Source organism: Sorex araneus, chromosome 6 (genome assembly GCF_027595985.1).
Source record: "Sorex araneus isolate mSorAra2 chromosome 6, mSorAra2.pri, whole genome shotgun sequence".
Classification (NCBI taxonomy): domain Eukaryota; kingdom Metazoa; phylum Chordata; class Mammalia; order Eulipotyphla; family Soricidae; genus Sorex; species Sorex araneus.
In genome coordinates, this window is record NC_073307.1 from 111,239,394 (window position 1) to 111,365,059 (window position 125,666).

The window sequence follows — 125,666 nt, forward strand, 5'->3', positions numbered from 1 at the left end:
ACCTATTCAAAGATACGGAGAATGTGATTAAAAGGTTCTGAGTCTAGTTCCTGTCCCCACATGGTACTGCAGGTGGACACCAGTTCTATCAGTCTGAGCAGGAAGCATTGCTCCAAACCAGCCAAATGAACAAACAATAATAACTAGTGCTGGAGAGGGTGTTGTGAAGCAACACTCCCCCCCCCCCCCCCACACACACACCAGAGGTGCTCAGGGCTTAATTCTGGCTTTGCGCTCGCTCAGGAGTTATTTCTGAGTGGCTCGGAGTATTGTACATGGTGCTGAGAATTGAACCCCAGTTGGCACGCCACACAATTGTTCACTATTTGGGTCTCAAGTCTCAGGGGCACCTAAGCAGTGTGACGGGAATATCTCGCCCCCTGCAGGTGAAGCAGGCAAAGCTGCTCAGGCGTGGGTCCCTGCCCTCTTTCCTCACCGCCTGGTGGATGTGCGGCTGTCCTTGAGGGAAGATTTGGGGCCCTTTTATACTGGCTCTTTTTCTGTGCAGAGATTTATCTTCTCGGATCCCACAACTTGAGTAAGCGGTAGAGCCTCCCTGGCGCGTGAGCTCTTGCATCCTTCCAGCCAAGGGCACTGGGCACGCGGTCAGTACGAATCTCCCAGGCTCCATGTCCTGGGCGCTGACTTCCAGCTCAAAGGCTGATCGCCGGGGCCGCCGAGTTCCCGCCACTCCCCTCTTCTCTGCCCCCCAGCGACTGTAATCCATTCCGAACACACGTGGTCTGGGAGTGTCGTGGAAGCAAACGCGGTTCGTAACTGGAAAAAAAGGGGGGGGGGGGAAATACGTGCCCGAGGCGCGCACACTTAGAGTGAGCCCAAGACCTTCGTCTGCTGGGTCCCATCCCGAGTCAGAGGAGTGTCTAGAACCCGTCTTGCTCCCCGAGCCAAGCTGTGGCGGCTTTCAGGGGAGGGGTAGAGGGAGCCGGCAGCAAAGCATCGCGCTGGAGGCGGTGGTGAGGCGGGGTGGGTGGCCTGGCTCTGCGCTCCTCCTCTCTCTACCGCCCCGGGAGTTTGCGCCCCGCTGGGAGGAGCGTGAGCCCGGGCCCCCAGCGCGGCCCGCGAGCGCGGTGCGCGGCCCCCCTGCGGGCGCTGCCGGGAGGGGGAGCTCGAGCCCGGCAATTCCAGCTCAACACTGCACGGGGGGGGGGGGGGGGGGGCCTACCAGGGCGACTCCACTGCTGAGTCCAGCTCTCAGTACCTCCCGAGACGGGAGCTGACGGTCCACGCCTGGAAAACCCGGTCACTGCTGCAGAGTAAGGCTGCATTTCTGGAACAAAACTCGCTAGAAAGTAGGGAGGGAGGGGCTTGCTCTGCGAGGGCTCCTGAACCCTGACACTCCGACGTCGGGGGCGCAGAACCTTCCAGGGCTTGGACTCTGGATACAAAAACCCTTCTTAACTCCAGTCTTTTAAATGAATCTGTGTTTATTCAACGAAAATCCCATCAGACTGAAGTCTTACACGGGAAAGCCCACAGTACTCACTGCATGAAGATATTTTACTTATTCAGGCGAAGAAGGGGTTTCACATTTAGACATTTTATGCTTTTATGACCAACAACGAGTTCCTAATGAGTTTAGGTAAGTTACAGCCAGGGAGGGGTGCAGTAGAGATAGTCCAACGGCTAAAGAGCTTGCTTTGAATGCAGCTGATCCTAGTTCGAACCCCGGCCTCCACAGATCGACCCTGAGCACCAAGCCAGTGACCCCTGAACACAGCCAGGAGTAAGACCTGAGCACTACAGGGTGTGACACCCCAAAAAACACGACAAAAGAAGTAATGCTGAGGTTGGAGATGTAGCCCAAAGCAGGTCATTTGACTTGTATGTGTGAGGTCCTGGGGTTGATCCCTGGCACCATAGAAAGCAAAAATAAATGTTCTGAAGTCAGTGCTTCCTGGGTGTAAGATGTCAGCATGCTTGCCTGGCCCCACGGGAAGATTTGCCCTTCCGGTGAAGTTCAAAATAAAGCCCTACTCGTATCTCTTTACTAAAGGCCCTCCCACCCCCCTCCTCCAATTTCACAGAAACTCCAGGGGCATCACTGGTTTCTTTTAAAAGCAATTTTAAAAGCCAAATTAGGCTTAAGTAGGTTTACTTCTGCATTTCTCTGAGCTTAAATAGAAGTAACTCTCCAGTGGGTTTTTTCCTGAGTTAGTCATGCAAACCCTCCATGCCTCACTCTCTGCTGTGTTTCGGGCCTTGCTGCCTCTTGCACAGACCTGGCCTGGGGTCCCACCTGCAGGGGAGCCTCGGGTGGGGCTAGGGGCAGGGCGAGGAAATGTGGGCTCTGACTCTACCAGGTTGGGATCTTCTTCAGCTGATGTGCCCAGGGAATTAAAAGGTATTCCTTTTTGGCCAAAAGGCACATGAAAAAGTGTTCTACATCACTAATCATCAGAGAGATGCAGATCAAAACAACCATGAGATACCACCTCACACCACAGAGACTAGCACACATCCAAAAGAACAAAAGCAACCGCTGTTGGAGAGGATGTGGGGAGAAAGGGACCCTTCTTCACTGCTGGTGGGAATGCCGACTGGTTCAGCCCTTCTGGAAAACAATTTGGACGACTCTCAAAAAATTAGATATTGAATTCCCATTTGACCCAGCAATACCACTGCTGGGAATATATCCCAGAGAGGCAAAAAAGTACAATCGAAACAACATCTGCACATGTATGTTCATCGCAGCACTGTTTACAATAGCCAGAATCTGGAAAAAACCCGAATGCCCCAGAACGGATGACTGGTTGAGGAAACTTTGGTACATCTATACAATGGAATACTATGCAGCTGTTAGAAAAAAGGAGGTCAAGAATTTTGTAGTTAAGTGGATGGGCATGAAAAGTTTCATGCTGAGTGAAATGAGTCAGATAGAGAGAGACAGACATAGAAAGATTGCACACATCTATGGTATATAGAATAACAGAGTGGGAGACTAACACCCAAGAACTGTAGAAATAAGTACCAGGAGGTTGACTCCATGGCTTCGAGGCTGGCCTCACGTTCCGGGGAAAGGTCAACTCAGAGAAGCGATCACCAACTACATTGTAGTCGAAGGCCATGTGGGGGAAGAGAGTTGCGGGCTGAATGAGGGCTAGAGACTGAGCACAGCGGCCACTCAACACCTTTATTGCAAACCACAACAGCTAATTAGAGAGAGAAAACAGAAGGGAATGCCTTGCCACAGTGGCAGGGTGGGGTGGGGGGGAGATGGGATTGGGGAGGGTGGGAGGGACACTGGGTTTACGGGTGGTGGAAAATGGGCACTGGTGAAGGGATGGGTTCCCGAACTTTGTATGAGGGAAATATAAGCACAAAAGTGTATAAATCTGTAACTGTACCCTCACGGTGATTCTCTAATTAAAAATAAATAAATTAAAAAAAAAAATAAAAGGTATTCCTTTTAAGGAGAAAAAGAATCCATGATTTTAGTTTTTAATTTGTTACTGAATCAATATGAGATATAGTTACAAAGTTGTTCAGGATTGCTTTTCAATCTTAAGATGTTCCAACCCCTGTTCCTTGACTAGTGTGCATTTCCCACCAATGTCCCCATTTTCCCTGCCTCTGCTCCCCACCTCCTGCCTCTATGGCAAACATTTTCTGTCTCTGTCTCTCTGTCTCTGTCTGTCTGTCTCTGTCTCCGTGTCTGTCTCTATCTCTGTCTCTGTCTGTCTGTGTCTGTGTCTGCCTGTCTGTCTGTCTGTCTCTCTGTCTCTCCTTTTAGGCACTGTGGTTTGTAATACAGTTACTGAAAGTGTCACTTTACCTCCTTTCAGCACTCAATTCTTTTTTTTTTTTTTCTCTTTTGGGTCACACCTGGCGATGCACAGGGGCCACTCCTGGCTCTGCACTCAGGAATTACTCCTGGCGATGCTCAGGGGACCATATGGGATGCTGGGAATCGAACCCGGGTCAGCCGCGTGCAAGGCAAACGCCCTACCCACTGTGCTATTGCTCCAGCTCCATAGCACTCAATTCTTGTCCAGAGTGATCATTTCAAATTATCCATGATTTTTTTTTTTTTTCTTTTTGGGTCACACCTGGCAATGCACAGGGGTTCCTCCTGGCTCTACACTCAGGAATCACCCCTGGCGGTGCTCAGAGGACCATATGGGATGCTGGGAATCGAACCTGGGTAGGTCGCGTGCAAGGCCAACGCCCTTCCCGCTGTGCTATCGCTCCAGCCCCCCATGATTTTTTTAATTTAAAAAAATAGATGACAAAAGCAATTATAACAGCACTAATATAATAACTAAATTTGTTTTAATTTAATTTTATTTAGGTTTTTGGAAATTTAGGCCAAATCTGGCGGCTCTCAGGGCTTACTCCTGGCTCTGAGCACAGGGATCACTCCTGGTGGTCTTGGGGGATCATATGGGGTGCCAGGGATTGAACCCAGGTTGGCTACATGCAAGGCAAATGCCCTACCCACTGCATTATTGCTCCAGCCCTAAACTTGTTTTTAATATAAGCTTTCTTATAATGCACATTGTGATTATGGAAGTACTATAGAACTGTTCTAGGGGGCAAGGTGGGGAGATAGCTTTAATGGTTTGTGTGCATGCTCTGCATGTTGGCCGATCTAGGCTCAATCCCTAGCACTGCCTGGTCCCCCAAGCACCATGTCAGGTGGTGTACCCCAAGTGTCACTCAAAAACAACCAAGATTTGGGCTGGAGTGATAGCACAGTGGGTAGGACGTTTGCCTTGCACGCAGCTGACCTGCGTTCAATTCCCAGCATCCCATATGGTCCCCTGAGCACTGCCAGGAGTAATTCCTGAGTGCAGAGCCAGCAGTAATCCCTGTGCATCGCTGGGTGTGACCAAAAAGAAAAAAAAACAACCAAGATAAATAAAATATAAAATTATAAAACAACAGTCAAAGGGAGGGCCTTTTTGGTAAGATGACTTATGAGCAATGACAAAGAAAGTTGAATAAGGGGCAGAGCGATAGTACAGAGGGTAGGGCGTTTGCCTTGCATGCAGCCGACCCAGATTCGATCACCAGCATCCTATATGGTTCCCTAAGCACCACCAGGAGTAATTCCTGAGTGCAAAGCCAGGAGTAACCCCTGAGTACTGCCAGGTGTGGCAGAAACAAAACAAAACAAAACCCAAAAAACAGTAAAACAAAGAAAAGGAACGTTGAGGACTAACATTTTTGCAAATCTGGGGAAAAGGCTTTACAGGTTTAAAGAAATACAAGTACCTCTTGAGGCAGGAGCATGCTTGTCTGTTGAAGGAGGCCATAGTGAACTGGTGAAGTGAAAGGAATAGAGTAGAAAGGTAGGGCTTTTCTCTCTCTCTTTCTTTTATTTATTTTTTGAGGGTAGGGCACACCGGGTGGTGCTCTTGGCTTATTTCTGGCTTTGCACTCAGGGATGACTCCTAGTGCAGGGAATCAAATGTGGGTCAGCTGCTTGTAAGAAAAGTGGTCTACTCGTTCTATTATTGCTTTACCCCATGGTAGGTTGTGAGTGGCAGGGGGTCAGGAGAGCCTACATGCTTTTACTCTGATACTGGAGCTGCTAGAATGATTTGAGCAGAGGCCAGAGCGAGGATAGTACGGTGGGTAGGGTGTTTGTCTTGCATGCAGCCAACCCAGGTTAGATTCCTGGCATCCCATATGCTCCCTCGAGTACTGCCAGAGTAATTCCTGAGTGCAGAGTCAGGAGTAACCTCTGAGCAATCCATGAGCATCAACAGATGTCACACACACACACACACACACACACACACACCACAAAAAAACAAAAAGAATGATCTGAGCAGGAGAATGAGATGTTGTGGATTATACAATAGTGGGTATGGAGAACAGATGGTCACAAATATCAGGGATTGTAATGACAATTTCAGCAAGAGGAGATGTGGTGTAGTGGTGAAGGTTGTAGTGCTGGCATGAGGGGGCCAGGTCCCTGGGGATCTCATCCTGGCTGTGGTGCTTGCATGGTGTGTGTGTTGTGGGGAGTCCCATGCTCCAGTCACACACTGTAGTGCTCCAGCAATAACACTTTGTTATGGTTCTGGGGTTCAGGGAGGGCTAGGATGGCAGAACCACTGGGACCTTGTAGGCCATGTCCAGGCCACTCCGAGGATTAAAGACAATGCTCCAAGGCAGACACTTGTAACCACTGAGCCAGCCCCTGGCCCTATGGGCTGCTTCTTGCCTAGGGTCCTTAGCGTGTTCTCTGTTCTCTCCCCAGCCCTGGTCCCTCCATTCTATTCCCACCTCACGAGAAGGCGGGAATCTTTTCAGACAAACCAGGACCTCTGCTCCTCTGCTCAGAACTGCCAAGACTTATTTGTTTGCTTTGGTTTGTTTTGGGGGCTACACCCAGTAATACTGAGGGATATTACTGGCTCTGCATTCAGGAGTTACTTCCAGAAGTGCTAGGGTGACCATATGGGGTGCCGGGAACCAACCTGGATCAACTCACATGCATGGCAAGTGCCTGACCTGCTATACTATTGCCCCAGCCCCGCCAACAGCTTTTGTTCTATAAAGACAAAGTCCTTATAAAATTTCTGTGCTCTGTGTGGTCAGACCTAGGGTCTCCAGCACTAAACCTCTTTCCACTGTGTTCGTCCTCGTTGGCTTTGCTGCAGCATCAGTTCCCTTGCTGGTCCTCTAACATGCCGGCATGCTCCTGCTTTGGCACCTTAGATGTAGACAACACCCTGCTCTCAGCTGTGCCCTGCCTCATCTCCGCACCTTCTTCAGAGTTTGCCCACTTCTCTTTCTCAGTAAAATGGCTTTGATCACCTTGTTAAACATGTAGCACCTTTCATCTGGTGCTCTAATCATCCTTTCCTGTTTTGCTCTTTAAAAATATCTTTGCAGGGGGCTGGAGTGATAGTACAGTGGGTAGGCCTTGAACACTGCTGACCCAGGTTCAATTCCCAGCATCCCATATGGTCCCCTGAGCACCGCCAGGGGTAATTCCTGAGTTCAGAGCCAGGAATAACCTCTGTGCATCGCAGGGTGTGACCCAAAAAGCAAAATAAATAAATAAATAAATAAATAAAAATAAAAATACCTTTTCAGGGGCTGGAGTGATAGCACACCAGGTTGGGCATTTGTCTTGCATGTGGCCAACCTGGATTGAATTCCCATCATCCCATATGGTCCCCTGAACATCACTAGGGGTAATTCCTGAGTGCAGAGCCAGGAGTGACTCCTGTGCATTTCTGGGTGTGACCCAAAAGCAAATAAAATAAAATAAATAAAAATATCTTTTTACTGTGCAACATATGAGACAATAAATTGACTGAGCATGATCTCTTCCAAGACAGGGATTGTTATTCTCTTTCATTGGTTTTTAGTTCTCTGGTGTGTCTCAAATACCTAGGATAGTACCTAGTATAGAGTAGATGCTTGGTCCATGCTTGTGAAATGAAGGAAAGGAAGGGTGGATGAAGAACATGGTGAGATGAGTCTGACTGTCTCCAGGGCAGATTGTGATGCTGAAATTGAAAGATGGGGTGATGCCAAAAGCAGGTACGGGTATAATGCTGAGATGCTTCCTGGATTGGATGAAAGATGTAAATAAAGAACTCTCAAAGGGGCTGGAAAAATAGAGAGGGTAGGGTGTTTGCCTTATATGTGACCAACCCAGGTTCTATCCTCGGCATCCCATACAGTCCTCTGAGCCCACCAGGAGTAATTCCTGAGTGCAAATCAGGAAGAACCCCTGAGCATGCCAGGTGTAACATTTGGCCCAAAAGCTAAATAAATAAATAAATACATAAATACATAAGAGCAGCTAGAGGTATAGTATAACCGGCGGGGTGCTTGCCTTGCATGAGGCCAACCTGGGTTTAATCCTCAGTACCCCCGTACTGTCCCTTGAGTTCACCAGGAATAATTCCTGTGTACAGATCTGGGAATAAGTTCTGAGCACAGCTGGGTGTGGCCCCAAAACAAAACAAAACAAATTATAAGAATCTGACCAAAGGTGGAGAAGAGAAACATACCTAATGAAAAAAGCGACAGCCTTAGGGCTGGAGAGATAGTACAGCAGGTAAAATGTTTGTCTTGCATGCAGCTGACCTATGTTCAATCTCTGGAAATTCCTGTGGTCCCCTGAACCCTGCCAAAAGTGGTCCCTGAGTGCAGGGTCAGTGGTGACACCCGGGCACCACTAGGTGTGGCCCCCTTCCTCCTTCCCTCCCTCCCTCCCGCCCTTTCTTCATTCCTTCCACCCTCCCTCTCTCCCTCCTTCGTTCCCTCTCTCCCTCACTCCACTCCCTCCCTCCCTTGCCCCCTCCCTCCCTCTCTCCCTCACTTGCTCCCTCACTCACTCCCTCCCTACCTTCCTTCCATGCTTTCTCTACACCTACACTGTGGAAGATACGTGACCAGTTGCTTCTTCAGCAAAGATTATCATTTTTTGATGCCCAGGAGCTCTGGGCCTGCCTTGGTCCAAAGAGAGCAAAAATATGGGATGCAGCTCCCGAGTTTCCCAAACATCAGTCTGGGCAGCTGTGTAGGCTGAGGGCTTGCTCTGTCTCACCCGTCTTGCCCTCACTCCTGGTGACCAGTCTGAAGCCATGTCCTGGACCAGAACAGGGTGGCCGGTGGAGGTAGTGCTGGAAAGGACCCACACATTAGACCAATTAGAGATTTATACTGGTTAGTCAACAGGATTTTCAAGCATGCAAGTCCCCTAAAGGACGGAGAACTAGCAGCACAACAGGAAGGAGCATCCTGATTTCCCTGGGCCTTGGGCTCCAGAGACTGTTGGAGGATAAAGGTTGAACAGTTTCATCCTTGACTGTTTGGGGAATAGATCCCAGTTCCCACAGTGGGTGATATGGCCCTCTGTAGGCAGGGATGGAGTGGGTGGTTAGTAGCAGCCCCCGGTGCAACGAGCAGGCCACAGTGGTGACACAGGAGTCTGGCTCCCCATCTCTTCTTCATTCCAGCTCCTCCCATCCTTTTGCTCTCAGGGCTGGGTAGCAGAGTGGTGTCCAGGTGTTACCACTGACCCTGCACTCATTCCACTTCGTGGATGTGGTTGCTGTACAGAAATGAGATTGATTAGACCAAAGAGACTGACCTTTAACTTTTAGCTCTTTGATGTTACTTGAATGCATAAAATGAGCAGGAGTTATTTTTGTTATTTAAAAATATTGGTGGTGGGGCTGGAGAGAGTACAGCGGGTAGTGCATTTGCTTTGCACGCGGCCAGCCCAGGTTCAATCCCTGGCGTCCCATATGGTCCCTCAAACACCGCCAGGAGTAACTCCTGAGCATTGCAGATGTAACACACACACACACACACAAAATTAAAATAAAATATTGGTGGTGGTTGGGGTCAGAGTGATGGCACAGCAGGTAGGGTGTTTGCCTTGTATGCAGCTGACCCAGGTTTGATCCCCAGCACCCATACAGTCCCCTGAGCCCTGCCACAAGTAATTCCTGATTCTATGCAGAGTCAGGAAGTAAGCCTTGAGTATTGCCAGATGTGGACCCTAAACAAACAAACAAACAAACAAACAAAAAAACAAAGCAAAAATTGGTGGTGAGTGCTTGCCCATGCACGCAGCAGACTTTGGTTCAACTGCATGGTCTTGAAAGCACCATCAGGAGTGACTCTCTACAAAGAAAATAGGAGAAAATCAATAGAAGTCAGTTATCATATCACTCTGGTGCTCAGAATCCTTCGATGAGACTGACACAATTACGACACTCAACATGCCAACACACAAATCACCATCCTGAAACAGTATCATGTGTCCATCTCTGCACTCCCACATTCTAGCTCCATCGATTCTGACTTGGCTTCTATCTATCTCCCAAATAACCGTGCCTTCAGTCTTACAAATTTCTTCCTTAATACCTTATCCATATTGCAGCCTGAGTGATGTTTAAATCACCTGGAATGACAAGAACAGTACTTATTGACTGTCTTTTCGCTTTTTTTGGGGCAGAGCCTGACCCAGTGATGCTCAGGGCTTGCTCACACCTAGCTCCTACTGTGCCTGCTGAGCTCTCTGGCCAACTTATCTCTTGTCGTTTAGAAGGACACTGTGGCTCTGGTGGAGAATGGCATGAAGGTGGTAGTGGAAGGAGAAAGCTGGGACATTAGGGTTTGGGTGATAGATTAAGACCCAATAAACTACCCTCTAACTTAGAAGCTTACGCAACAAACTTCGTATCTCTCGTTAGGAATTTGGACCAAGTATAACAGAGTTGACAACTTCTGATGGGCCTAGAATAGCTACTCTGACATCTTTTTTCATGGGATTCATGGTGGTGGGGGGCTGACTGCACCCTTTATAATGGACTCAGAGATCTAGTGCGCTGATTCTGCCCTTAGCTGGATTCCTCAGGTCACCTCCTAGAGGACTTTTAGCCTCCCCCTTTGTACCTGTCTTCTGCATTGGGATCACCAGGATTCCTTTTTTTGTTTGTTTGTTTTTGGGTCACACAGGGGTTACTCTTGGCTCTGCACTCAGGAATCACTCCTGGCAGTGCTCGGGGGACCATATGGGATGCTGGGAATCGAACCTGGGTCGGCCGCGTGCAAAGCAAACGCCCTACCCGCTGTGCTATTGCTCCAGCCCCGGGGATCACCAGGATTCTTATAGGGCAGCTGACATTTCCCCCAGTGTTCAATGGAAGCAATTTAGGCCACACTAAAAGTTAGGTTTATTGATTTATTGCTGGCAAGTGTTTGTCCTGCCACACAATATTATTTTTTTATTCATTATTGAGATGGGGTTGATTGACACCCAACAGTGCTCCAGGTACTTCTCACCTGCTCAAGGTAGGCTGCATGCAAGGCAAGTGCCTTCACCCTGCTATCAGCTCTCCAGCTGTGTACACTCTTATTTCAAGTAAAGTACAACATCTTTTACCATTGTAAACCGCCAGCAAATGAAAAGCAAGAAGGATACAGGCCAGCCCAGACTGTGGAGTCAGAATTCATTCAAGGACTTGAACATAGGAACTGGAGTTCATGAGAGGACCACAGTGAGAGCACCACATCAACGAAATGAAAGCTGCTCGAATAAATAGGGAAAGACGTGATGTTGGTTTGGATCAGGGCATTAGTCATGGAAATGTGATTTCAGGATAAATTTTTTTCCCCCACTTGATTTGTGGGTCATACCCGGAGATGCTCAGGGGTTACTCCCACTCCGCACTCAGGAATCACTCCTGGCTTTGCTTGGAAGACTGTATGGGATTCCAGGGATTGAACCCAAGTTGGTTGCATGCAAGGCAAATGCCTTACCTTCTGTAGTATCTCTCTGGCCCCATGATTTCTGGATACATTTTTTTTTTTTGCTTTTTGGGTCACACCCAGCGATGCTCAGGGGTTACTCCTGGCTTTGCACTCAGGAATTGCTCCTGGCAGTGCTTGAGGGACCATATGGGATGCCAGGGATCGAACCCGGGTCGGCCGCGTGCAAGGCAAACGCCTACCCGCTGTGCTATCGCTCTGGCCCCACTGAATACATTTTTGAAGGTCTAGTTGAAAAGATTTTCTGGTGACCTTTTTGGGGAGCAGTGCACATACCTGGCTGCTTCACTGTAATTGGGGATCTCTCCTGGAAATGCTCAGGGGTATCACTGGTGCCGGTTGTTAAACCCAAGACTCATCCAAACTCATGCAAAGTGTTTCTCCATCCCCCTGAGCAACCTCCCTGATCCCCTGATGGCTCTGTGTACTGGTGTGAGACAAGGGTCATGGATCACTGAGGTTTTCACACTGAGCACCTGAAAGAAAGCCTTTTCCTAAGACGAAGAAAATTGATAATGGGGTAGATGTAGGGGGAACCTTTGGAAATTCCAATGTGGAAATGTAAGGTTTCTGTTGCGTGTACAAGTGGAGATATCAAGTTGCAACTGAATGTGCAGGTTTGGAAAGTTCTAGTGTGGATAGATATAATTTACAAATTGCCAGGAGTGATTCCTGAGTGCAGAGCTGGGAGTAACCCCTGATCATAGTGGGTGTGACCCCAAGACCAATAAATTGAAAAAAATAATGTCTGGGCTGGAGAGAGAGTACAGCAGGCAGGGCACTTGCCTTACACACAGCTGACGTTGGTTTAACCCCTGCATCCCAGGGGGTCTTCTGAGCACCACCAGGAGTGATGCTTGAGTGCAAGCTAGAAGTCAGTCCTAGGTACCACTGTGGCCCCAAACAAAACAAAATGAAACAAAGGACTCAGGGCCCAGGAGATAGGACAGTGGTTAGGGAGCAAACATGGTTCTCTGGGGTGGCCCCTGGCACTGCAGGGCCCAAACAGCACCACATCCGAAGGCCCTTGTACTCTACCAGATTAGCTAAGAATTCCTCAGGGTTTTCAAAGCACTGCTTAGGAGCACCCTCCCCATTCTTCAAAAGAATAATTTCCTCTTAATATAATTACTTCTTTAGGCCTGGGGATGTAGCTCAAGTAGCAAAGTATATGCCTTGGTCTGACATATGCTCTGCTCTCTTCAGCATCTCTGAGTGTGTGATCCCCTCAACAATATAAGAGTTAAACTAAAAAAATATTAGGGCCAGAGATAGTACAATGTAAAGCATTTCCTGGCACGCAGTTGACTGTGGTTGAATTACTGGCACTGCATATAGTCTTCCTAGCATCGTCCCTGAGTACCATTGATGTCCGAAAACAAAATTAAAAACAATAAATATTACTTTTCCTATTATTTCCTTCAATTTTCTTTCTCTGGAACTCCTATTTAAGTATTTAAACCATATAATCTCTGTGTTCTTGATCTCAGATTTTTTTTTTGTCTCATTCTGAGTTCCTCAATGCTCTCTTCCAATTCTCTAATTTACTCTTGCGCATGTTCAAACTCAAGATTTTTCAGTTTGTGACCTTTTAAGTTTCAGCTGGGGTATTTTTCATGTCCAAGATTTCTAATTGGTTATCTTTCAAAATGTTTCATTACTATAAAAAATGTTTCATTACTGCCTATTTCTGCTTAAAAATTTCTTTTTGAAATGGAAGGTGTACATTCATCTCTGAACACTTTCATATATCAACTTGATATATATACATATATATAAACTCACATATATGTATTTATATGTATGCATATATATGTATATATATATACTCATAAATTTCCAGTGGAAATTTAAGAAAATTTCTGGTCTGACTTAATGGCAAAGGTTCTCTGCTTCCTTCACCAGTAGTTTCATCTGTCTGGGAAATTTGGTTTGCAAGCTCCTTCTGAGTGAGTGTCTTAGATCACCCCGCAGTGCTCAGGACTTATCTCTTGGCAGGCTCAGGTCAGACCAATTCTCTGACCTGAGAGTTGAACCCGGATCAGATAGATTCAAGGCGGATGCCCTTCCTGTTGTACTATCTGTCTGGTAGCTTTGGTTTCATGTCTCTCCTACTCTCCTCTCAACCTTTCCTGGGACACCTCCATCAATGCTCTGGGCCTTGGCGGTGGCTGAGTGCGGGATCATCGTTCTCCCCACAAAGTCACTGAGGATCTGGCAAATCTGGTCGTGCAGGCAGCAGATGACTTGACCCCTTGGCCGGCAAGTGTTCTCTTTGCTCCTCGCTTCACAGGTTCTAATAAAAATACCCCATAAACTGACAGTCCGACAGCTAGTTTCTTCCGCTGTTTCTTTATATATATATACATATACATATATACATATACATATACATATCATGTAGCACTGTAGCACTGTCGTCCTGTTGCTCATCAATTTGCTCGAGCAGGAACCAGTAACGTCTCCATTGTGAGACTGTTGTTACTGTTTTTGGCATATCAAATACACCACGGGTAGCTTGCCAGGCTCTGCCGTGCGGGTGAGATACTCTCGGTAACTTGCTGGACTCTCCGAGAGGGACAGAGGAATCGAACCCTGGTCGGCCTCATGCAAGACAAACGCCCTACCCACTATGCTATCGCTTCAGCCCTCATATACCTGTATATGTATATAAAGAGCAGCTCTGATATATATGTGGATATGTACACATATGTATACTTTTCCCTACTTTTTTCCCACTCCCTCTGTGCTCAAGGTTTACTCCTGGCTCTGTGCTCAGGGATCACTGCTGGTGGGACCAGGGGGATCAAATGCAGTGGCAGGGATTGAACCTGGGTTGGCAGTGTGTGAGGCAAGCTGTACTTGCTTGTACCCACTGTGCTTTCTCTGCCATCTCTTTTCAGCTTCTTTTCACAGGCCATGGAACCTCCCAAAGCCTGTGGTATCAGACTTTGGTCCCCTTTGGTAGAGGGCTGCTCCACTCTCACAGCAGTTGAATGCCCATCCTGCTGCCATTTTCAGCTACTAGTCTTGGATGGACACCCTCTGAGGCCTCACCCCCCTCATGCCACTGCATTTCTAATCTATTGCTGCTTCCTGGAGATATGTGAGTCCTGTTCTGAGGTGCTGGGTTGGAAGCACAGTGCAAGGACAGTGGAAGCATGTGCAAGGCAAAGTGACCTAACACCTGTCCTGTCTCTAGTCCTAACTTTGCTGAAAATATTTTTTGGGTGTGTGTGTGTGTGTGTGGGAGGTGGCATCAGAAAGGTGACTCAAAGAGCTAGAGCACATGTTTTGCATGCAGGACCCCCTGGTTCAATCTCTGGCACTGCACGGTCCCCTGAGCATCTCTAAGAGAGACCTCAAGACCCTGAGCAACTAACTGGGTATGACTCAGAAATAAAAATAATTTTTATGGGCTGGTTTGTAACAGAGTGTAAGATGTGTAAGTCTCCGTGTTCATTCTCCAGCACCACACACACATTTAAGATATTTTATTTATTTGCTTAGTTTTGTGGTCCTTTCATTACTGTTTATATATACAGTAAATATATATAAATAAATATATATACACATATATACAAATATATTATATATACAAAAATATATTACTGTTATCTTGCCACCCCTGACACCAAAAACAGGCAGGTGGTTGGTCTTTGTTTCATATGCGTTCCCTCAAAAGGTATTTTTCCTTTTAACTTATTTGTTAGTTTGTTTGGGGGGGGGGCGCACACTGGATGGTGTTCAGAGCTCACTCCTGGTGATGCTCTGGATACCCTGTGTGGTGCCAGGGATTGAACTGGTTTGGCTGCATGCAAGGCAAACAGCCCCTTGCAGTTGCACTATCTCTCCAGTCCCTAAGCACTTACGTTGCAAGCAGCCAACCCAAGTTCAATCCCTGGCATTGCTTAGGGTCCCCAGAGTCCCTCTAGTCCTGACAAGGAGCGATCTGTGAACACAGAGCCAGTAGTAATCCCTGAGCACTTCTGGGTGGTGCCTTAAAAGATGAACTCAAAACTCCTAAATAGTGCACTCATCTGTCTTAGGAGCTTTTGCTGGGTGGTACCCCAAGAAGACAGCGTCGGTTTCTCAGAGAAGCACTGCTGTGCTGGATTCAGGGTTTGGGTGAGGGTAGAGGCTGTCTGGGGGAAAAAATGGGGGGTAATGAGCCAGGGGCCTTACCACACTGGGAGTATAGATGGGCTAGCATGAGGCGGGCAACTATCCCCGAAGGGAGGCCCCGTTGCCCTAGCAAACGGTCCCCCAGGGGCTGCTCTGTAGGAAGCAGGGGAGCGTGGTTAGAGTTTGCTGATTCCCCTTTCTGGGCGTTTTTTTTTTTCCTGTCCCCTGGGAGGTGATCCATAGAACCCTCTTGGAAGGCAGGACTTGGGTGGTCACCCCCATCCCCCACTGTGCACCAAATACTGCTGGTGGCACACCTAGTGTCTCTCCTGCTCCCTCAGCGGGGAGTGGGTGGTGGTTGCACCACTAAGGGTCCATACAGCCCCTGTTCCCAGCCTCAGTGCCTCTTAGGCCCTCCTAGAAGCTGCTCTTGGTCTGGGGCGTTGAGGTGCTGGGGTCCTAGGAAGCGGGACACTGAGCCCCAAGGCCCTGACAGCCAGGTAGTGTGGGGGCTTGTCAGGTCACAGGTGTCTTTCTCCTGTTTGAGCGCTGAGAAGATGGTTGCCCCTTGGAGTGCCCGTCTGCTCCGAGGGAGGGCGGATGAGGCTATGCTTATAATTTTAAATGCCATGGCGCTGTTTGAAGCATAGGGGTTTTTTTGAGATACAAGCTCACTTCCTTCTGTTGACTTAACCTCCCCACACCTGCTTTCTGTCCCTGACACTCTACTGAAGACTGAGCGACAGCCTCTGGCCAGCTCAGGTGCTAGAATCTAAAGCACATTTCTCTGTCCCAGCTATGCCTGATTGCAAGTTGTTTTGGTATAACTTACTGCATTGTTCTTCAAACATCCTCCCCTGATTCTTATTCTTTAAATTTTTTTTTCTTTTTGTTGTTGTTGATTTATTGTTCTGTATTTGGCCTTGCTTAGTATGGCAGTGCTTGGGGCTTACTCCTGGTTTAGTGTTCAGGGTTAACTCCTGGCAGGGCTTAGGGGACAGTAACTCCTGGCAGGGCTTAGGGGACAGTATGGGATGCCAGGGACTGGACTCGTGTCGTATATGTGCAAGGCAAGTGCCTTACATGCAGCACTATCTCTCTGGTTCCTGGTTCTCATTCTCATTCTTATTGAGCTTATTCTTACAGCTCAATAAATCAGTAATTTCAAGATCGTCACTAGTTTTTTGTGTTTGGTTTGTTTGGAGGCTACACTCAGTGATGCTCAAGGGTTACTCCTGGCTCTGTACCTAGGAATTATTCCTGGCAGTGCTCAGGGGAATGGGATGCCGGGAATCAAACCTGATTTGTTTCATGCAAGGCAAACACCCATCTGCTGTTCAATCCCTAAGAGCTTGACTAGGATTAATTGTATTAATGTGTCTTTCTGAGTCTTTTTCCAGGTAGCCTGTCTTTTTCGAGAGGTTGTTTTTTGTTTAGTTTGGGGGTCACAACCTGACTGTGCTCAGTGGTTACTCCTTGCGGTGCTCAGGGCACTATATAGTGTGCCTTAGATTGAACCCTGGTTGGCTGCATGCAAGGTAAATGAATAACCTGCTGTTTTATCTCACTAGCCCCTCTAGAGGTTGTTTTAATTGTTGTTGTTGTTGTTATCATTAATTAGGGTCAGGAATTAGGTCAGTGGTAGAACACTTTCCTTGCAAGTGTGAGTTCCTGGGTTTGATCCCTAGCACAGAAAAAAAAAATGTTTCTTGTATTTTACCATACTGTCTTAGTATGAACTACTTGTATCTGCTCAATGTCCTGTCACCTGAACCTAAAGGATAATAAAAATTCAGCTTCCACACTGATGCAGAAATAGGTTTGGGTTTCCAAAGGCACAGGGGCGTGCACATGAGCACCCAGCGCTACACCATCAGTAAGGTGTGCCTGTGGGTGGGGTGCGGCAGTCACCTGACTTGTGCCCTCAGGTGGGTGTGCTTGTCAGTCTTTTTCTCTTGTGGCCCCAGCCAGTAAACTACTTTTTATTCTCCCATGGGGAGTTAGGTGGAACCTTTGCTTCAACAACCTTTGCTCCTCAAGCCCTCATCTTCTATTGCAACATCAGCGTTAAAATTCCATCCTCAGGCAGAGAGATAATAACAGGGGTTAAGGCGCTTGGCTTGCACGTGGCTGACCCAGGTTGCATCCCTAGCACCACATACACACCCTCCCTAGACTTGCCAGGAGTGATCCCAGAACACAGAGCCAGGCTTAGATCTGCACATTGCAGGGTGTGAGCCTCCAACCCTTGAAAAAATCCCATCCCTAGTCCCCTGAGATATACCCTACCTTACCTTCAGATTCTTCTCACTGTCCTAGCTTCGGTTCCCTTTTCTGGTGCTGGGGAATTCCCTTTTCATATTTTCAATCTTAGAACTGTCTTAAGAAAAAGAGTTATTCAATGTTTTCTATTTGCTTCGAGGGTGGGTTCCTTTTTGTTTCACCACACCCAAGGCGTGCTGAGGGAGCTATTCCTGGCTCTGTGCTCAGCAGCGACCCCTGGTGGTGCTCAGTGGACCATGAGGTGCCAGGGATTTGAGGCAGGGTTGGGGCTGCCTATGCTTTCGCTCCGACCCTCTTGGGGTCATTCCTGCCAGTTCTCCACCAGATGATGTGGCCCTGATTGGGTTCAGCAGCACTCAAGGCCACACACAGCAGGACTGGAAGCCCTGTAGGGGTTGAACTCAAGGTCTTACACCTGTGAGTTGCCACATGTGCCCTCTGCCCGGCCCCCGACCTGTCTTTTGAAGCCCAGATCAGCTGGTGCTCTAGAGAAGCCTGCATAATCCTTCCATCTTCCCGTGTCTCCCAGAGTTCTGTGACCGGAAGACTCAGCTCTGGCAGGGAAGGACTCAACCTGCCAACCACTATCGGGTCTTGCCTCTGCTCCTTAACTGTTTCCTTTTACCAATCTGAGTTGTGATTTTTATTTTCTTTCTTTCGTTTTTGGGCCACACCTGGCCGTGCTCAGTAGGGACTCCTAGCTCGGTGCTGGGGGTTGCTTCTGATGGTGTTGGAGATGGAACCCAGGACTCCAGCACGCAATGCTAGTGCTCTGCCCATTGAGCTTCTCTCTCTCTCTCTTTCTCTCTCTCTCTCTCTCTCTCTCTCTCTCTCTCTCTCTCTCTCTCTCTGTCATTTTTTTCTTATATAAAATAGATCAAAGTACTGACCTTGGGCCAGAGAGCTGTACAAGGGTTAAGGCACCTGCCTTTCAAGCAAACAACTCAGGTTCATTCTTGGTACTACCTATCGGCCCCTATGTATTTCCAAGAGTAATCTCTGAGCACTGCCAGGTGTGACCAAAAACAAACAAAAATACTGATTTTACTGAGTTAGTCTCTTTTATGACTCTTTTGGTTTTGAGTGACAGAAAACACGCCCAAACTGTCCTCTGACAAAAGGGCTTTTACTGCTTTACACAGGTGAACAGTCTGGGGAGTAAGTGGCTTTAGCATGGGTGAGTTCAGAGCTTGACTGGTATCATTAGGACTCTTTTTGTTTGTTTGTTTTGTTTTAGCCCAGCAATGCTCAGGGGTTGTTCCTGGCTCTGCACTCAGGAATTACTCCTGGTGGTGCTTGGGGGAACTATATGGGACCATATGAGATGCCTGGGACCTAATCTGCATTGGCTGTGTACAAGGCAAGCACCCTACCCACTGTTCTATAAGTCTGGCCCTCATCAGGACTCTGTGTTGACTCTCCATCACACTTAGACTGGCAAGTAGCAGACAGTTGTCCTAGCAGCCACCGTCTTTGTGCTTTATTCCCAGACAGCGGGCTGGGAGCCTCCTGTCAGAAGAACCCACTTCATTCCTGGAATCATTGCTCCCACAGGATCTGATTTCCTTTCACGCCACTGTCTCTTCTCCAGTTGACATCTGATCTTCCTAACACTGGCTTCCTCTTTAGGGCTCAGTGATGCTGCACAACTCAAGGGGGCAGTGTTCCCCTGCCATCTTCCCCGAGGAAAGGCAGGTCCTCTGCCTGGGAACCTATGAGAGCATGGCTGTATGGAAAGAGCCTGGGAATCTGAGCAGCGGGTAGGGCGCCTGCCTTGCATGTTGCCAACCTGAGTTCCATCCCTGGCAACCCATATGGTTTCCAGAGCTTGCCAGGAGTGATCCCTGAGTGTAGAGTCAGGAGTAACTGCTAAGCACAGCTGGGTGTGCCTCTCCCCCTAAAAAGCAACCCCCCCAAAAAAAAGTCCAGACTCTTATTTTTGCTTTTTGGGTCACACCCAGCTAGGAGTTAGTTCTGGCTCTACACTCAGAAATTACTCCTGGCATACCTCAAGGTGATTCACTAATAAAAAATTTTTTTAAAAATGAAATTACTTTTCTTTTTGCTTTTTTTTTTTATTTGGGTCACACCCGGCGATGCACAGGGGTACTCCTGGCTCATGCATTCAGGAATTAACCCTGGTGGTGCTCGGGGGACCATATGGGATGCTGGGAATTGAACCCGGGTCGGCCGTGTGCAAGGCAAACGCCCTAAAGACAGTATGAAGAGGGGCTGGGGTGATAGCGCAGCAGGTAGGGCGTTTGCCTGAGCACCACCAAGAGTAATTTCTGAGTGGGGCCTGAGCATTGAGGGATATCCTTCCAGAAATGAGTTTGCACTGACTCGCACAGTTCAGGAAGTGAAGATAATGAACAACTTGTTCCCTGTAAGCAGCCGCCAGCTGGCGGTGTCCAGCCCTGCAGAGTTCCAGACTGGGTGGTGCAGACCCCCCAGCTCAGATTTTCCCTCAGAGTCACCTGATGGGCTAACAATGCCCTTGGACCTTGCTCATTCTCACTTCCACCACCAGCAATTGTTCCGGAAGTAAAGGAGCTGAAACATTGTTTCCAATAGCCACTGTAATTTCCTCAGATGCTGGAGTCCGTTTTCAACATCTGTGATGATGGATCTTTTTTTTCCTTTTGGACAAAACACTGGGCTGTTTCGCTTTTTTTTTAATGCCCAGCTGGAGTCCAGACTCCTATATTGTGCCTGTCCTACAACCTGAGAAAGCACAGGCTCAAGAGAGCCAAGTGGGTCTTTTCAGTCCCAGTATAATATGCTAAATCACATCACCTTTCCTGCATTAATGCTTATGGCTCAAAAGAACCAGTACTGGGATCAGAACAATAGCACAGAAGGTAGGCTACTTGCCTTGAATGTGGAGTTTGATTCCTGGCACCCCCGATGGAGCCTGGGCACTGCTAAAAGTGATCCCTGAAGACCAAACCAGGAGTAAGCCCTGGTCATGTGTGGTTCCCGGACCAACCTTCCCATCAAGAAGAAGAAGAAAAAAGAGAATGAGTTTCTATTGCTAAAGCAATCAAATAGCAGATCCTTGCCAACCCTAGAGCAGGGACTGCCTGTAGACTATTTCAGGAGGTAATCAGGGGCCCTCCTTCCTGCTTTTCAGAGCTAAGCTTAAACTCCAGCTTGGCTCCAGGCTCCATGTTCAGATAGGAAGTTGAAGGAAATTGGACTGCCAGAGAGATGGTACAGGGGTTTAGGAACTTGGCCTTGCAAAAACATGGCTAAACCTAGTTCTATCCTCAGCACTCATACATCCCCCTGAACACCACCAGGAATAAGTCCTGAGCACAGCCAAGTACAAGAACACCCTCAAAAAAAAAAAAGAAAGAAAGAAAAGAAAGAAAGAAATCTGAAGAAATGAACCCAACCACAGAGGCGGGGAGAGCATGCTCACTGGGCCGGGCTTTCCGCTGTTGTAGAACTGGTACTCCAGTTCCTTTGCTTATTTTGTGGTGGTGAAGGGGTGATTATTCTTGGCTCTGTGCTTAGGGGTGACCATTGGCAATACTCATGTGGTACCAGAGATACGAACCAAAGTTGTGGCAAGGAGCCCGTTCCCCGCTATACCATCTCTCAGGCCACGCCTCAATTTCTTTCCAGAAACTCAGAACTTTCCGGAAACTTAGGCTTCAAGGAGCAGAAGAAAGACCCAAATCTGATCACTGATCTGTACTTTCAGGAATTTCTTGGGTTTCCATTTTGGGGTTGTTTGTGGAGATGAGGTTTGGGGCACACCTGGCAGTGCTCATCCCGGCTTGGCCTCCAGGATCACTCCCAGTGCTCAGGGAGCCGCACGGCGCTAGAGAGCAAAGCTCATGTGCTCTCATCCTTCAAGTTATCGCTCCACCCCATGTATCTCTGCCTTATTCTGTGCTTTCCCGAAGGCCACCTCCAAAAATCAAGTGGATATTTTTATTTAAAAAAATTTTTTATTAGTGAATCACCATGAGGGTACAGTTACAGACTTACAACTTTTCGTGCTTGTGTTTCAGTCATACAATGCTCGAATACCCACCCCTCCACCAGTGCCCATTCTCCACCACTGGTGATCCCAGTATCCCTCCCACCCTCCCATCCCATCCCTCCCCACTCCACCCCACCTCTGTGGCAGGGCATTCCCTTTTGTTCTCTCTCCTTTTGGGTGTTGTGGTTTGCAATAGAGATATTAAGTGGTCATCGTGTTTGATCTATAGTCTACTTTCAGCGCGCATCTCCCATCCGCAGCGGGTCCTTGAACCACACTTTACCTGGTGTTCCCTTCTCTATCTGAGCTGCCTTTTCCTCCAGCATGTGAGGCCAGCTTCCAAGCCGTGGAGCCAACCTCCTGGTCAAGTGGATATATATATACATATATATATACATATATATATATTATTCTTTAATTAGTGAATCACCATTCAATTGGATATTTTTAAAATTAGCAAATTAGTTAAGTGTCTCCTGTACTGTACAGTGGGGCTAATTCATCTTAGAGGGTTTCCACGAGGACTTGATAAGATAAAGGAACTAATGACAGCGAGAGTAACCTTTTAGAAATATTTTTCTTGTTGTTTGTTTTGCTGCCACACCAAGCTCAGGGAATCACTCCTGCTGGTGCTCAGGGCCCCATATGCAGTGCCAGGGATTGAATCAGCCTCTTAAAGTCTGTAATTATATCTCTGACCTGGTAAATGGCAGATCTTAAGACATAATTCAGGGACTTTGAGATGGCTCAATGCCTTTCAGACAACAAGGCTGTTGCTTCTTGCCTTGCACTCTCTATGCCACTGCATATACCCAGCAGCTCTGCTGTCCGTGATTCCCTGGGCCACGTGAGGTGTGAGCAGTGCAGCCAAGGGTATGACACCTAGGGACCACCGAAAGTAGGACACCTTCCATAAGCACTGCATCTAGGAACATTCACCCTCACTGAGAATAGGTGTGAGCACCACAGTGACCCCAGGGAGCACTACAGACTGGGTGTGAGCACTGCAGTTGGAGTGTGATTTCTTTTAAGCATGTGTGTCACCCCTACCATGTGTAACTACAGCTACATTTGCTGGCACCACCAGCAATCGTGTGTGCATTCCCAGATTATCACACCAACAATGGTAACAGAGGGCGTGGAGGAGGAAGAAGGAAGGAGAATGAGCAAGGAATGAAGCGCAGAGGGCAGGGTATGGCTCAGTGACAAGGCGCTGCCTTGCAGAGTGAGGCCACAGGTTCAACCCCCACCTCCCATCACTAACTGTCATCTGTGGCATTGCTGCTGTGACCCTCTTGTGTCACAACGCCCCAACCAAAGCATTCATGGACCTCAACCAAGCATGGGACTCCCAGCCATTGCAACAATGACAACCACAGCTAATGGAAAAGATTGGACAAGAATGAAGAAGAGATTGGAGAAGAAATGTCCACCAAATAGCACCTTCCTGCGTCCCCAGGATGGCCTCTCACCAACAGACCAACAAACACAGCCAGACTGTTCCCGGACAGACAAGTCCTGCACAGACAGAGCTGCACTTCCTCATTCTAACCTGCTCTCATGTTTCACAATCTGAGTCAGGAAGTTGTTCTTAATATCTAACCTAAGTTCCCCTTGCTACAGTGTGTCATAGCACACTTTTTTTAAACAACCCCAAAAGAGACCCATGGAAATGAGCAGAGTTTTCTATGAGTCAGAGGCATTCATTTGCCTTGGGTTTACTTTTAGTGTCAGGAAATCAGCAAGCATTTTTTGTGTGACCAATGCAGACCAGGGACTTTGCAGGGAAGAATTGTGGCCAAACTTCTGTGCTCTTAAGGCTTATGTCTTGGGGCCGGAAAGATCATACAGAAGAAAGGGTGCTGCCTTTCATGCAGCTGACCCAATTTTGACCCCCCAGCACCCCGTATCCCCTACGTGTGCCAGGAGTGACCCTGAACACAGAGCCAGGAGTAAACCCTGAGCACTGTGCCAGGTATGGCCCCAAAACAAAACATAAGACAAGTCCCATGGCACCAACAGTCTCAGTCTCCCTTTATCTCATAGTTTTTCAGATGCAAAGGAATAGTTGACCCTAATTTCATAAAGCCTAGAAAAGACTTTATATTTTCTCTATGTTTAAAGTTTTAAACTGGGACTGAAGAAATAGTAGAAGGTTTAAAGTGAGAGCCTAGTATGCTACAGACCCTGGTTTGGTTCCTGGTACTGCACGATCCCTGGGACATCACCAGGGGTGCCCCTGAGTATAGAGTCAGAATAGCCCCGGGCACTGCTGGGGGGGTGTTCCCACACAACAATAAATTTAGGAACACAGGGGCCAGAATGTGGTGTACAGTGGTTAGGGTGCTTGTCTTACACGTACCCAGGTTCGAACTCTAGCATCCTATATAGTCCCCTGAGCACAGTCAGGAGTAATTCCTGAGTGTAGAGCCAGCAGTAACCCCTGAGAATTGCGAGCTACAGTCGCAAATGAAACAAAACAAAATTTATAGAACACAAAAAAGGAGTTTAATAGGACTAATCATCTTAGTGGCTAAGCACTAATATGTAACTTGTCTTTGCTTTCAATACTTAGTGACTAAGCACTAATATGTAATTTGTCTTTGCCTTCCGTACTTTATTTTTAATTTTTTGTTTATTTGGGTGATTTTGGTGCTGGAGCACCTAGTGCTAAACACTAATATGTAACTTGTCTTTGCCTTCAATACTTAATTTTTAACTTTTTTATTTATTTGGGCTGGAGTGATAGCTCAGTGGGTAGGGCATTCGCCTTGCACGCGGCTGACCCGGGTTCAATTCCTCCGTCCCTCTTGGAGAGCCCAGCTAGCTACCGGGAGTATCTCGCCCTCACAGCAGAGCCTGGCAAGCTACCTGGGGTGTATTCGACACAGTAACAAGTCTCACAATGGAGATGTTACTGGTGCCCGCTTGAGCAAATCGATGAGCAACAGGATGACAGTGATATAGTGATTTATTTGGGGGGTTTGGGTGCTGGAGCACCTCGTGGTGCTCAGGACTTACTCCTGTTTCTGCACGCAGGGATCGCTCCTGGCAGGCTTAAAGAACCATATAGGATGCTGGGAATTAAATCAGGGTTGCTATGTGCAAGGCAAGAACTCTACGTGCTATACTATCTCTCTGGACCCTCTCTCCAAAAGTTGAGCAGGTGACTTTAAACAGCCTCTTCATTCAACTAAGGGTGCATATTGTAACTAATCTTGCAGGGCTGTTACTATAAGTCTTGTCTTACTATACAATAAATTACTATAATTACTATAAAATACTGGAGTGATAGCACAACGGGTAGGGCGTTTGCCTTGCACGTGGCTGACCCAGGTTCGATTCCTCCATCCCTCTCAGAGAGCCCGACAAGCTACCAAGAGTATCCTGCCCTCAAGGCAGAGCCTGGCAAGTTACTCATGGCGTATTTGATATGCCAAAAACAATAACAAGTCTCACAATAGAGACGTTACTGGTGCCCGCTCAAGTAAATCGATGAACAACAGGATGACAGTGCTACAGTGCTACTATAAAATTTTATAAATTACTTACCATAAATCTCATCTATGGGACCAAGAATCAAAGTGTCCAAGAAGCTCCCATGTAAGGGAAAGGTTTTCCCTGCCTGGCATCACAGGGCCCACATCTCAGCTTTCACACACAGCCTCTATGGACAAGCTCGAAGCCTAAGGTCCCAGACTGCCGACAGGCAGCCCATGAACCCTGACTGCCTGTAGTATGTTCTCTTGACTTACACAGTGTTTTGATTTTATATTTAAAATTGGACTGTTGGGGGCTGGAGAGATAGTTTGGTGGGTAAAGAACTTGCCTTGGATGGTCAACCTCAATTCAATCCCCAACACTATACTTGGTCTTCTGAGCAGTGCCATGATTGATCTCTTTTTAATATTTATTTATTTATTTATTTATTTATTCATTGAGCCACTGTGAGATAGTTACAAATCTTTCATGACTGAGATTCATACAATGATCGAACACCCATCCCTTCACCCATGTGCATTTTCTACCACCAATGTTCCCATTATCCCTCCCTTCACCCCCACCTCACCCCACTCCCAGTCTCCATGCCTAGCACCTTCCTTCTTACTTTCTCTCTACTTTGGGGCATCATGGTTTGCAATACAGATACTGAGAGGCCACCATGATTGATCTTTGAGCAAGAGTCAGGAGTAAGCCCTGAGTGCTGCCAGGTATGGCCCTACCTACAAGAAAAGGTCTCGGGGCTGGAACAATAGTACCTCGGGTAGGTAGGACATTTGCCTTGCATGTGGTCAACCCGGGTTCGATTCCAGCATCCCATATGGCCCCCTAAGCACAACCAGGAATAATTCCTGAGTGCAAAGCCAGGAGTAACCCCTGTGCATTGCTGGATATGAACCAAAAAGGAAAAAAAAGAAAGAAAGAAGAGGTCTCATTTAAGTGGCCAAAGAGATAGTGTAGTGGGTAAGGTCTTGCCTTGCACACACCCACACTCTGGGGCTTGATCCCTGGTATTTCATATGGGTTCCCGAACACCATCAGGACTGAACCCTGAGTGCAGAGCCAGGAGTAAGTCCTAAGTCCTGAGCACCAGGTGTGGCCCAAACCCCTCCTCCCCCCCAAAAAAAACAATACTAAAATTGTTTTATGAATGCTGGGCTGGAGCAATAGCACAGCGGTTGGGCTTTCGCCTTTCATGCCCCAGACCCGTGTTTGATTCCTCCGCCCCTCTCGAAGAGCCTGGAGAGCCACTGAGAGTATGGAACCCACACGCCAGAGCCTGGCAAGTTACTCGTGTGTATTGGATATGCCAAAAACAGTAACAATAAGTCTCTCAATGAGAGACATTACTGGTGCCCACTTGAACAAATCGATGAGCAACGGGATGACAGTGACAGTAATAGCAAATCAACTGAACTCAACAGGGGGATCCTGGTTAAATAGGAGAAATCCTGGTGACCTTCATGCAGGTCAGCTTCCGGCTGAATCAATAGCCTCTTCCTCCTGCCCCTCTCTGTGTTCAACAAGCACACGGCAATTTGGGCCTCACACAGCACAGGGGGCGCTGACAGAGACAGCAAGAGGGGTGAAGAGCTCATCTCTCTCTGGCCATCGTCTCCGGCTGAGAGTGGCATCAGGTATCTTTTTATTCGGCTACACCCACTATGGAAAAAAGTATTCAATCCGCTGAGGAAAACAGGACCTTGAAAGAAAAAAACCAAACAAACCGGAAAACAGCACAGCCTTCCGAGGCAGCAGTCACACAGGGCACAGATCCAGAGGAATTGGAATAAGGATCTCAGAGCTGTCTGTTCTCCCATGTTCATTGCATCCTTGTCCACATTGGCTAAGGAGTGGAAACAACCTGAATGTCCACTGTGGAAGTAGAAAATGTGTGAAGTTACACAGTTAACATTATTAGGTGTCTTAAAAAATTTGCTTTTTATTGGGTCACCATGAATGACAAAGCTATTCATCATGGAGTTTCAACAGCACCCCCCTCACCAGTGTCCACTTCCCTCCACCAAGGTTCCAAGTTTCCCTCTCACCCCCAGTATTAGCCAGTCTTTACAAAGAAGGAAATTTTTCACATGTATGACAACACAGATGGAGTTATCTGTTATCTGGAGAAGATTATGTTGGGCAAAATAAGCCAGAAAGGCTAATGCATGATCTCACATATGAAACAAAGTGAACACAGTCGAAGTCATAGAAGCAGAGAGTAGAACAAAGGTTGCTAGAGGCTGGAGATAGAGGAGATAGGGTGTTAGTGATCAGAAGTGCAAAATTTTAGATAAATAAGATTAATAAGTTGTGGAGATATAAGAGACAGCAATGTAAATATAGTATAGTTAACAATATTGATTGTATTACTGAAATTAAGCAATATGTCCATCCTTTGTAATTAATTTTTACTTCCTTGTATTGCATCTTGGTAAAGACCTCTTATTGTCTAGTTCTTCCTCTCAGAGAACCTGGCAAGCTACCGAGAGTACCCTGCCTGCATGGCAGAGCCTGGCAAGCTCTTCGTGGCATATTTGATATGCCAAAAACAATAACAATGATGGGTCTCATTTCCCTGACCCTGAAAGATCCTCCAGTGTGGCACCGTTGGGAAGGACGAGTAAAGAGAGGCTGCTAAAATCTCAGGGTTAGGATGAATGGAGACGTTACTGCCACCCGCTCGAGCAAATCGATGAACAATGGGATGACAGTGATACAGTGATACTGAAATTGGCCATAAGGATAGATATTGTGTGTGTGTGTGTGTGTGTGTGTGTGTGTGTGTGTGTGTGTTTTGCCAGGACTGCTATAATCCAGGGCTCATGCATGCAAGGCTAGTATTCTACCTCTGAGCTATTTAGCCCCCCTAAAATGGTGCTAAACCTGGAAGAAAGGACAAGACCTCCACCCAGCCCGGGCATGAGGAGACCCTGTCTGCGTGTACTTTGTTAGCTCCCATGAGCTGTTTTGTATCCAGCACAATGTGGATACATCTAATGTGGATACATCTAATACAAAAAAGATGCTCAATACTTATCTGAGGAAGGAGAGAAAGAAGAGATGAAAGCAAGATAGAAAAAAGTAAGAGAGTAAATGAAGGCCTGATATATAAGACATTTATATCTCCAGGCATTCCAAACAAGTGGGTGAATAAATAACAAAAAAGGCAGCACAGCCAATAATAAAATGCTAGGAAGCATGGCATGGTTTCAGGAAATTCCCTAGGAAAGGCAGAGGCAGGTCTGATGGCCCTGTATGAATTACAGATGCACTAACAACCTCAGCAGAAGCAGAGCCCCAGGGAGCAAGTGTGAGCACCCACTTAGGGACCCCTGGGACCAGACTGTTCAGGGGCCACAATGAAATAAGCATGTCCCAGTGTGAACCCTGTGTACACACGCCACAGACACACATGTGTGCAAGCCTTGGTCTTCATTGCCTCCAGCATAGATGGAAAAGGGTGTGCGTGCGTGTGCGTGTGTGCGTGTGTGTGTGTGTGTGTGTGTGTGTGTGCGCGCTCGCATCCCCGTGGCGTATTTGATATGCTAAAAACAGTAACAAGTCTCACAATGGAGACGTTACTGGTGCCCGCTCAAACAACTTGATGAGCAATGGGATGACAGTGACAGTGACTACATATGATGTTAAAATTTAATATAAACATAATTCTAGCTTTTGTGGTTCTTTTATTAGTTTGTCCTTTTGCATGCTATTTGGCATATTAAAATATTTGAAATGGCCAACAACTCTTACTGGATTTATGATTATAATTTGGACTATTTAAGAGAATTCCATTAAGTTCACCTAATGATCATTGTGACTGCTTCCCCAACAGATAATTAGTGAAAGTCTACCCTGCTTGCAAGGGATTGGTTCAAGAACGGGCGTGGGACATAACACCAGCGAATGGCCGATGAGAGAGTACAGATCTGAGGGTGCTGCTGATACCCTCAGCAAAGAATAACTGTGAAGCACGGCTGGAGCCAGGCCCCCCACCCCCCACTACCCCCAACTCAGCCCTGTGAGTTTATCTGCTTCCTTCCTTATCAGCTTCTCTAGTCAGGGTTTTCTGTTATTTTCTTCCAAAAGAAATAATGTGGAATCCAGATTTAAATACAAAAATGTGGCTTAAGGGTCTGAGCGATAGTACAGCCGGTAGGGCGCTTGCCTTGACGCGCCCAACCCGGATTCAATCCCCGGCATCCCTTACGGTCCCCTGAACACAGCCAGGGGTAATTCCTGAGTGTGGAGAGGCAGAAGTAACCCCAGAAGTATCACTGGGTGTGGCCTCAAAACAAAAGGAAACAAAATGTAGCTTAAGACATTTTTCCTTTTTAAGTTTTGTTTGTTAGGCATGTAGATTTGATCGATTGATAGATTACCCATTACCCTGGAAATTAGCAAGACTCTCCTCCCTCTGCACGCACAGGAGCCCTGCAGACTCAAAAGAAGCCGGAAGTGGTGCAGAGACTCACTTCCAAGGAAGGAATCCCCTCGACTCTTGGGAGAGAACACGTTTTGAACTGTGGTGTCAAACACACACTCAGGAAAGACACCTGTGCCACCAGCAGTCACCACCGGTGTCCGTTCTTGCGGGGGAAGAAAGGTTAGAGAGTCCAGAGAACACATCACCAGGTGCTGTACTCTCCGCCAGACCAAAGGGGACTTCCCAGGCCAAGAATCCCCCAGTCACATGCCTTTAGGGCCTTGGCTCGGTCCATGCATCAACCCAAGAGAGTGTAAGTGGCAGTCCTATGGGCAGGGGCACTTCCACTTCAGCCCAGGTGATAAAATGCAATTTCAGGGTTGGCAGAAAAGGCAGCGAACTGGATCGTGGCAATCTATCAAAGTTTAGGGCCAACACTCCAATATTAAAAATTTATTTTGGTTTTTGGAGGAGCCACACCTGACAGTGCACAGGGCTTATTCCTGGATTCCTTATTCCTGCATTCAAGGATTTCTATCCCCACCTTCCACCCCCACCCCCTACAATTTAAAACCAGTTTACTCAACTCCATGGTCAGGTGTGTTACAGAGTATATTAAAAGACCAGAGTCGAGAGTCAGAGGAAGCGAGCTCCAGGGTGTCATCTCCAATGTAAGGGTTTCTACACACATGGCGTTTGGGGCGCAGCAAGTGAATGTGTTCTGGCTAGCCAACTGGAAGTTAGTGCTTGGAATCATGTTTTGAATACTTATGAAATTGCATGCAGTTTATTGTCATGGGTGACTTTCATGTTTGGGAACCATTTTCAGCAGTGCTCCTGGGGCTGCCTGTGGCTCTGAGGGGATCACTTCCAGGGGGGCTGGGAGGCCCAAGCTGCCCTAGTGCAGGTCTCAGCCCCTTTCCCTCCAGCCCTGCCATTGGTGGTTGGATTTTACCCCGCCCCTCTCTCTTCTAATCACCTGTGTACTTTCCCCACCCCAGTGTACTTTCCCAAATGACCTCATTAACGTAGCACTGTCGCACTGTCATCCATTGATTTGCTCGAGTGGGCACCAATAACGTCTCCATTGTGAGACTTGTTGTTACTGTTTTTGGCATATCGAATACGCCACGGGGAGCTTGCCAGGCTCTCCAGGCTCTGCTGTTCCGGCGGCATACTCTTGGTAGCTTGCCGAGCTCTCCGAGAGGGACTGAAGACTCGAACCCGGATCGGCGACGTGCAAGGCAAACGCCCTACCGGCTGTGCAATCGCTCCAGTCAGGATGGTCGAATGGTCTAAGGCTCCAGACTCAAACATGGAAACATCTGCAAAGTATAATGAGTAAATTATACCTCATTAACGTAATAAGAGGAATCTCATCTTTTTAAGAGGAATAAGAGGAATCACCTAGGAAATTCCAAGGGTTTTAGGAGCATGGTACCAGGTACTAGGATCAGAAGCAAATATCAGAAATCACATGAACACATCCCCCAAATGCTGTTCTGCACTCTCCCTCCTCCCTTGTCTCCGGAGTGTTTTTTGGTTCCACCTAATTTAAATTTTATCTCTCCTCTCCTCCCCTCCCCTCCCCTTCTCACGTGCACTTGGTCGTGCACATTTGATTGTGTGCTTGTGAGGGGCGACACTCTTTAGTTGGGGTGCTCACTCATCACCTGACTGCAGTGCAACAAAGTCAGCTGTGTTGCCAGAGATCTCGGAGAGCAGAGCTGCCAGGATCTGGCTTGGCGAATGCAGAGGCACCAGGGATTGAAACCATGGATGTGTCTAGGTACTGCACACTCCAACACTGAAGTAGCTGTGGCCCTCCCCCACGCCCTATGCACCTCCTGCCCAACCTTCCTCCTCTTTCATTTCTCTCCCCATTATTTGTTGATGACCACTATGGTTTTTATTTTTTTTATTTTTAAAAATTTTTTTGCTTTTTGTATCATGCCCGGCTATGCTCAGGGGTTACTCCTGGCTCATGCACTCAGGAATGGCTCCTGGCAGTGCTCGGGGGGACCATATGGGATGCTGGGAATCAAACCCAGGTCGGCCGCATGCAAACGCCCTACCCGCCGTGCTATTGCTCCAGCCCCTCACTGTGGTTTTTATTTTTATTTTATTATTTTTTTTGGGGGGGTCACACCTGGCGATGTACAGGGGTTACTCCTGGCTCTGCACTCAGGAATTACCCCTGGCCGTGCTTAGGGGACCATATGGGATGCTGGGATTTGAACCCGGGTTGGCCGCGTGCAAGGCAAACGCCCTACCCGCTGTGCTATCTCTCCAGCCCCTCACTGTGGTTTTTAGAGCATACTGTTTCTCCCTCAGCACCACCCACCACCGTGTGCTGGAGACACTCCACTTATGTTCCCATGTCACTTCCAGTCAGTCCTGTCATCTCCCCTCAACCCCGGCATTCCTGGTCTGTATCTATACAATATAAGCCTCTGGCTTATTTTGCTCAACATGATACCTTCCATTTCTGTCTAAGTTGCTGCAAAATTTTATTATTATTTTTTTTATTGGCTGTGTAGTAATCCATTCCACATATATCACAACTTCGTTAGTCATTTAGATAAAGCTGTTGGACATCTGGGTTGCTCTCATATCTAGGCTATTGTACTAAGAGCTCAGTGCACATAGATTGTGCATCTGTCTTTTCAAATTCATGTTTTTGTGTTTTGGAGGTAGATTTCTAGAGGTGGATCAAATAGGAGCTCATCCTTTTTGGAGAGAGCTCCATATTGGGTGCTTTAAAAAATTGAATCATGGGGGCTGGAGTGATAGCACAGCGGGTGGGGCGTTTGCCTTGCACTCGGCCAACCCGGGTTCGAATCCCAGCATCCCATATGGTCCCCTGAGCACCGCCAGGAGTAATTCCTGAGTGCATGAGCCAGGAATGACCCCTGTGCATTGCCGGGTGTAACCCAAAAAGCAAAAAAAAAAAAAAAAAATTGAATCATGTGAGCTACACAGTTACAAAGTTGTTCATGATTGGGTTTCAGTCATACAATGTTCCAATACCCAGCCCTTCACCCTTGTACATTCCCCACCACCAATGTCCCCAGTTTCCCTTCTGCCACTCCCACTCATCACCTCAGCTGCCTCTAGGTAGGCACTTCTCTTCTCTCCCTCCCCTCTATCTCATTCTCCTCACCCCTTCTTTTCTTTCATGAATGGATGCTTGCCACAAGTGGAAGTGTGGGGGGGAAGGCAGTTAGGATAGAGAAGGGACCACTGTGACAATGTTAGTTGGTCATGGTCACTCTGGATAAGAATTGAGTGCTGAAAGTAGGTAAAGGGGTATACACAATAACTGGTCAGTACCTGTATTGCAGACCATATTGTTTTTCAGAGACGTTGAACCAGGTGACATTCCCATTAGCAGTGGCTGAGGATTTTGTCTCCATACCAGGTGACATTCCCATCAGCAGTGATCTTTGTTTCCACACCACGGTGAGCACTTGAATCACTGAGTCATCTCCTAGTCCATTTGTTTTTTTGGCTGCTCCTTCGGGTATGCCCTTCCCCTCCCCTTTTAAATACCTATTTGTGAACTTTTACTAATTCTCAAGACGCAGTGTCCACCTTTGAGAAGCTTCTACAGGCTGTACTCATCCTGTCCTCAGTGGGTCAGGCTGATGCCAATGCTCATGAACTCAATGGGGCAGTAGCTTTGGTCTTGATCTCCGTGAAGGATCCTTAAATCAGGATTTCCTCTGAAACCCCAAACTCAGCATGCTGTCTGAGAAACTTTTCGAATTAGCCTTGCCCACAGTTCTTATAATTAAAGGATCAGATTCTGTTGCTTTTTTGCTTCTAGAGCAAACCGCCCTAGCCTCAGGCGCGAGACTTTTGTCCTTGCTGTGTCAGAACCCAGTTATTATTACTCTTTGTTGCCATTACCCCACCAGCTTGGGTGGGCTTTTGCAATTATAGGGGTGTTTCCACAGTTGTTATCTTAATTGTTCCTCATAGCCCTTTGAGGTGAAAGGGGCTAATGTTTGTGTCACTTCAGTAGGCCACAGTTTCACCTAGCTCCAGGACTGCATTGCAGACCCTGCCTGCTGAGGTTAATCTAACTCCCTGGGCGGGCTGGTTTGGGAAAATTCCAAGAGCGACTACCTGAAGCCTCTTCTCCTCCCTGAGAGCTAAAGCTAATGCCAGGATGGAGATGCTATTAGCCGCTGCTGAGGCAAGCAGCCAGGGCCGGGACATCAAGCCCACATCTGCCGACTTCATTCCGCATCAGTCATTCCACATTTCTGCTTCATGTCATCTGATTGTGCCCACTGATTGCAGGGTATTTCAGGCTTCTGAGCGAGATAAGAGTCTGCAGAGCTAACTGCCTGACTGCGGCTCCTGGCCTCAGATGCTGACTTCTGCTGTTTCTCCCCTCAACGCTGCCCTCTCCTTAGTGTTCTCCATAGGCCTGTCTCACTGGCCCTCCGTTGGGTTTCTTGGTCCAATCATGCTCCTTTTAGCTATCTGCTCTCTCTGGAAGGTTCTTGTCTCACTTTTTTGCCCAGTTAACCACAGCTCTTCCTTGAGGACTCACTCATTATCACTCTTTGTTTGAAAAGTTCCCTCTTCTCCACAGAGCCGTGAGTTACCTGTACAAACTTCTATTTCAGCTCTGAGTTACCTGTACAAACTTCTATTTCAGCTCTCGCTCTTCCTCTGAAAAGGAAAAGACAAGATGGTAGAGAACCATGACTAAGCTAGTTTTGAATGAAAGACCATAGTTCAGCCAGCCAGCACTAATTAAAAGGACTCCAAATCCTTTATCTGAGTCTTTCTAACACGATGGAGCTATCTAGTTTCCTGTGTGGCCTCTCTGAGCCTTCCCCCTTTACGCCCCCACCAACCACCCGCTATTTCCCAGTTTTCTACCTACTGTGATCACTTACTGAAGTTCCTGTTTTTACTCAGTAACTGCCAAAACTCCTCGCTCTGCACCATGGTCTCCTTTCCTTCTTCCTCTCTTCCAAATCACCTTTACGAAAATAGCTCAAAAACTGGTCTGGGAAGGTAGGACTCTCCTTGGAAAGCAAGGGAGAGAAAGCACCCCTTCATTGTGGTGCTTTCTCTCAATAAATAGTTGATCAAGACAGAATCTTTTTTGGTGGGCCAGGGAAGGGGACATTATCTTTGCAACATTATCTTATCACTCTTATCACTCCTAGTTATCAACTATTACCTAACAACCCACTCAGACTTAGTGGCATGAGACAATAACCATTTGGGTGCCAGGGTTGGGAATTAAGAGTAGAGCATTTGCCTTGTATGTGTGAGGCTCTGGATTCAATCCCCATGACCGAAAATAAAAAATTTATTATGTAGATTCAGTGGTCAGAATTCTGGGCAGGACACTGAAAGGATGGCTTGTCTTTACTTCCTAACTGCAGGGCCCCTGATGGGTTGTTGTAAACGAGTGGGTATGACTCAGAGAGCTCACCAGAGGTCATGTGGCTAGGATTTTGGTTCTTCTCCAGGTAGCGTGGCTATTACTAAATATCTAAGATGGTCCCTTCACCCAGACATCTGATACTTGGGCTTGTATGGTTAAAAAAGCTAGGGTCTTTTTGTTTTCTTCCCCTATTTCTTCAAGTGATCTTTCCTTGTAGTTTATTTTTCCTATTTCTCCAAGTGATCTTTACCTGTAATTTAATTAAAGTTAACCAATTAATTTTTTTTCCCCCACTTCTGGCTGTGCTCAGGGTTTACTTCTGGCTCTAAGCTCAGGGATCTCTCCTGACAATGCTTGAGAAAACCATATGCACTACTGGAAATAGAAGCTGGGATTCCACGTGCAAGGCAAGCGCTTTCCTCTTATACTATCTTCCCAATCCATTTTCCTGTCATGTAAGCCACTCACAGAATGGCAGCGGTGCTTCAAGAAAGCATATCCCGGAGCTGGAGTGATGGCGCAGTGGATAGGGCATTTGCCTTGCTCTTGGCCAACCCAGGTTCAATTCCCAGCATCCCTCGAGCACCACCAGGGGTAATTCCTGATTGCAGAGCCAAGAGTAACCCCTGTGCATCGCCGGGTGTGACCCAAAATGCAACAAATAAATAACTAAATAAATAAGTAAAGTTTTTAAAAAAGCATATCCTAAGGACTGGAGAGACATTATACCAGGTAAAGTGCTTGCCTCCTGTGCAGCCTCTGGAGGTTGAATGCCAGCACCCCATATGGTCTCTACAGTCCCTCTAGGAGTCATCCCTGATTGCAGAACCAAGAGTAAGCTCTGAGCACTGCTGGGTATGATTCCCAAACCAAACCCAAACAAACAAAAACAAGATGACATAACCCAACAGAATTCCAAGGAACCCAGCTGAACCTTTTTTTTTTTAGTTTGTTTTTGGGCCATACCCAACAATGCTCAGGGTTTACCTCTGGTTCTGCGCTCAGGAATCACTCTCAGCAGTGCTCGGGGAGTCATATGGAATTCCAGGCATTGAACCCGAGTGGGCAGCATGCAAGGCAAATACCCTACCGTACCTGTACTATTGCCCCAGCCCCTCCAGATTGAACTTGTAAGCCTTCTTATGAACTGGCTTTTGAAGTTCCAAGTGATCACAAATGCCACATTCTATTGGACAAATAATAAAAAAATAAACAAAATCACCAAATCGATCTCAGAGTCATGGGAGAGAAATTTGTCTCTTGCCCTCTATATGAGGAACAGTAACTGAGCTCATTTCTTTATTTCTGTGGTAGAAATTCAAGGTTTGAACCCAGGATTTCACACATACAAGGCATGAGCTCTGCAGGTGAGCTGCATAACCCACCTGAAAAGAATGTAGCTATAGGAAATAGCAATCTCTTACACAAGGGGTTGGTGGCTCCAGGGTGAGATACAACAATCTTCACACACTTTCTTCTAAGGAAATCTTCTTTTTGGATAATTTTTAGCAAATTATTTATAACAAGCAATACAAAATAAATTAGTTAGGGCCTGCTATTGGGGCAGGCTTGGGTGGAGGTTGGGAAAATTGGAAATAATGGTGGTAGGAAGGTATAATGGTGGCGGGCTTGGTGTTGGGCTATTGAATGTAATAAATGATCGTGAACAACTATATAAAAGTAAAATTTTAAAGAAAAAAAGAAATAGTATAACTTTTTGCTTTGTTTTTTCTTTTTTTTTTTTTTTGTTTCCCCCCCACACTGGGCTGTGCTCAGGGCTTACTCCTGGCTTTGGACTCAGAGATCAATTCTAATTCTAGTGAGGTTTGGGGATCATATGGGGTGCTGGAAATTGAACTCAGGTTTGTTGTATGCAAGACAACTTCCCTACCTGCTGTACTATCATTCCATCCCAAAGATATAGTTTTAATTAAAAAGTTCATTTTAAAAAAATTTTTAAAAATAGGGGAAAGAACAATAGTACAGAGGGTAGGATGCTTGCCTGGCAGATGGCTAACCCAGGTTCAATTCCCGGCATCCCATATGGTTCCTTGAGCACTACCTGGATAATTCCTGAGTGCAGAGCCTATAGTAACCCTTCAGCATTGCTGGGTGTGGTCCCCAAACAAAACAAACAAACAAACAAAAAACAGTTACAAAATTAAAAAATTGGAGGTATGGTGTGACAGCCCAGTTAGAGCACAGCGAGTTAGATAGGAAAGTTGAGTAAAGCACACTAAGCTCAATAAATAAAAATAATAATACAGACGGCTCAATTAGCACCAAACAGCTCAGTTAAGTTTTTTATGAGATAAAAAATCTTTTTCACAAATATTCTTTTACTGAGGTATTTTTGATAATTCCATTTGCTGTTTTGTTGTGACACACAATATAAAGTAAATTATTTTGCACCTGCTAAGGGGACAGGTTGAGGGGGTTGGGGCTCGGGAACCTGGGGACATTGGTGGAGGGAATGTCACACTAGTGGTGGGATTAGTGTTGCAGCATTGGATTCTGAAATGACTGTATTATGAAAGCTTTGTAAATCATGACATTTAAATAAAATTTCAGACATAAAAAAAAATTAACGCCAAACACACACCACACCACACACACACACACATAGAAAAAAAGTAGTTTTCATTTTGATCCCAGAAAATCTTGGTTTCTTTATAATTCCTTTAAGTTCTTGAAAATGAATGACTCCTTCTTTGGTTCAACTATCTTCTTATATTTTATTGTAGGCAAATAGAAGTCAGCTGGTTGTTTCAACATTCTGATTGAAAATTTCCCTACTCAGATTCACAATCATTCAGTATCTTTTCCACTTTGCATTATATACTCTATTTTTTTTCTTTTTGGGTCACACCGAGCGATGCACAGGGGTTACTCATGCTCATGCACTCAGGAATTACTCCTGGTGGTGCTCAGGGGACCATATGGGATGCTGGGAATCAACCCAGGTCGGCAGCATGCAAGGCGAACGCCCTACCCACCCTACCCCGCTGTGCTATCGTTCCAGTCCTTTAGATACTCTATTTTTTAATTTATTTTGTTTATAAAATAAACAAAACAGAGTCTCTTGCCCCCATGTCTGGCTCTCTTCACCAGGGCCCTCAGAGTGGGTGTGTTGAGTTTCCCTCCCCACCAGGAGCAGAGCCCTGGTAGCCAAAGACCACCGGAACCCAGCCACAGCCATGCTCAAGGCCCCTCTCCACACATTCGGATGAGCCTCATGCATGAAGAAACCGGCAGAGGAACCCAGGTGTGCGGGACCCAGGGCTGAGATCTCCAAGCCTGCTGGGATCAGGACTGGGCCTCTTCTGCCCAGACCCCCCATTTTCCAGTAGCTAGGCGGTCACACCCAGAAACTGCCCCCGGTGCCGTGTAATCCCATCAATGGCCAACATCCAGAGACTATAAAACCAAGCTCCCAGACATCTTATAGCCTAGTTCTCCCTCTTGGAGAACCTGGCAAGCTACTGAGAGTTTCCTGCCCACATGGGAGAGCTTGGCAAGCTCCCCGTGGAGTATTCATATGCCAAAACCAGCAACAATGATGGGTTTCATTCCCCTGACCCTGAAAGAGCCTCCAATGCAGCACTGTTGGGAAGGACAAGTAAAGAGAGGATGCTAAAATCTCAGGGCTCAGACGAATGGAGTTGTTACTGAGACCACTTGAGAAAATTGACGATCAACGGGATGATGGTGATGATGATGATGATGGTTCTGTCTGCCAGTGCACAGGGATCACTCAGGTAGGACTCAGATATAGTGCTAGAGACTGAATCTGGGTGAACTATGTCAAGGGAAACACCTTATCTGTTGTACTATGCCTCTGACCCCTCTTTCTATTTTTCCATATTACTTCAGGCAACTGTGCTGTTAGACTTTTTGCTACTATAACCTTTACTCTAACTCTCTTAGTTTGCTAGGGGTGAAATGTTAAGGTTACATAGGTTGGGCGATTTAAACAACAGACATTTGTTATCTTACAGTTCTAGAGGCTAGAAATCCAAGATTGTTAGCAGGGCTGAATCAATTCACCACAAAGAGTTAGCAACTGCCTTCTAGGACAAGGAAGAAGAATCTACTCTCCGTGCCTCTTTTCTAGCTTCTGGTGATTTGCTGGAAATGTTTGTTGTTCCTGGGTTTGAAGATCCATTGCTCTGGTTCCTAGCCTTGTGGGAAAAACAATTTAACACAGGACACCATCCTTCAGTAATAACCTATTCACTACCCCTCAAACCTTCACTTGGTAACCGTAGGTAGGACATTTGCCTTGCACATGACAGACCCAGATTTAATCCCTGGTATCCCATATAGTCCCTTGAGCACTGCCAGGAGTGATCCCTGAGTGCAGAGTCAGGAGTAATCCCTGAGCACTGCTTTGTAAGGCCCCCTCAAAAAAAAAAAAAAGAAAACTTCTTGAGACACCTCAAGACAAAACTAAATAGTTACATGACTTCTAAATTCCAGATCTCTAGAAAATGGGACATAATTTTTTTTTTTTTTTGCTTTTTGGGTCACACCCAGCGATGCTCAGGGGTTACTCCTGGCTCTGCACTCAGGAATTACTCCTGGCGGTGCTTGGGGGACCATATGGGATGCCGGGGATCGAACCTGGGTCGGCCGCGTGCAAGGCAAACGCCCTACCTGCTGTGCTATCGCTCCGGCCCCCATAATTTTTTTTTAACATTTTTTTCTCTTTTTTTTCTTTTTGGGTCACACTTGGTGATGCACAGGAGTTACTCCTGGCTCATGAACTCAGGAATTACCCCCGGCAGTGCTCGGGGGATTATATGGGATGCTGGGACTTGAACGTGGATCAGCCATGTGCAAGGCAAATGCCCTACCCATTGTGCTATCCTCCAGTCCCTGGGACACAATCTTTATTATTTATTTTCAGCTGGTAGGTTAAATAGGTTTATACAAGAATAAATAATAATACAATCTGTTAGATTCCAAAGAAATGCTTTCCATCACATTCTGCTTTAAAATTTGGGGGCTAAGGGGCTGGAGCAATAGCACAGCGGGTAGGGCATTTGCTTTGCATGCGGCCAACCCTGGTTTGAGTCCTAGCATCACATATGGTCTCCTAAGCACTGCCAGGGGTAATTCCTGAGTGCAGAGCCAGGAGTAACCCTTGTGCATTGGCAGGTGTGACCCAAAAAGAAAAAAAATTGGGGGACTAAGATTAAAAAAAAATCAAACCAAAACAAAACAAAACAAAAAGAAAAATTGGACACTAGGTGCTGGAGAGATAGTATAGTAGGTAGGCACTTGCCTTGCAAATGGCCACCTGGTCTGCTCCCTGGCACCTCAGATGGTCCCCTAAGTCTCACCAGGAGTGCTCCTGAGTACAGAGACAGCACAAGACCTGAATAGAACCAGATGTGAACCCCAAATAAAAACAAAAAATTGGGAAGCTGGTAACCTATATAAGGGTCAAGGTGCTTGCTTTGTACTCGGTTGATCCCGGGTTGATCCCAGCCACCACATATGGTCCCTTGAGACTCTCCAAGAGTGAACCTAGAGCACAGAGCCCGGAGTCAGCCCTGAGTACTGAGTACTCTTAGATGTGATGCCCCAAATAAGCAAAAGAATAAATAAAATTTGTTTTGATTGTGAGAATGGGGATTATGGAATTTGTAATCTTGACATTATACACACACACACACACACACATATATATATATATACACACACACATACATACATAAACACACACACACACACACACACACACAAAGGGGAAAGGAACTTTGAAATCTGCTTGGTGGTCTCCAATGTAAGAGAAGAGGAGTGTCATCTAGTGGTTAAGCTGAACCTTGAGAAGGAGGAAGGTTTCTTCATCATCACTACCCAAGGTGAGCGGTTAAATCAGAAGTTTCCAATCTTATCGGCACATTGCTCCTTTATAGAAGCAAAGTTATTCAGTTTACTTTCTACTTTTTTGGGGGAGGGGAGTTCGGGTCACACCTGGCTACGCTACACTTGGTAATGCACTCTGGGTCTCTCAAGGGACTCTGTGTGTGTGTGTGTGTGTGTGTGCAGGGGGGGTGGGGGGTGGGGGGTGGGTGAGGTGGTAGGGATGGGGTGGTTCTGAATGCAAAGCACTTGCTCTAGACCATTAAACTAATTCTCTGACCCTGGAAATTTTAAGCTAACAAAGAGAAAGAATCCCCACCCCCAACTGAACTCAAGTTTACTATTGCCCCCAGGAATAATTCCATTACAGCCTCCAGGCACCGTCTCGGGGAGGGGGAGTGGGGGTGGGGTGGGGTGTTGGTGGTGGGAACACAATAAACTGTAAAATCACATGTTTGGGGGGACAGCAGAGTCAGTTGAGTTGGGAAAGATAAGTGACAGAAACTGAAAGTCCTGACAAATGCTCACAGGCTGGCCGCAGGAATCAACCTTTTCTCCTCCTTTCCCTTCCCTCCCGTTTTCCAACTCAAGGGCAGTAGAGCAGCTTCATATTTGCTCATTTCTAAACCCTTTTCCTTATTATTTATTTTCCTATTGGTGCATTTAGGAACATAAGAGAGGAAAGGAGAGCTACCAGAGGCATGGTACCTCTCCAATCCAATACCAAATCCGAAGAGTTTGAGAGAAGAGCAAATACCAAAAGTTCTCAAGAGAAGATGTTTTCAGTTGTTCTCAGATATTTGGTTCCTGCACCCTGTCACCACCAAAGTGCCCAGACCTTCCAGCATTGTCCCTATGTCACCTCTGGTTCATTTCTTCACCCCTTCCCTCTACCCTCGCTGCTTGGTAATTTGAATTTTTAAAAACAAGGCCAAGAGTTTGTCATTGCTCCATATGGTCTATTCCCTTTTTTTGTCTCTCTGTACTCCAAAAATGAGTGAGATAACCTGCCGTTTGTCCTTCTCCCTTTGACTTATTTCGCTTTACATGGCACCCTCAAGTTCCACTGGATAAGTTTTTCTAAATGGCCCACTCATTCTAATTAGTACGATGGGTGGAGAGATTTGCCGGAGTCCGATGAGATTCTCTGTTGCAGGAGCACAGAAGCACAGGAACAACAGCATGACCTGGGTGAATGCTTCCTAATTGTCTACTGACTCTCAAAGTTTTGCGTTATAAAGAAAAAATTGCCAGATCCCCTGGTGTTCTGGCTTTGTTTCAACTTAGAGGAAGACACAACAGAAAACTACAATCTGAGTAGTATGGTGTTCTCTCAGGGGAGCCACAGCGAGCCCCTTTTCCTGTAGGGTGCTTTGGGTTAGAGTGGGGGGTGACATCCTCCCACCGCCCCCCTTCATTCCCCGGTGGGACAGATCAGGAATCTTGGTCTTATTTCCTCCTGTGACAGGGAGTTGGACGTGGAGGGCACTTGCTACTCAGCGCCTTGCACCTCTGAGTCTCATATTTGGCGGCCAACACGACAGCACGTGGACAGGACACACCCTCGGATTTAACCTCATCTCTGGGCCCCAGGAGACACTGCATAGTAGGCACCGAAAAAACCGTCCCGGACGTCTTGGAATGAAATGAACCAGCTTCCCACAGCGTCTGCGTCCCCGCCTCTCCTCCCGCTAAAGACTGTGCTAGCATTTTGGACTTTTCAGGGTTCTAACTCGCCTCTCAGTGTCCTCATTCCCAGGATAAGAGCAGAGCTCCTTTTCCTAAGAGGGCTCGGGAGAAGACGGGCACTCTGCGGGTCCCAATTTTCTGGGACTTTGAGGGCAAGAGAGCACGGAAAATGACTGGTCTGGGGAACATTAAGAGGGTTGAGGGGTGGCGTTTTCATCTTTAGTCAGAACGTGAGTGAAGGCTGGACTTTCCGCCCCAATCCGTCCACCCGTCCACCCGCGGCTGCAGCTTCAGCTCCAGCTGCAGCGCGCGCAGGGGTCAGCCGGCGCGAGGGGGCGGGGTCTTGCCGGGCAGGGCGGGGCTATACCGGTTAGGGGCGTGGCTTTCGGGAGGGGGCGGGCCCCGGATGGGTCAGGTGACCTGAGGTTGGCAGCCACCGAGCCCCTGGGGCCTCAGTCGCGCCGTGGGGCTGGCGGGGCGAGTCGGGCAGTCTGCGCTGCAAGGCCGTGGCGATGGGGGGCTTGAAAGACGAGCTGCTCAAGGCCATCTGGCACGCTTTTACCGCGCTCGATCTGGACCACAGCGGCAAGGTCTCCAAATCGCAGCTCAAGGTGCGTGCCCGCTTGGGGAGATGGCCCCGGCTCCATGCCTGGGGTGTGCATGCCGCGCTCCTCTGGGTGGGAGTCAGCCCCTGCGGGGCGGTGACCGCTGGGAGGCGCGGGTTGGAACGCGTGCGGGGCGGCCTGCGGGCGACCGGGAGGGCAGAGACTGAGATTTGGTGTTTCCTATTTTCCTTTTACCTTCGGGCAGCGCCCCGGGGCGAGTGCCCGAGTGCCCTCGGGGCTCCGGGTGGAAGGGCGGCTGGGGCGGGGGGGGTGGGGGGAAAGGCGGAGGTGCGATCTGGGAAGGGCGAGCCCGCTTCCCTGTTGACGCCCCGGCCCCGAAAAGTTTCCAAGTTGTAGAGGGCCTCGGGGAGCACCCTTAGACCCGCAGAGGAAGGTGCTGCGCCCTATGTCTCCAGCGCGCGCCCCACACCCCACCAGTCTGCCCGACGCGTGACTGAGCCCCAGATCCCGGTCTCCCTTGGCGGGTGGGGGGTGGGGGTGGAGGGGCTTGTCGGGTTTTGGTGGTGGCGGACACCTGACTTTGGAGATCTCATATCTGATGATTGTGGCGGGGTGTGCAGTGTCCCGGGGAGGAGCGCTCATCTTTCTGGCACCCGGCTTTTGCAGTCTTTATTTGTGACTGCCAAAGACCCCAGAGCTAAGTGAGAGTATTAAGGTATAAATAAAGGAATGCTTGTAAATTGGGTAACCCCGAGCAGGGAGAGGGGCATGGAGCCAGGAGAAATTGGCAGCTTCTTGGAAGTATTAAATATGGAAACAGACAAGAGCCATTCAGAGGCATTTAAAAATATACACATTTTGGCTCCGAGTGTTTTTCTTAGCCCCTTCTGGGAATGAATTACTGAAGACTGGGTTTGCTTTGTATATTCTATGCAGTAATGAGGTTCCTATGAGTAGCGGCATTGATTCTAATGAGACTTAGCATTTCCTCTGTCTTCTTTCCCTCTGCTTCTCTTTCTCATTCATAAAATCAGTCTGGAAGGGGATCATCCACTTAATATTTGCTTTACTTTATTTCAAAAAATCATATAGTAAAATCGAGTTTTTGGTGTACAGTTTTATGATTTTTAGCACACATAGGCATATATAAAATATATTTAATAGTTAATATAGTTAAATAAATATGTGTATTTATGTAACTACAGCCAAATCAAAGTTTGATCTGATCTGTCATCCCCAAATTTCTTTTGTGCTGTCCTTCATCCCTAACTGCTGATAACCAGTGCTCTGTTGTTTCTTCCTACCCCACTTTGGGCTTTTGGGCCACACCCAAAGCTCTGGGGACCTTGGGTGGTGATCTTCCTCATGCAAAGCTCTCACACCCTCTTTTGAACTATTTCTTTGCCCCAGTGCTCTATTCATGATTGGTATAGTTTTGTCTTTTCCACAATGCCCTATAAGTGGAGTTATAAAGTATGCAATCTTTTAACACTGGCTTCCTTTGGTCTGCATAATATCTTGGAAATTAATTCATGCTGTTTTGTGTATCAATACTTATTTTTATGATGACAGTAACATCCTATTGTCCGGATGTACTTGATTTGCCCATTCACCCTTAAAGAACATTTGTACTATTTCCAGTTTTTGGTAACTATGAATAGAGCTGTGTTTTATTTTTTATTGCTTTTTTTTCCTTGGGGGAGGGGTTTGGGCCACACCAATGGCTCTCGGGTAGGGATCACCCCTGAAGGTGCTCAGGGACCATATGTGGTGCTGAGGATTAAATTGGGTCCAGCAAGGCTAGTGCATTCATGCCTGTACTATCCCTCTGGGGCTGGAGCGATAGCACAGCGGTAGGGTGTTCGCTTTTCATGCAGCCATTCAGTGTTCGATTCCTCCGCCCCTCTCAGAGAGCCCGGCACTGGGAGTATCGCGCCCGCACGGAAGAGCCTGGCAAGCTACCCGTGGCGTATTTGATACGCCAAAAACAGTAACATGTCTCACAATGAGAGACGTTACTGGTGCCCGCTCGAACAAATCGATGAGCAACCCGATTACAGTGACTATCCCTCTGACCCTTGTGTTTTCTTTTTAAATTACCTACGTCACTATATTTAAAGTGGATTTCTTGTCTGTAGCATGTAACAATAAGTAGTTGTTGGGTCTTTTTTTTTTTAAATCTGTCTTGCCAGTTTCTTAATTGGTGTTTAGATAATTCACATTTTATTAAATTATCGAACTGGAGTGATAGCACAGCGGGTAGGGCATTTGCCTTGCACGGGCCGACCGGGGTTCAATTTCACCGTACCTCTCGGAGAGCCCGACAAGCTACAGAGAGTATCTCACCCACACGGCAGAGCCTGGCAAGCTATATGTTCGATATGCCAAAACAGTAACAAGGCTCACGATGGAGACGTTACTGGTGCCTACTCAAGTAAATCGATGAACAATGGGACAACAGGCTATAGTGCAGTGCATATAATTATCAACATGTTTAGATTTAGAATTTTTTTTTCTTTCTTAATTGTTTTTGGGTCACTCCTGGCAGTATTCAGGACTTACTCTTTGCTCTGTGCCCAGGGACCTCTCCTGGCTGTGGTCGGGGGAACCTATGGGTTGCTGGGAATTGAACCATGTCAGCTTCATGCAAGGCAAGTGGCCTTTACCTACTGTACTACCTCTCAGTCTCCTGCTTTTAAAGTATTTACCTAGTTGGTAGTGTTGTGGTTCCAACCTAGGGTCTCATGCAAAATATTTATTTTTTATAGTAGTATTAGTGATACCTGCTCCTTCCCCACCTCCCTCCCCTGTGGTGTTTTTTTTTTTTTCTTTTTGGGTCACACCTGGCTATGCACCGGGGTTACTCCTGGCTCTGCACTCAGGAATCACTCCTGGCGGTGCTCAGGGGACCATATGGGATGCTGGGAATTGAACCCGGGTCAGCCACGTGCAAGGCAAATGCCCTACCCGCTGTGCTATTGCTCCAGCCCCAGTGGTTTTTTTTTTTTTCTGTGTTCCTTTCTCATCTTTATATTATCAAACTATATTTTGGTATCCTAATTAATTAATTATTTTTGGGCCATACCCAGCTGGCTCTGCTCTCAGGCATCACACCTGGCAGGTTTGGCGACCGTATGGAAGGCAGCTATGCTCACCACTATGCCACCAACGCTTGGTGACCGTATGGGATGCCAGGTGTGTGTGTTGGGGGGGATTGACCCTCCGTCTGCTGCATGCAAGGCAACCCATTGTACTCTCTCTCCCCAGCTGGATGACCGAACTTTCGACAACTTCCGGTGTTAGATAATATTTTCATTTCTAAGGGTGATATAGCAGTAAATATAGTGGGGGGAGAGTTTAAATTGTGGCAGGCAGTTTAAGAGAATGAGCATTCATTTAGAGAAGGTTCTTTTTTCCTCTCCATATAAATTATATTAGTCAGACAAGGCTCTGGGGCATAGCTTAGTGACCTAGAATGCCTGCTTTTTAAGCCTAAGGTCGAATGTTAGGTCTCTGGTGCCACCCCGTGTGCTGAGCCCAGTCCTCACAGTTTTGCCATGTGAGCCTGGCAGACTGCAGTCTGGGGTCACTGGCATCACCAGTAGTCTTTGGCACACCACACCCAGGTAAGTGTGAGCACTATCACTAAAGGGGGTGTAATCTCCCCCTTTGTCACCCACACCTCCAGTGAGCACTGCTAAAACATGTGTGCATGACTCCTGGTAGGCACATGTTCTTGGCTCTGCAGGGAGAATCAGTTTGTGTGTGATCTCCATGACTGAAGGGTGCAGCCCCCAGGGATCATGTGTGCAGTCTCCCTTGATGAACCCTGTGACTGAGCAGCCCCCAAGCAGCATCACAGTTCAAATGTGCGAGTCCATCAGCCAGACCCAGGGGTGTGTGTGAACCTGGTCATGGCAAACCACAACAATGAAAGGGAAAGGGGGGTGGGCGGAAGAATTGTTTTATATTATTCAATTACTTTATCTTTGAAGTCTGGTGGTAGAGATAAGGTACAGAAATAACATTGGGTAGAAGATGTTCGGGTGACAGAAGATAAGAGGCCGGAGATTTTAGAGGAAAGGGGTGATTATGTATTACAGATGGGATTACATCATTAAAAAATTATTTGAAATAAACTCTGAAGAAAGCTAGGATGTGATAATCTAGAAAGGGGCTCAGTGAACTGAGTGCTTACTTAACACGAGGAGGCCTGGCCTGGCACTGTGTGGCCCTGAGCACTGTTTAGAGTGACCCTGAGCACCACTTGGTGTGGCCCCAAAAGAAGACACAAAAATAATTTCATTGTGTAGATGTACCAGAGTTTCTGTAACCAGTCGTCTGTTCTTGGGCACTTGGGTTATTTCCTGATTTTGGCTATTGTGAACAGTGCAGCAATGAACATACAGGCACAGATATCATTTCTCTGTACTTTTTTGCACCCTCGGGATGGGAGTTGTGTGTCGAAAGTGGATAAAGGACCAAACATCATAACCTCTCAGTGTCTGTGTTGCAAACCATAATGCCCAAAAGTAGAGAGAGAGTATGGGGAATATTGTCTGCCATGGAGGCAGGGGTTGGGGGATGGGAAAGGGGGGAGTATACCGGGGATATTGGTGGTGGGGAATGTGCACTGGTGGAGGGATGGGTATTTGGTCACTGTGTGATTGTAACTCAAACATGGAAGCTTGTAACTATCTCACGGTGAATCAATAAAATTGAAAAAAAAAATTCCTCTCCCCTCCCCCCACACCCTGTTTATTTTTCTTTGGGTCACACCCTGTGATTCTTGGGTTACTCTTGGCTCTGCACTCAGGATCTAGTGGTGCTCAGGGGACCATATGGGATGTTGGGGATCAAACCTGGGTTGGCCTTGTGGAAGGCAAATACTCTACCCACTGTACCATCTCTTTGACCCTTCCTAATTTCTTTTCTTTCTTTCTTTTTTTTTTTTTTTTGCTTTTTGGGTCACACCCAGTGATGCACTCAGAAATTACTCCTGTTGTTGCTCAGAGGACCATATGGGATGCGAACCCGGGTTGGCTGCAAGTATGGCAAATACTCTACTCACTGTACTATTGCTCCAGCCCCTGGCCCTTCCTAATTTTTTTTTTTTTTTGGCTTTTTGGGTCACACCCGGCGATGTACAGGGGTCACTCTTGGCTCTGCACTCAGGAATTACCCCTGGCGCTGCTCAGGGGACCATATGGGATGCTGGGAATCGAACCCGGGTCGGCATGCAAGGCAAACTCCCTCCCCACTGTGCTATCGCTCCAGCCCCAGCCCTCTTCCTAATTTCTTAATGGGAACAGTTTCCTACTCATTCATTCATTTTATTGGTATTTGTGACAATGGTGGGCTCTTAAGGGACCTCTGTAAACTCCCCCTTTTTTTTTTTGAATCACAGTGAATTACGAAGTTACCAAGATGTTATGATTGAATTTCAGGCATATATTGTCCTAACACCAAGCCCTCCACCAGTCTCTACTCCATTCCACCAATATCCTGAGTTTCCCACCTGCCCCACAGCCTGCTCTGTGGCAGGGATTTTTCTCCTCCTCCAATGTCCTAGTGTCACCTTCCTTAACTTATCCCCCCTTGACCCCTGCCCCAGTGGTAAATGTCCTACTGAAGACCAGTTCTCCTGCTCTATCTCTGTTGCCATTGGGCATTTGATAATCTCTGTGGACTCTGGCAAGAGAAATTCTTCACGTATTTGTGGGTATTTTTGTGTAACTTATTTCAAGTGTAGACCATAAGTGCACGTGTTTCTGTGTGTTCAGAAGGAGGAGTTACTGCTGGTGATTAAGCTGTAGAAACACACGTGGGTTAGTGCAAAGAAGGCTTGAGTGCCAGGCTAGTTAGCCGGGTGCCTTCAGGCTTCCAGGTTTTCTGAAGGGTGGGGCCATGATCACATGATCAGAAGTGGACTTTGGACAGTTACTCATGCACTGGGATGAATGGATTGGGCAGACTGGAATTGGGGAGCCACAGTAGTAGCTCCGCTGAGAGGTTATGAGGGTGGGCAAAGCAGGCCTGGTGGGGGAAGCAAGCTTGCTGTTCACGCACCTGGACCCGCAGTTTCTCGTTGGGTGTGAAGATAAAAAGAAAGGATGGTCAGAAATGTTTCAAGATTTAATTTAACTACCATTGATCAAATTGATAGTAGTGGTTTAGGAAAGTTTTGAAGGAAATTGTTTATATTCGGGGATAATTTGGGCTACATCCAGCGGTGCTCAGGGATCACTCCTGGCAGTGCTTAGGGAACCAGATGCGGGACCAGAGATCTAAATAGGTGGGACCAGGGGATTGAATTGGGTTTGCTTGGGGAAGGTGAACCTTAATCTCTTGACTGTCTCTCTGCACCGGGGAGGGAATTGTTTAGAAAAGAAAGACATTAGTTTTGAGCACACACAGAGTTTTGTCTGTTTGGTTCTATATTTGAGGTCCTTGAGGGCTGGATTTTTTCTCCAGAAATGACATCCTCGGAGGATGACAGAGGGGCTGTGAGTATAACAGGTCCTTGAAAAGTTATTATTATTATTATTATTATTATTATTATTATTATTACTCTGGGCCACTGGTGATCGAACCCAGGCTTCACTCATGCAAGTCATGTGCTCTACCCATGAGCCACATTCCTGTCCCTAATACTTTTATTTTCTAACATTGATGAGGAGAAAATAAAATAGATTCTTGGCCAGTGCCATTGTGGAGTTTGCACGTTCTTTCCCTGTCTGTGCAGCTTTGTCTGGGGACTCCCCTTCCTTCATGTCACCCCTGACAAGTGCTGTTAGGTGGTCTACTTGGAGCTCCTAGGGTAGACTGTGACCTTCCCTGACTCTGAACTGGAATAAGCAGATTGAAAAATGAATGGTGAATACAAAGTATTGTTTAATATTGGAAGTATTTGGGTCTTTATTTAGAACAGAGGTTCCCAAATTTGGCCTCTCGCCCCCTTTCAGAAAGAAAATTACTCAGCACCCCTCTGGAAATGGGCCTTCTTAGGCGAACAAACTACCACCCCCCTCTCCGCCCCTCTTGCATAGAAGGTTATGAGGCCCATTTGGATCTTCCAGCAAAACTCTGGAGCACGATGCAGGATCAGGTTGGTATTGCCCACTTTGGAAACCACTGATTTAATTTTAGTGATGGTTTTTGTGACCAGAAATATGAGTAGATGCTTAATTCTTACATATGTCGGGCTTGGGGAGTGAGTGACTAGAGTGGGTGGTGAGAGGAAACATAAGGAGTCAAAACTCAGTCAGAACCACTTGGGGCATCCCTGGAGCTGAGGAAGAAGAGATTTTTCAGGGAAGACTGAAAAGTTAAAGAGTTTCCTGCCATAGCTTAGAAACCATAACATTCTTTTCCTCTAAAGAGAAGCTGTGAAAAGTTTGGAATAGATGTCATCTTGGGAATATTTTTGACTTGTAGGGATATTACTTCGCAGTATAGAACTCATTTATCTAAATGTGTTTGAGTTGCTGCTATAATTAGTGATATAATTAGTGCCCTTTAGGGCCCCCAGGTTAGTACAAAAATGCTTATTTTTCATTTTATTATTAATTAATAGCATATTGTAACCTAAGAATGATATTTTACCTGATATGTATACTCTTGGCCTTTCCCCATCCGGTGAAGCCCTTATACTCCCTGGAGCACGAATCTCTCTCTTTCTCTCCCCTCACATTTCTCTAAGTAAATTTCTTTAAATAAGATTATTTAACTTCACTAAAAAAATTATTTTTGTTGCAAAAATGAACTTTTATGAAATTTATCAATAAAATAAAGAGAATGCTTGTGACTTACATAAGCTACGTCCTTAGAACAAACTGTAATTTAAAACTGTATTATTAATTTCCCCATGGCAGAGCCTGGCAAGCTACCCGTGGTGTATTCAATATGCCAAAAACAGTAATAAGTCTCACAATGGAGACATTACTGGTGCCCACTCAAGCAAATTGATGAGCAATGGGATGACAGTGATACAGTGATTACTAATTTTAAATGAAGTTTTAGTATGCTTTGTGATAACTGACAGGAGATTAAAAATTACTGAAAGAAAAATTCTTCATACTGTCTTTTTTTTTTTTGCTTTTTGCTTTTTGGGTCACACCGAGAGATGAGTCACACATGTTACTCCTGGCTAATGCACTCAGGAATTATTCCTGGCAGTGCTGAGGGGACGATATGGGATGCTGGGAATTGAACCCGGGTTGGCCACGTGCAAGGCAACGCCCTACCCGTTGTGCTATGGCTCCAGCCCCTCTTCATACTGTCTTTTGGACGTTTGCTTTCCACGTGGCCAACCCAGGTTTGATTCCTTCATCCCTCTCGGAGAGCCCGGCAAGCTACCGAGAGTATCTCATCCGCATGGCAGAGCCTGGCAGGGTATACGTGGTATATCCAATATCCCAAAAACAGTAACAACAAGTCTCACAATGGAGATGTTACTGGTGCCCCCTCGAGCAAATTGATGAACAACGGGACGGCAGTGCTACAGTGCTACATTATCTGAAAAATAGTACCTTTCTTTATATCTTCTTTAAGAAAGTGCCATTAATTTCTCTCAGTAATTCTCTCAGCATTGTTTTGAACTTTTTTTGTTTGTTTTGTTTTTGGGTTACAACTGACTGTGCCCAGGGCTCACTTCTGGCGAACTTTGGGGACCATCTGGGGTGCTGGGGATTGAATTCAGGTTAGCTCCGTGCAAGGCAAGTGCTCTACCTGCTGTCTTATCTTCCCAACCTCTGATGTTGATATTTTGGTATACACCTAGTGGTACTGGGGGAGGGGGTGGTGCAGGAACCATGTACCAGTGGGGTGGGCCTTAACACCTGTACTATCTCTTCAACCCCTAGTTTTTTTTTTAAGACACATTGTTTTATTTATTTATTTATTTATTTTTATTTTATAAGTTAGTTCACAATATTTGATTACATTTAATATTCAAACACCCATCCCACCACCGTTACACCTTCCCACAGCCAAATTTGGGATGTTTCCATCCCAAATCCCAATCCCTGTCCCAAAACACAACTGAAAGAATATATTTTGTATTATCTGTTATGAAGAACTGCTGAGCATGCTTACAAAAAAGTGTCCATATAGGAAAGAGTGTGAAGGTTGTTCTATTTTGGCAGGAGCCATTAAGACATTCTATAGGATATCACTACCATGGTGTTAAAAGTTTGTGGGATGTGAGCTTTGGTATATATGTCTGAAAATATGTATATATGCATATATATGTATATATTTCCCTCTATGAGTTGTTTCCTACTGTCTGGACCCCATCAAATATGGCGTGGTAGTCATGGAGAATGGGTAGGGAGTGTCTTGTGATGTGTCTTTGTGGACAGGGATATGTTCACTCATATGTGAATCTGGGCCTGAGTGGGTGGGGAGCGGCCTGGAGCGTCCAACCCCTAGATTTTTTAAAAATTATTTTTTCCCTTGCTTTGATGTTTGTGACCTTCTTCTATCTGAATTTCAAAAAATAAGGGGGATATTTATAGTGTATTATGCATATTAGCAAACTTACTAATTTGCCATCTGAAAGAGGCACTTTTATATATCCAATATTATAATTTTTTGAAGTTTATTAATTTTCTTTTCAGTGCCGCCCATGAAGTCCCGGGCCTCACAAGGATAGGAAAGTGTGATATTGATGAGCCACACCCCTGCTCCTCAGACACTGTCATTTATTTTATTTATATTATTTTTATTTTTATTTCTTTGTTTTTTTGGGCCACACAGGGCAGTGCTCAGGGCTTACTCCTGGTGGTGCTTGGGGGACCATATATGGTGCTGGGGCTCAAACCCTGGTCAGCTGCAGGCAAGGAAGGCGCCTTACTCGCTGTACTACAAGCTCTGACCCAGACACTGTCATTTTAAATTATGATGAGCATTTGTAGAAGGTAGAAGTCTTGATGGAAATAAAATATAGGTCACATATATCTGAAGTAGATGTGGTTCCTTTTTTATTGATATTTAAAAATTGTGCTTAGATTCTCTATAGACTTTCAGTTGTCTTGCTTCTCAAGTATTTAGAAACACAGGTAATTCCAAGGAGATTCATAAAAAGAAGGGAATTTAAACAAATGAATGTTAAAGACAAATTTTGAGTCTTTTACGTATGTATGTAGCATAAGATATATTAAGTTTAAAAGGGCTTTTAGAAAAGTGAAAAGTGGTAGTTTCTTCTAACCCCTGGCCTGGTCCCCGACCCGCTGCCCTGGAGGTAACCATTATATTCCTAGCCACCCTCTGCTCAGAGATCTTAACATTCTTCAAAATGAACACTCTGATTACAGTAGTGTTTTCCTCCTAAGTATAGTAACATCTAGGGATATTTTTGAGAATTCTGTTATAACTGCAATTATGGTTTTAGTGTGAATTACATGTCAGTGTTGGAAAAATCTTGCATGAGTTTCCTTTTTGGGAGCAGTCTTTCTCTTGTTGTATTTAGAAGCTGAGCCTTTGCTCTATTATGCTTCTAATTGTGTCCCTTGAAAGTAAAGGACTTCAGTTCCACTGAGGATCCAAATGGGACATTTTTCGGTGGAAGTCTGGCTCAGCTTGGAGGCTTGATCTGGGGGTGAGGCAACCCTTTGTTTCATTCCCAGCACAAAATAAATACATAAATAAATAAACAAACAAATAAATAAAAAAAATAAAATAAAATAAATAGAGGAATAATACGGATAGTTTGAAGTTTCGTTGTTTTCCTTTTCTTGGATTTGGACCACACCCAGCAATGCTTAGGGGTCACTCTTGGGTGGTACCTTGGGGAACCATTTGCGGTTCCGGGGATGAAACCTAGGTTGGTCATAGGCAAGGCAAGTACCTGAACCTTCTCACTTGCCCTTATTCTTATAAAATACATAAATGATATATAGTTTTCAATTACACGGTTTTTTGGTTTGTTTTTGTTTTAGGGCCACATCTGACGTTGCTTAGGGGTTACTCCTGGCTCTGCACTCAGGAATTACTCCTGGTGGTGCTTGGGGGACCACAGGATGCTAAGGATCAAATTAGGGTTGGCTGCGTGCGGGATTACTCACTCTTCTATTACTCCAGCCCCAAAAGTTTGTTTTTTTGAGTTTGTTTGTTTTTTGGTCTTGGGCCACAACCCATGGTGCTTTCTATGGCCCATAGATACCTGCTGTGCTAATTCTCTAGCCCCAAAATGTTTGTTTGTTTTTAAATAGTTTTCTTTGTCATTGGTTTATTGTGAATAATGTGATGCATTCTGGTTCTGTATAAGTGTTTGTCCCAGAATTCTTTTATCCTTGCTAGTTAAAAGTAATTGAGCCAGGCTAATAGACAGTTGAAAATAGAAAAGAAGTAGGTTCAGTAAGAGCTTTAATTGTATGAAACACAATGTGAAAGGTATGGTTAATTCTCTGTGAACTTGGCATGTATATGGTATTTCCTTCCAGATCTCTAGTATTATGTTTCTGTTAACCCTTGCAGTAAAAGTTATTTTGAAGCAACTGAATGTCTAACTTAAAAAAAAAAAAAGAGTCACGAGTGAGTCTATAAACATCTTTGCAAATAATGTTTATGGTTCAGTAAATAAAATAACAATGAGGACTGATTTCAAAATAAAGAGACTGTAAGAAATCTTAAAACAGGAATTGGAGGGATTATTCAGGGGTTAAGGCACTGATTGCCAACGCTGATTTCATTCCTGGCATTTCATGGTCCCCAAGCAAGCACAGAGCTGGGAGTAGCCACCCCCCAACCCCCTCCTAGCACCAGGGCCTGTGATTTCCTCCCTTCCTCCCCGCCCCCCACCCCCTCCAAGAAAAGCAAAAAAAACCAACAAAACTTCAAGCGATGATGATGGACTCTAGTTTGTTTCTGTTCTTATTTCAAGACAGCTTAAGAGATTTGGAGTTTTTTTGAAATTCAGATAAATTTTGATTTATTGAAGGTTGTGTGGAGGCTCATTTTTGTTGTGTCTGGCCCTCCACCCTAGAGCCAGTACTTTCTAACCTCCTCACTCAGCGTGCTGAACCTTCTGATTCACCACAGTCCCTGAGGCATATAGTAGCTAGAAACCAGAGGTGGATGTGCTTTGGGTGATCTTAAGTTACTCCCTCAGTTTACTTTCACAGCACAGGTATTTCTCACTTCCTCCCAGCAGGAGGGTCATTCCAGTCCCTCTGTGATCATTAGTGCACTGAGCTGTAGATACTCTCACTACCTCCCCAGTCCCTGGTGTGTATGGCCCTGTTCTCTTGCCACAGTCTGAGCCTAGGAGCCTAGGGTAGTCCTTTCCTCAGTTTCCTGAACCCCCCCCCCCTCACCTTTCTCTCTCCTCCCCCCTCCCTCTCTCTCCATCTGTTATCTGTTTCTGGACATTGATTCCAGGGTCTCACACAAGGCAAATACTTTGCCACTGAGCCACATTCCTGGCCCTTCTAAAGCTTCTTCTTTTCTGTTTGTGTTTTGGGCTACACCGAGTGATGCTCAGGCCTTACTCCTGGCTCTACACTCAGGGATCACTTCTGGCAGGCTTGGTAAACCTTTTTTTTTTTTTTTTCTTTTTGGGTCACACCCAGCGATGCTCAGGGGTTACTCCTGGCTTTGCACTCAGAAATTACTTCTGGCGGTGCTTCGGGGACCATATGGGATGCCGGGGATCGAACCCGGGTCGGCCGAGTGCAAGGCAAACGCCCTACCCGCTGTGCTATCGCTCCAGCTCCCCCCCTTTTTTTTTTTTAATATTTTTTAATGAATTACTGTGAGATACAGTTACAGACTTACAAAGTTTCGTGATTATGTTTCAGTCATACAATGATCAAGTACCCATCCCTCCTTGGTGAACCATTTGGGATGCCCGGGATAGAACTTGGGTCAACCACATGCAAGGCAAGCGCCTTACTCGCTGTACTATCACTCTAGCACTTCTTCAGCTTTCATCTTCCCCAAGATATCCTTTATAAGTTCTTTTTCTTTGCTTCTGTTTCCTATTTTATTTCCTCTTATTCTATCTTTAGGTTTCTTCAACCCCAAATCTGTGCCTATCTGAAATAACGAGTCTCAGCAGTTAAATTAGTCCTAGGAAAGTATTTAGAAGAAGTCTGCACCTAGTTAAATTTCATGTAGCGGTCTTGTGATTAGGGAAAGATTTTTGCAATAATATAAAAACTTCTCCCCCTTCCTCATCTGAGGATCTCTATGCCTTCTATATCTTTTGTATCTTTATGAATTTCTAAGCATTTTTTATAAACATACAAATTGTGTAAACATATTTTAATCCTATGTCATATTCAGATCAGGGCATGGTATGGGGCCAGAAATGATACTAGTTTGGAAAAATTGCTATAGCTGGGTAGATAGTGTTGAAGTGCCATATTTCACTGATAGGCTACTTTGGGCAAGCGTGCCATCTTCACCAGCACACCCCACCAGTCTCTACCATGAGCCATATCTCAAGCTATTAAAAATGCAAAATTCTGGGCCCAAGATATAGCTCCACAGAGTGCATGCTTTGCGTGCTGGAGGCCTGGGTTTGATCCTTTGCACCACCTGGGCCCCTGATCACCACAGGAATAACACCCTACCTTCTACCTCCAGCACCCAGCTGGGACTAGCCTATAATTATGACTGGGTGTGGCCCCAAAACCAAGATGAAAGAAAAAAATGAACTCCATATGTGTTTTAAAATTTTATATTGGAGCTGTTGTAGTAGCTCCAAGGGAATAGAGAAAGAGATGTGGAGAGTTGTAGATAAGAAAGTTTCATTAGTTGTAGATAAGAAAAGTTTCATGGAGGGCCTGGAGTGAAAGTGCAGAGGGTAGGACACTTGCCTTGCACGCGGCTTACTCTCAGAGTGACCCCTGAGTGCAGAGCCATTAGTAACCCCTGAGACCTGTGTCTGCCCACCTCCAAAGGAAAGTTTTGTGGAAAAGAGAATGTCAGCTTTTTCTGGAGAAAATGGGACAGATCTTTCCTGTCTAGTCACAGATAGACGCAAGCAAGTGGTGGGATTGTATGTAAGAGCAAGAGTCTAAACTTAGAGTAGTTGTCAGCAAGGAAAGTAGCAAAACACTCTGGGTTAGAGGAGGATATTTGTTTTGAGGAATGTGGAAAATTGGAATTTAAAGGGAGATGGAGTGACATTTTAGGTGGTTATTTATTTATTTATTTTTTATTTTATATTTGTTGACTGGCAGTCTGTATTAGCATAGTAGTCTGGAATTGAGCCTAGAAGGAGTATAGTTTTGAGATTTTTGTTTGTTTGTTTGTTTGGGCTGGAGTGATAGCATAGTGGGTAGGGAGCTTGCCTTGCATGCAGCCGACCCAGGTTCGATTTCTCCATCCCTCTCGAGAGCCCAGCAAGCTACCGAGAGTATCTAGCCTGCAGGGCAGAGCCTGGCAAGCTCCCTGTGGTGTATTCGATATGCCAAAAACCAGTAACAACAAGTCTCACAATGGAGACGTTACTGGTGCCTGCTCAAGCAAATCTATGAGCAATGAGATGACAGTGACAGTGACAGTGTTTGTTTGATTTTGGCCCATACCTATCTTACTCCTGGCTCTGCACTCAGGGATCATTCCGAGTGGAGCTCAGGGGACCATATGGGGTTTCTGGGATCAAACCCGGGTTGGCCAGGTGCAAGGGAAGCACCCTAGCTGCTGTAGGAGGACTTTGTTATTATTTTTCTATTTATTCCTCCAACCTAAGTTTTGAGATTCTTATGATGCTGTGGGGATGATTAGAGGTGAGAGGCTGGAGTTGGGAAGACCAGCTGCTGTGGAAGTTGAGTGATTGGCTGGGATGGTGCTAGAAGAAAGCAAATAGATTTGCTCACAGTTTTTCTAGAACTTAAATTCTGGCTGGTGCCAATATACCGGCACTGAAATATAGGAGGGAATGTGTCCAGTGTTGGGAAAGACATGAAGGAAATCTTTCTAGCTTGTGGTGAGAATTAGGGGTCCAATCCCTAGGACACTCCCTAGGGACAGGGTCGCCTGTCACTCATCTCATGGGATTTGTGACTTTTTCATCCTAAGAATAGCTTAGATGAAAGATTTGGAAAAGAAATCACTTGGAGGAACAGAAACACACACACACACACACACACACACACACACACACACAAAGAGTTCGGACACGTGTCTCTGCTCTTACTTGTGGTGTCTCTGCTCTTACTTGTGGTGTCTCTGCTCTTACTTGTGGCCATGGGAAGTCACTTCTCTTTGCTGACCCTCAGCTTCCTTATTAGTAAAGTGTGGAGTAGTGTAACTGATCTTCAAGCTTCAGTCTCATAACTTGACCTTGTTAACATGATGTTGACCTTTTCACCACAGTCATATTCTGGTGAATGGTCGCTCTCAGCAGCGCTGCATGAGGGTGTGGGAGAGTGGTAAGTGCCGGGAACCTGTGAGTCTCCTGAAATTCACCTTCTCTGTTTTTTTTTTTTTTTTCCTTTCTCCACACTCAGTGGTGTTCAGGGCTTAATCCTGGCTGTGAGCTCAGGGATTACTACTGAAGGGGCTCAGGGCACTATATGGGATGCTTCGGATTGAATTAGGATCTACAGTGTGCTATGCAAACACCCTCCATGCTGTACTATTGCTCTGGGCCCCAAACTACCCAGTATGTAGAAAGTACTTTTAAACCTTAATTAAAAAATAGTTTCTTGTTCGAGCCAGAGTGAAAGTACAGCGAGCAGGGCATTTGCCTTGCATGCAGCTGACCCAGCATCCTATATGGTCCCCTGAGCACCACCAAGAGTAATTCCTGAGTGCAGAGCCAGGAGTAACCCCTGAGCATTTCCAGGTATGACCCAAAAAAGCCAAAAAAAATTTTTTCTAAAAAATGCTGACTATCAATCTGAGCTTTCAGCTAGTTTTGATGGTTTTACTGGTGAAGAGTCTTGTAAATAACATCAGTGAAGTGTAATAATAACATAATAATAATAATAATAATAATAATAATAATGTTATATACCTGGAGTATAGTTATGAAATTTTAAAAAAAACTAAGAGGCGAGGATAAGGACTGTATGGACTGCCAAGTGCAGAAGGCTCCAGGCTGATCTTTCAGAGGCAGATGGCAAGTCGGAGTTGGGAGTACAGAGGGCTGATGGGAGGAACACAATGGGAAAAAAATGATCAGGAGGAGGACTGTCAAACTGTGATAAAGATTTGACAGACTGGGAGCTCTGGAGTCAGGATGTGGCTCCTGCCTTATATGTGTGACACCTGGTTTCCACCCCTATCCCTGTGCATCGGGTGGCCAGAGTGACAGAACAGTGGGTAGGACGCTTGCCTCACGCACAACCGACCTGGATTCAGCCTAACCCCAGTGGCCCTCCAAACACCCCTAAGAGTGATCTCTGATCCAGATGTTAAAGCTATCAGTCTTTTGTGTAATTTTGGAGTGATTTTTTAAAATCTTTAAACATTTATCTTTGGCTAATCTTTTATTTATGGGCTGGAACAATAGCACAGCGGGTAGGGTGTTTGCCTTGCACATGGCCGATTCGGGTTCGATTCCTCCACCCCTCACAGAGAGCCCAGTAAGCTATTGAGATTATCTCGCCTGCCTGGCAGAGCCTGGCAAGCTCCCCATGGCGTATTCAATATGCCAAAAATAGTAACAGGTCTCACAATGAAGACGTTACTGGTGCCTGATCTAGCAAATTGATGAGCAACGGGTGACAGTGATGCAGTGAATCTTTGATTAAGGTAACATTGGTTTCCAAACATACTTGTATGTTTTAGGGGCACAGTGTTCTCATAGTTCCACCAATAAAATGCCCATATTCCTCCATTAGTTCATTGGACCTCCCCACTTGTTTGTCAGTGTATTTCTTCTTGGTGCTCAGGGCTTGTTCCTGGCCCTCTCAGTCATCATTCCTGTTGGGGCTCAGCTGTTTTGATCTTCCATCTGTGAAGATCAAACCTGGGTTGATTATGTGCAAGGCAACTGTCTTACCCACTGGACTCTCTCTCCAGCTCTGAAATTTAGTATTTTTTGTTGTGGTTAAATTTCTCATTATTTTTGTTTGGTTTCTTGAAGAGGGCTAAGTTAGCGAAATATCCAAGATAATTTATTGAAGGTGATTTATTTAGAATGTAATGCAATGGTGTATATTGAGCTTAGTAGCATGAAGTCTATAGATGGCTTCATAACAACTGGTGTTGAGTTAGAAGCACTGCTTATTTATTTACTTGCTAGTTTTTGGGCCATACCCTGGCAGTACTCGGTGGGCTACATATGGTGCTGGTAATTCAAACCAGCATCAGCCACATGCAAGGCAAGTACCTTACCACCTCTACTATCTTTTTTTTTTTTTTTTTTTTTTTGCTTTTTGGGTCACACCCGGCAATGCACAGGGGTTACTCCTGGCTCTGCACTCAGGAATTACTCCTGGAGGTGCTCAGGGGACCATATAGGATGCTGGGAATCGAACCCGGGTCGGCCGAGTGCAAGGCAAACGCCCTACCGCTGTGCTATTGTTCCAGCCAGCCTCTACTATCTTTCTGGTCCAGATATCCTGCTTTGATTTGCCCGTAAATGACCTACACTTGCCGGTGGCGTATGCTAGTTACTGAAGGATAGAAAATGAGTCGATTAAACAGGTAAATCCGGAGCCGCTGAGCGAGAATCGGACCCTCTGCACCTAAAGACTTTGATTCCAGAGATGTAACACATTCGGGCATCCAGCGCAGCATCCGATAGCGATGCACTGGGACACCGAACTGGGCTACAACTCTGTGCTGCCGGGGGTGGATTTTTTTCCTCCCCACCCTGTCTTCCTGCACGGAAAGCAGCGGCCTGGTGGCACCCACGTGGCAGGCGCCATCTTCTGTGACTCCAAACCCACAGGTTTTTACTTTTGGGGCTCCCAGGAACTCATGGGAAGGGGGCATAACCGGCACGCCCTCGGCCCAGATAAATCCGGAGCCGCTGAGCGCGAATCGGACTCTCTGCGCCTAAAGACTTTGAATTCAGAGACTTCTTACAGCAATGCACTGGGACTGTGAGCTGGGCTATGTAATTTCTGGCAGAATTTTCCCTGGACTTTATACAGAAATCCAAAACCACGCGGACGCTGCTGCGTCTGCGCGACTTAACATTTATAATTGTCAGCAATGTGAAACGGTTCCATTTGAACAGGTCTGACTTGGGGGGGAAACTCCAAATAATAACAGTAAGTTTTTGTTGAAATAGTGAAGGTTTTTAATGTAGCAGCCACCTCTCTGGACTGTGAACTAAGCAAAAGCCCCACGCTGGCCGACGTGGCGTACACCATACTATGAGGCGCAGGAAGGGAGGTGAAGGGGAAAAAGAAAAAAAAAAAAGGGAAAAGGAAAAAGGAAAAATAAAAAAGAGAGAGAGAGAGTTATGTACTTGTAGCAGTGGGGCTACATATCTCTTCATTTCCAGCAATGAAAAACTAATTATCAAATGTAGTAGGTCTGTCTCTCTTGGTTGGAAACTCCAACAACTATAGTGAGTTTTGTGTTGAATTATGGAATGTAATCAAGGTAAAGAAAAAATGAAGTGAAATTCATTAGTTATACAGTAGGGGTAGGGGGTGGGGGCGGGGGATATACTGGGGTTTCTGGTGGTGGAATATGGGCACTGGTGAAGGGATGGGTGTTTGAATATTGTATAACTGACATATAAACCTGAGAACTTTGTAACTTTCCACATGGTGATTTAATAAAAAGTTTTTTTTAAAAAAAGAAAATGAGTCGATTAGGCAGGGTTCCCTTTCTCTCTGAGCAGCAGTTATATGCACTGTAGCACTGTTGTCCCATTGTTCATTGATTTGCTCGAGCAGGCACCAGTAACGTCTCCATAGTGGACACTCGTTGTTACTGTTTTTGGCATATCGAATACGCCACGGGGAGCTTGCCAGGCTCTGCCGTAGCAGTTATATGAGATACTGTTAACATGTGGAGCAGCATATAACTAAATGCTGAACTAAGAGCTCAGTGGATGGAGGCGCCAGAGAAGATTTCCTACAGTTTTTGAAGAATAACCCAGCCTGAAGGATATGATGAGGGAGAAGGAAATGCTTCTAGTACTGGGCAGCATTGTGGGTCCTATAGTTAGAAAACTTATGTTTTGTTCCTGTTGAGTTAAGAATCAGTGAGTGTCTGGGGGCTGGAGAGATAGTACAGCTGGTAGGGTACTTGCCTTGCACACGGCCGACCCAGTTGGATCCCTGGCACCCCATATGGTCTCCCAAGCCTTGCCAGGAGTGATTCCTGAGCACAGAGCCAGGAGTAAGTCCAGAGCACTGCTGGGTATGACCCCAAAACAAACCAACCAACAAAATAATAAGTGTGTGACTTAACTAGTGTGTTAGGCCTCAGTCTTTTAATCTATAAGTAGCTAAAGATTGATTATTGTCTTATTAAAGTATTATGATTTTGCTGTTTTAAGGAAGGAACTTCAAGAAGTATCCATTTACCCTCTGTGTCTGGGCAGCATGCTGGTGCCGTGGGATTGCAAGGAAGTAAGGATCAGTTATTTCAGACAGGGATTTTCTTCCCCCCCCCCCTTTTTGAGGTATAGTTACAAAGCTTTCATGTTTGAGCTTTTGTCATACAATCATCAAACACCCACCCCTTCACCAGTGCACATTTTCCACCACCAAAATCCCCAGTATCTGCCCTCCCCCACCCCATTCACCCCTTCCCCTGCCTGTGTGGCAGACGATTTGCACAATACTGTCTCTCTACTGTGGTTACATTTGATATTTCGACACTTCCCCACCACCACTCAAACGTGCTGAAAAGGCAATGCTAGACAATTGGTTTTGTATTGCTTGTTATGGATAAAATATAATGTTGCAGGCTCCAAGAGCAGCCACGCACCCTAGGAATTCTAAAATTTTAATAATTAGGGTCTGGAGAGGTCTCTGCAGCAAGCTGCTCAGTTTCGAGATTTGTGTGTGTGTCTCTGGATCATGGCCGTGTGGGAGCTTAGGTAGCTGGTGGCAGTTTGTGGCATCATCTCAGAGCTTCATCGGGGCCGGGGGAAGGAGAAGGGGCGACAGACCGGGATTTTGAAAAATCATGTGAGACTGTAAACGAGAACATAGGCTGGAGAGATGGTACAGAGCACACGGCCTTGCCTTGCACGCCGGAATCTCATGCAACCCTGGTTCTGCATATGGTTCCCCAGCGTCATCGGTCAGTGATCCTTGAGCACTACCAGGTGTCGCCCCCAAACCAAAACCGAAACCCAAAAAAGAAATGCAGAGTGAGGTAGAGTTAGGAAGGACCCTCTGATTTTGAATGTTTCTGACAGGCTTTAGGAGGGATGACATTCATGTTAGGTAGACGTAAGCCAGGCCTGGGCAAGCAGGTGGGGGGTGGGGGTACAGGGTGGCTTACGACATGGTGGGTAAGATTGTTTGGCTGAATTTGTATGATTGGTGCAGAGGGTAGGGAAAAGTAAAGAAAATAGAAAGATGAAATGGAGTTGGCTTGTGGAGTGACTTAAAGATGGATTTCAGAGGCTTGGTTTTTCACATCTGTAGGCTTTTATGCTTTTTTTTTTTGCCACACCTGGAAATCCTCAGGGCTTATTTCTGGCTCAGCAATCATGAATCGCTCCTGGCTGGGCTCAGAGTGGACCTCTGGGGTTCCCAGGGATCATTTCCAGGTCTACTGCATGCAAAACAAGCACTCTGCCCACTCTGCTAACTTTCAGTTCCTGCTTTTATTGTTTTTAGGTGAGGGAATAAGGGACATAAGCAATAATTGAAAATCTATTTGGTAAAGGGTAGTGATTGATTGTACTCTGGAACTGAGAAAGAGGGGGGGTCTTATCAGAGAGGACTGAGAATTCTGAGACTGAACACAGTACCTGTAATTTAAGAGAAAGTGAACAAGATTGAAGCAGCAACGGGCAGAGGAAAGGATATTGTCAGGGAAGGGAAAATGGCCCCATGTGGTAAGGGGCAGGGCTTCTCTTAGACAATGCTCTCAGGCAGGGCATAGCCGAGGTAAGGAAATTGGTCATTCGTGTTCATTGTTAGGAAAAGTTTTCTGGTAATTTGCCATTAGTTTGAAATTTTATAAGTCAGACAGGAATTTTCATGCTCCTTTTTTAAAATAAGAGCGTGGCCATTATGAATTCCACTTCTGTAATTATGTTGATTCTGATAAGCTCGTTGGAACAGAGCTTGTCACCTCCTTTTTGTTAGTGTTGAATGTTGCCCATTACGCACATCCTGTGAAGGGAAGCTGTGTGTGACTGGAGGGGCCTGTTCAGAGAACCTTGATAATCTCTACATCTTGGGAAGGAAGAAGGGCGGACATTAAGCCCTTGTGTTTAACACACCGTTTATTGGTACATTATCCCAGGTTTCTTTTTCATTTATAGTTGGGGCAGAAAGGTGGAAAGTATCAGTGCCAAAACCACTGATCCAGACCAGAACTGGGACAGAACTGCTCTGAACTCATGCAGTTCATCATTTCTCGTCAACCGAGGCCCCGCAGAGACGCTTGCAGATAGCTATGGAGAGAGATGAGTTTCTGACATTGATATGGATTAACTAAAACTAGTTACCTGAAGACTATTTCAAAATAACAACCCTAATGATGCTCACTGAAATGTTATCAATGGCAGGGAAGTTTCTCAAAGAAAAAGTATGAGAGAAAGCTCAAGGAAAATCCAAACAGAAATCACAGAGTTCGAGAATACTGTAGCCAAGGGGCCAAAGAGATAGTCCAGTGGGTAGGACGCTTGTCTTGCACCTGGCAGACCTGAATTCTATCTCCTGCATCCCATGTAGTCCCCCTGAGCACTGCCAGAATGACTTCTGAGCATCGAGCCAGAGTAAGCCCCGAGCACAGCTGGGTGTGGCACGAAAACAGAGTAAAACAATAAGAATACTGTAGCTGAACTACAAAATATGATAGAGGGGCAGGGAGATAGTATAGTGGGTAGGGTGGCTTCTTTTTTGGGTGGGGAGGGCACACTTGATGGTGTTCAGGACTGACTCCCAGCTCTGTGCTCAGGGATCACTCTTGGTGGGACGCGGGAGATCATATGTGATACCAGGAATCTAACCCAGATTGGCCACATGCAAGAATGTTGCACTACTCATTGTACTATCATTCCAGCCCTCTAATATTCTTTTAAATGATCTGTCTTAGGAGTGTGTTGGTGTCCTGTTCAGAGTTCTGCAAGGCAAAGTCAAGCACACTACCCACTGTGCTATCTCTTTGGCCCTTATCTATTACTCTTCTTGTCTTATTACTTGTGGCCTTCCCCCCCCCCCCCTGCCCTTTCCCACCTCATCAAATATGGGATGTCTTCAGTTTCCCTCTTTCATATTCATAAACTATTCTCATTTTAAGCCTAGGTTACATTTTTTTAACTTTTACTTTTTCTAGGAACTCGTTGTAACACACTCCTTTCCCTTCCTGAATTCATTTACTATTTATTACTTCACCTCACTCAACCATTAGTCATGGTACATTGCTGTGAAATACACCTCCTCCTTCTTTTCCTTTTCCTTCTCCTTCTCCTTCCTTCACCTGCAGTCAATGTGCGAGAAACAGACTGAAGTCAATACACGTGGCTTTGTGATATCAGGCTCACTGCTATTAAACAAACAAATAAACAAAACAAACAAACAAACAAACAACATGTAGGGGCCAGAGAGATAGTACAGACTGTACAGAGCTTGTCTTCCATGTGGCTGACCTGGGTTCGATTCCTGGCATTCTGTATGGTCTCTCAAACCCTGCCAGGTATGATTCTTTTCTTTTTTATCTTTTTTTTTTTTTTTTTTTTACTCTTTTGGGTCACACCCAGTGGTTCTCACAAGTTACTCCTGGCTCTGTACTCAGGAATTACTTTGGGTTGTGCTCAGGGGACCATATGGGATGTCACGGATCAAACCTGGGTTGGCCACATGCAAGGCAAACGCCCTACCCGCTGTACCATTGCTCTGGCCCCAGGTGTAATTCTTGAGTGCAGAGCCAGAACTAAGCCCTGAGCTTAGCTGAGTATGCCTCCCTCACCTAAACCTCCCAAAAATAGTAAATTTTTGGGCTGGCGCGATAGCACAGCAGGTAGGGCGTTTGCCTTGCATCAGCCAACCCAGGTTCGATTCCTCCACCCCTCTTGGAGAGCCCGGCAAGCTACCAAGAGTATCCTGCCCACACGGCAGAGCCTGGCAAGCTCCCTGTGGCGTATTCAATATGCCAAAAACAGTAACAACAAGTCTCACAATGGAGATGTTACTGGTGCCCGCTCAAGCAAATCGATGAGCAATGGTATGACAGTCATACAGTCATATAGATTTTCGGATATATAAGAAATTTTTTTCCCTAAAACTTAACGAAAAAAAAGGAAGTATAGTGAAAAGTCCATCTACCCTTAGTCTCCTGTCAAACTATTCTTTCTCCCACCATTATTAATCTCTATATGTCCTCTCAGCATTTATTTTTCCTTCCTATTTCTTTTACAGAAAATTTGACCTCCTACATATAGCCCTATGTACAATGAATACTTTCAGTTTCTCTTGGAGATCTTTTTATATCACTTCACAGTGAGCTTCCACATTGTTCTCAATGTTTTATGGCCATATCATAATTTCATAAGTGGTTGGGAATTTTCACCTGGGTAAATCCCCAAATAACTAAAAAATTTGAATGGCTTTTTTTTTTTTTGGTCACAGTTGGTGGTGCTCAGGGGTACTCCTGACTCTGCACTTGTGAATCCCTCCTGTTGTGCTCAGGGGACAATATAGAATGCTGGGTATTTAACCGGTATTGACTACGTGCAATGCAAGTGACCTATCTGTTGTACTATCTTTCCAGCCCTTGACCTTTCAGTTTTATCTAAGAAATCTGTATGCTTTTATATTTATTTTCTGTTTTGCTTTTGAGGCCACACCTTGCATTGCTCAGGGGTTACTCCTGATCCTGCACTCAGGAATTACACCTGATGGTACTAGGGGACCATCTGGGATACCAGGGATTGAACCTGGGTTGGATTTGTACAAAGCAAGAGTCCTACCCACTGTATTATATCTCCAACGCTATATGCTTTTATATTTCTGTAGTGTGTTTTCAAGCTCTTTAAATTCACTTTATAAAAAGCAAGGTAGGTTTTATTGAAACTTATTTAGAAGTACATGTCACTCTATCACTCTCATCCCATTGATCCTAATTTGCTCGAGCAGGCTCAGTAACGTCTCCATTCATCCTAGCCCTGAGATTTTAGCAGCCTCTCTTTACTTGTCCTTCTCAATGGTGTTGCATTGAAGGCTTTTTCAAGGTCAGGGGAATGAGACCCATCATTGTTACTGTATTTGGCATATGAATATGCCACACGGAGCTTGCCAGGTTCTCCAGTGCGGGCAGGAAAACTGCCAGTACTTGCCAGGTTCTTCAAGGGGGAGAACTTGGCTAGAAGATGTGGATTCTGGGAGCTTTGTTTTACAGTCTCTGGATGTTGGCCATTGATGGGATTATGGGGGTGGGGAGGTTTCTGGGTGTGACCGCCTAGCTACTGGAAAATGGGGGATCTGGGCAGAAGAGGCCCAGTCCCGACCTGAGCAGCCTTGGAGATCTCAGCCCCGGGTCCTGCACACTTGGGTTGCTCTGCCAGTTCCTTCATGTGTGAGGCTTGTCCGAGCATGTGGAGAGGGGCCCAAGCCTCACATGTGGAGAGGGGCCTTGAGCATGGCTGTGGCTGGGTTCCCTGGAGGTCTTCAGCTGCCGGGGCTCTGCTTGAGGTGGGGAGGGAAACTCAGCCTAACCCCTCTGAGGGACCCTGGTGAAGACAGCCAGGCTTGAGGGCAAGAGACTATGTGTCACTTCTTCTGGGAGCTTGGTTTTATGGTCTCTGGATGTTGGCCATTGATGGGATTACAGTTACGAAGTGGCAAGTGCCATATTTAGAAATATTTTCTCATATATTTAATTTTTATTTAATTTTTCAATGTTACAGAGTTCTTGAACTGCCAAACAATGCCTGAGAATTCAAAGAAAGAAATGGTACAATGGACAGCATCGTACACCCATCATACAGTACATTAAAACTTGATTCATGTACATTTTGATAATTTCACAATCTTTGTAAAAGTTATAGCAAGAATTGTAAAACAAGGTCCATAGAGCAAAGAGTGGAAGCAGTCAGAAGGTGTGCATGCTTCATTTGCCAATGCTCAAGCTTCCTCTTTTAGGCTCAAATGACTAACTGCCTCTTTCTAGTTAGCCTCTTGATGACTTTCTTCAGTCCCTCTTGCCTTAATCAGTATGTATTCTGAGCAGCACTGCACTGCACTGCCGTCCCATCCCGTTGTTCATCAATTTGCTCATACTTCACTGTCGCACTATCGTAGCACAAAGAGAGAAGCATATATTTGAGAGAGAACACAGGCTTTCCTGGAGTGGAAATAAAGAGGCAGAGAAACTTTGAGTCAAGCAAGCGAGATATGTGATCAAGGGAGATCACATATCTTGAAGAACAAGCCAACGCTCCAGATTCTTGAAGTTGATCTGCACAAGACCACTCTGAGGGTGGATTCTTAGTTTTACATAAATAAAGGAGGAAAATATGGGGTTTTGCTTACTCTGGTGCAGGTTTCTTCATTCAATAAAGCTCTACCATGGTCTTTTCATGTGCTCTACGATTGGCAAATAGGGGGTTTGCTGGAGAAACACAGCCTGCTTTGTAATGGCTAATAAAAGTATTCATTAGTTCATTTATAACCGTTTGTGAATTTACTTCCTTTCCTTTCCTTACTTCCTTAAAATCAACAGAGCATGTAGAAAAGAATCTCTACATGAGTTAAGCTTTGAGAAACAAAACGGATGTAGAAAGAAGATATGTAAATACTATTTCTATAGAAAGAAATTAAATCTTAAAAAAATTCTAAGTGAAGTATGTGTGACAGAAAAGTGACTTGCTGAATGGTATTGAACACATTTGTTGAGATGAATTTGACTTCTCAAAGTGATCTGGTGGGTAGGCCTGAAAAATAGAGACTATTAAAACCTGGGCTTTGACATTTAAGAAGATTCTCTATTAAAAGAAGTACAACAAAACTATGAAAGCTAACCTGCTTAGAATGCACAAATAAATTGTAAAGGACTTAAAAATTTCATTATTAAATTTTTATTTTATGTGAAATGAATATAGTGCCAAGATAGCCCAAACTGGTATTTCAACTGCCTGAGTGTTCAAGTGTGTCTATGTTATTGCAAGACCATTCCTTTGGGGAGGGACTACATATTCCTGCAAAATACTTTCAATCAAACACTCTGCTGATCTCTGGGATACTTTTGCTATTTTTCCCCCCCATATTAATTTTCTCCTTTTTATTTTCTTTTTTGTTTCTGGGCCACACCCCACTGTGCTCAGAGGGCTTACTTCTGGCTCTGTTCTCATGAATCCATTTGTAATGGTGAGGATAGAACCTGGGTTTACCATGGAAAGGCAAGTTCCCTACCCACTGTACTATTTTTCCAGCCCCTGTTTGTTTGTTTCTGGGCCACACCCAGCTTGTGTTCAGGTCTGACTCCTGACTTCACTCAGGACTCACTCTGGCAGGACTCATGGGACCACCTGGGATGCCAGGGATCAAACCTGGGTTGGTCATATGCAAGGCCAGTGCCCTATCACCATACTATTGCCCCAGCCCCTGTAGCCCCTTTTAAAAATATTTCTATATTAGGTCCTTGATTTCCTTCTCTCTTTATATTTGTGCTCTTTTATACTTATCCTGAAAATCTAGCCTGGTAGCACAGAATTAACTGAGAGATATTAGGATACTTTAAGATTACTATTAATGTTTAATTAAACATAGTCCTTCTGGGGCTGGAGTGATAGCATCGCAGGTAGGTTGTTTGTCTTACATGCAGCCGACTCGGATTCGAGTCCCAGCATCCCATATGGTCCCCTGAGCACTGCCAGGAGTAATTCCTGAGTGCATAAGCCAGGAGTAACCCCTGAGCATCGCTAGGTGTGACCCAAAAAGCAAAACAAAACAAAACAAAACATATGGTCCTTCTACAAAGCAGATGGGGATCATTGGAGCCCAGACAGTCACCTTGTCCAGAACTCCCCCAAACCTCACTCTGGCACTACCTGTGCTAAGTTCCACCCCTTCCAGCACCTACTCACTGATATTGCTCTGCTCTCTGCTCGGGGGACCGTTTCATTCTGAACACATTTTCTTGCTCCCCAGACACCCATCTTCTTTCTTATGTGGTGCCATTTATAAAAACCTATAAGGAGTGTTGTATTCCCAGCTCATGGAAGAGAGACTTGATCGGCATGAACCAAGGCTGGGAAGGAAGAAGAAAGCTAATTGTAAGGAGCGGGTGGGCTGCTGGTATCTTGTCGGTAGTCACCTGTTACTTGCTAGTTTTTTCTCTGTTCCTCATCCTGGGCCAGGAAACAGCTGTGGCTGCCGTGCAAGTGTTCCGTGCTGCTGAGTTAACTGCTCTTTTCCCCTGTAGGTCCTTTCGCATAACCTGTGCACGGTGCTGAAGGTCCCGCATGACCCTGTTGCCCTTGAAGAACACTTCAGGGATGACGATGAGGGACCCGTTTCCAATCAGGGCTATATGCCCTATCTGAACAAATTCATTTTGGAGAAGGTATGATTCTAACCTCTTCTTGCTTTCAGCACTGGTTTGTTCACATATTTCATATTGGCCTGGGAGCCTCTTGTTGGTGAGCACAAAAAGGTGTGAAGCTTCATGAGATAAATTAGAAAAGAGAAAGGAAGAAACTAGTGGGGCTCCTTGTAATCCATTGCTACTTAAATTGGGTTTAATATTTTATTTTCTTTTTGGTTGGTGGGGTTGGGGGGCACAGCCTTTGGTGCTCAGGGTTTGTGAATTCTGGCTCTGTGCTCAGGAATCACCCCTGTCAGGGCTTGGGATATTAATCACTTTATTTATTTGGGGATTTTGGGCCATACTTGACTGCGCTCAAGGCTTACTCCTGGCTTTGTGCTCAGTGATCACTCCTGGGTGACCTTTGTTACCTGGTATTGAACTGGAGTTGGCCATGTGCAAGGCTAGCACTTAACACCAGTAATATTTTCCATTTCCTGGAGTAATAATTCTTTTTTTTTTTTTTTTTTTTTTTTTGCTTTTTGGGTCACACCTGGCGATGCACAGGGGTTACTCCTGGCTCTGCACTCAGGAATCACCCCTGGCCGTGCTCAGGGGACCATATGGGATGCTGGGATTCGAACCCGGGTCGGCCACGTGCAAGGCAAACGCCCTACCCGCTGTGCTATCGCTCCAGCCCCCCTGGAGTAATAATTCTTAATAACTTGTTGATTATCTTTGCACACCTTCTTTAATTTGTTAAAGAAGACCGCACCTACACAATTATGTTATTATTTTTTTAAAGTGGTGCTCAAAGAGTTCCTAGCCTTGGTGCTCAGGGCTTATTCCTGGTTCTGCCCAGGAATAACTCCTGGGTAGTGCTCTGGGGACCATATGGGATGCCAAGATCGAACCCGGGTCAGCCGTGTGCAAGGCAAACTCCCTACCCACTGTACTATCATCTCTCCAGCTACCTTTTTTTCTCTTATGCCACAGCCTGGTTCTTTGTTTTATAACCTCCTGGGCACTGTGGGGTGTGGCCACCAACCAACCAACCAACCCTCAAACCTCTCCCACCAAAAAAAATAAATAAATAAAACCCATATTTGGCTGGAGAGATAGCTTAGAGGGATGAGTACATGACCTGCATGTGGGAGGCCTGTGGTTGAGGCCTAGGTTGATGCCTGGCACTGCATAGACCCCTAAGAGCCCCTTGGAGTGGTTCTTGAGCACAGAGCGGAAGTAGTCCCCAGCACTGCTAGATGTCGCCCCCAAATTCAGATAAACATTAAAAAAAAAAAATGCTGGGGCTGGAGAGATAGCACAGCGGGTAGGGCGTTTGCCTTGCACGCGGCCGACCCGGGTTCAAATCCCAGCATCCCATATGGTCCCCTGAGCACGGCCAGGGGTAATTCCTGAGTGCAAAGCCAGGAGTAACCCCTGTGCATCGCCAGGTGTGACCCAAAAAGCAAAAAAAAAAAAATAAAATAAAATAAAAAAAAAATGCTTTCCCTGGGCCTAGGGTAGGCTGCTTGCTTTGTATGGGACTGATCCAGTCTGGTTGCTGTCATCTCATATAGGTGACAGTACTCAAGGGTGAGTACTGCCAAGAATAGTTCCTGAGAGCAGAGCCAGAAGTACCCATGAACATTGCTGGATGTGTTTCCCCCTTCAAAAAAAAGATTTTACCATACTAAGATACAACTATTTACATTTTTTTAATGTCTTTGTTGCTATAATATTTCATTGCTCTCTCTCTATGCACACACACACACACACATATATGTGTGTGTGTGTGTGTGTGTGTCTGTCTGTCTGTCTGTCTGTCTGTCTGTGGGGTGATTGGATCACGCCTGGGGGTGCTCAGGGCTTATCCCTGGCTCTGTGCTCAGGGATCATGCCTGGCAAGGCTCTGGGAATCATATGGAGTTCTGGGGACTGAACTTGCATTACTTGTGTGCAAGGTAAGTGTTTAACCTACTGTACCATCTCTCCGGTCCCTGTATAATTATTTTTTATGATTAATGTCTTTATAGTAGCACAGTAATTAATATTTATAGTAGAATAGTAAAATTTGCTAGTAGTTTGCAAAATGCCAAAAAAATTTGTTAGTTTGTATCTTTATCTGTTATTTCATAATAGCCTCATACTACAATTTTTTTGTTTGTTTGTTTTGAAGTGGGAGGCTGCTACTGGCGATGCTTAGGGCTTACTCCTGCCCTGTGCTCAGGAATCATTCTTGACAGGCATCTCACAAATGGCATATACTTACAATATGATTCTTATTTATTTACTTTTATTTCTTTGTGTGTGGGAGATGGGTTTGGGGCCACATCTGGCAGTACTGAAGGGCCATTCCTTGCAGTGCTTATGATCAGACGGGGGCAACAGCGGGCAAGGCAAGCGTCACAATCCCTGTACTGACTCTCCAGTCTCTAATTCTATTTATATGAGACACAGAAAAAGGACAAACACAGAGGTACAAAGTAGATACGTAAAGTGAACCAATAGGTAAGGAAACTAAATACTCTGTAGAGGCTCGAGAGATAGCACTTGGAGCACTGGATTTGATCCCTGACATCTATACAATCACCTGAGCCTCATCAGGAGTAAGCTCTGAACACAGAGTTAGGAGTAAATCCTGAGCACCCCGTAAGGTGGCCCCCAAACCAAAAAGAAAATAAAAACAAAGTGAAAATGTAAACAAAAAGAAAATAAAAACAAAATAACAAAATGTTCTTTAGTAATTTGAAGTGCTGTATCCTAATAGTGCATTCCCCTCCTTACAAATTTCTTTAAATATCTTGAATTTTAAAATGTTCTTTGTTTTCCTATTGAGCTATTTTATAATTTTGTAACTGGGATTGAAAATATAGCAGCAAAAAGGTTAGCCAGTACGTGTGAAGAAAAAGTTACTCAAAGAGCAAGTGAGGATGTGATGAAACAGGGAGCCCTTGTTTATCATTGCTTGGCCACCTGGAGTGGAATTTTGCCAGTCCTTCAGTCCAAATAAAGCAGCCAAGGTTTCCATGGTGTGGGTTTAAATTGAGCAAAGATTGGTGCCTTGTTTTTAAACTTGGTTGAAATAAAATGCCAATATTGACTAAAGAATGTTAATATAGAACTTAGAGTTTCATTAGCTATGCAAAGAAAATATAAAACAGTGATTTGGGGGCTGGAGCAATAGCACAGTGGGTAGGGCATTTACCTTGTACTCGGCCAACCCGGGTTCGATTCCCAGTATCCCATATGGTCCCCTGAGCACTGCCAGGAGTAATTCCTAAGTGCAGAGCCAGGAGTAACCCCTGTGTATCACCAGGTGTGATCCAAAAAAAGCAAAAAAACAAAAACAAAAACAAACCAACAAACCACAGTGATTTGCAAGATTTGCTTTTCTTGTAATATAAGAAACATATACTTGTGTATGTATGGGTGTATGTATATATATATATATAAGTATATATATATATACACACACAAAGACTTTCATTTGATTTTCATATTAATCCTGTGATGCTTAACTGGAACTTTTTCCCCCCTTTTGTGCTGGGGATTGAACTCCAAGTCTCATAGATATGAAGAGTGGGCTCTACCAATGAATAACTGCACTCTTTTTTATTATTTTTTTTTAATTTTAATTTTTTGAATCGCCATGAGAACAGTTACAAAGCTTTCCAGTTTAAGTCTCGGTCATACAATGATCAAACATCCATCCCTTCACCAGTGCAAATTTTCCATCACCAAGAACCCCAGTATACCCCCCATCCCACCCCTCCCCTTGCCTATGTGGCAGATGATTTCCATTTTATTCTCTCTCCACTTTGATCACATACAATATTTTGACAAAAGACCCACCATTATTATTTGAAATTTCCCCCCAACAATCAGACCTGCCGAAAAGTTCTGATCATTAGATAATTTGTTTTCTATTGCTGATTATGAAGAGCATATGATGTCACACAGCCGCAAAGCAGCCATGTGATTTTGGACTTCTGATATTTTAGTAATAATTCTGGAGGGATTTCTGCCAAAAGCCTCCGGTTTCTGAGATTGGTTTGTGTGCCTCTGGGATCATGGCTGTTCAGGAGCCAGGAGCCGTTTGTGGGCAGCAACTCGGGGCCTCGTCGGGAGGGGGAGAGGGGCCAGTTCCACCCCCCATCCCGTAATATACTATACTCTCCAGCCCCCATAGTATTCACTTGGATCCTTTTTGTCCTGCGTGTCACATCACTGCAGTCTCATACCTGGCTGTCCAATAGGCTCTGAAAAGGTGGCAGCCACCATGCCGCCGGGGAGAAAAGGCCGAAGGGACAAACACCTTTCCCCACTGAGGTAGCATGGCACTGTAGATTAATGCTCAGTCCAGATGCATTTCTGCCAGGAGCCGCTGGGTTCTGAGATTGGTTTGTGTGCCTCTGGGATCGTGGCTGTTCAGGAGCCAGGAGCTGTTCATGGGCAGCAACTCGGGGCTTCGTTGGGGCGAGGAGGGGAGTAGTTCTACTCTTAAATATTTCTAAATTGTGATTTTTAAGGAAATACTTTAAGAAAAAAAAGTGACAGTTTTATTGAGTTAAAATCTACACACCATATACTTTTGCTCTTTATTTATGTAAAAGCTACGTTGTTTTTTTTTTTTTTTATCTCTCCCAGCAGTGTTCAGGACTTGTTTTTGGCTCTGTGCTCAGGGATTACTTCTGACAGCGCTCAGACCATATGGGATGCCAGGGATTGAACCTGGGTCAGTCTCATGCAGGGCAAGAACCCTACCCACTGTACTGTCACTCCAGCCTACTTTTGCAATTTAAAATATAAAGTTCCACAACAACCCAAGTGCCCAATGACAGATGGCAAAGGTGGCACATAATCTCAATAGAATGCAAAAAGAAATCTCACCACTTGGAATAATGTGGGTGAGAATTCAGTCCTTTACTGAGTTTCTTCCCTGCTGGGGAGTTTTTTTTACTCTTTTACTTACTTTCCAATAAACTTTTCCATTTTCAAACCACAACAGAAAATAATGTGGATGAAATGAAGGGGACTAGGCTAAACAAAATAGTCATTAGGAGAAAGATGCTCTATGATTTCACCTTGTGAAGAATATAAAGAAATAAAGCAGATAAAGGCAGATAGAGGCAGATAAAACCAATCTAAAAACCAATCCTTGGATTCAGACCACAGCATTAAGTGACTAGAGACCTCCGGGCATAGGGGCACAAAGGATGAGGGTCCAGTAGCCTCAGGGCTTGGTTATAGATACTTTAGTGGTGTGGTGTGATAACATACATTTGAAAGAGATGTAAACCTATATTCCTAAAACATAAAGTGTTGTAAGCCAGTTTTACCTTAATAATAAAAAATTATTATTATTTAAATTTAAATTTAAATAAAATTTAAATAAAACCCTACAACACCCGATCTAGAAAGTATAACTCGGTGGGCACTATAAGTCAAAGGGGGTTGACAGTAGAAAGAGTCTAACAAGCTCTGCCGTAAGGGAGGGAGCAGTTACCAAATTCACAGCAACAATACAACTGCCTTTCTGATAAGCATTGCTAAGTGCTGTGAAGGAAAAATGGGTTGTTAGTGTGTGGGTTATCTAGGAGAGGGTGGGGCGCCACCTGGAGAAATCTCCCTGAGGAAGTAACATTTAGGCGGGGACCTAAAGAATAAACAGGAATTGCCTGCGTGCTGTGGTGGAGGAGGCTGCAGAGCAGAGGAGGCCACATGTCTGAGCACTCAGGCAGGAGTGAGAAGAAGGCCAGGGCCCGGGAGATAGCTCAGAGGTGCCTGGGCTTCATCTTCAGCATCACCCGTTCCCCTGAGCCATCACAGGGAATGATTCTGGAGCATCATGCTGGGAGGGGCCCGCAGACAAGAACGAAAACAGCAACAACAAAACAGAGAAGGCCAGCCCGGCTGCACTAACATAAGCCAAAAGGAGAAAGTAGGAAGAGGAAGCTCGAGAGGCTGACAGGGACCAAATCGAACAGGGCCTTGTGATGAGCTGAGTATGGCGCTCTTTGGTCAGGATATGTGCTGTCGTGAAGATGTTTGTTGGATTTTAACTGAAAACAGTTTAGCAAGGTATTGAGGGCTATGAGTTTCGTATTTAATGCTTGTTCACCAAATTGCAGCAAGGGTGTGAACGGAGATTAACTCAAAGTCATTTTTCTCTTTAAAAAATGTTATTTTTTTTCCTTTTTTCTTTTTTTTGAGGGGGCCACACCTGGCAGTGCTCAGAGGTTATTCCTGCCTCTGCCTTCAGGAATTACTCTTGGTGGTGCTTGGGGGATCATATGGGATGCTGGAGATTGGACCTGGGTTGGCTGTGTGTAAGGCAAATGCCCTACCTGGTGCACAGTAGCTCCAACCTCATCCCTCTAACTCATAGAAGGACTAGAAATGCGTGATTCCTTACTCCATCTCACCTAAGATATAAAATGTACTCCAACGTCTCATTTTTTTTTGCCACACATTTTCAATCAGTAGTCTCACATCTTTCAGAAATAATAGCTGCCAGTATCTTCAGGGTGTCTGAATGGAAGATAATATTTTAGAAAGAAATGTGTAGTTTTCAATTTTAGCATGTTTGTTTTTCACTGAACTCCACATATAGGAAGAATAAAATAGCAAGAAATACTATATATTTATAGACTTAAATTTTGACTGAAGGGGCTGGAGCGATAGCACAGCGGGTAGGGTGTTTGCCTTGCACGCGGCTGACCCAGGTTCGAATCCCAGCGTCCCATATGGTCCCCTGAGCATCGCCAGGAGTAGTTCCTGAGTGCAGAGCCAGGAGTAACCCCTGTGCATAGCCTGGTGTGACCCAAAAAGCAAAAAAAAAAAAAAAAAAAAATTGACTCAATGTAGCACTGTAGCCCTGTCATCCCATTGTTCATCGATTTGCGCGAGTGGGCACCAGTAACATCTCCATTGTGAGACTTGTTGTTACTGTTTTTGGCATATCGAATATGCCATGTGTAGCTTGCCAGGCTCTCCAAGAGGGATGGAGGAATCGAACCTGGGTTGGCCTTGTGCAAGGCAAATGCCCTACCCGCTGTGCTATCACTCCAGTCCTTGACTCAAAGTACTAAGAGTATTTTTATAACTGAGTTGACCTGTTTTCAAAACTAGAGTTTTCATCCCAACTAGCTTGTGGCATAAATATAGGGGAGCTGACTTTTTTGGGTTTTAGGTAGTGATTGTAGAATGTTTTCTCAGAAAGAATTTATACTCTTTGGTTGATAAATCTACTTTACAGAATCTGCTCTCAAGATAGAATAAGAATCAGATAACAATTTAATCTTTCTAATTCATATTTTCAAAAAAGTTGGAATGACATGGTAAATTATTCTGTATTGATGCCAACTTAAACAATGATACATGCGTCCCATCCCCAGTTTTAAAAAATACTCAATGTAAATGGGTCAAAATCTTATCATGATGGCCTCTAGATGTTGAAGTTATAGGTGTGATATGTTTTATCAATAAATTCCTTTCTCCCCTTTAATTTCCAACAGTAACCTGTATTATTTATCTCTGTAATAGTAAGGATCGGTTAAAAAGCACTTTGACGAAGTGGTGAGATAGTTCAGGGCAAGCCTCAAGTTGGATCCCTGGCATCATATAGCTCCCTGAGCACCACTGCTTGTGGGTGTCAAATCCTCCGGACTTCACTAGGTATGGCCCATAGGACAGAAGCACCCCTGGGCCTGATCAGCCAGTGGGTGTCTAGTGGGGTCTTGGCAATGAACTGCCCAGCCTAGTTGGTCAAATATCGCCAGGAGTGGCTCACAGGCTTCACACTGCCCTTGGGAGGCTTCCCTCCCCAAACCGCAACCACTTTGAAAACTGTTTTATGTTACCTCTTTTCAAGTGGGATTGGATCGATAGCACAGCGGGTAGGGCGTTTGCCTTGCACGTGGCCAAGAGAGCCCAGCAAGCTACCGAGAGTATCCTGCCCGCATGGCAGCGCCTGGCAAGCTACCCGTGGTGTATTCAATATGCCAAAAACACTAATAGCAAGTCTCACAATGGAGACGCTACTGGTGTCCGCTGAAGCAAATCGGTGAACGACAGGAGGACAGTACTACAGTGCTACGGTGCTGTTCAAGTGAAAGCACAGGATGATACCATGCTCTACACTCACTGGGATGAGTGTCATAAAAAAGACAGAAAATGACAAGTACTGATGAGGATGTGATGAGATGACTATCCTCATATGCTGCTAACACTGTTGAATGTGGTCTCAAGACAAACAAATCCTTTTTTGTTTATTTGTTTGTTTGTTTGTGTCTTTCTTATTTGTGTCTTTCCAGAAGGCACTCCTGGCTCTGTGCTCAGGGATATTCTTGGCAGCTTCAAAGGATCATTGGGGGTGCTGGGGATTGAATACAGATTTAGTCTCCCAGTGCAGGGCAAGCTCCTGAACCACTGTGCTATTTCTTTGGCCCAAAAAGTTATTCTTTCTTTAAAATCAGCATTTTGTAATTATCTTTATAAGTCTTTTCAGTCCTCTGTTACCTAAGAGGTTTATTCTTTGATACTATTGTGAATGCAGTTATTTTTTAAACTTCCTTTTCATATTTCTTTTATAAAACACATCTGAATTTTCTTTTTGTTCTTTTTCTTTCTTCCTTTTTTTTTTGTGGGGGGGTTGCTCCCAGAATTAGCTACTCAGGCTGATGGTTCAGTTGCAAGGGAAGCCCAAATTACTCTAACTAGGACTTTCAGTTCTACACTGAAGAGAAGTGATGAGTGTGGGCATCCTTATTCTTTTTGCTTTCACCAAGTAAGTGTGATGTTGGTGTAGATTTTCATATATAACTTCATTTTGGACTTTTTTGGGGGGAGGTGGAGGGCAGAGTCTTAGCCTTACCTGGTGATGTCCAGCCATTTCTCCTGCTTGCAAAGTCTATGCTTCAGCATGTTGAATGATCTTACTGACCACAATTGTCTATATTTTAACACATGTAAATAACATCATTTAACATTTAATGTGCTTTAAAAATTATTTAATCATTAAAAAAATGGAATCACCATGAGATACATGAGATGCACAGTTAAAAAATTCATGATTGGGTTTCAGTCATACAGTGTTTTAACACCCATCCCTTCACCAGTGTACATTTCCCACCACTAATGTCCCCAGTTTCCCTCCCACCACCACCCACCCCACAGGCCTCCCAGCTTGCCTGATAGAACTTTGCAAGAAAAATATATCCAACCCCATCAAAAAATGAGATGAAGAACTGAACAGAAACTTCCTCAAGCAAGAAATACGGGGCTGGAGTGATAGTACAATGGATTGGGCCTTTGCCTTGTATGCGGCCAAACTTGGTTTGATTCTTAGCATCCCATATGGTCCCCCAAGCACTACCAGGAGTAACTCCTGAATGCAGAGCCAGGAGTAACCCCTAACCCGCTGGGAGGGAGTCAAAAAGCCAAAGAAGAAATACAAATGGCCGAAAGGCACATGAAAAGATGCTCTGTCCCACTAATCATCAGAGAAATGCTAATCAAAAACAATGATGAGATACCATCTCACACCACAGAGACTGGCATACATCAAAAAGAACAAGAACAACCAGTGCTGATGTGGATGCAGGGAGAAAGGGACTCTCATTCATTGTTAGTGGGAATCTTGACTAGTCCAGCCTTTTTAGAAAACAGTATGAACGTTCCTAAAAAAGCAAAACAAACAAGCAAAAAAACCCTAGAAATTGAGCTTCCATGTGACCTGATGTTTAATATGCTTTTACCTTTGACTATGACTAAAGAATAAATAATAGATTAGAAGGGTTAGGGGTGTAGCTCATACTTCACGTGTGTGAGACTCTGGGTTTGATTCCCCCCACATTCCCTCACTCTCCCTAAAAAATGAATACTAACTTAGATTTTATAGAAAGAATCAGCCAAATGAAAATTATTACATTTGGATGAAAATGCTACCTCTTATTTATCAGACAAGCAAATTTATGGAGGATTTGTTCAGCTTCTGACTCCATTGGAGTCTTTCACCCAAACAACTTTCACTGGACTGTCTTATTGAGCTGCAGAGCCAGTGTCTCTTGCTGCATGCGTACTGCTCTCTGTAGCATTTGGCACGATTAAACAACCTTTTAAACAGCTTCTTCCATCAGTTTCCATGTCTCAGTGGTTCATCTTGTTATTTTGACTGCTCTTTCACTTATCACCATTTCCCTTCCTCTGCTTGCTTTGTGGATGTCGGTATTTCTGAGATTCTCTATTTTTTCCCTCCATTTTTCTTCTTTGGTGGTGAGGTCCAGTCCCGGGCTTACCCAGGCGGGCACACCATCACAGAGTGCATTCCTCTTGCTGATCTTGTGTCTTTTCTCACTTTATGCCCTCTCTCTATTTCACTGACTATCCCAGCTTCCGTTATCTTCATATTTTGTTTATTTTCATGGGGGCAGGGCCACACCTGACAGTGCTTAGGGGCTACTCATGGCTCTGGGTTCCAGTTCCCTGCTTGTAAAGCATGTGTGCGGAATGTTGAACTCAGTGGGCCCATCAGCCATCTTCAGTCTGTGGCTGGTTCACGGATCTGTCTCTCTTAGTGTGTAGCTTCGCTTTGGCGAGGAACACCCTACCCAAATGCCTTCCCAGAACTCTAACTGAAGATGTCCATAACGAACAGTTGTTTCCCACCCCCCCTCCTTTCCTGTGTTTGTCCCCTGCTTCCTGTGGCTGTGGCTGTTCTCAAATATGGTTGAATATGTTTGTTCCACCAAGCATGGACTGTCCCTGCCGCGTTCACTCTGTTTCCTTGTCTCTCCTCTAAAACTTCCCGTTGTGCGTGGGGAGATAGTACAGGGTTTAGGTGCATAGCAGGCTTTGCCTGTCGCCAATTCTAGTCCAAGTCCCTGACACCACATGGTTCCCCAAGCACCGTCAGGTGTGACTCTGAGCGCCTGGGGTGGCTTCATGGGGCCTGAGCAGCGTCACCTCCTCAGATCCTTGCACTGAACCCCTGACCTGGTTGACCCCGTCATCCCTGGGAATGCCTCTGGGCCTCCTGAGCACCCTGCACTCCCCCTCCTCCGCCGAAAGCCTCTTCAGTTGGGGTTATCTTATAGCCTAATTCTTAAGATGAAATGCTTTTGAGATGTGATCATGTTACTTTTCCAGCCGTAAAGCAACTCCCCCCTCGGGAACCCCATAGTCTGCCACATAATCGCAGAACCACTTCTTTCTCAGAGCAAAGCTGTGTGCTTCATGCACATGGCCTTCTCCCCGTCTGCTCTATTTTCCTCTTAGTGCTTTTGGTGGGTGCAGAGAGAGAGAAAGAGAGACAGAGACAGGCAGAGAGACAGAGAGAGACAGAGAAACACAGAGAGTTGTTGGTGGTAACCATTGAAACTGGTTCTGCAGGGATTTCTTCTATCCGTGATGCACTCCAGCCTCCAGCCTCTGGATTTTACAAGTAGTTTGGTGTAGTGATAGCGTCAAGCTGGGAATTGTGGTTAAAATTGTGGTTTTGGGAGCCAGAGTGATAGGGTGTTTGCCTTGCATGTGCTGACCCGGGTTCTATCCCTGACATCCCATTTGATCCCCTGAGCACTGCCAGGAGTAATTTCTGAGAGCAGAGCCAGGGATAACCTTTAAGCATCACCAGATTGTGACCCCCCCCCACCCCGCCAGAAAAAAAAAGCAAAAAATTTCAGGTTTTGATCTTTATAAACAATATTAACTTGGTGATTGGTTTTCTGAACTTATATCCTTGATACATAAAATCCAGTATAGACTTATGTAAGTTTATGTGATTTATTATATGTTATATATAAGGATTTACATGTATCCTTGAAGGGCTAATCCAAGGTTTAAGTGAGAAAATGTATACCAAAAGTTAAGCATATATGAGGTCCTCAATGAAAGGCGTTAAAGAAATAAGGAAAGAAGCCCACAAAGAGAAGCATTCACAATAGCCAAAATCCGGAAGTGACCCAAGTATCCAAGAACAGATGCTACGATAAAGAGACTATGGCCAGAGTAAACAATGGAATGCTACTTGTTCATAAGCAAAGATGAAGTCATGCAATTTGTTGCTGTGTGGGTAGACCTGGGCAATACCGTGAGAAGTGAAGTTAGCCAGAAGGAGAGGGACAGAGAGAATGGCTTCTTTCATATGTGGAATATAAAGAAATAAACTTAGAAGGAAATAAACAACAAAGACCCAAAACCTATAGAAACAGAACTGGCTTTTAGTAAGAGGCATATCATATCACTGGAGGGGAGATCGGGGCACAGGACAGGTATGTGGGGGAATAGGACACTGGGACAGTGACGGAGGGAAGCTGACACTGGTGGAAGATGTGGTGTGGAATATTTTGTGCCTGAAACCCTGCCATTATTGGCAGTAAATCACAGCACCTAAAATTAGAAAAATGAAAAAGAAAGCAAAGCAGCAGTTAGCAGCAGCTTTTCCTTCACATGATCAAGCGTGTGTAACGAGGGCAGAGGAAACGGTGCCAGGTGGGGATAGGGTGGGAACTGGTGTGCCAGCCACCATTCTTCTTAGCTAGCATGAGAAAGTCCTTGCAGCCAGCAGATACTTCTTCCTTACAGGACACATGGCATTGTGCAGTTCTTGAAAAAGAAATGCTTTGCTCAAATTGTTCTGACACCCGCTCTGTGTCTTCGAGTACTTTTCCTGTAGTGTCTCAGAATATGCCCTTTAAATAGCACTGTAGCACTGTCGTCCCATTGTTCATCAATTTGCTCGAGCGGGCACCAGTAATGTCTCCATTGTGAGACTTGTTACTGTTTTTGGCATATCGAATATGCCACGGGTAGCTTGCCAGGCTCTGCTGTGTGGGCGGGATATACTCTCGGTAGCTTGCCGGGCTCTCTGAGAGGGATGGAGGAATCAAACCCGGTCGGCCGTGTGCAAGGCAAATACCCTACCTGCTGTGCTATAGCCCTTTAAGTAAGGCAGATTATTTATGCTGCTCCCTTGCATTCATTCCGTACAGATAAATCCCAGCTTCTTCACATGATTTGTAAGTTTCTTCAGGATCTGGTTTCAAAATTCACCCTATCAGTTTGTTTGTTTGGGGGCCACAACTTGACCGCGCTCAGGGGTCACTCCTGGCAATGCTGGGGCATCTAACTGTGGTCGACTGTGTGTAAGGCAACCACCTTAACCCTTGTACTACCCCTCCACCCACCTCCTTTCCCACCCCATTTGTCATTTTTCTGTTTATTTTTTGATTTTTGGGTCACACCCAGCAATGCACAGGGGTTACTCCTGGCTCATGCACTCAGGAATCACCCCTGGCGGTGCTCAGGGGACCATATGGGATGCTGGGATTTGAACTCGGGTCGGCCGCGTGCAAGGCAAACACCCTACCCACTGTGCTATCACTCCAGCCCCTCCCATTTGTCAGTTTTTGTTTGTTCAGCATCTAAACTTTGTTTTCTCACGTTTGGAAAATTCTATAGTGTCTTGGTGGGGAACAGGACCTATCTTGATACCTCAGAAATGGAAAGGTTCAGATACTCCATTTCCTGGCTCTCACGAGAGAGAGCATAGAGATGTGGCCAGGCTTAGCCAATGGGACTTGGGATCTTCAGTGTGACATAACAGATCTGGGACTGGATCACTGATTTGTGCTCTGGCCCCGCTGTCGCCAGCATGCGGCTCTTGTGAGAGTCAGCTGTGGTTCTAAGCTAAGTGACAGCTCTGTTTCTGAACCGAGATGTCCAGTTCTGTTGTTGGTTACTCCCTGTTTTGAGGTTGCTTGTTGTTTATTTGTTATTGTTAATTTTAGTAGTTTTGCTTAGTTTTGTTTTTGAGGTGCCAGGGATCAAACCCAGGGCCTTATACATGCAAAGCTAACGCTGTGGCTCTGAGCTCAGTCTGTTTTACTGTATTCTTTTTCCAGTTAATTCCGTTTCTGTTGCTTGGGCCTATGAAGAAATGACTTACGTTACCCTCGAGCATCAAGTGCCCCATTCTCATTAAACTTCCTAGAGTTCTTCCGTGGTTGTTCTGTCTTTGTGCTTTCTCACATTCTGTTCCATGTGGAACACTCTTTATCCAGTTCTTATTCTGATTGACTTTGCATGGCTCTTTGGAATTACCTCCAGGCTCTCACGTAAGTTAGTGTCCTCACAGAATCCTCTGTTTATCTCTGTTACAGTATCTATCATATTATATATTGTAATTATCTCTATATTCCTTGGAGATGTGGGGCTAGTTTTCATGTTGGGGGAGATGGATGGGCTACTACAGGTGAAGCTTTGGTACCACATGGTGCTAAGGACTAAACCTGGGACTGAACACATATGCAACATGTATTCTAGTTCTTTTAACTGCTAGCTCCTAGTTTTATATGAAATATCTTTACATTGTTCCTGGCAGATAATAATTATTCTCTAATCTAAAACACAAACGCTCAGCGACAAAAAAAACCCCAAATAATTCTGTTCAAAAATGGGGAAAAGAACCGAGCAGACCCATGTCCAAAGGAGATATACAGAAGGCCATCAGGCACAGGAAAAACTAGCCAGCATCACGGATTATCAGGGAAGTGGAAATCAGAAGAGTGAGGTATCACCTGACACTAGTGAGAATGGCCCATGTGAAATAAGCCAGAAAACCAAAACCCAGAAACAACAAGTACTGATAGGGATATGGAGAAAAAGGAACCCTCACTTTCTGATGATGGAATATAAACTGTTCATCCACTACAGAAAACAGTATGGAAATTTCTCACAAAATTAAAAATAGATTTATCAGATGACTCATCAGTTCTACTTCTAGGTATCTATCCAAGAACTCAAAACCAGTAAATTGAGAAGATACACACCTATGTCCCATGCAGAGTGATTTACATCCACTATGATCTGGAGACCAAAAAAAGATCTGGAGTTAGGCCCAACAACAGATGAGTAGATGAAGAAGTTGTGGTAGGGCTGGGGGGAGGGGTGTAGCTCAGTGGTCAGAGTTGCTTTGCATATGTGAGGCCCTGGGTTCGATTCCTAGCCTGAAAAAAAAAAAGGTGTGGTTTCTGTACATACACCAGTATTACTCAGCTGCAAGAGAAGATGGAGTTTTGCTTTTTTCTACAATATGGATGGCGCTGGAAGGTGTCATACTAAATATAACAATAAGGAGGAAGATAAATACTGGGCCATTACAGTCAAAACAACACATGAGGGGCTGGAGCGATAGCACTGCAGGCAGGGTGTTTGCCTTGCATGTGGCCAACCTGGGTTAGATTCCCAGCATCCCATATGGTCCCCCAAACACTGCCAGGAGTAATTCCTGAGTGCATCAGCCAGGAGTAACCCCTGTGCATCGCTGGGTGTGACCCAAAAAGCAAAAAACAAAAACAAAAACAAAAAACCGGGGCCGGAGCGATAGCACAGCGGGTAGGGCGTTTGCCTTGTATGCGGCCGACCTAGGTTCGATCCCCGGCATCCCATATGGTCCCCCAAGCTCTGCCAGGAGTAATTCCTGAGTGCAAAGCCAGGAGTAACCCCTGAGCATCGCTGGGTGTGACCCAAAAAGCAAAAAAACCCCCAAAAAACAAAACAAAAACAAAAAACCAAAAGCAACCACAATACATGAAAAAACTGAAGGGAATAGACAATGTCCAGTGCAAACTACTTTTTAGACCTCGACTGTAGAACTAAGGTTTCCTAAGGTGGAGAGGGGGGCATGGAAGGAAGGGTCTTGTGGACAGTGGTGGAGGGATACTGGCACTCTGGTCAGAGGTGTGATGTGAGAACATTGTACACTAAAACATAAGAACATTCAGTCTTGTAACAGAAAAAAAGATACTAATTTTTTTCAGTTGAGTGAATAGTTATTAAAATATACTGAGTTATGTTAAAATTTGTCATTTGCATTTGTATACTGATAACTGAAAATATTCTGAAGGCAGAGATCAAGTTTCTTTCATGCTTATGTCTTTTAATTTGTAGCCTGGCACTTGGCTCATGGTAAGTAGATCCTGAGGGAATGCTAATGCATGATTGAATGAATGACTATCAGGGCTCTCTCTTTAGAATTTCAGTTAGCTAGTTTTCCCCCAATAAAGTATCTTCCTTGAGGATAGAGGTAAAGGAGAGGTATCTGCATGGGGCTCCTATTGTGTTCCACATCCAGAACTCTTCTGTGCATGAGGCTTGGTCATCTGTCTAGAACAGAATTAGTACACATGAAAGATAACTGTCTTAGGGGGCTGGAGTGATAGCATAGGGTAGGGCGTTTGCCTGCACACAGCCAACCTGGGTTCGATTCCCAGCATCCTATATGGTCCGCTGAGCACTGCCAGGAGTGGTTCCTGAGTGCAAAGCCAGGAGTAACCCCTGAGCATCACTGGGTGCGACCCCCCCCTCCAAAAAAAAGAAAGAAAGATAACTGTTTGACAAGCGAGTATTTTATATGCCAGGAAAGTGGTTCAAACTGATGTTATTTCATTGTTAGGCTAAAAATAACATTTATAAAAATCCCTTCACTCCTCCTTCCCTTCACTGTTGTGGCCACGGGGGCTTGGAGGTTGCATCTATACCTAGTGTGGTACTTGCACATGCTCCCTGGGGCTTGCACACCAGGTCATGGTATTTGCAGACTTGGTCTCAGTGCTCACTGGGGTTTGCACTCCCTTTCTTGCAGTACTTGCTCATGTGCTTGCCAGGGCGAGCACCCTTACTCTTAATTGATCACACAACTTCCAGTTATGGCCCACTTGAAGGCTGGCTGCGGTGCTCACCTCACCAGAGGTTGCACTTCCTTTTCATTATGGGACTAGCCAGGGGTCAGTCCGGTTTACATGGTGCCCACACACACCTGTCTGTGGCACAGCTGAAAATCACTCGTGGTGCCAGGATCACAGAGCAGAGCTGCCAGGCGCAAATCACAGAGTGCATGGCACACATGGGGCCCTGGGGTTTGAATGTGTGACTTGCCAGGCAGGTAGTATGAGTGCCTGTGCTATTCCTCAGAACCCTAAATATAATACAATTCACTTTTTGTTTGTTTGTTTGTTTGGAGGGACTACCCCACAGTACTCAGGCTACTCCTGGACAGTGCTCAGAAATTGCTTCTGGTGGACCACAAGACAATGGGAATGGAAACCCAGTCTCCTTGGTGCAAAGCAAAATCTCCAATTCATTAAACTCTGTCTGACTTTTATATATGACACATTTTCCCCTTCTTTTATCTTTTTGGTTTTTGGGCTATACCTGTGCTTAAAGCTTACTCCTAGCTATGCTCAGGGATCACTTCTGGTTGAGATTGGGGACCATACTGGGGCTGGGGATTGAACTTGAGTCAGTTATGTGCCAGGCAAGCCCCTTAACTCCTGCATTATCTCTCTGGCCCCAGTATTTTTTATGGGCCATACTCAGAGGTACTTAGGGCTTATTCCTGTCTCTCTGCTCAGGGATCACTCCTAGCAGAGATTGGGGGGCTATATGTGGTACCGGGGATTGAACTCAGGTCTGCTGCATGCAAGGCAAGTGCCCTACCTATTGCTCTATCTCTCTGGCCCTAACACTCTTATTTGAGCTGTTAGAAGTATGGTACCATGGCAAGGGCTTTGGAAATGGTTATTGGTTCATTGGATGGATTAAAATGGAAATCTGTAGTCTGCTATAACTTTCTGTTTTACTTGGCTTCTATACTGCATATTGTGGACTGGTTCATTAAACTTTTTCCTCATTCCTTTTTAGGTCCAAGACAACTTTGACAAAATTGAATTCAATAGGATGTGTTGGACCCTCTGTGTCAAAAAAAACCTCACAAAGAGTCCCCTGCTTATTACAGAAGAAGATGCATTTAAAGTGTGGGTTATTTTCAACTTTTTGTCGGAGGACAAGTATCCGTTAATTATTGTTCCCGAAGAGGTAAGATGTGGCTCTGGGAAGTTTTTACATGGCCATGTTAGTATTAAGTAGATAGAAAAGTTAAACCATTTACTGAATCCTTATTAACATGCCAAGCACCGAGTCATTCCTTCAAGTGTAGAATCTCACAACTCTTATCCATTTGTTATGAGCCCTAACATCACTCTTGGCAGTGCTGGGGAATCATGTAGAACCGGAGATGGACTTGGGGTCTGCCCCATGCAAGGCAAGCACCCTACCTGCTCTACTATCTCGAATTCCCCTGATTTTATTTTTGCATAATGTTAGCCCATTCTAAATTTAACTATTGTATTACTGTATCACTGTCATCCCGTTGTTCATCGATTTACTCGAGTGGACACCAGTAACGTCTCCATTACACTCAGCCCTGAGATTTTAGCAGCCTCTCTTTACTCATCTTTCCCAACGATTGGAGGCTTTCAGGGTCAGGGGAATGAGACCTATCGTTACTGTTTTTGACATATCGAATATGCCATGGGTAGCTTGCCAGGTTCTACCGTGCGGATGGGATACTCTCAGTAGCTTGCCAGGCTCTTCGAGATGTATGTATATATCTTTTACTGTATTTGGGATATGAATATGCCATGGGGAGCTTGCAAGGCTCTCCCATGCAGGCAATAGACTCTTGTCAGCTTGTCAGGCTCTCTAAGAGGGAGAACAAGGATATTAGATGTCTTCTAATAGCTTCTGGGAGCTTGGTCTTATAGTCTCTGGATGTTGGCCATTGGTGAGATTACATGGTGCTGGGGGCAGTTTGTGGCTGTGGCTGCCAAGCTACTGGAAAATGGGGGGTCTGGGTGGAGAAGGCCCAGTCCCAATCTGAGCAGGCCTGAAGATCTCAGGCCTGGGTCCCGCACACCTGGGTTCCTCTGCCGGTCCCTTCATGCGTGGGTCTTGTCCGAACGTATGGAGAGTGGCCTTGAGCATGGCTGTGGCTGGGTTCTGGAGGTCTTCAACTACTTTAGGTCTTAAACTACTGTAATAAGCATATATTGCATTTTTAATTTTAAGGACAGTAAGGCATCACAGAAACCTTATTTCATATTTTTTTTTTCTTTTGGGAGCTCAGGGAAATTAAGAACAAAGTATGCTAGTGTTCTGTTTTTTATTTAGAAAATGTGATGAAAAGTTATTCCGGGCTCTAAAATAAGAATTGCATTTATTTATTTTTGTTTTTTTGGGTCACACTCAGTGCTCAGAAGTCACTCCTGGCTCTGTGCTTGGGGGTCACTCCTGGTGGGGCTCATCGGACTGTGTAGGGTGCTGGGGATTGAACGTGGGTCAGCTGCATGCAAGACAAGTGCCCTGCTTGCTGTGCTTTCTTTCTGCACCAAGAATAGTATTTCTTTCTCAGAAATAACCTTGAAACACATTCTGGGTCTTTTGTGTTTCCCTTGAACATCACTCAAGTCTGTATGCAAGAAGAGATGTGTTTTCAGGTTCTAAAAATTTTGGTAAGGTCTCTCAAGGGGTGCTGACCAGACCAGACTGGTGGTTTCAGTGTGAACGCTCGAGGAGGCTGCACCTGATGATTCTTGCAGGCTGGTGTGGTACCAGGGATTGATGTCAGGTTGGATGCATGCTGGGCATATACCTTAACCCCTAAACTGTCTCTCTGGCCCCTGCCAGTATAGAGATATCATGTTGTGACTTGTACCGAATGGAGAGACTTTTTGGACATAAGGATGAATTCAACTATAATTATAGCAATGTAGAGAGTTAGACCCATCCTGTCTGAAAATATCCAGAGAATAACATGTGACCTCCAAATCCGCACATTTTGGATTTTCTTTATTACCAATTTATACACTGACCAGTAATACTTGAGGGCGCCCTTATTGCTTATGCTGCCAATGTAAGGTCTAGTCTGACTTCTGGGATTCATGTTCATGTGTTGAAAAGTTCACACTGTGTTACCAGAATCAGTAAGTCAACTTACCTACTACCTTCAAGGAATTTGCAGTCCCCTGGAAGTTGTGGGCAAAGGTCAAGTATAATTTAGAGCAAAATTCTCCTCTCTTGTAGGAGAGCTGCAAATCCCCTTCAGATACAGAGACAGGAAAGATTTATTCCTGCTCAGGGGACTTCAGGGCGTCAGGAATTAGGGAATGCTTTTTAAGAGAGGCAATATAATGTAGCAGTTAAAAGCAGGATTGGTAAATATTTGAGGTTTTTTGGTTCACCATTAGCTACAAGTCTTTGGCTCTGTTGTTAGGGCTAGATAGCTGCCCCATGCTGTGCTTCAATAAAATGGATGTTGCCAATTTAAATTTTATATACTTTCCACCATGATATATTATTCCTTTGATTTTTTTCCCCCATAGTCACTTAAAAAGCATGAAACTATTTTCAGCTCATGGGTATTCAGAAGCATGCTCTGAGCCAAATTTGGCTGCTGTGTAGATTTAATTTATGGACTGTAATTTCCATTCCCTGGTTAAGAGCAGGGGACTGGAGTCAGATTTCCTGGATTCTGGCTTAATCATTCTTCTTTTTTTTTTTTTTTGGGTCACACCTGGCAACGCACAGGGGTTACTCCTGGCTCATACACTCAGGAATTACTCCAGGTGGTGCTCAGGGAACCATATGGGATGCTGGGAATTGAACCCCGGTCAGCCGCGTGCAAGGCAAACGTTCTACCCGCTGTGCTATTGCTCCAGCCCCAGTTAAAGACTTTTTTTCCTCTGTTTCATGATCACAGTTTCTTTGTCATAATTAATTGTTCATGTATGTGAGGTTTCCTGAGCTCTCAATTATATTCCAGTGGGCTGTGTGTCTTTTATATTAGTACCACACAGTTTTGCTGTATAGTATAATATAAAATAAAAAAATGCAATGCCTCCCTGCTTAGAATTTTGTCTGTGCACTGGAGTCTTTTGTGATTCCACTCAACTTTTTTTTTTTCTTTTTGGGTCACACCCAGTGATGCTCAGGGGTTACTCCTGACTTTGCACTCAGGAATTACTCCTGGCGGTGCTTGGGGGACCATATAGGATGCCGGGGATCAAATCCGGGTTGGCCGCATGCAAGGCTAACGCCCTACCTGCTGTGCTATCGCTCCGGCCCCATCCACTCAACTTTCACTAACAGTTGTTCTATTCCTTTGAAGAAATCACTGGGATTTTGATAGAGATTGCATTGATTCTGTATAACACTCTGGGGTGGACAGTCACTTCAGTAATGTTAATTTTTCTAAACCTTGAGTATGGAATATCATTACTTTCAATTTGCAGGTTTTCACTTTCTATAAGTTTATTGCTTGGTACTGAATTCTTTTATATGCAATTGTAAATGAGAAAGTTTTTTTGATTTCTTTTCTTTTCTAGTTCATTGCTGTATAAAGAAATGTAATAGGTAATATAATAGTTTTTTGTTGGTGCTGTACAAATCAATAAATACTGATTTTGTAGTCTCTCCCTTTATTGTTTTGGTCTTAATAGTTATTTAGTTTTAGAACATTCTGTATCTGTTATCATATCATCTAAAAATAGTAAAGTTTTACTACTTCTCTCCTAATATGGATTTCTTTTCTTTTTCTTCTTTCTACCTAACTGCTATAACTTGGACTTCCAATACTATGTATTTTAATTACAGTGGTAAGCGTGAGCATTTTCCTCTTGTGCCTGATCTTGGAGAAAAACTTTCAGATTTTTGCCACTGGGTATGATGTTAGCTGTGGGTTTGTGCCTTTTACTGTATTGAAGTATCAAATCCTCTTTTGTTAAAAGGATTTGATTTTAGGGGCTGGAGCAATAGCATAGCCGGGAGGGCGTTTGCCTTGCACACTGCCAACACTGGTTCAATTTTCAGCAGGGTTCGATTCCCAGCATCCCATATGGTCACCTGAGCACCACCAGAAGTAATTCCTAAGTGCAGAGCCAGGAGTAACCCCTGTGCATCACCAGATGTGACCCAAAAAGAAAAAAAAAAAACCACAAAGAAACAAACCAACAGAAAGGATTTGATTTTTTTGTCTCTTGTCTCTATACTCTGGCTATTCATAAGGAAGTGTTTGGGGATAATTCCCCATCATGTGGCAGGACCATGTGGTAACAAGGATTGAACCTGGACCTCCTGCACGTAAGCATATTCTTCAGCCCTTTGAGTGATCTCCTCAACCCTATTGTCAAGGTTTTATTTTATTTTATTCACTGTATTGGGCTGGAGTGATAGCACAGTGGTTGGGCGTTCACCTTTCAAGCGGCCGACCCAAGTTCGATTCCTCTGCTGCTCTCGGAGAGCCTGGCAAGTTACCCGTGCATATTGGGTATGCCAAAAACAGTAACAATAAGTCTCACAATGAGAGACATTACTGGTGCCTGCTCGAACAAATCGATGAGCAACGGGATGACAGTGACAGTGACAGATATATTTAATTAACTGATTTCCATATATTGACACATACTAGTATTTCTTGAATAAATCCCAGGGTCTAAGGGATCACCAAACATTGTATGTGGATCAGTGATAGTGTGATGGATGGATGGATTGGGGATTTGATGTACAGCAGTGGGCTTGATGAACTTGGCATTTCTGGTGGAATGTTCTCGTGGGGATGTTCTGCATTTAGTGGGAAATGCACATCTAGAGTGTGCTTTAGAGAGGCCAGGAGAGAGAAATGGGAAAGCCTGTGGGACATTTAGATCAGGGAGGATGAAGCTGTAATGGGAGAAGTGAGGGCTGAGGACAGAACCCTGGGCTTGTTTTGGTAGCAGGAAGAGGAAGTAGATTCAGTGGAAGGAAGCTCAGCTGAACAATTTTCAGTGGGAGAAATGGGAAGGTGATGAGAATCATGGGTGTCAAAGAGAAAAAACTAAGGAGCAGAAAACTAGCGGCCTTCGATGTTACTGAAAAATTGAGGGTGATGAGGGAGAAGTTGTCTTTGGATTTAACAATTCGGTAGTCTTTGGTAATTAAGGAAGAGCCGGTTTGATTATAGTGCTGAAAAGTTTCTTGGTGCTTAGTAACAGTCACAATGTAGTTGTGTATGTATGCTTAAGGGGAAATAAAGAAAATATGCTAGAAAATATGCCATGAAGTCTTTTCCATAAAACATTTCTAGTTCTGGGGCTGGAGCAATTGCACAGCAGGTAGGGTGTTTGCCTTGCACAGGGCCGACCCGGGTTCGATTCCCAGCATCCCACATGGTCCCCCGAGCACCGCCAGGAGTAATCTCTGAGTGCATGAGCCAGGAGTAACCCCTGTGCAATGCCGGGTCTGACCCAAAAAGAAAAACAAAACAAAAAACATTTCTAGCTTAATGCCAAGACAGAAGAGAATGGAATATTGGCTGATGTAGAACAGTGTTTTTAGGGGGCATGGCCATCCTTTGTGACAACTGGAAGGATTCATGGGGGCAGTTGTAGCTTCAGGTGCAACTGGGGAGCATCTTTCTGTTCCATTGCTAAAGAAGGTGGATTTGCAGGGCATACCGAGTTATTTATTTATTTGTCTATTTATTTATTTATTCATTCCTGGAAAAGTGCAGGTAAGTCAAAGAAGTTTGAGAATTTCTGTAGAAAAAGAGACTAATAGATTTTGTCTTGTTTTGTTCTGGTGCTTGGGGATGACGGCTGAGGTTGCTCAGGGGCCCATGTGGGGTGGAGTGCTTGGGACTGAACCTGGGCCTCCTGCATACAAAGAACGCGTTCGCCATGAACATGAGCTAGCTCTCCAGCCCCACCAATGGTATTTATGGTATTCTTAAAACCTAGCAATATTATGCTAATAAAATTTGCAACATGATTCTATGGTTTTTTTAAAAGTATTTACTTTTTTTTTTTTTTTTTGCTTTTTGGGTCACACCCAGCGATGCTCAGGGGTTACTCCTGGCTTTGCACTCAGGAATTACTCCTGGCGGTGCTTGGGGGACCATATGGGATGCCGGGGATCGAACCCGGGTCGGCCGCGTGCAAGGCAAATGCCCTACCCTCTGTGCTATCGCTCCGGCCCCAAAAGTATTTACATTTATTTAATTTATTTCATCATTATTGTGGTGGTGGTAGTGGTGGTGCATTTGAGGCCACACCTGGCAACGTTTGGGGCTTATTCCTGGCTCGGGGCTCATTCCTGGCTAGGTGCTTAGAGTCATAGGCTCTGAAGGGAGTCCGTCAGCATTAGCTTCCTGGCAGCTCTGGGAAGGCAAGTGATTTCTCTTCAAGTGGCCTGAAATGCTGGCATCCTCATGAATCTTGATGCATGCCCTGGAGTTTTGAGTTCCATAGCCCAGCCCCAACTGTGGAGCAATCTTCCGGGCATCTTTGCAGACTGACGGGAATGTTTTGGTCTCTTTCCAAACAAGCAAATCCCATTTGAGAAGGGAACAACATCTCTTTGTCTTTCAAGACTCGCCAGACAGCTTCCCTTATCATGTGGATTTACCTGGTTTTGTGGTTGTGGTCCCTCGACACCTCTTTTGGGTGGAGACAGCGGGGACAGTATGAGGGTTGGTAACACAGTTACTCTTCTTGGGCTGGAAGACTTGTGTGGAGAAGGAAGGGATCTTTGAATAGATTTATGTATAACCTGATCTTCCTGAACTGGTCACTGAGGTTTAAAACATGGCCTGTGTTTAGTGACCACATCTGGCTTTTGACCAAGTATTACAAACTCAAAGTTTCAGTCTTTTATGGAAAATATGAGAGGATTGATCTCCCTCCTTGCCTCCTCCCTCCCTCCCATCTTCTCTTCCTCCCTTCTTCCCTTCCATCCTCTCGTCCTTCCATCCTTCCTTCCTTTTTTTGGGCCATAACCAGTGGTGCTCAGGGCTTACTCCTAGCTCTGTGCTCAGGCATCACTCCTGAAGGGACTGGGGGACTGTTTGGGATGTTGGGTTGACCACGTGTAAGGCAGGAACCTTACCTGCTGTACTCAGAGGAGCTCAGGGTATGGCCCAAGAAGCCAAAATAAATAAATAAAAAATAAAAAGCCATATTTTGAACTACTATTAAATTTGCAAACTTAAAATTCAGTGTGAAAATGTACATTTGAGGTTATAATTTTTAATTTATTATGACTATGTACAAAAGTTCAATTTGACAATTTTCATGTTTTATAACTTTAAGGTAATGTTAATGTGTATCTTTTCAGTAATCTATCTACCACAATGATCACTTTATTTGAGTTTTATTTGAGTACAGAGTGGCTTTATATTTTGGTGCTTTTGTTTTTATTTTGGGGGATCGAACTCCCCCAGGATTTTATCCATGAAATGTGTTTGCTTTACTACTGAGTCACATTCTTGATTCTTACATCGATAATATTTGTAAAGTAAAATTTTTTTTCTCCACCTTTAATTAATACAATCTAATAGTAACAGCAGTAGTTACAGGAATAGCGGACATGGTTTAAATGAATGTTCTTCTGATTCAGCTTCTCACATACATGTCAAGAAACATATCTCCATTTGAGAGTTCGGTATCATTTTGGTCAAATTATATTCCTGGAAATATGTCTCTGTAAAGTATAGTTTTTACATTAGCATTCATTTGCCAAAAAGCCAAGAACAAAGCAGGATGTATCTGTTCTGAGCTTATTTGTAAGAATGTGGTGGAGCAATTAAATATCCAATCTGAAATCATTTTCAGAAGACCCTGCATGAAATAAAACCCAAATTACTGCTAAGCCAGTCAAGACCCTTTTAATTGATGACAGTAAAAGAGCTTTGAACAAAGTGAAATTTTGGAGCCAAAGGCCATAAAAATCACATGCAGTTTGAAAGTTTATTCTTTGTTATTTTTAGTGAAACTTGCTTGGAAGGAGGAAGTAAGCTGCTTCCTGAAACTGAATGAGCCTTTAGAATTGAGGCAGGCCACTTGAAATCAACAGGGCAACACGTGATTTATTCTTTAGTTTAACTGAGTAGTTGAGAATGGCAATGCTTGTCTCTCTGGGGCTCAATATGACGAATTATGAGGTCTTTATGAGAATTATATGATTGTGTGGGCCGTCAGCAGGGGCGGGATCTGCAGTCGCTGATTAGCTGGGTGGCATTCACAGGAGCGCCGAGCAGGGGCTGGTGCTGATGATAAGTCCAAGAGGGCTTGAGGGCCATCTTCGAGAAGCCTCAGAAGCTGCCTGTAGAGCTGAGTTTGTGGCTAACAGGCACTTTGTGAGTTGGGAAAATGGTCAAAGGCCATGTGATTAACCTGAGGCACTGAATGCTTGATTTTGTAATGCTGGGGATCATACCCAGCCCCCAAACATGTGAGGCAAATAGAGGCACTCTCTGAAGCCTGGAGTGTGAGAAGATTCAGGGGTCCCCCCACCCCCCAGTGGTGGATGAGGTAGAAACTAAGGCTATTTCCACCAGGGAGTGGTGAGGTTGCACACCTTTGGTGACCGTGTTACCATTACCTCTGGGAGGTGGAACTTTGATGTCTCAGCATTCTTTAGTCTCTTCTTGATTTTAGTGTCCCCCCCACCTCCCCCCCACAACCCCTCCCTTTCTGCCCATTCTTTCCTTCTGGAAATTCCACTTTCTTTCTCTCTTTAACCGTTTCTGTTTTCTCGATTTTGCTGACTATCCCTGTTTTGTTTTGTTTTTGCTCTTTGGGTCATACCTGGAGATGCACAGGGGTTACTCCTGGCTCTGCACTCAGGAATCACCCCTTGGAGGTGCTTAGGGGACCATATGGGATGCTGGGAATCAAACCCGAGTCGGCCACGTGCAAGGCAAACGCCCTACCCGCTGTGCTATTGCTCCAGCCCCGGCTGTCCCTGTGTCCCTGTTTAAGAGTTGATTCCATCCTGGGAATCTACTCCACAGGAATACAAACACTTTGACAAACATATATGCAAGGAATATGCATAGCTATGTTTATCTCAGGGCCATTCCTAATAGCTGTCATTCTGGAAACAATCCAAGTCCCCAACAGCAGATGAGTGGATAAAGAAATATGGTGCATATACACCATGGAATACTCTTCAGCTATGAGAACAGTGAAATTTTATAGTTTGCTGAAACATGTAGAGAGTCAGAAAAAAAAAGGGTAGGTAGCAGGTGATCTTGGGGGGTCAGAGATCAGGGGTTAAGGAACTTGCCTTGTACATGCCCAGAGGCCCATCCCTGGCACCCCACATGAGCATTGCCAGGAGTGATCCCTGAGTTTAGAGCAAGGAATAATCCCTTAACACCCCCAACTGTGCCCTCCCGCATACCAGATAATCTCACTCCTTTGCAGAGTATAAAGAAACAAAGGATTAGATCATCCGTGATGGAAACAAACCAACTCTTGGATTACAAGGGGAAACTATAATAAAATGTACTTAAAATTAAAAAAATACATTTCTTTAATAAAAAAATTTAAAGGTCAGTAAAATGATACCTGATAAGTTTAGCAGTATGTAAGTTTTCTTCAACAAGAGAAAGGAAAGACCTAAGTGTTTCCCTCCAAGTAAACAATCTGTTAGTCACCTACCATGTTCTAGTCTTAGAGTGTGAGAGTGATTTCCGCAGTAGTTTACAGTACCCCACCAATTTAACTCAATAAAAATTTTGCTGTCTTTTAACCTTATGATATGTTGTGAATCTATTTCTTTGCAGGTATGTCTTTCCTATTTGCAGGTATTTTCTTTCAGTTAAAATATGTTTTTCTACAAACAGCATTCTAAGCAAATTTGTGCGAATACAGAAAATGAAAAAATATCATTGTAGGGACCAGAGTGATAGTGGGTAGGGAGTTTGCCTTACACACAGCTTCAATCCCTGGCATTCCATATACACCCCCAGCCCTGCCAAGAGTAATTCCTTAGGGCAGAGCCAGGACTAACCCCTGACCATCACAGGGTGTGACCCCCTCAAACAAAAAACAAAAGAATCAGTGTTTATAACAATCCTGTTTATAACAAATCTTGACAGTTCATTCCCCTCCCCTCCCCTCCTCAGGTCTCTTTCCCTCTCTTTTTGTTTGTGGGCACATCCAGACATACTCTGGGTGTGTGTACCCCTGGCTCAGGGATCACTCCAATCAAATCTGGTTGACAACCTGCAGGGCAAGCTTGCTACCCACGGTCCTATCTCTTTAGTTCTTACAGCTCTGTGTTTCCCTGCAGTGTTTGTTGTAATCTTTATGCAGTAGAAAGCTTAGGTAAATTAAAATTTGCATTCTTTATTATCTTATAAATACCTAATGTAACTTTGCTTATTTTGATGGTCCTGGGAAATGGGCCCAGGGCAAACCCCGCCCCCTCCCTCCCCCCAAACACACACATACACCGCAAGTGCTGACCTATATCCCTGGTGTCTTACTGTAATTTTTAAATGATTGAATGCTTTTTCACTCAGTGCAACAGGGAGGTAAGATTGGTTGAGTGCCTCTTTGTTAGACACTGTGTAAAATATTCTCCTTTCTTTCCTTTTCCTGTTGTCAGGTTTTTGCAATGACCTGGCATTGCACATCCATCTGATTTAGTTGTGATGCTTGCCAGGGCTCACACACTTTATAGTTGTGGTGCTTTGCACACATGCTTGCTGAGGGTTGCACTCCTGACCACAGGGTTCTTGCATTTTTTAGTTTCAGTGCTCGCTGGGGGTCATGCACTTCAGTTTTTTTTTTTAAAATAAAGATGTTTCTTCGTTTCTTTTAATTTTTTTCTTTTAATATATATATATTTTATTAGTGAATCACCATGAGTTACAGTTACAGACTTATGAGCTTTCATGATTGCATTTTGTTTACATCCCCCGACCAGTGTTCCCAGTATCCCTCCCACCCTCCCACCCCATCCCCCCACCCCAACCCACCTCTGTGGCAGGGCATTCCCTTTTGATCTCTCTCTCCTTTTTGGTGCTGTGGTTTGCAACAGAGGCACTGCGTGGCCATCGTGTTTGATCTATCTTCTATTTTCAGTGCGCATCTCCCATCCCGTGTGGGTCCTCAAACCACACTTTACCTGGTGTTCCCTTCTCTCTCTGGCTGCCCCTTCCTCCAGCGTGTGAGGCCAGTTTCCAAGCCTTGGAGTCAACCTCCTGGTACTTTACTATTCTTGGGTGTTAGTCTCCTATTCTGTTATTTTATATTCCACAGATGAGTACAATCTTTCTATGTGCACTTCAGTTTTGATGCTTGCCCACCCTGGAGATTGTAGACTTGGTTAGGGTGTGAGGAAGTGGTGTGAGATATGACATTCCCAGACAGCAGAGCCACTGGCACCAAGTCCACGAGTGTGGTCGGCACCAAACTCAAAGCCTCCTGCTTGTCAGGCTGCGTTTTTGCCTTGGAGATGCCCCTGGCCTCACCTCCCATGTTCTCTAAAATGCACCATGTCCAGTTCATAGATGAGAAAATCGAAACAGCTTAATTTATTTTCACAACAACAGTTTATTTTAGCTTAGCAAATATTCACTGAACACTAGGTACTGTGTTAGATTCTGGATTCAGTGATGAGTGAAACATGGTCCCACCTGTAAGGAATGTAGACGGTAGTGGGGATGGTCCCAGAGATGATCCCCCGGGCCTAAGGGGTTCCCTCTTGTATCATGTAGTCCCAAGAGTACCTCTGGAGGCCCTGGCATTAATGGGCCTGAGCTTCGCCCTATCACCAGGTTCTAACAAAGAAAAAAATGAGGAAATGGAAAGAGGTAATTTGAATAATGAAAGAAGAGGAACATCTTGCCTTGCTTTCAGGCTGTCAGCTGTTGGCTAGGCTGGAGCAGCGCTGCTTAAAGCGTTTCCACTACTGGCCCCTTTCCGACCTGGAAATATAACATGGGTGAGAGAGACTGCTTTGGAGTTTCTGTCCTGCACTTTTAGAAACACTTTACTGTTGTCAAATTATGTATGTGTGTGTGTGTGTGTGTGTGTGTGTGTGAGATGGGTGAGGTGTGAGTACTTAGTTACACCTTGCCATGTGGGGTTGCCATCCATAGTTTAAGAAGCAAAATGCTAAAGTGGCACTTTAAATTTGAAGGTGCAAATGGAATGCAGTTTTTGTTAAAATGCCCGCTTTTTTTTGTTAAAATCAGATTCTGCTTTCAGGGTGTCCTTGGTGGAATCTGAATTGTTTCTGATAGATTTCCAGGTGGTGCTGATGAGGCAGGTCTGCATACCTCACTTTGAGTAAGAATATCCCCATGATGTAGGACTGGAGCAAAATACCAATCAGCTACTTTTTAAAAAAAAAACAAAAACAGGGAAAGATATTCTAGACCAGTGGTTACTAACTCTCTGGTATGCAAACGTTGCAATCCCTGTTCTAGACAGTAGCCTGCTTAGTCTATGTGCTTGTAGCCTTGATGTTTTCAAAGGGTTGTTTGTTAATTCCCATTCTCCCTCAATTTTCATTCTCCCCCGACCCCCAAAGAGAGGAGCACATAACAGAGATGCACAAAATTTCAAATATTTACTGTTTAGCCCTTTACAGAGCAAGCTTGAGTTTCTGGTCTTGGTGGCGTGTGCAGTCTGTTGGGATGTAGACAAAGGAAGTAGGAGATAGGAGATGTGGAGGAGTTTGGCTTTTGTCTTTGCAGTGATAGGGAGCCAAAGCAGGATTTAAAGAGGTGGATGAGAGACCCAGGCTTTGTTTTAGAAAAATAATTCTGACAGAGTATAGATGTGCAAGAGGACCACACAGGAGACAAAGGGTATTGCTGGGAGGGAGAACTGCAAAGTGGAATGTGGAGATGAAACTTATGAAAAGGCAGCAGGATGGGAGGAGACACATTTGAGAAACAGAACTGCCTGTCACAAAAGCTTTTTCTTTCTTTCTTTCTTTTTTTTTTTTTTTTTGCTTTTTGGGTCACACCTGGCGATGCACAGGGGTTACTCCTGGCTCATGCACTCAGGAATCACTCCTGGTGGTGCTCAGGGAACCATATGGGATGCTGGGAATCGAACCTGGGTCGACCGCATGCAAGGCAAACGCCCTACCCGATGTGCTATTGCTCCAGCCCCCTCACAAAAGCTTTTTATCCCTTTGACTGCAACCCACAGGGGAGATGTTTTAGTTTACTACCTAGCACATACACAACTTGTCATAGACAGTATTTGTTTTATAAGCTATGGGGCCAGAGTGATACAGTACAGCGGGTAGGGTGCTTGCCTTGCCTACAGCCCACTTGGGTTTGATCCCTGCCAGAAGCGATCCCTGAGTGTAGAATCAGGAGTAAGCCCTGAGCGCTGCTGGGTGCGGCATAAAAACAAAGCAAAACAAATGGGCTATGAGCTATAGATGATCTCAATATTTTCCATCCCATTAAAAACCCTTTAATTTGAACAGTACTGCCCCAGGGTATAAATGTGGTAGAATCTTATCACGGATTAGCTGTGAGGGTTTGGAGAACAAGGATTCCTGATGTGGCTGGATGTGTTCTGCTCCTAACTAAAATCAGTACTAGAAGGGCAGGCATTCAGACAGCAGAGCGGAAACATTTGTGGACATGTTGGGTTTGATAGCATTGCAGTAGTTAGAGAGATCAGTTTCTCATTCATTATTACTGACTCACTGTGTGGTGTAACTACTCTGATATTTTTTTTCTTTTGGGGTCACACCTGGTGATGCTCAGGGTATTACTCCTGGCTCTACATTTAGGAGTTACTCCTGGTGGTGCTTGGGATACCATATGAGATGCCAGGGATCGAACTCTGGTCAGCAGTGTGTAAGGCAAATGTCCGGCCTGCTGAACTATCACATTTCAATAGTAATCTTTGAACAAAAATGTATATATTTTAGGATTTAATAAGCTTTTCTAACAGACATTGATTACAATAGTGTTTTAGCGGCAGGAACACTTTGAGAACTGTAAAAGAATATTTTACAGGGCCTGGAGCAATAGCACAGCTATTGCACTCGGCCAACCCGGGTTCAAATCCCAGCATCCCATATGGTCCCCCGAGCACCGCCAGGAGTAATGCCTGAGTGCATGAGCCAGGAGTGACCCCTGTGCATCTCCAGGTGTGACCCAAAAACCAAAAAAAAAAAAAAAAGAATATTTTACAAATTTATGATATTAGTACAAATAAAGATATAGCTAAAAGTCCTAGATATACACATACATATCTAAAGGTTAAAAATTTTTTGACCAAGAACTAACTTTTTCATTCTTTTTATAGATTGAATATCTACTTAAGAAACTTACAGAAGCTATGGGAGGAGGTTGGCAGCAAGAACAATTTGAACATTATAAAATCAACTTCGATGACAGTAAGGATGGACTTTCTGCATGGGAACTTATTGAGCTTATTGGGAATGGACAGTTTAGCAAAGGCATGGATCGGCAGACGGTGGCAATGGCAATTAATGAAGTCTTTAATGAACTTATATTAGATGTCTTGAAACAGGTAAGATTATGGTAACAGTATTTGTCTTCACTTTGAAACTTGACATGTGGGAAAGAAATCAGATTCTTTTTTTTAAAATATTGTACTAAGTGGTTTTAATTTCATTATTTACATAAGTTAAAATCCTATAGCAGTCACAAATTGGCTTTTACTAATTTATTTTCTGATCATTCTACTTGCCATTTCTTTCTTCTTCCTTCCTTCCTTCCTTCCTTCCTTCCTTCCTTCCTTCCTTCCTTCCTTCCTTCCTTCCTTCCATGTAGAAAGCTTAGTGCTTATTCAATAGAATGTATTATCTATTTTTGAGACCTTTCCAATTTCTTCAATTATTATATTGAATAAAACTTTGATTTAGGAATTTAGGATTTCCATACTTTGGTGGTTTCTTTGCTCAGTAGGTGGTATTGTTGTTTTTGCTCTTTTTTTGGGAGGGGTCACACCCGGCAATTCACAGGGGTTACTCCTGGCTCATGCACTTAGGAATAACTCCTGGTGGTACTTGGAGGACCATATGGGATGCTGGGAATCGAACCCGGGTCGGCCGCGTGCAAGGCAAACGCCCTACCTGCTGTGTTATCGCTCCAACCCCTGTTTTGGCTCTTTTTAATAGGGCTGGGGAAAGGGAGCACCCCAAGGTCCACACCCCATAATGCCCAGTAGTGTGGTTTGGTCTCTGGCTGTCTGGACCACACCCCTGTAGTGCTCGGATGCTGTGCCAGGCTTATGCTCCATCCTTGGAGCCATATTCCAAACTCTGTTGTTCTTTTTTTTTTTCCTAATAGAACTTACCAATAAGCATAAATTAAGGTGTCACTATAGGTTTAATGATAGAGAGGTATGAGATGTGGTTTCTGAACCATTAGAATGGCAGGATGTAGGATTTTGGATTGCAGACAAATTTTGGTATGAAATAGCTTTTGCTTAAGTGTCCAAGGATTAGGAAACTGAATAAGCAATATGATTGGAAATTAGTGTAACAATCAGATAAGTCAGATAAATCTCATATATTGTATGGTTTGTACTATCTACCATAGACTCAGCATCTATAGATTCAGTCTATGCTTGAATAACTCTGAAGGGCTTTGGCATAATATATCATTTGCTGAGGTAAAATTTGAATCACATGTCTTTGAGGCTAAATTACTGCTATGTATTCAGGGTTCATGCTTGGTGAAACTAGGGGGATTATATGGGGTGCCAGGGATTGAACCCAGGTTGGCCGCATGCAAGGCAAGCGCCCTTCCTGCTGTACTCTCATGCCTGCACTGGTGCAAACTTTGGTCAGTGCACAGATTTTCACAGATCCTCAGGAGGTGATCCATGGATAGAGGGCAAGACCCGTTGATACCTTGTATTCAAAGCTACAGAGCAGAGCAGGCGAGAATATCAAGGAGGTGTCAGTTCCTCTAAGAAAGATGTTTATATCAGATATTTATACCAGTCATCATCTTTTATAGGGTTACATGATGAAGAAAGGCCACAAACGGAAAAATTGGACTGAACGCTGGTTTGTACTAAAACCCAACATAATTTCTTACTACGTGAGCGAGGATCTGAAAGATAAGAAAGGAGACATCATCTTGGATGGGAACTGCTGTGTGGAGGTGAGGCGCTGGTCCTTTGCATGGTCTGTCTGCTGCTGCCCCCTGCTGCCCGTATGGCGCCTGCCTTCCTTTCTCTGGAGTCTTACAAATAACCCTTAACATTTCTGAAGAGACTGAGGAATGCAGTTCCTATAGTTTTTGCACCAAAAATTACAAATAACTGGTAAAAATCTTGTTTTTTTCACCTTATACTTGTGGACATAGTGTAGGGATTAAATCTCTTTAATTTATACGTGTAAATAAATTCCTTTTGTAATTTGAGGCGTCACACAAGGAAACAAAGCAAGTTCAGCAGGACAACACTTGAAGACATGACTATAGCAGAAAATATGGACCAGTTTGAGTGGAATTAAACAATCGAGGCTTTGTTTTTTGAATGTTTTGAGTGACTTTAGGATGCCTTATGCCTAGTAGTTTCTGTAAAGAAGTGACTTCACATATTTTATTGTAGTGTGTCAGATTAACTATTTTTTAAATTTATTTTTTATTTTATTTATTTAAAAAAAATTTAGAGCATTACAAAGCCATTCATGATTGGATTTTAGTTATACAGTATTCCAACACCCATCCCTCTATCAGTGTATATTTCCCAGCACCACTGTCCCCAGGTTCCCTCCCATCACACCTCTCCCCACTCCCCGCCCCCCCTCCTTATGGGCATTGTGATTTGCAAACATATTTTAATATATATATTGTTTTTGTGGCCACCCCTGGCGGTCCTGGGAAGCTTCTCCTGACTTGGTGTGTGGGGAACCGCGGTTCCAGGGGCCCCACCTGTGAAGTCTGCACTCCAGCTCTTTGAGCCATCTCCCCAGCCCCTCAAAATAAAATTTTAAAGAACTAATTTTGCTTTCTGTTTTAGTCCTTGCCTGACAAAGATGGAAAGAAATGCCTTTTTCTCATAAAATGTTTTGATAAGACCTTTGAGATCAGTGCTTCAGATAAGAAAAAGAAACAGGAGTGGATTCAGGGTAAGGTCATTTTCATTGTTTGTCACGTATTGGGAGCTCCGACTCTATCTTATTAAAGATATGATAGTGGTTTTATTTTCTCATTGTGTATAGTTATTTTTGCGTGTGACATAGAGCTGGAAGAAAACAAATTTTAGAGGAGTTACGAATATTTTGTCAATTCCATTTGCTTAATAAACTTGGGGAAAGTGATAAACTGGACATTTTAGATTTATTTACTCTTACTACTTAGAGTCTGGAATTCCCCTTTAATGACTTTGCCCATCACAAAGGAAAAAAGAAATTTTAAAGTGTCCATCTTTAGTTTTGGTGCTATATAAAGCAGAGAGGAATTATGCATTGGTTTTCAAATACTTCAACTGAGTTTTAGAATTTTTTGTTTCTTTTTCTTTTAAATTTTATTAAAGGGCTATTATTTACAAAATTATTCATAGGTGGGTTTTAGACATATCATGTTCTAGCACTGATCCACCACCAGTGTCATCTCTTACCAGAGTCCCCAAACTCCTCCCACCTGCCCCTCCTTCAGCCCCAGCGTGCTACCTTGACAGGCATATTTTTAATAGGATCTTTGATTTCCATAGGAAATCCCCAGTTTTTAACTTCTTCAAAGAAGTTAACAGGTACATGAAAACATTTTCAGTATCACTTTTTTGTTTGTTTTTTTTTGGTTTTGGTTTTGTTTTGGGGGACACACTGAACAGTGCTCAGGGCTTATTCCCGGCTCTGTGCTCAGGGATCACTCATGGTGGAGCTTGGGCGACCACATGGGATGCTGGAGATCAAACCTGGGTCAGCCAAGTGCTAGGCAAGCACCCTACCCATTATGCTACTGCTCTGGCCCTCAGCATTGCTGTTTATCAGGGAAATATGAGTCAAAAGGAGATGTCATAATCAGATTTCACCTCATATTTAAAAATACTAGAAGCAAAATGTGCTGGCTGGGAATTGGGGGTGTGGGAGGGAAAGAATGCGTATCTAATTTTGATGGGGTGTAAACTGGTTCAGCTTCTGTGAAAATTGTATGAAGATCTACACCTCGAAGTGTTAAAAATAGAACTGTCATAGGGCCCAGTAATTCTCTTCCTAGGCCTTTATCCCCAAAACATATAAAAACACTAATTTGAAGATATATTTGGTCACCTATGTTCACTTCAAAACTACTATAGCCAAGATCTGGAAACAGCCCAAGAGTCCAGCCAGGGATGAGTGGATAAAGAAGTTGTGACGGGGCTGGAGCAATAGCACAGCGGGTAGGGAATTTGCCTTGCACGAGGCCGACCCGGGTTCAATTCCCAGCATCCCACCTGGTCCCTAGGGTACCTCTAGGAGTAATTCCTGAGTGCAGAACCAGAAGTAACCCCTAAGCATCACTGGATGTGACCTAAAAGGCCAAAAAAAAAAAAAAGGTTGTGGCATAACAAAAACCATCCTTAGACTCAGACAGTAGAACACTGTTGTTTAGAGCCGAGGAGGCTGGTGCTTTCGGAAGCTCTGGACCAGCTCACGGGTGACCCGGCCATCAGGGGCAGCCCCGCATCCACACTGGGTCTCTGCTGGTGTCCTACCCATGGAGGGCTCCCGAAGCACGGAGAGGGTCTCACTTTTCTTCCTTTACGCTCTGCAGCCATTCATTCTACCATCCACCTGCTGAAGCTGGGCAGCTCCCCGCCACACAAAGAGGCCCGGCAGCGTCGGAAGGAATTCCGGAAGAAGCTGCTGGCCGAGCAGGAAGAGCTGGAGCGGCAGATGAAGGAGCTGCAGGCTGCCAATGAAAACAAGCAGCAGGAGCTGGAGAGCGTGAGGAAGGTGGGGCTGAGCTCTGGGATGGGCGAGAACTCCCTGGTTCTGTTCCCACTGCATCCCTCACCCCTCTAAGTAGGAGGGCCTCTGGGGCCGGGGAGGTAATGCAATCTTCATATATTGCGATCATGCTGTCCATGTTATTTACAACTGAGTTCTTTCACAGTGCTGGAGATTGAACCAAGCTTCCTGGTGCAAAGTTGTGCCCAACCTATGGAGCCATCTCTCCATCCCTCTATTAATATCATCATCATCATCATCATTCTCGTCATCATCATCATCATCATCTTGGTTTTGGGGCCACAACCAGCAGTTCTCACAGCTGACTCCTGGCTCTGCACTCAGGGATAACTCCTTGCGGAGTCAGGGGACTATGTGGGATGTTGGGTATTGAACCTGGATTGACCATCCGAGAGGCAAGCACCCTACCCGCCGTACTATCGCTCAGACCCCTCTCATACCCTTTTAAATTCTGCCTCTCAGGAGCGTGTTGGTGTCCTGTTCTGCATTCTGGGGATGCTGGCAGAAGTGGCAAGAGTCGGCCCTCCTAGATAGCTTATAGTTTATAGTTTATTAAGCTAGTTCCCCTTTAGCTAGTTTTATAGAATTAGACTTTCAGCTGTTTGGGATATGTAACTTATTACAGATCCTTTAATAATCTTCTATTTCCTTTCTTTGGCAAGAAATAAAATTCTCTAACTTATTAAGCGGGTTCTGCAATGCCAGGGGTTGTCTGAGCCACCCCAGTGGGGCTCGGGGGCCTCCAGAGCACTGCCCAGTAACGGAATTAGGGTTGGCCACATGCAAAGCATGTTATTTAATCCATACGCTATCTCTCTGGCCCCCAAATTAATATAGCACTGTAGCACTGTCATCCCGTTGTTCATCGATTTGCTTGAGTGGGCATCAGTAATGTCTCTATTGTGAGACTTGTTGTTACTGTTTTTGGCATATCTAATACTTCACAGGTAGCTTGCCGAGCTCTGTCCCCAAGAGGGACAGAGGAATCGAACCTGGGTTGGCCGAATACAAGGCAAGCACCCTACCCGCTGTGCTATCGCTCCAGTCCTAATTAATATATATATTTTTAAAAGTATATCTGTATCACTGTCATCCCATTGCTCATCGATTTGCTCGAGCGGACACCAGTAATATTTCCATTGTGAGACTTGTTGTTACTGTTTTTGGCATATCGAATACGCCATGGGTAGCTTGCCAGGCTCTGCCCTGTGGGCAAGATGCTCTTGGTAGCTTGCTGGGCTCTCCAAGAGAGGCGGAGGAATTGAACCCGGGTCGGCTGTGTGCAAGGCAAACGCCCTACCCGCTGTGCTTATCGCTCCAGTCCTCATTAATATATATATATACACACACACACATATATATATATTTTAAAGTAGAAATAAAAATTTTAGTGGGGCTTCGGAGATAGCTCAAAAGACTAGCGTGCATGCAAGTTCATTCCCGAGTACTGCCTGGTCCTCTGCTACCACCAGGAGTGATTCCGAAACCCCACCCCCACCTTCAAGTAGCAAAATAAAATATTGGGGTGAGGGCAAATTGATGGAGCAGAGAGGAATGTTAAGACAATGAAGATACTTCGTATGCTATGATACACATTCTACAGTGTGTAGAATATTAAGAATGAACTCTAAGGCAAACTGTATGCGGGGGATTATGGTTCTCACTGGAGAGTCGCCAACTATAGCATTGTAGCGTTGTCCCATTGGGGTGTGGGTGGAGGGGGGTGTTTCTGCTCGAGGGGGCAGTAGTATATGGGAAACCACTGTACTTTTTTCTCTATTATTAGAATCTAAAACTTCTCTTAAAAATTAAAAGATGACGTAGGCAGACTCTTTTTAAAAATTCTATTCATTTATGGGGCGGGAGAGTTAGTACAGAGTACACTTTCTTTGCATGCGGATGGCCCAGGTTCAATCCCCAACCCCGTGTCTTTGGTCCGTGAGAACTGCCAGGACGATCCCTGAGCACAGAGCCAGGATTAAGTCCTGCACATAGGTTGGTGTGGCCCCAATTGCCCTCCAATACAGTAACTTATTAAAATTGACTATGATTATTTGTTCTTCCAAATTAGGTAAAGTCTATTAAATCTTATAAGAGTTGCAAATACATGGCCTAATTCTAGGTTATTAACACATTCACTTGAACAGTGTTTGCTCATAGGTTTGCTGAGAGGCCTGAACAGGCTGTCGGAGGGAAGGTCTGTGTCCTATAGCACGACCTGAGTGTGGCTCCTCGGACCCACGGCTCAGATGCTCAGCCCTGCGCAAGCGCACAGGCCCCTTCCGGACTGTCTGCGGTGCTCGGTGTCTTTCCTCTGGTCTCACTGTAGCTGCCGGCTGTTGGAACTCCGATTGACTTGCACAGGTTCCCCACAGCCTGATATTATTTAAACCCGGGCCCCAGGAGACCATGAGGGGGGTTTCTCTTGCCACGTCCTCTTGCCCCGGCATCTAGCTCGCCTTTGGTTTCATTGGCAGAAGCTATCCTCCTCTTGATTTCTCTCAAGATTTACACTTTTGGGGAATGGAGTCATAGCACAGCAGGTAGGGCGTTCGCCTTGCACGTGGCTGACCCGGGTTCGATTCCCAGCATCCTATATGGTCCCCCAGCACGGCTAGGAGTAATTCCTGAGTGCAGAGTCAGGAGTAAAACCCAGTGCATCGCTGGTTGTGACCCGAAACGCAAAAAAAAAAAAAAAAATCCCGCTTTTCCCCCCAAAGAGTGTTTTCAGGTCTAAAAACTTCCTACCATGACTTTGTTTGTGTTTAATTTTTTTTTTTTTTGCGGGGGTGGGGGTGGCAACCACACCAGCTGTGCTCAGAGCTTACTACTCCTGGCTCTGTGCTCAGGCCTCACTCCTGGTAGGCTCAGGGGATCATATGGGGTTCTGGGTGCATGCAAGACAATTGCCCTACCCCCTGTACTGTCACCCCAGCCACTTCATCAGTGATTGTTTTGCAGGGGAAAGGGTTCTTGAAGCTTCTCAAGTCAAGCTGTTTGAAGTTGAGCTCTCATAAAAGTGTTAAAAGACTGTGTGAAATGACAAAGCTACACAGCAAGAATTCGTCACTTGGTCTGGAACCTTGTCTTCCCTCTGCGTGCACCTCAGTGTAGTTATTCCTGTTTTTCTGTTGGTAGAAACTGGAAGAAGCGGCGTCTCGTGCAGCAGAAGAGGAAAAGAAGCGCCTTCAGACTCAAGTGGAACTGCAGGCCAGGTTCAGCACAGAGCTGGAGCGGGAGAAGCTTGTGAGTCCCCCCGGGGCAAGGGAGCACCGCTGCTCGAGCACACAGAGCCAGCCCGAAGGGGAGGGGGCTGGATCATGGCCATCCGGCCACTGTGATGCTAGGGTTTGGGAGAAATAATTGGTGTGTTCATCCACTAACGGTTATCACTTGATTAGGCACCTTCTTTTGCTTGCAACACACTCTGTCTTCCTGGTATAATTCTGTCACTGTCAACTGTCATCCTGTTGCTCGATCGGGCACCAGTAACATCTCCATTGTGAGACTTGTTACTGGTGGGCTGGAGCGATAGCACAGCGGGCAAGGGCGTTTGCCTTGCACACAGCCAACCTGGGTTCGATTCCTCCACCCCTCTCGGAGAGCTTGGCAAGCTACCGAGAGTATCTCACCCCCACAGCAGAGCCTGGCAAGCTACCCATGGCATATTCAATATGCCAAAAATAGTAACAACAAGTCTCCTGGTATAATTATCAATAGCATCTTTTTTCCTTCTCAGCGAGCCCTGGCTTGGAAAATAATAACTTTGGAAATAAATAGTAAGCTGACGCTCCATGCCCATTGCTCTGTAATGAGCAAAGGGAGAAAGCTGAGATTTTGTTATGAATTCAACTCTGCTGCTCTTGGCAGCTCTGGTTCATTAAAGGTTCTGGTACCAGGAGGCCTCCAGTGCAGCTGCTTTAGGCAGTTTGCTGGCTAATTGGAACATAGGTCTCCTCACTTTGGGTTATAATACGTGAGAGAGTGCTGAGTCTGTTGCCCTGAGTCAGATATGACTTTGTTTTGTTTTGTTTTGTTTTTGTTTTTGACCACACCCTGCCATGCTCAATCCTGACTCCCGACTCTGCAGTCAGGATTAGTCCTGGAGGTGCCTGGGAGACCCTGGGCGATGCTGGGGATCAGACCCAGGTTCTGCTGCGTGCAAGACAAGCGCCCTACCCGCTCTACTATCGCTCAGGCGCCAGACCCTCTTCCTCTCCCCCGCTGCCCCCATGACATTTTCTTTAGTGACTTTGTTGCTGCAGCTGAGTTGGCTGTCTGTGTTCATGTTATCAGAGAACAGAGGAAGGAAGGGGTGACGTAAGGAGAGCAGCTCTCACTCAGATCTTTCCTCCTCCCTTCTTCTGAGCATTTGTTTTCTGTTCTTTATAAATGAGGCGCCTGTCATCGGCTCCCTTATGACTCTTACAATAAAGTCAGCCAGTGCACGGGAGAGACTTGATCCACCGCAGACACGTGCCTAGGTGAAGACTACATTGGGGCTGTCCTGGTCCTAATTTGTAGGCAGGGATTTGAATGTATTCAGCCCAGAAGGGAAAATGCATAAGCTTGTTAGGACACTAACTTAACCTGTTTGGGTTCCTTCAGGCCTAGGAAAGCCTCAGGGAGGGAGTGGAGCTAGGCAGAGCGGCTGGAGAGTAATCTTTCCTTTTTATTCCTCTTTATTTTAACCCTTTGGCTGCTCTCATGGTATAAGTCATTCCTTTAAGAGAAGACCATTGGTAGAGAGACTGTAGCTTTAAGGTACAGTCTTTAAGGTAGTAAAGATTACACAGGGATACTATTATTTGTTTATTTTTTGGTCCACACCTGGTGGTACTCTTGACTCTATGACTAGGGGTCTCTCCGGGCAGTGCCAGGCATCGGGACTCCTGTTCTGGAGACCTTCTCTCTCCAGCAACCAGCCTGCCGGCCCTCGAGGTGGGAACGAGGGCTTACCTCAGCTTTCTGAGTTCTCTCAGGACCTGTTGTTGTGTTTTTTTTTTTTTGGACCTTTTTTTTTTTCTAATTTTAATTTCTAGAATGTAGAGTTGAAGGGGGTTTGCTTGAAACACATTCTGCCTTCCTGGTATAATTATCAATATCATCTATTTTTCCTTCTCAAAGAGCCCTGGCTTGGAAAAGAAATAGCTAGGAAAAATCTAAGTAGAGGCTCCCTGGACCAGAAAACAGTGCTTGGGTTGTAGTTTGTGCCCCTGAATTTTTGGGGTGTGGTCTTGACGTTGGGGTTGGCTGTGGTTCTCTTGCTTCATCCGTCCCCAGATAAGGGCTGATGGGCCCAGCCTGCACCCTGAGAGGCAGCCCCACGGGCTGAGGACAAGCCCCCAGGACAGTGTTGCAGTGGAGTGGGGGGTGGCTGGGGGCTCTCCCAGAGGGCCAGTCAGTCACCTATAAGCATGACCCTTCTGTCCCTGCAGATCAGACAGCAGATGGAAGAGCAGGTGGCTCAGAAGTCCTCTGAACTGGAGCAGTATTTGCAGCGGGTGCGGGAGCTGGAAGACATGTACCTGAAGCTGCAGGAGGCGCTTGAAGATGAGAGGCAGGCGCGGCAAGACGAGGAGACGGTGCGGAAGCTGCAGGCCAGGTGCCAGACCCCTCATGCGCTGTGCTGTCTTCTTCCGGGGACTCAGAGGCTTTCTGGGGCTCAGTGGAGGAGGAGCTGGCAGAGACCCCCGGGGACTCGACTGGCAGGTGCTGTCACTCTGGGCCAGCGGAAGGCTCGTGTCCGAGGCTCCTCACAGACCCTGTCATGAGAGAGGTCTCATGCACTGTTGCTTCTGCTCTGGACTGTGCAGGGGCCTGAGTCCTCTCCCAGACAGCCTGGCTTCTTCACCCTATTGTGGAACAGGGAAGTTGTAGGTGGTGCCGGGGGGCTGTGGCCACTTTTCTAGAGATAAGAAGGAAATAGCATTTTCCATTCGGTCATTCAAGGGTTGATGATAATCTCTGAAAAAAAAAATTCAAGGGTTGATGATATTTGTAAGTAATTCTTACTTGAGGACTTATTTTTAAAAGTTTCCAAAACTGGGGGGTTGGAGCGATAGCACAGCAGGTAGGGCGTTTGCCTTGCACGCGACCGACCCAGGTTCGATTCCCAACATCCCATATGGTCCCCTGAGCACCACCAGAAGTAATTCCTGAGTGCAGAGCCAGGAGTAACCCCTGTGCATCGCCAGGTGTAACCCAGAAAGCAAAAAAAAAAAAAAAAAGTTTCCAAAACTGGGGCCAGAGCGATAGCACAGCGGGTAGGGCATTTGCCTTGCGTGTGGCCAACCTGGGTTCAATCTCTGGCATCCCATAAGGTACCTGAGCACCGCCAGAAGTAATTTCTGAGTGCAGAGCCAGGAGTAACCCCTGAGCATGACTGTGTGTGACCCAAAAAGAAAAAAATAATGTTTCTGAAACCTTGATTTAAAAAAAAAAACAAAAACTTGGCAATTTATAGTAATTCATTTGAAAAGATTCAAGGTTTTCCTCCACTGTGATAACCACCAAAACCTCCCTTAGGTACCGGCAAGCTGTTCAAGGGGCAGGAGTATGTGAGCCCTTGTTTGATGCCTGGTGATGCCTGGTCCCCTGAGCACTACCAGGAGTGATACTGGGCATTGCCTGGTGCCACCCCAAAGCAAACCAAAGATCCCCAAACCTCACACCCTTATGAGCAGCCCAATCTATACGAAATCTGAAATATCCAGGACATATGAAGCTGTATAGTCCCCCTGTGAGCATATGAACTGACTTTTATTCAGCTTCCCCTACATGGTTCTAAGCACCCAGCCTGCATTATCATCAGCAAACCCCAGGTGAGGGCGTCACTCTGATTCCTTTCTTTATAAGTGAGCGAAGAGAGACACAGTCTTGGGTCAGGAACCTTGTTTGCAAACCAGGGGAACCACCTTGAGGGAGCAGAAGCAGCAACAGAGTTTCTGCGAGGGCCGTGAGTAGTTTGAAGACATGGAATGCAGGCAGGCGCCAAGGGAGGTGGAGGAGCCCACCCCAGGCCAAGGGAAGGGTCCAGTGGCGGGGAGGGAATGCTTCTCACCATTACATATCACCTCCGTTCCTGTCATCACCAACCTGAGTATTGTCCCCAGCAAGATACAGCCGCCACTCTAACCTGGTACTTTATGTCAGTCATTTTGTAGCCATAGCAGGTGTCTGCTCAGCCGAGCATCTGTGCAGCCCTGGTGGCTAAGGGGCAGGAGGGCTCTGTGGCTTGTGGCGGGAGACAGGTCCAATCTGCCACCAAGATGCCTGCTGTGACAGGTGTCCCAGACACATAGCCACTGAGCAGCCTGAATCCGATGTCCCACTCTCTTCCATTCACTGTGTTTGCCTGGTGTCGAGAAAAGAACATAGAAATGCACAATCTTCAAACTCTGAATGAAAAAACTGCATTACAGCATTGGGTCAGCCTTAGTTTGAGAGCTCCTTAGTTCGAGGAGAACGTTCTTTTTCCCTTTGGACCATCTCAGCAGTGCTGAGGGACTCTTTCCGGCTCATTATCCTGCTGATGTGCAGGGGACCGTCTGTGGTGCTAGGAACTGAATCCCAGCCTTCTGTAAGCAAAGCATGCGCTCTGGCTTGTTGACGTCTCTCTCTGGCTGAGAGGAAGACATTTCTAAGGACTGAAGCTTATGGGCACATCAGTAAGCTGGCAGGATCAGTGAAGTGTGAGTACATGAGCAGAGTTGGAATACCACCTTGCAGGGCATGGTAGAGGGAATTCTTCCTATGATGCAGGTGGGGGCTCTGAGGATGAAGGAGTTATGGGTGGCCAGAGAAAATGGTCTTAGATGCTGTTACTTGACTTCCTTTGTTGGTTCTAGAAGAGTAAATGCTACTAGTAGCTGGCCTGCCTGTGGCTCATTACCATAATTCCGATGCACAAGCTGTTCGAGACAGTCCTGTGCTGGACGGGTTGTCTAGCTGCATTGTTAGACATTGGGCTGCATTTGGTATCTTTAAGCACCTCCCTGCTGCATATTCTCAGATAAGTTAATGAAAATGTCGTTTTTGAAGTCAGGCAGACCTGGGTTCAAATTCGTTAGTATTTGTGCAGTGCAGCACACCTTGAAATCCTTTGTCCCCTCCCCATCCCCAGGGTTTTGGGTTTGGGGGCCACACCTGGTGGCTCTCAGGGTTCCGGCGATCAAACCCGAGTCAGCTGCATGGAAGGAAATGCCTTTACCTGCTATTCTGTCTCTCCTGCCCCTAATCCTTTGGTTCTGAATTGCTTCACCTGTGAAAATGCAATTCTTAATAATAATTTATTAGTGAAGGTAAGTAAAGTGCCTGGCATTAGAAATTGTTCAACAAGGGCTGGAGTGATAGTACAGTGGGCAGGGCATATGGCCACTCAGGTTCGATCCCCGGCATCCCATATGGTCCCCTGAGAACTACCAGGAGTAATTCTTGCATGCAGAGCCAGGAGTAACCCCTGAGCATCACCAAAAAAAGAGAAGTTGTTCAACAAATGGTTTCTACTACTGTTCAGCCCTTTTGTTAGCTTTTTCTTCCCTTCCTTTCATTACTTTCTTAGCTTATTCATTCTTTTGTTTCTTTGTTTGTGTTTTGGGCCATACCCTGCAGTGCTCAGGGCTTACTCCTTTCTTTGTTCAGGGTCACTCCTGGCAGGCGTGGGGGACCAAGTTGAATGCCAGGGATTGAATCTGGGTTGGCCAAGTGCAAGGCATGTGCCCTACCCGCTGTATTATCACTGTGGCCACTCAGCTTATTTCTTGCTAGTGCATTTTTACTCAATGAAAAATTTTTAATGTACAACCAGGCAGGTTTCAGACTTGTTCTCCCTCCTGCCTGGTGAAGACCTCAACCACATCCCACTGCCTTTGAGCCTTTCTTTCTTCAGCTCCACATAGCAAATAGCAAAATGGTTATTGTGAGGTTTAATTGAGAAAATGCATTTCAGCTTTCAGGGGCCCAGTTTATGATACATTAATTCCCCCTCTCAGTGTTATTTCACTTTTTTTTTTTTCATAAAGGGGGGTGAATCAGAGCTTGGGTAGGACCCTTGGGTCTCCTTTGCCAGCTTAGCGAATCATGGGCTTTTGTGGAGTCTTGTGTTTTTGTACAAAAGAGAGGTGTGAGAGAGCGGGAGGAGATGGCCTGGGAGATCCGTTCAGCCTGCTGCTTAGCTTCTTAAACTGTAGGTTGCTGATGGCATGGGGCGATTGTTACCAAGAGTCTTAAACATTTATTTGCTTGTTTGGGGGCCACACCTGGCAGTGCTCTGGGCTTATTCTTGGCCCTGTGCTCAGGGATCACTCCTTCTGAGGCTCAGGAAACTAGACCAGGTATCCAGAATCAAACCCGGTTGACTATGTGCCAGGCAATGCTCTATCTACTGTACTATCGCTTCAGTCCTAAGTCTTAAATTTTTGTTGTTGTTGGCCAGAGGTCCACACGCTGAGATGCTCAGAGGTGATTCCTGTCTCTGCTCAGGAATAACTCCTGGCAGTTCTTGGGGGACCGTATGGGATGCCAGGGATCATATGAGGGTTGGCTGGCCATATGCGAGGCAACTGTACTATCTCTCCAGCCTCTTAAAATTTGTCTGTAAATACGTTTTCTTATTATTATCAGGCAGTGTTTGATTTGCACGCCTATTTTATATACCTCCATATTGGGGTCATGTGAAAATATCTCAGGCCAAAGGGGGGGTGGTCAAGACTGGAGAAAGTTGGAGACGTGGGCCCAGGCCAATGGGCCCCTGACGGCCCCGCACATTCGCAGGCTGCTGGAGGAGGAGTCGGCCAAGAGGGCCGAGCTGGAGAAGTGGCACTTGGAGCAGCAACAGGCCATTCAGAACACAGAGGCCGAGAAGCAGGAGCTGGAGAACGAGCGTGTGCGCAAGGAGCAGGCCCTGCAGGAGGCCATGGCGCAGCTGGAGCAGCTGGAGCGTGAGCGCAAACAGGCGCTGGAGCAGTACGAGGTGGGTGAGGCCCTGGCTTGGGTCACTGTCACTGTCATCCCGTTGCTCATCGACCTTTTCCAGCAGGCACCAGTAACGTCTCTCATTGTGAGACTTGTTACTGTTTTTGGCATATCGCATACGCCACGGGGAGCTTGCCAGGCTCTGCCATGTGGGCGAGATTCTCTCGGTAGCTTGCCGGGCTCTGCGAGAGGGGTGGAGGACTCGAACACGGGTCGGCCGCATGAAAAGCGAACGCCCTACCGCTGTGCTATCGCTCCAGCCCTGGCATGGGTATTTTTTTATTTATTTAAAAAGCTGTGATTTATAAAGTGATTGGCAGTTAAGTTTTAGGCATATACTATTCCGACACCAATCCCGCCACCAGTGTGGACTTCCCTCCACCAGTGTTCCCATATCCCCTCCCCAGCCCAATCCCTGCCTGTCAACTTGACAGGTTCATTGCACAGTTCCAGTGCTTACATCTTAGATCTCAGTTTTTCCGTTTTTTTGAGTCTGTGTTTTGGGTCTATGGCTATACCCCTCGCCCATATCGCCAGTATAACTCTAGCCCTGATGCCTGTTCACCCGTTACTTTTTGTTCTCTTCTTCCCCACTTGATTTCTTTCCTTCTCTGTCTTTTTTTTTGGGGGGGGCGGGTCAAACCCAGCGATGCTCAAGGATTACTCCTGGCTCTGCACCCAGGAGTTACTCCTGGCGGTGCTTGGGGATCATATGGGATGCCGGGGATTGAACCTGGGTCGGCAGCGTGCAAGGCAAATGCCCTACCTGCTGCACTATCACCCTGGCCCCTTTTCTCTGTCTTTCTCCTCTCTAAAAGGGTGATCTGGGGTCAAGGGTTATCTGGGCATCCCCCTTTTACTACAGTACATTTCCTCATCCAGTATTTTTTTTTTCTTTTTGGGTCACACCTGGCGATGCACAGGGGTTACTCCTGGCAGTGCTCAGGGGACTATATGGGATGCTGGGATTCGAACCCAGGTTGGCCACGTGCAAGGCAAACGCCCTGTCCTCTGTGCTATCACTCCAGCCCCCTCATCCAGTATTCTATATAACACAGATAAGTGAGATCATCCTGTGTTTGTCTTTCTTCTTCCGGCTTACTTCACTCAACATGGTATCTTCCAGTTTTAACTGCACATGCACTTTTTAGAAGACATTGAATATTTGTTTCATTATAAGCTGCTAGAGTAAGGATTTGGCCTGACTGGAAATAACAAGAGGAAGATATTTTATTTTTGGGGCCACACCTGACCGTGCTCCAGCCTTGCTGGGGGGGGGTGCTTGGGGTATCCTATGTACCTAACTCTTTTCTGTCTTCTTAAGAAAGATTTTGTAAGCAATGAGGTCAGAGACAAGAAGTAACACAGTCTTTGGAACAGAGAAGTTCGGAATAAATAATTTTAACTGTAACAGGCGATGGGCCCAGAGAACCCCGGAGTGGCTGACATAGAATAGAAGCAGAGCTCCCAGGGAAGGGGCACATCTGGAAGAGGCCCCTTGCTCTGCACTTAACCCTAGTACTGTGGTCTTTTCCTTGGAGAGGGCAGGACCTCAACTCCCTGCACAGCAGAAAAACCCAGCGAGGTGTTTTTATACAGCAGAACTCACTGGGCAGCTGTCCTCTGGGGCACTACCCATAGGTGAGTGTCCATAAAACTCATGGGGGGTATGGCAGTGTCTAGAGCGCCAGAGGCACTGCTCAGAGAGGACAGCACACCGGAAGCAGAGCCCTGTCCTCCCCCAGTGCCCGTCTGGTGCCCTCTCCTTACCTGGTGCCAGCCTGTGAGGGGGGCCATCCTGGGTGGACAGGAAGGATAATGGGATGTAGAGCCTAGAGGCAGTTGGTGATACAGAAAGCTCTCATACGTTCAACTGTAATCAGGTAAGTTAGGTTTTTCTGTGTTAAGAGCCCACTTACTGTTACTTAGCTCTTCCACTACCTGTGCATTTGCGTAGTCCAAAATTTCCTTTTGTTCCAGGGAGTTAAAAAGAAGCTAGAGATGGCAACGAATACAACTAAGAGCTGGAAAGACAAAGTGGCCCAGCACGAAGGATTGATTCGATTGATAGAACCAGGTAACATATTCTTGGAGTAATCATGTAATTATATACTTATTCCATTATTATTTCTGTATTTGAATGGGGGTGGGTAGCGAAGACTTTCTTTGCCCAGATAAAGCTACTTACTGTAGATTTCACTTGAAAAACTGGCCACTGGACAGATAAGAAGGCTGGGTTTAATTAATATTTGTATATATTTTTTTCTATTTGTCTTGACCAAGTGTTCCTCAAAGAAGAGATCACATTGAAAATTTACTGTTTCGTTTGTGGAGAAACGATCATTTATGAAAGAGATAATACTTCGTGTACTTAAAGTGTACCTGTCTCTTAGGTTCAAAAAACCCCCACCTGATCACTAACTGGGGCCCTGCGGCCTTCACGGAAGCAGAACTTGAAGAGAGAGAGAAGAGCTGGAAAGAGAAAAAGACCACTGAGTGACGAAACAGCACCGGCCCACGGGCAAGCAGATCCTGGGTGTAGCTGGAAGCTTTTTGCTGGAGACAAAAGAAACTGGCTTTGATGCTTCTAACTGTTTTTCCTTCCAGGTCCTCTTAGGATACTCTGGGCCAGTACCCTAAGACAGCTTTCTTTTTTACCTACCTGCAAATAAAGTGCTTACCTGCAAGGGAAAGAAATAGTCAACATCACCAAGCCCTGTACCCTTTCTCTGAAAAATACCAGCTTCTGGAAATTCCTTTTGAACCCTCTGAGATTCAAGGCTGTACACAGACTGCAGTGGGTGCCATTGCCTGCCGTGGTTGGAAGGAGCAGGTTCTCAGAATCACTGGACGATCAGAGCTTCTATCTCCTCCAAGTGCTTATTTCAGAAATAGATCGTCTGGTACACCTGCCATCCCATGACAGTTGCTGGGCATGCCTTTGATTGTTGCTCCATAAGACATGACGTGGACATACGTGGACCTGGATGTGGCTCTCAGTGGTTAGAGCCCTTAGATGCATCTGTGCAGATGTTTTCTGTACAATGCACCATGCTAGTGATTGATGTCCTGGTCGCAGCCGCCTCTCTCAGAGGCCAGAATCCCTTCCATGGTGCTTTGGCTAACATAGATGCTTATGAATCAGAACACATAAGTAAAAGTAACAAATCTTATTTGGAATGGTGTTTTGATACTAACTGAATTCCTTCTAATATCTAAAATGGTCTTAGCATCAAATGATAGACCCCCCTTTTTTTTTTACCCTTTTGTTTTTCTTTCATAGTTACTGTACAGAAAAGTTTCCAGAGTATGTGAATGCTTATTATAATTAGGCCCTTTCCTTAATAAACCAGGATATGATCATTTATAGGAATTATACATGAGAAAAAGTTTATAAAATGTATTTTTTATGATGTGCTTTGTTGAGAGGGAACAAATATTTATAATTTTCAAACATTCTTATCTAAATATTGTACAATGTAATATGCTTTCTTAATTTTTTGCTAATTTTTCTAAGACATAATAAAATGTTTTGTATGTTTCTCTCTTTTTTTTTAGTAAAATGGACTCAGTAAGAATAAAAAGTGACAGAAAAAACATGCGCTTTATTTATAAAACCATGAGTGTAATTTTTTTTTCTAGTTTACTGAAAGTACTAACCAAAAGTAGTTCACTCAGTTGTCTTACCCCATGACCTCCCTTTTTCCCACCTCCAGCATACACCAACTTATAAGCTCTATATTCTAGGAATTTGGGTTTAAAAACATTTATATACCTATGTGCATATATGTCATTGTCACTATCATCCCATTGTTCGTCGATTTGCTCAAACGGGCACCAGTAACGTCTCCGTTTTAAGACTCATTGTTACTGTTTTTGGCATATCGAATACGCCACGGGTAGCTTGCCAGGCTCTTCCGTGCAGGCGGGATACTCTTGGTAGCTTGCCGGGCTCTCCGAGAGGGACGGAGAAATCGAACCCAGGTTGGCTGCACTTTGCAAGGCAAATGCCCTACTCAATGTGCTATCGCTCCAGTTTAATTAGTTCCAACAGGGTTTTTTTTGTTTGTTTGTCTTTTTAATGAAGCTTCTAGAGTTTACAACATAAAATGTAGTAAACTAGAGTTTACTCTATAAAAATGTGATAAATTTTTTGGTTTGGTTTTGGGGCTACCTAGCAGTTCTCAAGGCTTACTCCTGGCTCTGCTCAGGGATTGAACCAGGGTTAGATGCTGCCACTTGTACTGTCACTCTGGTCCCCAAACACCTTTAGTGGGTGAGGGGAGCACACCCAGTAGTCTTCAGGGACTACTACTGGCTTAATACGTGGGGCCAGTACTGGAGTTCTCAGTTATGAGGGATCGATCCTGGGCCTCCTGTTCGCAGAGTCCACTGAGCTATTTCTTGGTTCCTATAGATATCCCTTTATCTGTAAATAGTGACAGTTTTTTCCTTTCTGATTAGAATTTTTTCCCCCAACCACCATGCTCTGTCCAGGACTTTCAAAACTATATTGGATAAATACTAAATTGAATAAATCATATAATAACATTAATATTATATATTACACCATATATAATAATATTAACATATTATACTGTATAATGATATAAATAATATATTGGATAAATAATATAAATACTATAATGGAAAGTGGAAATCCTTGCTATTTTCTTGGCTTAAGACAACAAGCTTTTCACTGTTATTTATATCAGCTGAGATCTTTTCGTATATATATGCCCTTTATTATATTGAAATACATTTCTTCTAAACCAGGCTGGTTGAGATTCCCTGCCCCCCACCCCAAGGGACCACATCTAGGACCAGGCTTGGACCATGCCTGGCAGTGCTTCAGGCACCGAATGTGGTGCCAGGATTCAAACCAGGCTTACAATTGCAGCCACATGCCAGGCAAGTGCCTAAGTGTTGTACTATCTGACCTCTTGCATTTTATTTTTTTAATTAATTTTTACTGGATCACTGTGAGATATACAAACTTGTTCATGATTGAGTTTCAGTCATACAGTGTTCCAACACCTGTCCCTTCATCAGTGCACATTGGCCTCTTGTATTTTAAATCATAAATAGGCATTTAAAGTTGTCAGATGCTTGTTCTGTGTCAAGATGATCAGATGACTTTTAGTCTTCATTTTCTTTATAGGGTTTTTTTTGTTTGTTTTTAATTTTGGGGCCATACCCGGGAATGCACCGGGGTTACTCCTGGCAGTGCTCAGGGGACCATATGGGATGCTGGGAATCAAACCTGGGTCAGCCGTGTGCAAGGCAAACGCCCTGCCCTCTGTGCTATGGCTCCAGCCCCTAGTCTTCATTTTGTTAGTATGGCGGAGCACATTGATTTGCAGCTGTTGAACCGTCCTTGCTCCGATAAGATTCCCACTTGTTAATAGCGAGCAATCAAGAGTGGAATAATGAATGTTTCAAGTTTTTCTTTTACAGAAAGCTTCAGCCCATTGGGCAGTGCCCAGAGGGTGGTCGCATGCCAAGAACCATCTCTTTGTTCCTACAGTCTAGAAATGTGCAAGCACCTTTCCCACCCCTAACGCAATGGCAGGCCATGAAGGGATGTCCCCTGAATCTGAGGTACTGGGATCAGAGCCAGACGGAGAACAGGTAAAGCTGCTGCTGCAGGGGCCCAGGCGGTGGTGAGCACACCCAGCAGCAGAGCTTTCTCGAAGGTTCCGCCAGTGCCGAGATGTGTGCACCCTCATCAGATGATTAGCTGATCCCCTTCCCCAGACTCTTCCTGAGCCCTGAGGAGAGGGCTGGGCGGCCTGCACTGAGCCTGTGGGCCCCGGCCCTGCGCCCCCTGCTCCGGGCTGACCTGCTTCCTTTGCAGCCAGGCTCTCAAAGTCAGGCTGCACCAGCCTGTGCCATGTGAAGTGGTCAGTCTGTCCGGGGCGCTGTGCCATGTGGGGTGGTCAGTCTGTCCCGGGCGCTGAGCATCCTGGAGCAGAGGGCAGAGCTGAGGAAGGATGTGCTTCACTGGGAACAGCTGAAGGAGGCTCAGAAAAAAACTATTACTGTTTCACTGTCATCCTGTTGTTCTGTCTCTTTACAGGAAAAAAAAACAAACAAACAAACCAAAAATATCGCTAAAAAACTCCTTAGGAGCAGGAGAGCATCCGGGAGGCCCAGGTTTGATTCCCAGCACTGCCTGCTCCCCTGGGCACTGGCAGGAGTGCCCACGCACAGAACCAGAAGGAGCCTCTGAGCCCACACCTTGGCGTGGTCACAGACTTGTCAACCCACAGGCAGAGCCTAAGCCCTGCGAGCCTCTAGTGCTGGATAAGGGGTTCTTGGCAGCAAGGCACACAAACAAAGGTTTGCGCTCCTCTCTGAATCTCATCAATGATTATAGCCCTGTAGGACCAGGAACACACACACACACACCACACACACACACACACTCCTCTACCACCAGTGTCTAGCAATGAAGAGTTGTCCTCCAGGAAGTAGCCACAGCTAAATTCAGGTCACCAGACACTTAGAAGCCCTTTATCTTTTCTTTCTTTTAAAAAATTTAATTGGGGGCTGGAGAGATAGCACAGCGGGTAGGGCGTTTGCCTTGCACGCGGCTGACCCGGGTTCAAATCCCAGCATCCCATATGGTCCCCTGAGCACTGCCAGGAGTAATTCCTGAGTGCAGAGCCAGGAGTAACCCCTGTGCATCGCCGGGTGTGACCCAAAAAGCCAAAAAAAAAAAAATTTAATTGTTTTTATTTTTATTTTTTATTATATTTTAAATTATTTTTTAATTGTTTTTATTTTAATGAATTATCGTGACATACATTTACAGACTTACAGACTTTCATGATTGCGTTTCAGTCAAACAAAGTTCAAGTACTCATCCCTGCACCAGTGCCCATTCCCTTTCCCAATGTTCCCAGTATCCCTCCCCCCACCTCCACCCCTTCCCACCTCTTCACCTCCTGCCTCGTGGCAGGCACATTCCCTCTTACTCTCTCTGTCCTTTTGGCTATTGTGGTTTGCAATATAGGTAACAAGCAGCCATCATGTTTGGTCCATAGCCTACTTTCAACATGCATCTACTATCCTGAGGGATCCCTCCAACCATCATTTATTTAATGCTCCTCTCTCCATCCCTGCTACTTTTTTCCCCAGAACATGAGATTGGCTATCAAGCTGTTGGGCAGTCCTCTTGACCCTTATTTTAACTGTCCTTGGGTTAGTCTTCTATTATGTTACTTTATATTCCACAAATGACTGCAGTCCTTTTATGTCTGTCCCTCTCTTTCTGACTCATTTCACTTAGCATAATACTCTCCAGGTTGATCCACTTATATGTAAATTTCATGACTTCATTTTTTCTAACAGCTGCATAGTATTCCACTGTGTAGATATACCAAAGTTTCTTTAACCAGTCATCTGTTCTTGGGCACTTGGGCTTTTTCCAGATTCTGGCTATTGTAAATAGTACTGCCATAAACATACAAATGCAGATGTCATTTCTACTGTACTTCTTTGCATCTCCGGGATATATTCCCAGAAGTGGTATTGCTGGGTCAAATGGGAGCTCTACTTTTAGATTTCTAGATTTTTGAGAAACGTCTATATTGTTTAGAAGCCCTTTTGTAAGTGCTGCCAGTTTGCAGGAATGTGCCTGCAAACCCCAAGAACCCCCCAGCCAGCTCCTCGATGTGTGCTCAGTGAGATGTCTGTCCCTCGGGCCCACTCCCCGATATAAGCACGTGTGCACTTTAATATAAGCAGGTGAGTCTCTTTCAATTTAAACCTCTTTGAACCTGGGCACGTCAGCACAGACAGGTGCACCTCCTTTATAAGTTTGGATGTCGCCACACAAGCCCGTGAGCCTTGTTTTGGAGTCCACGTGCCACGGCTGCCTCTGGGCAGGCCCCTGGCAGAGTGAATAATGGGATCTAGGGTTGATTTTTAAACTCAGGTGGGGCCTTGTCTCTGTGTGTGCATCGTCAAAGTCAGGAGGCCCCATCCGGGGGCTACTGCCTCCCTCGTGGCAGTAGGTTCCCCTCTGTTCTTGGGCGTTGAACAGGGCTGCAGAGTGAGTGTCCAGCCTCTCCTGCCTGCCCCCAGTGCAGTTTTATTCTTCATCTGACAGACAGTTACTTCTAGGTTTCCTTTTTTTGTTTTGGAAGAAAATGCTCCATGTGTAAGCTGTCGAGGCAGTGCTGGTGCTCATGGAAGGAGGTAAGCAAAGTTTTGCTCTGTCGCCAGTTTTAACCCCCTGAGTTTATGGAAGAGCAGCGTAAGGCTTGTCATGGAATGTGTATGGATTGTCATAGGATGAGATGAAGCCGGGTTTAAGGACACTTCCCGTAAACACTGATTGGGAGTCTGGTCTCCCCAAACCACTGCTGTCACGCCGTGGGA

The 125,666-nt window shown here is 45.3% G+C and overlaps 1 protein-coding gene across 2 annotated transcripts; it reads left to right on the forward strand.

Annotated features, from left to right (window-relative positions):
- The first annotated feature begins 43,031 nt into the window (after nucleotides 1-43,031).
- Nucleotides 43,032-120,823, forward strand: SWAP70 (switching B cell complex subunit SWAP70). 2 transcript variants are annotated; one of them, XM_055143997.1, is made up of 13 exons: nucleotides 43,032-43,193; nucleotides 70,623-70,763; nucleotides 86,679-86,696; nucleotides 88,431-88,604; nucleotides 102,677-102,904; nucleotides 104,362-104,508; nucleotides 105,371-105,479; nucleotides 107,107-107,288; nucleotides 110,442-110,549; nucleotides 112,742-112,908; nucleotides 117,078-117,276; nucleotides 119,259-119,355; nucleotides 119,672-120,823. In XM_055143997.1, exons 1-13 carry the CDS (start codon nucleotides 43,095-43,097, stop codon nucleotides 119,776-119,778), a joined length of 1,776 nt encoding a protein of 591 aa, XP_054999972.1. In that variant the 5' UTR covers nucleotides 43,032-43,094; the 3' UTR covers nucleotides 119,779-120,823. The 2 variants fall into 2 exon arrangements, with proteins under 2 accessions (XP_054999972.1, XP_004613665.1); XM_004613608.2 differs by lacking the exon at nucleotides 86,679-86,696.
- The last annotated feature ends 4,843 nt before the right edge of the window (nucleotides 120,824-125,666 follow it).

Excerpts from the sequence above, each read along its gene's own strand:
- SWAP70 (XM_055143997.1), top strand. The coding sequence starts at position 43,095 with ATGGGGGGCTTGAAAGACGAGCTGCTCAAGGCCATCTGGCACGCTTTT. Across the intron at positions 104,509-105,370 it reads ATGGGAACTGCTGTGTGGAG|TCCTTGCCTGACAAAGATGG; the intron begins GTGAGGCGCTGG and ends TTTCTGTTTTAG. Across the intron at positions 112,909-117,077 it reads GTGCGGAAGCTGCAGGCCAG|GCTGCTGGAGGAGGAGTCGG; the intron begins GTGCCAGACCCC and ends GCACATTCGCAG.